General features: G+C 35.9%; 1 protein-coding gene, 2 long non-coding RNA genes, 1 other non-coding gene and 2 pseudogenes across 5 annotated transcripts; 3 read left to right on the top strand and 3 right to left on the bottom strand.

The window, feature by feature from the left end:
• The first annotated feature begins 12,923 nt into the window (after positions 1 to 12,923).
• LOC148781784 (uncharacterized) lies at positions 12,924 to 15,449 on the top strand. The gene is made up of 2 exons (XR_016058599.1): positions 12,924 to 13,475; positions 15,102 to 15,449. It is a non-coding gene; the product is annotated as an uncharacterized LOC148781784 (long non-coding RNA).
• Positions 15,450 to 27,976: 12,527 nt separating this feature from the next.
• Positions 27,977 to 30,861, bottom strand: LOC148781783 (uncharacterized). Its single transcript, XR_016058598.1, has 2 exons — positions 29,217 to 30,861; positions 27,977 to 29,117 (listed from the first exon to the last, which is right to left on the bottom strand). It is a non-coding gene; the product is annotated as an uncharacterized LOC148781783 (long non-coding RNA).
• A 1,844-nt stretch (positions 30,862 to 32,705) lies between these two features.
• LOC148781782 (small nucleolar RNA U3) lies at positions 32,706 to 32,918 on the top strand. Its single transcript, XR_016058677.1, has one exon. It is a non-coding gene; the product is annotated as a small nucleolar RNA U3 (small nucleolar RNA).
• A 26,480-nt stretch (positions 32,919 to 59,398) lies between these two features.
• Positions 59,399 to 88,503, top strand: LOC18429907 (sialyltransferase-like protein 2; annotated as a pseudogene). Its single transcript, XR_016058597.1, has 13 exons — positions 59,399 to 59,608; positions 61,876 to 61,984; positions 62,125 to 62,198; positions 62,939 to 63,025; positions 63,120 to 63,197; positions 63,687 to 63,787; positions 72,159 to 72,351; positions 72,463 to 72,553; positions 72,730 to 72,794; positions 86,795 to 86,949; positions 87,047 to 87,128; positions 87,230 to 87,336; positions 87,872 to 88,503. The product of XR_016058597.1 is annotated as a sialyltransferase-like protein 2 (transcript).
• On the bottom strand, positions 72,938 to 73,922 carry LOC105420317 (deSI-like protein At4g17486 pseudogene; annotated as a pseudogene).
• Positions 88,504 to 89,933: 1,430 nt separating the features above from the next.
• Positions 89,934 to 102,502, bottom strand: LOC105420316 (transcription initiation factor TFIID subunit 10-like). The gene is made up of 6 exons (XM_011623511.3): positions 102,262 to 102,502; positions 101,996 to 102,060; positions 94,372 to 94,434; positions 90,771 to 90,828; positions 90,644 to 90,694; positions 89,934 to 90,288 (listed from the first exon to the last, which is right to left on the bottom strand). The coding sequence occupies exons 1-6, from the start codon at positions 102,340 to 102,342 to the stop codon at positions 90,223 to 90,225; spliced, it is 384 nt and encodes a 127-aa protein (XP_011621813.1). The 5' UTR covers positions 102,343 to 102,502; the 3' UTR covers positions 89,934 to 90,222.
• Positions 102,503 to 106,688: the final 4,186 nt, after the last annotated feature.

The raw sequence follows: 106,688 nt of genomic DNA, 5'->3' as shown, positions 1-106,688 counted from the left end.
AAATGTAATGAAACATTCCACATTTGCAATTCATTATACCACACAATTCAATATACCACATTTCTAAGGAAAAATGATGAATTTAAGCAAAACTATCGTACATCAAAGGAAAGAAGAACAAGAATAATATTAGTAATTCTAAACACCAAATATAGCAAAGAGCTAAAGAGAGGATGGCATGAGAGGATTTTATACGGAACATGCCTTAAATTGTAGAGAGTATGAGAGGGCGGTGAGTATCAGAGTACCCGTTTATTGTCTCACGTAATTCCGGGTGGACAATTACATGTTTGTAAATGGAGGAGCTCATCATAAAAGAAACAATAAAACAATAAAATCCAACAACAATAGCTAGTGCAAAACAATAGCCAATGACCAAAGACCCAACTAGTACCTGTAGACCGAGGAGCGAAGCTCCTCAAGGCCATCTTGAACCACTTCAAAGTCAGAAGCAATCATCTGGATATTATCTTCAATTTTAGTAAGCCTCGCATTAACAACTTCAAGAGTGGAACAGACTAGGTCAAGACAAACCTTTAGGCACTCATAATCAGCCCAAACCCGCAATATATCTTTCATATGATGATCAAACCTCACACAGAAAACTTCCGTCTTAGACAAACTTCCTCGGCCTTGGAAACGAAGGGAATTAATCCTTGGGGCGAGGGGATAGTAGGGATGGAAGTTGAATTATCGTTTGAAGCCATTCTCTATGTTATATAAGATAAGTGTTAAAAGTCACGGCATATGTCGGAACTTGGAATATATATGGTGCTCTTTATTTTTTATTTTTGAACTGAAACATTTTTGTTCATTTCAAAGAAGGGCACGCTTTCTATGCTTCCTCTACAGGATAAAACTTATATACTTTCCCTTATCCAACTGTCCATTTTTATAGGTGGGCCGCAGTGAGAAGATGGCACGAACCAAATTTCATATTCAAAATTGGACGGCTGGATGGTAGGGAAAGGATAAAACTTCTATGTTGTAGAGGAAATATAGAAACCTTTCCCTATAAAGAATAGAGACTACAAATCAAAATACTTGATATTTCTCACAATAACCTATGTAACAAAAGTTACCAATTACCACATTGGTCCCCAAGAGATATGTTGTGCATAGTGAACCATATCGGGGCCACTAAACTTTGAAGACATCGTCTATGGTGATTACACCATGTGTAGGATAAATTTTTTTATGCGCAGACCTCACACAGAAAACCTCTGCTTTCAACAAAACTACCTCAACTTTGGTGACGACAGGCAAGTGCCCTAGGTGGTGGGGGACAATAGGGATATAGATTAAGCCAATAAAGTTTGAACTTTGAAGTCATCCTCTACGGAATACTAGATAGGAGTTAAAAGTGAACCTATATGTAGGAACTTGGACTTTACATGCAACTCTTTTTCTTTGGATTATGATTCATCACACAATATGGTAGTAAAATTAAGAGCACAACTATGAATTGCTATAGTACATGTGTGTTCGCGAGATAAAACCCTAATGATTAATCTGACATGGGACCAAAATTGGTTTAATTTTAACTTGCCTAATAGGTAACCCGATGATTCAAGCGTTCTAATCGGGTTGGTCCCGAGCAGTCAAAGTGTCTTAAAAAAATGTACTAAAAAAATGTAAAGCTTGTATTGAAAAAGATAAAGGTGACTAATAAAACAAATATACCTAAATATGAAAGCATATACATAACTATTTACTATTTAAACAAATGTTATCGCATTTAAAAATAATTAAATAAAACATTATCTGGGACCTTTGCCATGGTGAATAAGAATATAAGATCATATCTACTTTTTGAAGTTTGTAGAACACTGAGCTCCTCACTTGTACCAATTGTTTAATGACAAAAGGAAACAAAATATTCAAGAATAGGTGCATATAGAAGCAGGAATCTATTTACTTTCACAAAGAACATGCAAAGGAATAACCAATTAAAAAAGAAAAAGAAATAAAGGTCTACACTGTTATTACTGTTTGATAGCACACAATGAGGGATCATATTACTGAGGAAACATTTCCACCAAGATATATGCTTTTAGAGAGACACTGGACTTCATATCACATGGATATCATGAGTCCATAAAAAATGATTTCATATCTACTAGGGCCCACTGCTTCAAAGTCTGTACTTTAGATACTCTTGACTTTAGGCTTTAACAACAATACTTATCATAAACTAAGTCACTAACCTTGGATATCACATTATAGATAATCGATAAACAAAGAACATGCAAAGGAATAAACAAATTTGCACCTAGATATTACTAAGGACACATTTGCACCTAGATATATGCTTTTAGAGAGATACTGGACTTCACATCTCATGGATATCATGAGTCCATGAAAAATGATTTCATATCTACTAGGGTGGGCCAACTGATTTAGAGTCTAGAGACTCTCGACTTTAGGCTTTAATACACTAACCTTGGATATCACATTATAGATAATCAATAAACAGTTAGATAAGTAACAATAGACTTTTGACTTTCTAACATGCATAGCAAATAAAAAATCAATCATTATCAGTAGCATTTGAGGTGACTAGTGAAATTATCAATGATCAAATAGCAAGCAAAGTGACTAGTGAAAGGAAGGAAGAAGACAATTTCTATGCACATAAATGTAATAATGGAGCAAAATAAATTATGCCACCACATGGAATATATAACATGCGATTGTAGATTGTAATATTAAGGAGACATGTCTCTTATAGACTATGTTTATTCTTCTAGATGGGTCAATGGCCTGTTGGGATGAAAGATATGATTTTGGGTCTTTTGATGCTAAGCCCACTGCAATAACAAGTATATAAGTAGTACAATAAATCCTAGGTATACAAATTCAAGTCTTTGTAAAACATGGTTCTAACTTCCCAAAAATAATACCAGTTTGGAGGGTTCTGGATGAAGCTAGTAGAAAACAAATATCATGTTTGGCAGTGGCTCATCTAAATGCAAAAACAAGTTTTGGAAGAGAAAGAATACAACAGTATTAAGATCGAGCAGCAGGAAATATGAAAAGATCGAACAACAGTAATAAGATCGCAGAATAATGTATTAATCTACTGAGTTTACAACTTTACATTACAAAAAGGAGTTTAGAAAATATTTATGCAAAGCAAAGAATGAGCAACAAGAAATAGGAATATGACTTGTTTTGAAATCACAAGAACAAGATCGTGGAATAATGTCTACTGACTCTACTCCCGCAAGAAATTCTATAAAGTTTATAAAACCTTGTTTTGCAAAAGATTAAACAATTGTTTGAGACTTTGAGCTCACCAATAAAGAAACACTATAAAGTCCAAAGTATAAACCCTAAAGCTTAGGGCTTATACTCCACATATGAAAATCGAAAGCTTAAGTCGCCATTAGAGGAGAGGAAGAAGAAGAAGTGATTGTGAACTGGAGCAGTAATATCGTATACAAAAACAAAACAAAGACCATGGTAAATACCTTGCGGTTGTGGTGGTGAATGAGGCCCTGAGGGTGGTCCTACACCTAGACTCTTGATTCGATGAGTAAGAGAGACGCTGTGGTGTGTAATTGTGTACTCTGTAACCTATTGTCCCTGTCGGTTCACTGTTGAGAGAGAGAGGTGAAATGAGATTATGAGAGAGAGGTGAAATGAGAGCATGAGAGAGAGATGCGAGGGAATGATAAAGAATGGATATTCGGATGGGGTGGGGTCCTCCTTGTGTAAAAGATTTGAGTGATGAGGTGTTAGAGATTTCGAAATGGATGTTGTTAGAGATGAGATTATATAACTTTTTGGGGCAACCTTAGCCCTTCATTCAGATTGGACAGTTGGATAAGTAGAAGTATATACGTGGTATGGGAAGCATAGAATGCTTGCCCAAATATTTATTAAGGGAAATGTTATCATGTGACCCCAACAACTCGTAAGTTATATGCGACCTCACTTACTAGTCGTTCAATCTGAATCAAACGGCTATGATCTAATACAACGGTTGTGTCTAATGCAATGATCTAAAGAGCATTATACTCCTTCGAGGATCACAAATTTTTTTCATTCTTATTACTATTGAAGACATAAATATAATATTTTAATAATAGAGGAGCATTAATATGCATGAAATACTTATGAGTGAAAAATCTATTTGGTCTTAAAAAAAATCTATACTCTCATTCCAAAACTAAACACCACCTTTAAATGCTCTTGAGGATAAGAAAAATAGTAGAATTGCATGACTATATTACATAATAGTGTCTTCAATCTTACACTTATTATTAAATTCTTTTTCACTTCATATCTAGTTAAAGAAAAACTTATTTTTATATTTTACCATATAAAAAAGATATATAGGTTTTTCTTTGTACATGCTAAAGAGCATTGTACTCCTTCGGGATCACTAAATTATTTTGTTTCTTACCACTATGCATATACATGTATTTTAATAATAGAGGTGCATTAATATGCATGAAATACTCAAGAGTGAAAAATTTATTTGGTACTCTCCTTCCAAAAATCTATACTCTTTTTTTTGAACGGTAACGTACGCTTCCAAAAAATTATACTCTCCTTACTCATTATTGATTTCCTATCACATTGTCAACCCATCTCTCTCTATTGGCATCATTCTATATATATTATTTTCCACCTATAAGCATCGTAAGCCATTGTGCTGGAACGACAGTTTGAATTGGTAAATGTATTCCACGTGGTGCTTACAGGATGTAAGTACATATGTAATGTGACACTTAGTCCTAAAAAAACCTACACTCTCCAAATGAAAAAGTTTGGGGATTAAATGCAGGGTATTTCGACTAGACAATGCTACCGGGTATTTCATGCAATGGTTGCCTTAAAACAAGATAGGGCTCTAAAACAAGATATGCCCTAGAAAGTATTGTTTTTAGCCCAATTAACATAGGCCGTCCATTTTGATATTAATCTCAATAATCAATTCTAAAAGAAAAAGATTTCAATTGGAACCCTAGATATGGTAAAAAATTAATGAGATGAAGAGAGTGTGTATGCAAAATTTTGGGTCTATTAAATACAACAAACATGGTTTTTTAGAAGTGTAGTTGCATTATACTATGATATAACCATTGCATTAGATCAATGCCCGTGTTTAATTATCACATTTATGATTAACTGAGAAAATTAAACACATGTGGTCCCCACTTGTGCTGACCATAACTTTAAACCTTAAAACAAGATATGCCCTAAGGACCATATATTCTCAGGGAAATGATTTTATGCAACGGTTGCTCTAATTAGAAAGTATTGTTTTTAGCCCAATTAACATAGGCCGTTCATTTTGATATTAATCTCAATAATCAATTCTAAAAGAAAAAGATTTTAATTGGAACCCTAGATATGGTAAAAAATTAATGAGATGAAACGAGTGTGTATGCAAAATTTTGGGTCTCTTAAATACAACAAACATAGTGTTTTAGAAGTGTGGTTTCATTAGACTATGATACAACCGTTGCATTAGATCAATGCCTATGTTTAATTATCATAATTACGATTAACTGGGAAATTAAATACATGTGGTCACCACTTGTGCTGACCATGACTTGAAACCCTAAAACAAGATATGCCCTAAGGACCATATATTCTTAGGGAAATGATTTCATACAACGGTTGCTCTAAAACAAGATATGCCCTAAAACAAGATATGCCTTAAAACAAGATATGCCCTAAAAAGTATTGCTTTTAGCCCAATTAGCATAGGTCGTCCATTTTGATATTAATCTCAATAATCAATCTCAAAAGAAAAAGATTTCAATTGGAACCCTAGATATGGTAAAAAATTATTGAGATGAAGAGAGTGTGTATGCAAATTTTTGGGTCTCTTAAATACAACAAACATGGTTTTTTAGAAGTGTGGTTGCATTATACTATGATACAACCGTTGCATTAGATCAATGCCCATGTTTAATTTATCACAAATACGATTAACTGTGAAAATTAAACACGTGGTCACCACTTGTGCTGACCATAAGTTGAAACCCTAAACAAGATATGCCCTAAGGACCATATATTCTCAGGGAAATGATTTCATACAACGGTTGCTCTAAAACAAGACATGCCCTAAAACAAGATATGCCTTAAAACAAGATATGCCCTAAAAAGTATTGCTTTTAGCCCAATTAACATAGTCCATCCATTTTGATATTAATCTTAATAATCAATCCCAAAAGAAAAAGATTTCAATTGGAACCCTAGATATGGTAAAAAACAAATGAGATGAAGAGAATGTGTATGCAAAATTTTGGGTCTCTTAAATACAACAAACATGGTTTTTTAGAAGTGTGGTTGCATTATACTATGATGCAACTGTTGCATTAGATCAATGCCCGTGTTTAATTATCACAATTATGATTAACTGGGAAAATTAAACACATGTGGTCACCACTTGTGTTGACCATAACTTCAAACCCTAAAACAAGATATGCCCTAAGGACCATATATTCTCAGGGAAATGATTTCATACAACGGTTGCTCTAAAACAAGATATGCCCTAAAATAAGATATGCCTTAAAACAAGATATGCCCTAAAACAAGATATGCCTTAAAACAAGATATGCCCTAAAAAGTATTGCTTTTAGCCCAATTAACATAGGCCGTCCATTTTGATATTAATCTCAATAATCAATCCCCAAAGAAAAAGATTTCAATTGGAACCCTGGATATGATAAAAAATTATTGAGATGAAGAGAGTGTGTATGTAAATTTTTGGGTCTCTTAAATACATCAAACATGGTTTTTTAGAAGTGTGGTTGCATTATACTATGATACAACCGTTGTATTAGATCAATGCTCGTGTTTGATTAACTGGGAAAATTAAACACATGTGGTCACCACTTGTGCTGACCACAAGATATGACCTCAAGACCATATATTCTCAAGGCAATGATTTCATGTAATGGTTGCCCTTAAACAAGATATGCCCTAAAACATGATATGCGCTAGAAAGAATTGTTTTTAGCCCAATTAATATAGGTCGTCCATTTTAATAAGATGCTTAGATCTAAGCCTTACTAGGGTTCCAATTGAAATCTTTTTCTAGGGTTCTAAATGAATGATTTGGAGGGACTCATTTTGACCATATCTAGGGTTCCAATTGAAATCTTTTTATTTTTGGATTGATTATTGAGATTAAGATCAAAATGGATGGCCTATGTTAATTGGGCTAAAAAAATCATTTTTTTTATTTTTTAACATTGTTCATCTAATGATAATAAAGCATCCAAAGATACTGGAAATAAAAAATTCTTTCTAAGGCTTAGATCTAACCATTTCACTAAAATGAACGGCTTATGTTAATTGGGCTAAAAATATACTTTTTTAGTTGTATTTTAAAATTTATCTTTTTTGTGATTGGTAATTGGCCCTAACATAGTTTTTAAAGGTTGTTGCAACATATTAACATACAATAGTTGCATGAAATCATTGCCCAAACATGAAACATGGATTCAAGCTGGTTAGGCTCAAGATGAAAGTAGACTACCCACATATGGATCAAATTAATGGTCCTAACATGGTTTTTGAATACTATTGCAATATATTACTGTAGGTATAGGGTATTTATATAAGAGTATGATCTAATGCAATGATTGTATCATAGATATGGTCAAAATGAGTCCCCTCCAAAAACAAATGTAGACCATTCATTTGGTGAATTTCAATATCACCACATTTATAAACTCAAAATCATTATTTTATTTTTTAACATTGTTCATCTAATGATAATAAATCATCAAAGGATATTAAAAATGAAAAATTCATGTTAAGACCTAGATCTAAGCGTCTCACTAAAATGAACAGCCTATGTTAATTAGGCTAAAAGAATACTTTATAGGTTGATTTTTCAAATTATCCTTTTCGTGGTTGTTCATTATGAATGAAAAGAGTGTATATTTCAAAATTTGGATCAAACAAATGGCAATCAATGCGGTCAAAATGAGACTCCTCCAACAACGAATCTTGACCATTCCTATGGTGAATTTCAAGATCTTAGCCTTTACGAATTGAAAATCATTTATTTCATTTTTAACATTATTCATCTAATTATAATTAAGCCAATATAAAAAAATTAGAATCGATAAAATCTTTCGATGTCCTCGATGAAAGCATCTTATCAAAATGGATGGCCTATGTTAATTGGGCTAAATAAAAGTTACAAGATGACATATTCCACTACTTGCAATCTAAGTAGTGTCTATGCGAATTGATTTCGAGATGATCAATTTGAGGATAATTCTCAAAAAAAATAAAAAACCTTAATCTAGAGTCTCAATTCTCAATGCCCACCACACCCATCTCTATTTTACTATATTTAAAGGGGCTCACTCTCTCTCTCCCCACAACGCTACCATCCCGCTATTTTTACTATCTCCTATCTTTTACCTGTCCTCTCTATTTTTTTCTCTCCTATCTGTTTTCGCTCTCAGTACCCACTGACTCACTGAATTCCATGTTACCACGTGTCATTTCGTGGACGTACATAATGCAGTAATGCAAAATCATATATGCTTTCAACTAATTTTATATCTATTTTTTAAAAGTAATGTATGTACGTTCATTTAAATCCAATGACTGACAAATATGTACTTGCATTCTGTCAGCGCCACCTGGAATACATTAAAAGACATTCAAACTGTTGTTCCATCTTATAATGCCTTGATTGGTAAAATATATATATAATCTGTAGGGCCATTTTTTGTATGTCACAAAATTGTTTACAACCCTTGAAATATAATCAATCAAGTGTCATCATTTCGATGAATATTTAATTCACCCGACATTTAATGTACAATTTTTTGATAAGAAGAGTATAGATTTTTTGAAGACCAAATCTCACATTACATATGTACTTGTATAGTGTCAGTGCCACATGGATTACACATAGAAATTCAAACGGTTGTTCCAGCACAATATCCTACAATGCCTTGGGGGGGGGGGGCAAATACAAAACGATCCCAAATTACATCATCAGATCATTTCTATTACATATATCCTGGGGCCATTTAAGGCATTTTACAAGAATTTTGTATAAGCGATGAGTTGCAATCAAAGTTTATTATTTGACAAATACCCGACATTTAATGCACAATTTTTGGACAAGAACACTACATGTTTATTTTAAGACAAAATGTCACATTACATATGTACCTTTTTTCAGTCAAAACACGTGGAATATATTTAAAAATTCAAATTATTGTTCCAACACAGTGGCATACAAATCCTTTGGGTGGGAAAACATAAAACTAATTTAGATAACCTGGAGGGCCATTTTAGGCATGTAACAAAAACTTTTTATAACCAAATGAATTATAATCAAGTGATATCATTTGGATGAATATTTCATTCACTTGGCATTTCATGCACAATTTATTGGTAAGAGGAGTATGAATTTTTTAAAGACTGAAGGTCACATTACAATCACGGCACCATTGTGGCCCATCTCTCACATACAAATATTGCCATTTTTTAAATATTATGTCATGCGCTACCTAGTATGCATTACGACTGAGAATAAATTTGTTTTTTAACTTGTATACTGTCATGGTGGCGCCACCATGCAAAGCCATAAGTTACAAATAAGAGATAATTTGTTTCCCTTAAAAATTTGAAAATAGTGTAAATTTTATCACAAAGATATGTAATCATTATTTTTTATAAAAAAAAAGAGATATGCAATCATTATCACGAAAAAACATTTATATAATATTGTCATGCTGTCAATTTCAAACATCTAAGATAACTATAGAGCAAGTAATCGCATATATCATCTATCACACATGTAATGTACATGTGAATAAAGGTCAGCGCATTAAATGCACAATAGTTAATAGCTGTTGCAAAATTTGATTTCTATAATATTGTCATGCTGCCTTTTATTATTAAACTATTATATTCCTCTCTGATATATATAATATTGGGAGGAGTCATGATCATGCTGTCTCTTTGTATTTTTGGGTAACGCGATATATTTTTCAGAAAAAATCTTAATGGAAATTAGGACATGCATGATTTTGAAATCCGGATAGAAAAACAAGTTTATGTGCCTGAAGGAGAACAATGCGTTATTAAAATTACGAGGCAAAACGATGTTTCTTTGTCGATATAAAAAGAATAGTAATATAAAATATATATTTTTTTTAATTATTTATGAAGAAAAAGTATAGTAATATAAAATACATTTTTTTTTTAATTATTTATGAAAAAAAAATTAATCGTAAGAATTAGATTGAAGACATTGTTATATAATAAGGTATTCCGGTTACACGCTTTTTATTATCTTTAAGAGTATTTAAAGGTGGCGTGTATTTGCATTTAAAGTATCTCGGGAAATTTAAACGCACGATCATTGAAATCTAAAGGCGCCGATGTGTGTATTAAAATTTTGATATATTTTTTTCGAAACTCTGATCATGCTGTCGTTTCCTACTTTTTTTGGGTGGAGCAGGAAAATACCACTTAGTTATGACTCCTTACAAAATTATTTAATTGGGTAAAAAATACCGCAATTAATATTAGAGGGTTTATTTTTAATTTTATTTTTAATAAAACACCTTTTCAAAAAATATGTAAAAAAAAACCAAATTGTCGTTATTCAAAACTGGAAGCCCTTAATAATCACTGTGATTTTGAAAATTTGACCCATCTAATAGGCCTCAATAATTTGATGTGAGTACCATTGTTTGATCGGAGTGGGTCAAATTATCGATATGCCTTTAGTTGTTCAGGGTCCCCAAGTTCCCAACCCTAAACGATGACAATTTAGGATTTTGATAACATCTTATGAAGAGGTGCCTAAGTAACTAGATGATCTTGTGGAGACCACTAGATTCCCACTTCAACCAGGTCTGTCCCACCGATTTATGAACCGGATCAATGGGTTTTGAATCATTAGTAATAGCATCTCCAAAATCGCTTTTTGTTATGGATTAATCTCCAAAGAATATTCAAAACAATTCCACTACATGAGAAATTCATTAGAGCTCGTTATATGCTCCACATCCGAAACCTATTGAAGTAGGAGATTTAAATAAAAAATTTTGGGGTCCATATGTATGTTATTTTTGAAAAATATCATTTAGGGAGTTAACCTTTACAAATTTATCAAGGGAGGCAAAAGATCTCAATTAACATTAGAAAACTTACTTTTGGATTTTTATTTCACTTAGCAAATAAGCCGAATCTATTGGGGAACCGGAAGATTTGAATCACCTGGTTCTCATGAATTATAATTTGGACCTGGTTTTTATGCTGCCAAGCCCGCATATGTAGAAATGCAGGCTTCTTAATAAATCTATTTTTTAGATGGATTTTAGGACTTAATTTTTAAGGACATGTAATCTAAAATGGAGATCATGAATATGAAAAAATAAATAAATTTAAAAAATTTAAAATAAAAATTCTAGTAAGAAAACATTTGGACTGTTAGTTTCCATTATTTTTAGATAGAAAACAAAACCTACTTGCATCCATCTTAAAGATGGATCCTTTACAACTTTCTGTACTGCATATGTAGAAATGTTGTCTTGCCCGCATGAAATAATTTTTTTTATAACTTATATTATGATTTCTCCCTTTTCTACTTTTTTTTTTTTTTATTAACCAATTCTCACTTGGGAGAATTGATCCCACTGCCGATCGGGGCCAACTTCTCGGACACCAGGTTTACCCAGCCGATCCAGATTTTAAAAGCACTGGTTGATGCGGTCTAGATTATAACTACCACAACATAAAAGCAACACCCATCTCTCTCATACGCAAATAAATTACGTAAAATGCATTATAATGGGCTATACATTGAGGAAGACGTATGAGAAAATCACCGGTCAAGAAAAGGAAGAGCAAGAAAACTTATATATAAGGCATGAAAATCTCACCCTGCTAGGCTTACCACATATGCACCTAGTAATATGGCAGATTCTCACTTCCTTCTGGGTTCTTCATTTCATTTGCCATTTTGATTTGCAATGTGAAATTGCATTAGCTGAGTCTCCCTCTTTCTTTAGCTGCCTACTACTACCGTGAAGAATGCTCACCCCCCTTGTTTGAGAACTAGGATTTCAGTTTCATTCACAAGGTCTTGGATTTCAGTTTCATCCACTAGGCTTTGTAAAGGAGATGATGGGACTCCCTATATTGTCGTTTATATATATATATATATATATAATATTGGTGCTTGATCAGGGTTCCTCGCACACCATCAAAGTTAAGTTTAATTTAACTAAGGAGAAATTATTATGTTACCGTTCAAAAAAAAGAAAAAAAAAACAATTAAGGGTGTTCCCATGCTCTTGATTTAGTTGGTTTTGTAATGTTAAGGCAACGTTAATAAAACTTAAAATAAGCGCTTACGATGTGGGTATTTAAAGGGACCTAAAAAAACATTATACCAGCTTAAAAAAAAGAAAAGTTATGAAAATGAAGGTTTTAGAGGGAATTTGGGTTAGGACCGTTGTCATCCCTGAACCAGTTTGATCTTGGCCGATTCTCCATCCAAATCGATGAAGTGCATAAAGTATTATTAGGTTTTAAAACATTGGACAAAATATATTCGAGCTTTTCTTCACAATAGAAAAAAAGATTGTATTCAATGAGATCATTTATCATCGTTATAAGGAGGTTATAATTACTTTTAATCATTTTGTATCAAAGTAAATGGCTTGGAAGTTCGAGATATTTTTTAAACTTTGATTCTAATCAAGGACACTCTAGCGGCTACTTGAATTAAAATGTTACGGACAAGTGATGGTTACTTCCTCCTATCAACAGTAAAAAATTTATTTATATATTTTTTTCAAAAAAAGATAAAAAAAAAATAGAAACATATTCCGAGTTTCCGACCCCTATTAGTACAACAACATAAAGTCATCACGGTTAATAAATGTGCTGAACGGAGATGAACATGCTGCGCAGCCTGTATATTTTCCAATTACTGGGAAAAACCTTGCATCCCATTTGAAAAACTAGGCAGTTAAATGGTCCGGTAGACGATTTCTGGACCTTTTTTCCTTTGCAGCAATGGCTGCCAATGTCTATAGATTCCTCAGAAAGCCCTCTCTTCTAAGAAGCATCAATCGCCATTTCCTCAACCGTCCAAACCCTAACCCTAGTTTTCAGACCCAAACCGTACTTTCTGATTCATTTAATAGAGGAAGAATCCCTGTGTTTCATCCGCCTACAAGCTCTGAGCTTCCTCTTCCCCCTTCTTCTACAATTTTTTACCCTAGTTTTCCTTTTGGTTGTCTTTTGAAGCCTATACAAGTCAATGTGGAACTTGAGGAAATAGAAGAGGTTGCAGGGATCGATTCACGCGAAGCTGGTGAGGTTTGGGCCGATAGTGTGAAGAAGAAGAGGAAGAAAAAGATGAACAAGCACAAGTACAAGAAGCTTCGAAAGCGCTTGCGACGCAAGACCTAGAGGGAAGAGAGAACTGGTGATGATGTCCCATGCTTTCAAGGGTTTCCTCTGATCCCTCTTTGTATTTTTTAAGCAACAACATCAATGAATTAGATGCAAATTTTTATCTTTCTTCTTATTTTGGATTTTCAATGGCATCGAGCAGCTTGTTGACATTTTTGGTTGTTTTGTGGAGGAATAATGTGATAATGATGGGGAGTTATTTTGACTCGTGCCCTAATGTGTTCCATCAGTTGAGTTATCAGAGGAAGTTTGGTGTCCAGCTTAACCTTTTGTTTCGAGAATTAGACAGAATTTTTTTTTGAGGAATCGCTGGTTTAGTTTCACTATAAACTTGGTATTACAACGTGCTTGTGAGCTTACTTGTTTAGCTTTGAACTGAAGTCGAGTAACTTCCACAATTTTTTTTCATTGTTTTCTCCTTTCTATGATTTTCTCTCTCATATTTTTTCCATGTATAACATCTGAGTTTTTTTCATGTATAACATCTGAGTTGTCTGCCCCCTTTGAAAGTTGAGGTATACTCTACTCCGTTACTCATTGCTAATACTCATTACTAATTGGGGAAAAAAATCCCAAAAGTTTCTGCTTAGACTGTATTCTGGGCCTACACTGGCATTCCTTATTGTATCTCCAGTTTAATTGCATGTGTAATGGTGGCTTTCAAAATTGTTTGGGATCCTTTGTATATGCTATCATATCTACATTTCATTTGGAATGCATACTTGATTTGTCGACCTCCAACTTGATACATTGAGTGGCATTCTTCAATTTTCCACACTGATCAGTGTCTGTTAACAATAACGAGCAATAAGTTTGGATTACACTGAAATAAATTTTGTTCTAGGCTTTTGGCAATGAAAAGTAGGGAGGGCCAGTTTACGCTGAACACCAGCCCTATGCCATTTATGCACTTTCTCATGGAGAGTGTCTATTATCAAGTAAAATAATGCCTCTGCTAATTAAATAAACATCATTCATAGGTTGGCGAAAGGAAAATGTACGCTTTGGTTTTTTATTTTATTTTTAATAGAAGTTCTGTGATCCATCAAAAAAAGATAATTAAACTGTAAATTGCATCAAGTTATCCACCAAAGTTTGCTGTACACATTGAGCCTTGATGGATCATGGATGCCTTTTCTGTTACTCAAATAACGTTGATCGATAAAAAAGACATTCGTTGCTGAGGTTCACAATCTTTGTGAGCTTGGTCTCGCCATTTCTCATGTACTTCGGGAGCCTATTGAGGTAACTTAGTTCCTGCTAAGTCAGGTGGTGCCCCTAATGTTGAGAAAGGAGGCATCTTTTGGCAACGAGATGGCTCCTCATTGCCCTTAAGATAATGTTGACAGTGTGCTCTGTTGTTCTTTTCATTTTTTTGTTGTGCAATGTATTTTAGTTGATGAAGGTAGTTACCATTAAAGACAAAGACATGGGTCTATAGATTGCTTTGGCACCAAAAGTAGATACAATTCACTTTCTCTTTTGCTTTCATTATATAGATGAAGTGCCAAGGAAGATTGTTTACCTTGTCATGTATTGTTTATCATCTGGTGCCAATGTTATTCTAGTTTCTGCGAAAGCTATAAGGGATGAATTTAGGAAACATCTACCAGGTGTCCATTGCATGATTATAATAATATCCCTGCCTCTTGTTCGTTTTGCAGATAGTGTGGCATACTTGAGATGATTGCTTCAAGTTGGTGTGTCATTAGACTTAAAACAGAGAATTAAATTTGCTGCTTCAATTCATGATGATAAAAGGGAAAGTGTGGTTTCTGAGTTTCAGTAGGTTTATGTGCAGAGCAGGAAAAACCAAAAGTGATATAGGCAGAATTTAAGTTGAAACAAATTGGGTTATTTGGTACTCCATGTTGAGTGCAACTTGATGTACAGCCTCTTTCTTCTTAATGGTTAACTGTAAAAAGAGAAATGAGAAAAATAATTGTGTTTTGTTTGATGGATAAAACAATAATCATGGTATCTGAAAGGAAATTTCAGAACATAAAAATCATGAAGAGAATAAAGGTGCTTCTCATATGTCTGATAAGATGATCCCAAAACAGTGGTATGCTAGTTCATTTTTGTTTTCTTATGTCCAAAATCCAAACTAGGTCAATGTAAGCTTTTTGTTTACTAGTTGGATACTTGTTTTCTAGGTTTTTATGTGTGTTTGTTCAAGCTTAAGAGTAACAGAAGAGCCCATACTTATTTATTCAGTGCATGTTTGAGAATGATTTATATATTCATGGTTGATATCGGATCTATATTAAGATGATATATATATATATATATATATATATATATATATATATATATATATATATATATATATATATATATATATATGGTGAAGCAAGTATTGGTCAAGTAAGGACATGCTTCATCTAATCATGGTGATTTGGAAATAATGGATAATATGTTACTTTTTTCTTTTTCGGTGTATTTGCAAATGAATAGCAGTTCTTTATTTTTGTCATTAGTTTTGTTACAATGGATGTTGCCTTGTGCTGGAAAATAGAGGTAAAGGAGATCTCTTGTGATGGAAGGAAATTTAGTAAATAGGGATATTAAGAGTCTTTTGTTTCAAGTGAATATTTTAACGAAAAGCACAAATTGATTATCTTTTTTTTTAAATTCACAAGAAGAAGCATTGTCACCGACCTTTTTATGTTTGTTTTTGTTCATTGTCACTGACCCTTTTCCTGTGGATTTTTCTATATCCTGTGAATTCTAAACAATGGTGCATGCTACTCCTGCCACCTCTTTATTCTGGCAAATTGTTGGTGTTATTCTCTTTATGCATGATCATTATGATATATGGAAAAAATTCAGCCTCTTATTGCTGCTTTTGCCATGACCATTAATGAGATGTACGAACGTTGGATCCTACTTTATGAAGTTAAAGAGTTTTCCCATGCCCTTTGGACATTGAATAGGATTAATGCGGCTCCTCGTAGGGATGGTTTTGGGTCTTAAGTATTGTTGGAAGAGAAGAATCGAATATGTAATCAAGGAATCTGTGTGGAGAAAAAAAAAAATATTAATCTAACGAACCACATGCTTGAGATGCTTTGTCCTCTGGCAATTCATTGGATTGCTTGGATAAAAGTGAGCTAAGGAGATGTTTGATGAGGGATGTGTGAGTTTATAGGCCCTAGTCACAAGGGAGTTTTGTAGGATTACATTGAACAACCTAATCTGTGGTTGGAATATGATAAAAATGGCAAATTTTGAAATTTATGCGTAGAGCCTGCCTGATGGGGCAAACTGCTTTGTGGTTCTTGAAGCTTAAGTTAGATGGCAGGTTAAGTGGGACCTTGGGTTTGTCTGGTTACTTATGGACAAGCTGGGGTAGTGTGTTCTCAAAACATTAGTTTGGTGTGTGAGCGCCTGTGATTGCCTGGATGTCAGCCAAGTAGAATGGAACATAGTCATGTTGTTGAGTAGATTCTTACCTATTATATAAATTTCGTTGCATCGTTTTTATCAAATGTTCTTTTTGAGAGAATGTTAACATGTGCTGGATGTTCTTTTAGCTGCTATTTATCTCACAAGTTCTGTTCTGAACAAAGACTTACCGATTGAGACTTCATAGGTGTCAATCCTGATTCCTCTTCACGTCTGTGTGTGAGAACAATTTATTTGCTATGGAGCTTAGAGACTATCTATGGAGTCCACATTTATAGATTTTTTTCTGATAGATGAAACACACTAAGGTTATATGTATCTCACTTGTCTTGAAATGTTTTGATCTCATTGTGCTAATAATTGATTCACTTGCTTACGATTTCTTGACTGCACTGCTGATAGCAATGTTAAGAAAGGAAACAAAGAACAGAAAATGTTGTTAATGTAACCCAATATGGATCAAGCTGATATTAACCCAATCAACATGCCTTCTGGATTTAGTAAAATCTTTAGTAGAATTCATATCTTGGAAGTTGTAATGCAGGAAGAGTCCTTGCAAGAATTGCCACAACAGTGTTTCTAAAACCAAACTTGGCATGTGATGCCTAGGGTGAGATTGAATTGACAAAAAGCTGAATTCAGATGGAAGTTTGCAATGGTATATTGATCTACTTGTGGCGCTCGAGTAGAAATTGGAGTGAACTATAATATTACTTATGTCCAATTGGCATAGACATCATCAATTTTTCCGCTTAATAATATATCAGCCTCTATCTGGTGTCCATTATATTAGGATGTGAAAAATCCTGCTCTATCAAGATTTATATGAGGACATACAAAATGGTGAACTTGCCAGATAAGCATCCACTAATATCCTTGATATGCCGCTAATGATAGGCATGTTTGTACTCAGACTAGCTCCGGGGCTTGTCCCCAAGAAGATTAGACCAATATTTTCACAACAAGGTGTGTTTGGTGCAGATACGATAATTCCAAATTTGTTTTGTTATCTACATCTAGCACCAGTATGCTAGAGCTATATCCATATATATAGTTGATATGCTGGTAATAGGAAATGATTAAGCTAAGACACTTAATTTTAGAAGGGAACGTACTTTACAGTTCAAATGAAGGATCTTCAGACGTTTATTTCTTGGCATAGAAGCATTCGATCCCTTCCATGGGTGTCTATGATCCAAGTGTAGGATAAAAAAAATGAGTTACCTAAAAAACCCTTGTCAGCTTAGCTATAACCTGAGCAAGTTGTTAAAGTGTAGTTTGGTCAATAGAGTGAAGATTTACTATGGATGCAAGGGTAACAGATGTGGAGGCAGAATGAGACTGAATTGAATTGACATCTTCCGTGCTGGTGGGACTAGGAACATAGGTGACTGCTGCCCATTGAGTCTGATTAGGTACAAGAGGCTTCCCACGTGCCTAAGGGTATTTTTTTATAATCATTAATTACATGCCCTGGCTTCCTGTAGTAATTGTAAAAAAATCGCTTCTTGCACCAATCAGTTGTATGTCCTTTTTGTTTGCATATGTTACATTGCACTTGGACATGGCATTGTTGTTAGCGCAATTGGAATGACTAAGGCCACATCAGTGACATCTGGTGAGGTAGATTTGCAAATCCCAAGAGAGCCTAAGCGAGTTTCTTTAGCGAAGAGATCTGAGAGGTAGTCATCCAATGATGGAGTGAGAGCACAATAAAGGACTGATGCTCTCATGATTTCAAACTCTGGTCACAACACAATTAGGAAGTAAAATAATTAAGATTGATTTCGTAACAACTTCAATGGGTGGCTCTGTCTCCATTGAGTCCATCTCATTCCATATGCTTGAGAGAGCATTAAAATAATACTAAATTGACGAGTCGTCTTGTATTTTCATGCTCTCTTATTCAAGGATATACAAATGAGCAGTGTTTGCTTGAGAATAGATCTTTTTGTAAATAATCTCACATTGCTTTGACACTAGGTTGATAGGTGAGGTTGAACTCAATTTTGGGCTCAATTGGATTCATAATCCATGTCACAATAGAGCTATCTACTGCATGTCAATCACTATACCTGTTTTCATCCTTCGTGTGGGGACCATTGTCAATCACTATACCTGTTTTCATCCTTCGTGTGGGGACCATAACCATTGATATAGCCCCTTAACTTTCTTCCCATTAGAAAAAATCGCATTTGGAAAGACCACGAGATGTAGTTCTTTCCATAAAGGCAAATTGAGATAATTACACTCATTGTAACACTTTTGGACTCCATAGAGGGATAAATTTTTGAGAAAGTTTTTCTCTCAAAAATGTTGTTTGTAATTGATAGTATATGCACATATGGGAATTCTCTAATGGCCCGTTTGGATCCCTAAATTTTTAAATCATATGGAAGAGTATATCCTAGAATCGCTATTTACTGGAATTGGCATTTCCTAAAATATGGTTTATGCTGTTTGGATTGCATGCGGTAGAAACCAGGAAAATGCAAGGTCACTGTTTGGATTGCCTGAAATATCTTTTTTTTGGACATACAAATTTTAGATATTTTCTCTTTCTAAAAATTTAAGATGCTTTCTCTTTCTAAAATTTGATATAGTTTATCCCTCTAAAATTTTGAGATACTTTCTTTCTAAAACTTAAAATTTAAGATAGTTTTCTCTTTATAAAAATTTTGAGATAGTTTCTCTTTAAAAAATTTCTGGTAGTCTCTCTCTAAAATATGATATAGTTTCTCTTTCTAAAATTTTACGATACTTTTTCTATCTAAAACTTAAAATTTGATATAGTTCCTTTCTAAATATTTTGATATGGTTTCTCTCTCTAAGAAATTTTAGTGACTTTCTCTCTTTAAAACTTAAATTTTATGATAGTTTATCTCTAAAATTTCTAGGTAGTTCTTTTCTCTAAAACTTTAATATACTTTCTCTCTCTAAAACTTAAAATTTGATATAGTTTCCTTATCTTAAAATTTGAAATAGTTTCTCTTTAAAAATTTCAGGTACTTTCTCGATCTAAAATTTGATATAATTTCTCTCTCTAAAGTTTTAAGATATTTTCTCTTTCTAAAATTTAAATTTTGCGATAATTTCTCTCTAAAAATTTCCAGGTAGTTTCTCTTTATAAAATTTGATGTAGCTTCTATCTCTAAAATTTTTAATAAATTCTCTCTCTCTCTCTAAAATTTAAAATTTGAGATGGTGTCTCTTTCTAAAAGTTTTGAGATATTTCTCTCTAAAATGTTTTTAGTTCCTTTCTCTATATTTTGATGTAGTTTCTCTCTCTAAAATTTTATGATACTTTCTCTCTTTGAAACTTAATATTTGAGGTAGTTTCTCTCTCTAAAATGTTAAGATGTTCTTTCTAAACACTAAGACTTGAGATAGTTTCTCTCTTTAAAATTTTAAGATGCTCTTTCTAAAATTTTAAATTTGTGATAATTTCTCTATTTAAAAATATGATATGGTTTCTCTCTAAAAAAATTCATACATTTTCTTTCAAAAAAATTTCATGTACTTTCTCTCTCTAAAATTTGACATAGTTTCCCTCTTTAAAATTTTAATATAGGTGAAAGGTCAATTCCACCTATTTTGGTCGAATTGAGATATCCAAAATTTAGGCTCAAAATGAACATTCAAGAATACCACGGAATTCTTAATTCTAATAAAAATGTCAATTCTAAGCAAATCTAACTCTTAATTCTAATATAAATGTCAATTCTAAATGAATCAAACATGATTGGTCTGACTTTTTTAGGAAAAGTGACTCTTAGAAATTTGAATTTAAACAACCAAACGGGCCCTAAAGGTAAACAAAGTGTAATTAATGAGATAGAGGTTTGTAATTAATGAGATAGAGATTTGCATTCCATGGAGGTAAAATTCCATAACGAAAATAAAAAAAGTGGAAATGTGCCTGAGATGGAAGGTGTCTAATGAGATAGAGGGAGAAGTGACGTTGAGATGAAGAGAATCAAACCCAAAGATAGCAAAGGGGATAAGATGTAAAGTGTGTTGAGATGAGGGAAAAGTGTCTTCTTGAGATGAAAAGGATCAAACCCAAAATGGCAAGGAAGGCAAGATGAAAGAGGATAAAGAAAAAACAGTTGAAAAAAAGAAAAAACAAAAACATAGTGGGTAGAGAGAGAAAATACTTAAGAAAAGAAAAGAAAAACAAATTGGGAAAAGAAAAACAAAATTGGGAAGAGAGAGTACAAAGAAAATGATGGTGTACGGTTAGATGTAAACAATAAAAAAATAAAAAAAAAGGAAACCTAATACTAGTACCTAATGAGAGATGATGAGGAGCTAGCCGTAGATGATGAGGAGCTAGCCGTCACAAATTGGTCATATAGCCATCAGTAAAGGGAAGATGGAGATTAAGGTGTTAACAAAGAATTAAATTTATCTAATTATTGACTTTCACAAAATGGAGAGTAGTAATAGAGAATGGATGATCGGATCTTTATAGTTTAGATTTAGAGAAGGTGAGGAGCCCTCTGGTTTCTTCACCTTGTTAAAGGGGGTACTTTCTTATGTGAGCTCTGATATTGTAATTTTTTTTTAATTTAATATAATAGTTGATCTTTGTCAAAAAAAAAAAAAGAAAAGGTGAGGAGCCCTCTATTAGTCTAGAGAGAGAAACAAACTTTGCTAATTCTCACGATAAAGGAATGAAACCTTAAAAAAGCTTGTCTAATACATACGTTAATTATTCCTACATAAATATATAAAGAAAAAAATTATAGATATCTCAAAATCAACTTTCTAGACATCCTACTCCCAATATTTTTTCTCATACCTCAATACTGTTTTTTCTTATATTTACCCCAGTAAAAAAGTCAAGACAAAAATACCATTTTCCTCTCTTTTTCCTTAAAGTTTTTTTAGTCACGTGGTGGCAACACTCGCTCTCTCTGTACTTGCCCTCTCTCCCACCTTCTCTCTCTACCGCTCTGTACCTGTCTTTTCTTTATTTCTCTCTTTACTCACCCTCTCTCATTGTCTCTACCCGTCTTTTATCTCTCTTTCTCTTTCTCTTTCTCGTCCTCTCGCACTTTCTCTCTGCCTCTCTCTCTCTACCGACCTTCTTTCTATCTCTCTACCTGCCATTTATCTTTGTCACCATCCACCATCTCTCTCTACCTGCAAAAACAATTTAAGAGAAAAATCAAATCAACACAGTTTTCCCCAACCTTAAATTTCTCCGTTGACGACCAGTTTTCCCTGTTGGAAACCACTGTTTCTTCAGAGAGAGAGGAGGGAGAGAGGGTGTGTAGAAAGAGAGAGATGGCGGGTAGGAAATGAGAGAGGGCGAGTGGAAAGAGGTAGAGAGAAAGTGAGAAAGAGGGAAAGTAGAAAGAGAAAGAGAGAGCCTACCATGTGACTAAAAAATTAAAGCAAAAGGAGAGAAAAATGGCATTTTTGTTAAAATTTATGTTGATTTTTTTGATTGGGGGATTAAATACAAGAAAAAACAATGTCGGGGTATATGGTGTGAGGGAAAAAATATTGAGTCGTTAGATGTCAAAAAGTTGATTGGGGGTATTTATTATTTTCCCAATATGCAATGACAATAATGGATAAATGAAATAAAATACACATTTTATTAATTATTCACATATTATTAAAATTTTCAAACTGGGTCATTACCTTCACTTGCCAGGCCCAACGCCCGTAATCGGCTTGAAATGAGGCCCCTAATGGCCTGAAATCTCGGTTTGAACCAAACGCTCAGGGCCCAGCACGGACCGTTGGCAGCCCTACTTGCAACATAAAGATTGCAACATGGACGTCCTTTGAGAAATCAACTTATAAAATTCCCAATAGTTGAACGCCCTCGTTAGTTCTGAAGGTACAATTTTATTCACGAAAGATTGAAAGAGAGAGTGAGATCACATGAAGAACATGAAACACATTTTCAAGTGAGATCATATCAAGTACATGAAACATTTTCAACTGTGTTGTGTCTTTGCATGTTCTCACAATTAGTGATGATTCTTGTAATTAAGGTTCAAAAGAAGCTCTTGCTCTAGCATGATGGACGAGCAAGGTGCTGGAGAGGGTTGTAGCGAGGATGGAGATGCTGAGGGGGATGGTGGCTCGTCTATGGTCAACATTGGTTATGATCTTTCTGGAGGTCTTCTATGAGGTGCGCAGCTCCCAATCGTAGGTTCTTTCTCGCCCCCTCAATCGACATTTTTGGCCTTTTGGATTGGGCTAGAAGGAGTTGGAACTTATCTTATGCTCCTAGAGTTAAAATCATTGGGGAGAACAAGATTATATTCTTCCTTCGTTCTAAGGAGGATTCAATCATGGTTCTGAAGAACCGTTTCATTTGCATTAGGGGGAAACTTTTGTCCCTTGATCCATGGAGACCTGATTCTCATCGTTCTTATCTTCGGAAAGGTAGCTTGTGGATTAGATTTTTGGGTATTCCCATACATGCTTGGTCCTTGCCCACTTTTCGTAAACTCGCAAAAAAGTGTGGTGAGTTTTGCGACGTTGATAAGTCGGCGTTCTCTGGGGTGGATTTATGTTTTGTTAGGGTTCGTATCTGCAATTGGTGGGTCCCTTCGTTCCTAAGTTTTTGACATTGCAGGTGGGCCACGGATTTTTCTCCATCTCAGTGGTGCAATGATTTCATGCGACCGTTGTATAGTAATATGATGCAACAACCTTAAAGTACCATTTTATGGCCATTTGTTTGATCCAAGTTTTGAAATATACACTCTTTTCATTCTAATGAACAATCACAAAAAAAGAAAAAATTGAAAACACAACCTAAAAAGTATTTTTTTAGCCCAATTAACATAGGCCTTTTATTTTGGTGAGATGTTTAGATCTACGCCTTAGAATGATTTTTTCATTTTCAATTTTTTTGGATGGCTTTATTATTATTAGATGAACAATGTTAAAAAAGAAACAAATGATTTTGAGTTTATAAAGGCTAAGATCTTGAATTCACAAAATGAATGGTCTAGATTCTTTTTTAGAGGGGACTCATTTTGACCATATCTAGGGTTCAAATTGAATTTTTTTTTGGGAGATTGATTATTGAGATGAAGAGAGTGTGTGTGCAAAATTTGGGGTCATACAAAGGCACAAACATGGTTTTCTAAAACTGTCGTTGTATTGGATCATTGCTATATATATATATATATATATATATATATATATATATATATATATATATATATATATATAAAAGAAAGTCTTCCCAACGCCTATAGGCGAAAATAAGCAGTGATTTCGCCCACCCTCATCACCGTCAAAAGTTCATCGCACAGTCACGATTGTCTGTTAGTATTTCACTTTTTATTTTTCATTTTTTTTTCTACAAATCGAAATGATCTAAAATTTGGAGCATGTGTACATCTTAGTGAGGTGCACTTAATAAAAATATATAAAAAAATAATTCATAAAATAATTAACCAAAGTACCCCAGAAAATTTTTAAGGGTATTTTGGTCAATTTATTTCATTCAAAATATTTTTTTGATTTTTTTGTAGATTCGCCTATTTTTTATGAACATACGCTCCAAATTTCAGATCATTCCAATTTATAGAAAAAAAAATGAAAAATGAAAAACTATCAGACAATCGTGACCATACGATGAACTTGGACGGTAGGCAAAATCACTATTCATTTTCACCTATAGGCGTTTTGTAGTATATATATATATATATATATATATATATATAAAAGATGCAAGATGAAAGAATAGGGGTACCTATCTGGGTCGCCATATGGGAAATGTGGCTTCCTCTAGAGAGAGAGACAGGGCATCCTTCTGTGCAGGAGAGGCAAGGCCTCCCCGTAGAGAGAGAGTCTTTCAAGGGTTTCTTCCGCTCCTTGGAGAGAGAGAATCTCTCAAAGGTCTCTTCTTGGGTAGCGTCTGGACAACAATTTAGATATGGAATAGAGATAGGTCTCTTCTTGCTCTCTGCGGTGGCGTCCGCTGGGAGAGCATAAATGAGTCTATTCCTGAACATCGGTTTAGCTGCGAAATAGAGATGGGTCTCTTCCTAGACAACGGTTTAGCTGTGGAATAGAGATTGGTCAATTCCTGACAGTAGTTTAGCTGTGGAATAGGGATGAGTATATTCCTAAACAATAGTTTAGCTATGGAATAGAGATGAGAGATCGACGGTGGTGTCGGATATGATATATTCATGAATAGTGGTTTAGCTGTAGAGTAGAAATAAAAGATCAACGGTGGTGTCAGACGAGAAAGCGGTCCACAAAGATGGTCTCTTCCTAAGCAGTGGTTTAGTGGTGGTATTGGTCGGGAGAGCAAGTTTAAAAGGATTTGCTTGATTGGGTTTTGTCGAGAGTTAAAAAGGTAATTCTATGTTCCAAAATCTATTATGTAAATTTCATTGGTATAATGGATTTCTGTTTGCCATGCCTGTAGATTGGTATAAAGCTACATAAATTTTTGTATTCTTGTGGTGTATATGTTTCATGTGTTATTTATCGTATTATGATTTGTTGTTACAATCCCATCCCTGACCCTTGCCGTACCAGCCAGAGGGCGACAGAGTGCAAGATCGCGACTAAAAGCCGCGAACGTCACTCAGATGGGAGTGGCTCAACGCGTTTAGCAATGTGGAATCAAAGCAAACCATGAAAGAAAATGAAAACTCTCAACACAATTAAACAAAAAACTGGGCAAAATAAAACTGAAACTTATATTTATACATATTCAAACTTAGAGTATTACAATCTTCTAAGGGCACCAAAGGCCTAGATACAAAAAAACATAGCTCCAACATAAACAAGAACATGGCCCACGACCACCAAACACATACAATCAAAGGTCTTCTTGGTAGGTGCAGGACCTCAAAACCACCAAAACGCTCACCCAACCAACTGTCCTTGACCTACAACTACTACTCTACAAGGATGGGAAGTAAATGAATGAGCTATAAAGCCCAGTAAGTAGAATCATATGACATGCTTTACTACTATATCTAGCAAGGAGTCATGAGCAATTCTTTTCGAAGATAAGCAATAATAATAACACATACATCATTTAAAACACCAATCTATCAGGTCTTATCAGCACAAGTATCATAACGGATCACAAAACTATAAATTTGAACCAATACCATTGTGTAACAACATCAACATGTATATTAACCAACTCACTCTCTAAATCACCTGCTCTCAAAGTAGAGGCCCAATTCATCAGGCCAAGCCAATCCCATTGCTTACGACCTCTACCTCACTCAAGAGGGAAGACAATGACAAGTAGGTGTCCCACTTCGTAATGCATTCACACACGCACACATACCATCCTTAGCCCGCTTTGAGGTTTTCGATAAGCAGTGGCATTGTAAGACACGATCTACTTATTACACAGAAATTTGGGGGGTGCGACCCTCTCATCAAACACTCTTCCTAACTCCTTTCCTATCATTGGGGAGCTAGGGAAGCTGTCGGCACCAGTTGGCAATGCAATACACTCAAAGCGTGCCATTGGATCATAAATCACTTAACACTTCATGGCCCTGCAATAAGCTTAAAGCATGCCAATCGGTTACAATTTACAGTATGGTCATGCAATATGCTCAAAACATGCTAATCAGTCACATATCACGGTATCACATATCTCAGTATGATCAAAATATATGCTTAAAGCATGCCAATCAGTCACATATCACAATAACACATATCACGGTATCACATATCTCAGCATGGTCATGTAATACGCTCAAAGCATGCCAATTAGTCACAACAGGACACACATCATAACAAAGCATGTCTCAACATCATGCGCATACATTTTCACATAGCACTTGTCACTTGCACTTATCATATGCACTCATCACGTCATCACATACTATAATTGGATGATCTATCATATTTGTAGTCTGCTACATCTGAGTCAAGCATATTCAATAAGCATTCACTCATTCATTAGCATACATGTCTTTCATAAAGATGCCTCATGAGCATTCATTATCTTACAAGCAGTATCATTCCCTATTTCATAAGCATAACTGATTTCAACTATGTATAGTCAATTATTACGTGAGTACATTCCATGTGGCATCATAGGTATGCCTTACTTCAATCATATTTAGTCAAGTATTCACTGATCTTATATTTAGAACAGATTTGGGGCTAAATCAGGGGCGTTTTGGTCCACTAATTAACCATTACAATAAAATGGAAAGATTTCTAGAATTTTCTACATTCATAACAGTGACATTGCTCTAAAAAAATAAACACCGTTTCCAAATCATAGAAAATCTTGACATGCTTCCGAAACAAAGTTTATACTAAACACGCATATCTTTCAAATGGGAGTGGTTTAAAAGAATTTTGACATCATTTGGTCGGTCAAAAGCTTGTACTACCAAAGGTAAATTTTTTAATTTTGCTAATAGTAATATATCCCTCTTCAGAAGGCATAACTTTCAATCTAAAAGGAATTTTGAAATAATTTCAACATGCAACTTTTAATACACACACAGATTTTTCAAATGGCAATGGTTTGGGAGCATTAGAGCTTTGTTTTGTTAGTCAAAACTCATAGCAACAAAGGTAACATATATGAATTTCAGTAAAAACTGACGATAGTGACATGCTTGCATAATTTGAAGCATAGCTGCATATTTATAAAAAATTTGAACAAGTTTTAAACACGAACATCATAGAAGACACATGTATCTTTCAAACGACAGTAATTTGGAATTGGTTGGATCACATTTAACTACTCCATTGTTCATTACAAAAGCATGAAAACTTCCTGGAAATTCATAGTGTTAATTATGGCATACCCCAAAGAACAATCAATAACCCCTAATTTATGATAGGCAACCATACTAACCCTATTTAATCTTATATTGGACACACATATTTCTTGATTCACAATTTTTCATGACCAACAAAAGAATTTCATTACCCCAAATTGTCATGCAATGAAGGCCCAGTTTTTCTGGAAAACAAGGCCCTCTTCTAGCATAGTTTTGCAACATACAGCTACATGCATATTGAGATTTCATCCATAAACAAACTTAAGCTTCATGCAATGCACATTCATGCTCATACTTACATTCACACACGTATGATTTCATATTTAGATGAATCAACCAAAAACATGTATCATGAGAGCATGGAAGTGAATCTACTTGAAGTTCCTCTACACAGTATTTCTCCAAGGTCAAGCTTTCAATGGAGGGTCTTAATTGTTCCCCTACACAATATTTCTCCAAGATCGAGCTTTCAATGGAGGGTCTTATTCTTGAGGCTCTAAGGGCTCAAGGGGGAAAAACATGGCTGAGAGAAAGCAAACGCTTGAGATGAGTATGAAGGGGTGAAGTAAATAGGAAAAGGAAAGGGGTAGCCTGCAACAACAAGAGACGTCAAGGGACATGCCATACACTTTACAAGTGGCATACGCAAGGCACACAAATTTACAAGCAGGGGACAAGTGGCTCATAAATATGTGAGAAAAGAAGAGGAAGTCCCCAGGACCACCCTGTAAAGCTGCACTCGACGGTCCATATCTCACATGGCAGCACACACCCACATCGTGCACGGCGGCACTCTCGTTCTTCCTCCTACTGCTGCACGTGCTTTCACCTTCTACTTCTGATTCTCATACTGGCGCGCACGACACGCACATTGCTGCACACGGCAGCACACACCTTCTATCTCTTACTGCCGTGCACTCTCACTGCAGCGTGCTTTCACTGCCGCGCGCTCTCTCACTGCCGTGCGCGTTCTCTCACTGCCGCGCGCTCTCTTATTGCCGCGTGCTCTCACTGCCCCGTACTGTCTCTTTTTCTCTCTTCTACCATACACACTATTAGGCCAAAAAAATCTGGGTCGTCACACTTGTACTCTCTCCTGTTTTGTTTCTAGCGGGATAAGTTCACGATGTTGGTAAAATCCAACTTTTGATATTCCTTTTAGCGCGTCCAAGAGGCTTATTAAATCCTAACAAAGATAACCACGCCATTCTTATGGACCTACTCAAGACTACGAAATGGCATTACTCCAAACTTATTGATGCTAATTTAATTAACCCTCATATAGATCATTTAATACTACAACCAATTGCAAACAAGACCAAATACCCTTTTCAAGGTGGTCCCTCACGAGTAACCTCGAGACATAGAACTCTCTTACAATCCACAAACACACGAAAATATAGAGATAGTAGTGTCTTCTTCCTCCTCTTCCTCTTGTTAAATTATTGAGGGGCAATGGTGGTCCTCTCTTTATTTTGTAGTATTGTCCCAAATTAATTGATCCTGCAAGAACCACAAAAACATATGATAAAATTAGGTAAATAATAGAAGGAAGATGCTAAAAGGAGAAATTAACATAGTTCATTGTTATCATAATCAGACCGGTTACTGGATTGGTCTAGTCCGGGAGCGATTAGAACTTGAACCGGACTAATTGGGCGGCTAACTGAATTAATTGGTTCGATATATTTTTTTTAAAAAAAGGGTCAAAACCCAAAAAAAAAAATAAAAAATAGAAGAAGAAAAACATAGATTACGTGTATATTATCTTATTACCTACATTTATCTTATAAAAATAAATTTGAAACAATGTTTTATATAAATTAATATATGAATACTATGGACATATATAAGACAATTTGGAATTTGACATTAAAATTCAATTGATGGAGTTACAAAGTCCAATTTAGAATTTGTATGAAGTAAATGACCAATAAAACTAATGTTGAGATTGCCCTCATGATAATAAGTTAACATCAATTAAAACCCTATATAGGAATAAAAATAAATTTTGGGAAATAGATTGTCCTAATCCTATATTTAGAAATACAGCAATCAATAGTTAAAATGAAAATAGAAACACATCATGAATATAGGGAGACAAGAGGAAAAAAAACAGCAAAATACATAAATTTGACACGTGTGATGGTACACGAAAAAAAAAGACTCCTAATCAATCTAACAACAATCAGTAGTTCGGTACAATGATTTAGTAGATTAGCTTAACTATATACAAAGTTTCTATTAGAAACATTTTTTTTTATATATAATTTTTATTAGAAACACATAAACAAGTATTTACCCAAAAAAAAAACACATTAAGAAGTAAATTGAAGATAATTATTTCAAATATAAAAAATTTACATAGTTATATTTTTAGCAAAATAAAGTGGTAAACAATTAAACAAACAACTAAAAATTCATATTTTCAAAAAAAATACTAAATGAAAAGTCACATGAAATTCAAACATGTGATCTCAATTGTAAAAATCAAGTCAAAAATTTTGAATTTTAGAACAATTTAGGACTTCAATCTTCCAAGTACCTATGACATCTATAAAATCCCCAAAATTTGAATAAAAAAGGATAGAAATTGAATCCAAAATCTCAATTTTTTTTTCAATTCAGTTCAGAAAAACTAAGACGATGCCCTAATCTGTAGAAATCGAACCTAAAATTTGGATCTTTTGATGAAACTAGGACTTGCAAAATTTGAGTAACTCTCACATCTATAAAATCCTCAAAATTTGACTGAGAAAGGATAAAAAACGGGCCTAAAAAATAGGGTTTGGCGGGTTTTTTTAACTTGGTTCAGAAAAACTAAGGCGATACCTTAATCTGTAGAAATCGAGCCTGAAATTTCTATCTTTTGATGAAAGTAGGACTTGAAAAATATAGGTAACTGTGACACCTACAAAACCCCCAAAATTTGACTGAGAAAAGGATAAAAAATGGACCCAAAATCTCGAGTTCAACAGATTTTTATCAACTCAGTTCAGAAAATTGAGACGATGCCCTAATCCGTAGAATTTGATACTGAAATTTCGGTTCTTTGATGAAATTAGGACTTGAATAACCTGATTAACACTAACATGTAAAAGAACCATAAAATTTTACTAATTAAAAACTAAAATCAAGGCCAAAATCTCAATTTCGGCGGATTTTTGAGACAGTGAAGAACACCTAAAAACAGCTACAAATTTCAAATTCCGATGTGTTTTCGGTTGGAAATCCCTCTTTTTATAATGTGAAATCAATTATTCCAGTCAATAAATGACTGAAAAAACCTGAAAAATGCTTAAAAAGGTGAAAAAATCGAATCAAAATGAATCAAACAAAAAATGACGGGTTTCTGCTAAAAAAAAAGGTCCACTGCTTAAATTAACGAGATTTATTATATAACAGATGTTATATTATGTTATATAACACATTTTTAAGGAAAACTGGTCCGGTTAGGCTAAAAACCGGTCGGTTAGGATGAAAATCGAGTAGTTTGAGCGGGTTCCGGCCGGATTTGGCCCTGATTTTTTTGGGGAGGTTTGTCTTATAGCTAGTACTCTAAAACTAGTGCTAACCGGAATCGGAAGGGTCCCATCTAACCTGTCAGTTTCGGTTTGAACCGACTGATTTTTCTAACATTGGTCTAGTCAAAACCGGTCTAATATGATCAAACCAGTCACTACACTAGTCTAGTCGAAACCAATCTAATCATTAATTGAACAAGTTTGATTCAAATTTAAGATATGAAAAAAGTATAGATAAAAGACCAATTGTTTCATTCGGGCTGGACTGCATTTCTACAATATGCGGTCCAGAAGTATAAAAATCCATGTTAAAGATGGATTTAAATAGGTGGTCCATCTAAACGCAATTGTAACTAACTGTCTGAATGTTTTTTTAATATAACTATTATTTTTAAATTTTTTTTTTTTTTTTCATATTCATGATCTCCATGTTAAAGATTATATATTCTCTAAAAAATATGTCAAATTATATTTAAAAATACATTTATTGCGAAGCCCACATTGCTACATATGCAGGCTTGACAGCATACTAACCGCATCCTAAATAAAACATATAGTATATTAAAAAAAAAAAAAGTTTATATAGAGCCTAGGCTCTAAACAATCCAATTAGAGCCCACCTCAAAAATTTCACTAGAAGAGGTTGTTTTGATGCCCAAATATCCTCAAATCGATCTGCACTATTTTTAAGGCGTTAAATTTTATTATTAAAGATGAAAATATATTTTAAGTTTTCCAATATTGAAACCACATTTTTTGCCCCCATTTAAAGGTATACTTTACTTTGATTATTTAGAGCCTCGGATCTATACAAACCGCACCCATTAAAAAAAGTATTCAAAAACTTTATTTGGCTAGATGAACTAGAAGATACCGGTTAGTCGAATTGACCAAAACCGTTAGTTTTGATCGATTTTCGACTGCAACAAATTTTAACTTTTGACTAGACCAACCTACATTTCAAGATCTGACAAGTCATACCACTGGTTTGGTCCAATCTTGATGACTATGGTCAACATCATATCCAAAGGGTGATGATTTTCAATGATTATGATTAGTTAGGAGTTCTAATTCAAAACTCAAGGTTAAGGATTTGTTGTATGTAGACTTATGGCTCACTTATGCATTTAGAGAGAGAGAGAGAGAGAGAGAGGATTTGTTGTATGTAGACTTATGGCTCACTTATGCATTTAGAGAGAGAGAGATAGAGAGAAATGTTAAGGATTTGTTGTATGTAGACTATGGCTCACTTATGAATTTAGGGAGAGAGAGAAAAATGTTAAGGATTTGTTGTATGTAGACTTATGGCTAACTTATGCATTTAGAGAGAGAGAGATAAATGTTAAGGATTTGTTGTATGTAGACTTATGGCTCATTTATGCATTTAGAGAGAGAGTGTGTATGCAATGACCTCGGGAACATGAGAGAGATAGCATGAAACTTAAGTATTTTGGGAAGAGAGAAAGTCGAGGAACGAGGGAGTAGAGTTTTCTTAAAATTTGTCCCACATCAATGAAAAGGCAAGCAAAGAGTTTCTTTAAATAACTTTGTCTCCTTAATTTACATCACGACCTTACTTGAACAGGATCTGTTCTATAGGTTGTACATCCGTTTCCATTGACACGATGGAGACACGCACATAAATCTGGAAGATGATAGAATGCTACTTGGTCAGGGTGTGAATACTGGCTTTGGACTCCATGGAGATCCATGAACCTTAGAGGATCGCTCTCATCTAGTCATTGGCTGATGAGATGGCCATGGGGCAGTCTGACAGACCAAACATTTTTTGCATTTTTTATTTATTTACAAATAAAATCTTTTTTTTTTTTTTTTAATGTCTACCAAGAAAATCTTAGTTTTTTATTTGTTGACTTCTATTATTTGTGTACTAAAAAATCTATTGCATTTTTAATTTGTGTACCAAGAAAGTCTTTCTTTTTTAATGTCCACCAAGAAAATATTAGTTTATTTGGTTTTTTTATTTGTTAACTTCTATAATTTGTGTATTGAAAAATCTATTTTCTTTGGCTTTCTAATTCCTTGCGGAATAATGTATTTTGTTTTTTATTGGTTACAAAAATCAAAATTGAATAAAAATCAAAATCTTTTTTTCTTTGGTTTTTTATTTGTTAACTTCTATTATTTGTGTATTGAAAAATTTATTTTTTTGGTTTTTCATTTGTTAATTTCTATTATTTGTGTATTGGAAAATCTATTCTTTTTTGGCTTTCTCATTCTTATCGAATAATATCTTTTGATTTTTATTAGTTACGAAAATTAATATTGAATAAGATTATTTTTTTGTTCAAATATGAAAATTGAAGTGACTGTGCTTTTATGTTTATTAAAAATTTAATTATTTTTTTAAAAAAATACTGTAGTACTTTTTGTAATTTATTTTGCTAAATTGAATGCATTTTCTCTTAGTGGAAATATAAGCAAATCAAATTTCCATTTTCAGAGTGAATCTAAATATTATAGGGACAATTTTTATCTTTTCTTTGGGAGTCTAGTGCAAAAATTGTCTTAGTTGTGATTTTCATACTAATTAACACATTTGATGGCCATTATTTCGAAATTGCAATTGTCCAATTGAAAAATGAGTTAGTAACCCATAGACTCCGAAATACAAGAGGCAGAGGGATGAAGGATTGTATAGAGGATATCTAATACAAAAATGAAATAGTTCACTAAAATAAAATTTTAAAGGTATTAACGCTTAAAAATCCTTATCAACTGGGTGAAGCAGTAGGTTATTGGACTCATCCAGAGAACTTATTTTTACTATTTTCAGATTTTTGAAATAAATTTAAAATTACAATACTAATTACATGGGAACCTGGCGATTCAATCAATCCGGAACACCTAGTTCCCTAATAAATGTCCTTTTCTTTGATAAAACTGGAAGAGTCCCTCTAAATCAAAGTAATTCCTGGTTCCAACAAAGAACCAGGTCAATCACCTTCTTATCGGTCCAAACTCAATTTTCTAACATAAATATAAGAGGATAGGCACTTAGATGAGGCTTTTTTCTTTTTCCGTTAAACACATAGATGAGTTAATTCCTAGTTGCACATATATTTTGGTCATGGGCTAAAAAGGGTGAGGACTTTAAACATTCCCTTAACTGTCCCATGAGCAAGTAAAAGGGCTGGTTTGTGTTCATTAGGCTGCCATCGTAAAACTTTGCCAAAATTAATCGTACGAGATATAATTTGCTCGATTAAAAGAAGAAATAGAAAGTTACTTGGTGTTTTAACTTCATAACTGATTTAAAGTCTTATTGGAGGGTGTCGGTTATTTTCTTGAAACAAGCACAAAAATAATTATAAGTTTTGGTTTTGCATAAGAAAAATGAGAAGGCGATGCTAAGTCCAAGCCACTATTCTAAAGCTCAATATGAGTGGGTGAACTTATAACGAATTTAAAAGGGAATGTTAAGGTAGATTATTTGCCTAATGGTTTCTTTGTACAAGAAAAGCTACAGAAGTGATAGATAATAAAGCCTCCAAATAAGAACATGTATTTAAATGGTATATATTAAAGTAGGGTGAGGTTTGTATAGAGCCTAGGCTCTAAACAATCAAATTAGAGCCTACCTTCAAATAGTATTGAGAAATGTGGTTTCAATATTGGAAATCTTTGTAATAGCCTTAAAATATATTTTCATCCTTATTTATAAAGTTTAAAGCTTAAAAAATAATGTAGATCGACCGATCTATGAAAACTTAAAAATCTTGAAAATTGGTGGTCTAAAAATGCATTATAAAATACACTATTTCCAAAACTTGAAATCCATTTTTTTCTCATGTCCATACATCTTGACGTCGAGATGGTCAATTTGAGGATATTTGGGCATCAAAACAACATCTTCTAGTGAAATTTTTGTGGTAAGCTCCAATTTGATCGTTTAGAGCCTCGGCTCTATATAAACTTTTCCCTTAAAGTATCTAAATAAAAATTACCAAAATACCCTCACTTCTCAGTGTGAGATGTTATCACTTTATTTGCAATGGACCTTCGTTTTTTTGAAAAAATTAACCACAACAGTATTACCAGGGATCATTCCCCTTGTATAAGATTTTGTTTTTTGTCAAAATATATTTCAAAAGATGCCCCATCTGAGAGAACAGCAAGAGCAACTGGGGTGATAGTGATAGCGATGGTGATGAACAAGATAAGATAATATTTTATTGAATCATCATCATCATCAGAGCATTTTTGTAACCATTTGGAGTCGGCTATATGAATCTTTTTCTGCCATTCTGCTCTATCAAAACATGTCTCTTCTAAAAAAAAATAAGAGCAACTTGTTTAGTTGTTTTAATAATGGTGATGATCTGAGAGATTAAGATAATGACGACGTGAAAAATATTTATGATGATGATGATAATGGTAATAATAAAGTATGGCATTTACTTGCTACAATTGGTGTTGGAAGAGATTGGCACTGAGATAGTCACACAACAACATGCACCCGGGAGTTTGGTTGCAGCCTCTTCGTTAATGTTGTGGAATACTGCCGCCTCATTCTTGATGCAGTCGCACGCGGCCCTCTTATCAGCTGCAGTGGCCACGATCTGGGTCAGATGCTTCATTCCAGCACAACAGGCGGCAGCAGGCTGATCCGCCGCGCCTATCAGATATGTGACACACTGTACAAGTGACTCAATGACTGTCGTGCACTCGATGGCTCGGGCCTGGAGCCCCAATTGGTGAGCCACAAGGACGACCAAGAGACATGTGGCCAACCCCTTCATCATTTTTCCTCTATATGTAACTTTGGGACCCAAATGTAGGGTAATAGAGAAACTGTGATATGCCAGTAAGATAAACTTGGTGGCTTGATTGGAGAGAGTGAGGGGGGAGCTAAATATAGCATTTGGTTACCTGAAAAAGGAATTTGTGATGATATCAAATTGTCCCTTGATGGATGGCATTTCCTTAAAATTGGTATGCTTTCAGCTTTGTCAATTAATAGTGACCATCTTTCTCTTTCACTCTATGTGTATGTGTGTGTAACATTTGCAATCGTATGTGCTAAATTAATTAGCGTGAACTATTGGATTAGCATTTTAGAAAGGAAACAGTTTATATAAGGTTGACGGCCTGAACAATGAAATTAAGGCGCATATCAAAAATTCACTAGGAGAGATTGTTTCGATGCCCTAAGATTCTCATATCGATGACAAAAATGGATTTTTAGTTTTAGAAATAGTGCATCTTGTAATGCATTTTTCGGACTGCCAAATTTCAAGATTTTCAAGTATACATAGATCTTTTCAATCTACGCTATTTTTTTTAAGTTTTAAGTTTCATAATTATAGATGAAGATAGATTTTCAAGCTATCCCAAAGATTTTCAGTACCGAAACAATATCTTTCGGCACTATTTAAAGGTGTGTGGTACTTTGATTGTTTAGGGCCTCAGCCTTCTACAAACCACACCCTTTTAAAATGGTATTGGTTTGTACAAGGTGGCAACATTAGGCAATTAAAGTAGGCTCACCTTCAAACTATGTTGAAAAATGCAATGTTTGTATAAGGTGTCAACCTTAGTGAAAGACGCACCTCTAAATTATGCTCAAAGATGCAGTTCCAGTGCCAGACAGCCTTAGGATACATTTGGTTCGCGTGTAAATATTTCCTAAGAAATATTTACATAGATAAATAGTTTACCTGTGTAAGTATTTGCATAGGCATTCTTTGTACCATGTTTAGTAGCACATTTAAAAAGCATTGTGTAAACAAATTCATATGTTTGATAGTATTTGGTTGCTGTGAAAATATTTACACAAATTTGAATATATATATATATATATATATGAAAAAGTCTTCCCAACAGCTATGGGTGAAAATGAACAGTGATTTTGTCTACTCTCATCACCGTTCAAAGTTCATCGCAAGGTTACGATTGTCTAGTAGTATTTCATTTTTCATTGTTTTTCTACAAATCAAAATTATCCGAAATTTGGAATGTGTGTATATCTTAGTGAGGTGCACCTAATAAAAATATATAAAAAAAAATTTGTGAAAAAAATTATCCAAAATACCCCTAAAACATTTCGAGGGTTTTTTGGACTATTTATTTCATGTACAATATTTTTCTGATATTTTTCATAGATTCACCTAGTTTTTATAAATACACGCTCCAAATTTCAGATCATTCTGATTTGCAGAAAAAGAAATTAAAATTAAAACACTATCGAACAATCATGACTGTGCGATAAACTTCGGACGGTGATGAGGGTATGCGAAATCATTGTTCATTTTCGCCTATAGGTGTTTTGTAGTATTTTCAATTTATTTCATGTAAAATATTTTTTTGATATTTTTTATAGATTCACCTATTTTTTATGAACACACACTCCAAATTTCAGATCATTCCGATTTGTAAAAAAAAAAATGAAAAATGAAATACTACCTGACAAACATGACCGTGTGATGAAATTTGGACGGTGATGAGGGTAGGTGAACTCACTGTTCATTTTCTTCTATAAGCATTTTTTAGTATTTTTTCATTTTGAAATTTAGAGCGTGTGTTCATAAAAAAAATAGACGAATCTACAAAAAATATTAAAAAAATATTTTACATAAAAACATTGACCAAAATACCCTAAAAGGTTTCAAGGGTATTTTGGTCAATTTATTTTTATATATTTTTATTAGATGCGCCTCACTAAGGTATATAGATGCTCCAAATTTTAGGTCATTCCGATTTGTAAAACAAAAATGAAAAATGAAATACTACCGTACAATCGTGACCGTGCGATGAACTTTGGACGGTGATGAGGATATGCGAAATCACTATCCATTTTCACCTATAGGCATTGGAAAGACTGGATATATATATATATATATATATATATATATATATATATATATATATATATATATATATATAAGATCTACCCTATGAATTTTGCTAGAATTACTGTACGTATTACAGAAGATATTGAAAAATTACCGAGTTAGCAGTTACTAATTTTTGTAAGATTGTGACATAATATAAAAACACGAAGATAATAATGAAAATCGGAAGTACAGAAATATCAAATATAATCCACGAAGTATGAGTATACTCTTGGATTTTGAATGTAAATACAAATTTGAATTGCATTACTATTTATTACAGAACTGAATACAAAATGACTTACTGGTTACAGATACAAAGACTTGCAAACTTTCGCCATTCGTAAGGATAATAAGAAGGTAAATCAGAAAGATGACAATCACACATATATAATAAACAAAGTCAGAGGGACGTTACCGACTTTGAGTGATGTACAAAGGGTTGAAGATAGTAAAGCTTAATTGAGAAAGAAAGCTATCTGAGAGAAAAGAAGAAGAGAGAACTGAGAAGAGAAGAGAACTATTGAGAACTATTTGAGAAGAACTTTGGTTGCTGCTGCTGCTGGTCTTTCCTTGAAAGCGCTCTGCCTTCTTTGCTGGAATGAAGAGGTATTTATAGAGGGCTGTGTCTCAGACGAGTGGCTGAAATCAGTAGCTTGCTGATGAAGGAAAGTATGGGATTGGTGGAAGGAAGTTGTGGTCGAAAATGGATAGCTTGCTGGAGAAGGATTCTTCGGATAAGATCATGGTACGATGAGGGGACATGCCAGGTCGATGAAGGAGACGTGGCGAGCTCTAGTATGCTGGTGGCTGACGACGTAATGGAGGAATCTTGCACAGTGGAGATTCGTGCGATCGTCGGTAGGTAAGTCTCGTTTGTGCGGGAGAAGAAGGAAAGAGGGTCGTTGATATGCGCTGATGTGACTCCAAATTAGTCACATCGGTGAGGAGCATCTTTGCTAAGGGGCAATGTCACTTCATTATTTGTCCTTTATGCAACGTGGATTTGTATTCTATGGAAAAGGGAATCTTTCCTGTGCTATGTCGTGTCACTATTTTGTCTTATTAGAAAAGGGAATATTTTATCTTGCTTTATGCTGTAGCAGTCATATCAGTGCTGAAGAAGGGAATCGAACCGCTGGGTCAGGTCATTCAGTCTGTAGGCCTCTGGCTGAAATCATCCAATAGGGGATTTCCTGATTGGACAGTTTCTTCTGAAGTTGTAGGCATAGTTGTATCGGGAGCAAAAACATGGAGTAGTGTTTGCTCTATTTCGTCAAAAGTAGCATTAGGATGTGATTGTTTCAGCTTTTTGAGGTAGGCTGAAAATGTAGGAAGACTGACTATATTATTTGACACTGGATTGAAGGTTTCAGGTTGTGGAGGCATTCGTTTCAAAGGTAGTGTGGCAGGATTGGTACTAAAAATGTCTCACCATTTGACTTTCAAGGTTTTGCCTAATTGGGGAATATACTCATAATTGTTAGTATTATTTTCAGAAATGGAGTATTCCCATTTAAGAATCCAAGGGATTTGATATATCGCCATGAAGTAGAGATGGTAATCATCTAGGTTGGTGCAAGTATTATGTTGAGCAAATTTTGTTTGTAGACTCTGAAAAGCATCAGGCAATATTTGGGTTTGAGATCCCCATAACAAAAACCAATGGCGAAACCAACTGGGGAATCTTTCCAAGACAGGAAGTTTGAATTGGATATACCAGGAATGAGTATTATTTGGATTTTGATAGGCAAATACTTTATGCCATGCTTCAATGTATTCAGAATATTTATAAGATTTATATGAAAATTCTGGATTTAGTAACCTTTTTCCCTAGAGGGGATTACATCCCCAATCCTCGTAAGAAAGCAATTTTTTGATTTGGAATTTCGAATATGCGTATAATTTAGTAGTACCTTGGTAGAAGTGGACAATAGATACTGAACCAGTTTCCATGAGAATGGCTTCATACCATTCACGGGTTTTAATGCCATAAGATGGATTCATGTGATTTGCAAGGTAGAGGGGAGCTATTTTATATGGGTCGAGTTGGGCATGAGCATCAGAAATGGTTATTTCTGGTAAAAAGGCAGTGTCTATGTAAACGGATTTGGAAGAGGTTGAGGTTTGTTTATGTGGGTATGATGCCGGGGAAAACGCCGGACTTGGAGTAGATATTGGACTTTGTGGAGGAGTCTGTATGAGATATTCTGGTACGTTCGAGGATCGAAGGGGTGACATAGGTGTTAGGTTAAGAGAGGAATGGGTGTGCATAAGAGGCCCATACCTATTACTTGGGACTAAATCCATTGGATGTTTTCCTTTGGGATCTGAAGATTGAGGATTCATATTGATATTTGTATTTACATTCAAAATCCAAGAGTATACTCATACTTCGTGGATTATATTTGATATTTCTGTACTTCCGATTTTCATTATTATCTTCGTGTTTTTATATTATGTCACAATCTTGCTTTCAGCAAAGAAGGCAGAGCGCTTTCAAGGAAAGACCAGCAGCAGCAGCAACCAAAGTTCTTCTCAAATAGTTCTCAATAGTTCTCTTCTCTTCTCAGTTCTCTCTTCTTCTTTTCTCTCAGATAGCTTTCTTTCTCAATTAAGCTTTACTATCTTCAACCCTTTGTACATCACTCAAAGTCGGTAACGTCCCTCTGACTTTGTTTATTATATATGTGTGATTGTCATCTTTCTGATTTACTTTCTTATTATCCTTACGAATGGCAAAAGTTTGCAAGTCTTTGTATCTGTAACCAGTAAGTCATTTTGTATTCAATTCTGTAATAAATAGTAATGCAATTCAAATTTGTATTTACATTCAAAATCCAAGAGTATACTCATACTTCGTGGATTATATTTGATATTTCTGTACTTCCGATTTTCATTATTATCTTCGTGTTTTTATATTATGTCACAATCTTACAAAAATTAGTAACTGCTAACTCTGTAATTTTTCAATATCTTCTGTAATACGTACAGTAATTCTAGCAAAATTTATAGGGTAGATCTTAGGCGTAAAATGGTATCAGAGCCAACCCTGTTTTAGAGATCTCATAGTGTTACCAGTTCTGCTATCTTAAGAAACTTAATAAATTAATCCATTAGAGAAAGTTGGTCCGAGAGTTAAGTCACGAGACGAAAAAGTCTTATGCAAAGTACCGCCAAGGCCGAGGAAGAGCCGCTTAGGGAAAACGTTGGACTTTTGGTCGTCCTGAGTTGTCATTATCCGCAACCTAATAATGGAGAAATTTATTAAGAATCTGACAGATACCACAACTAGTAAAACTAATAGAACTCTAAGGATTAAGAATAAAGAAGAAATCATTATTAATGATATTGAACACCAAATACAGAATTGGAACGTACCAAAGGTTCCAATATCAGATATTTACAAAAAAGGTACATTCGACCTCAAAGTCGGATATGCCATAAAAACAGTAGAAGAAACTCTCTCTGTTACTAGTAACCAAGAAGATTTTCAGTTATTATCCAAAAAAATATTACAAGTTCATAAAAATAGAAATTATAAATATTTATATATAGGATTAATACAAATAGCAGTCAAACCTTTAACTCGCTTAGGATTAAATAATTCTATCTTAGTCTGTCTACGAGATACTAGGCATAATAGATTTTCAGATTCGTTATTAGGAATGCTCGAATCTAGTTTATGTAGTGGACCAATAAATTTCAACTGTTTTCCAAATTATTCTGTATCACTAACAGATCCAAATATACTAAATGTTTTATCCTTAAACCTTAAAACACAAGGATTTGATATGGTAACAGGTTCGCAAAATATTGCTATTGTATATCGGATATATTATAAAGTAATGACTACTCTATGTCCGAACGTACTCCAAATGGATACTAGGGGACAAACAATATTTTTTCAAACTAATATGGAAAAATCAAATACAATTATACCAAAAACAATATCATGGTCAGATATTGTTCTACCCCAAACATGGGCTATCCATAATAAAAACCAACCATCACAAAACCCTATTCAAAATATTCCAGACAAGATTATTGAATATACAGACGGAAATATTGAAATACAATTTACTACAAATAATAGAATTATGGATAATGCATCCATCTCAGAAACTTCAAGTAACCATTCTTTTTCAGATCCAGAACCCCCAAGAAAATCCATTACTACTTATACTAGAATTCCTCCAATAATAAGTATTCCATCAACACCAAAACCACAGATTGATGGACTTCTGCGAACATCTGATAATATCATTATACCTCAATATAGACAAGCTGAAAAAGAACCTGCTGAGGAAGAATTCATTCAAGTATTACAGCTTGAAGAAACATTCACCCGAGATGATATTATCAAAGATTTTTTATCTCCAGAAAATAAAAATATTAGAGAATGGTATGTTAAAGAATTTAAACCCAAGCTAGTCGAATTATTTCATTCTCAATTTAACAAATGGAGACAAAAGGGAAATAAAGGAAAATGCTTTTTTGACTGGTTAAGGGACACCTTAAGCCAGCACAATATTCCTATTCTTGACTTCGAAATAAATACAGTAGAAACCCAATATACCGTATTCAATACAACAGAAGGGAATACTATCAAATCTATACATCCTCCTGAACAAAGCTTAAAAATTCAAGGAGTTGCTACTACAGTACCAACTACAAAAACTTCAGAACAAACTGTAGAATCTTCATCAACCCAAATAGTTGTAGCCACACCATATAAACTCAATAATGCAAATATAGCCCGAGTGGAATTACTTCCACACATAATCGAACAGAATAATTATACAAACCTTTGTCTTCATACATTAGGACAACAAACAAATAGATTAGAAAATCTATTACAACCTCCCATTCCCACTCACAAAGAGAAGAAACAATTATTCTTTGAACCACCTCCTGACTTGAATAAGGATAAATTTCATATTGGAGAAGATAATATAACACTTATGGGACAACTAATTTTTAAATTATCTAAATTAGAAATAAAAGATCCCAAACCAACAATAGTTCTCTCAGATAATGATAAAGGAAAAGCAAAAATCCCTGAACACGATAATATGACTCTACAAGAAGAGATACATTTCCAAACCAATGAAGTTGTAGGACCACCTATTGCCAATACAATACAAAATATGCAAGAAGCATTTCTGAAATACAACTTACTCCTGATAGTATAAATCGTATCAATTATAGTAAAAACTGGCAACCCATAAATGCTCGACCATATTATAAAAGACCAACCCCAGTTGATATCCAATTAGAAGAAGACCTAACAAGTCATACTTCTACATACACAGGTCGAACAATTATAGATTGGAATATAGATGGAATTTTTTATCATAGAATATTGGATACAATGAAACACATGACTATGTATGCATCGGCATGTAAAGTGGCTGGTAGTCATGACCAAGAAATAGCAAAAGCCATAGTTTCGGGATTCACCGGATGGCTTAGAGGATGGTGGGATTCCTATCTTAATGAACAAACAAAACAACAAATATTAACTAATACTTGACAATGGACAGCAAAAAATGAACATAACCAGGATATGGTATATTCTGAAAGTGATGCTGTCAATTCTTTAATATATACAATTGTTCTTCATTTTATAGGAAATACTTCAATACTTGCAGCCAGAACTGCTGATCTTTTATCTAATCTACGATGTCCCACATTATCACACTATAAATGGTATAAAGACGTCTTTTTCTCCCGACTACTTATACGGGAAGATAGTCATCTTGACCACTGGAAAGAAAAGTTCGTAGCCGGACTACCTTACCTATTTGCTGAAAAGGTCAAAGAACGTCTAAAAAATAAGAATAGTGGTGTAATAAATTATTCCCAATATACACTTGGAGAATTATCCTCAGAAATCTGTGCTGAAGGCCTAGCCCTATGTACAGACCTGAAACTCAAAAAACAACTTGATAAACAGAATCTAAGTGGCAAAAAAGAATTAGGAGATTTTTGCCAACAGTTTGGCTATCATATGGACCAAGGTCATATAGATAAAAAAAAACCTCATAAAATCCATAAAGTATATAAAAAGAAAAAACATCGAAATAAACCAGACAAAACATATAAGTCTTTTGCAACCAAGCAGAAAAAATATAAGAAATTTACAAAACGTTTTGCTTCTAAATCATCTCAAAATAAAAAGAAATTACCTGTTTGTTATAAATGTGGCAAAGTAAGCCATTATAAAAGTCAATGCAAAGTTAAACAAAAATTAGACACTGTTACATTAGACGAATCCATCAGAAATAAAATCTATGATATTATTCAATTATATGATTCATCCGATAGTTCAGAATCAGGCACTACTTCTTCCAGTAGTGATACTTCTTTTATAGGAACAATACTTAATGACGAATTCTATTGGCCTGATAGTTCGGATACAGAAAACGAAATATGTCAATGTCCCATTACATCTTCTGATATTCATACATTAACAAAAGAAGACAATCTTATCTTAGATTTAATAGAGAAAATACCTGATCCGAATGAAAAAAGAGAAATAATTACTCAGTTTATCAATTTAACTAAAACAAAAACAAAATATACACCATTAGTTAAACCTCCTGATAATTATAATTTCTCTGATATTATGAAACGAATCAGTCAACATGAAGCCACCCAAAAGGAACCTACTATTGCTGACCTCAAAGCTGAAGTCAATACAGTAAAAATAGAATTATCCCAATTAAAAACAAGGATTCAAATCCTCGAACTTCATGATAATACCTCCGAACTACATACTGAAGAAGACATAGTAGAATTTAATCATTTACTCAAATCATATCATCCCAATGATTATTTAGATCAAATGGATCATGGCGAATCATCAAATAGACATTCAGTAAATGTTTTAAATAGAGTAATAACACAAAAATGGTTTGTATTAATAACCATAGTAATAAATGATGAATATGAATTCCAATCCTGAGCATTGATCGATTCAGGTGCTGATCTGAATTGCCTTAATGAGGGATTAGTCCCTACAAAATATTTTGATAAGACCACTCAAATCCTCAATACGGCTGATGGTAGTAGACTCTTTATTAAATACAAATTATCCAATGCTAAAATTTGTACGGAAGGACATTGTTTTCCAACTCCATTCATAATGGTCAAAGGACTCAGTCAAGCTGTGATCCTTGGCGTACCTTTTCTTACTTTGTTATATCCAGTCACAGTTTCTCATACAGGTATTGAAACAAATACTCATGGTACTCCTATTAGATTTGAATTTCTTGATAAACCAAAAATTAAAGAAATTAATACTGTTAAACAGTATATGAAATACAAAGAAAATTTCTTAAGATCTTTACAACTTGAAATCAAACATAAACTTATCAGCGAAAAGCTCCAAACTCATGAGATAATACAAAAAATACAACAACTCAAACATTTTATTGAAAAAGAGATATGCAATGGATTACCCAATGCGTTTTGGCATAGAAAACAACATATTACCATATGAACCAAGTTTTAGTGAAACAAAGATACCAACAAAAGCTAGACCAATCAGATGAATACAGAATTATTACAAACATGTCAACTAGAAATAAACGATTTACTCCAAAAGAAATTAATACGTCCTAGTTCATCTCCTTGGAGTTGTTCTGCTTTTTATGTAAATAAAAATGCTGAGCAGGAACGAGGAGTTCCCCGATTAGTAATTAATTATAAACCTCTTAATAAAGTCCTAAAATGGATTCGATATCCCATTCCAAATAAAAAGGACTTACTTGATAGATTATTACATGCTGTAATCTTCTCCAAATTCGATTTAAAATCTGGTTTTTGGCAAATCCAAATAAAAGAAGAAGATAAATATAAAACAGCTTTCAATGTTCCCTTCGGACAATATGAATGGAACGTTATGCCTTTCGGTCTTAAAAATGCTCCATCTGAATTTTAAAAAATAATGAATGAGATCTTTAATCCTTTTTACAAATTTATGATTGTTTATATCGATGATGTTTTAGTCTTTTCTGAATCAATAGAACAACATTTTAAACATCTTCATATATATATATATATATATATATATATATATATGGAAAATCTTCCTCTTAGCCCGAGGGCTAACAAGAAGATATGAGCCCAACGGCTCAAATTCAATCTAGGCTTATCTGACAGTCACGGCATTATTTTGTGTTTGAATTTTAATTTTTTTTGTACAGATCTAAATCATTTGAAATTTTAGGTGTGTTTTATTCTCATCAAGCTTCACCTCATAAAAATGTAAAAAAAATAATCCACAAAAATAAAATTGATCGAAATACCCCTAAAACTTTAGGGGGGTAGTTTGACCAAATTTTTCATGTAAAATATGTTTTTGATATTTTTTGAAGATTCAGCTTTTTTTTTTTTATCAAACACTTAAAATTTTAAGTGATTTAGATTTGTAGAAAAAACATTAAAATTCAAACACTATTGGGCATCCGTGATCATCAGATCGACCTAGATTCAATTTGCGTCGTTGGACTCATATATTCCTGTTATTTTGGTTAATTTATATTTTATGAATTATTTTTTTTCATATTTTTATTAGGTGAGCTTTACTAAGATGTACATATGCTCCAAATTTCAGATCATTCCGATTAGTAAAAAAAAAATGAAAAATGAAACACTACCGGACAACTGTGAACGTGCAATGAAGTTTGGATGGTGATGAGGATAAGCAAAATCACTGTTCATTTTCACTTATAGGCATTTTATAGTATCTTCATATATATATATATATATATATATATATATATATATATATACCATAAAAGTTGCATAGTAACAGTTTAAACTATTTGATGGCTGTAGAACTTTCGACAATAATGTAAATATTATAAGTATTACATAAAGTAATAGTATGTATTTAATAATTGTATTAATTACATATTTCTCTTCTTAAAAGTTTAGGTGAGAGATTTTATATTTTTTCTTTTTTTCCAATCTTTGATGAAATTTATTTTGATCTTCATGTGATTTAGAAATAGATCACATAGGACCCCACAATCCACACTCTCTCCTTCCCTTTTCCTTATTAAGCCATTTATTCTTTTTAATCTCTAAAGCATATGCATGCCAACTGCATAACAGTGTAGTTCCCTCATCATCAGGACCACATTAGAAAAGCTAGAAAACTGTTGGGACTTCATGATATATTGTACATGACACCATATTTCAGACAAGTATACCTAATAAATATAGAGATTGGTAATATCTTACATCGCTAATCAGCTTTTAAGTTTGTTTATTGGCCTTACATCATGTTGACATGAAATCTATATTTTTTTTTCACCTATTTCTTAGGAGACCCAAAGATTCAGATTATTTCTGGCTGCATAAAGTCTCAATATTTTCTATCTTTCAACCTCCTAGATCCATTTGACCATGTATTATTGCCCTAAACAATTTAGATAATGACTCCCTTTCATTTGAAAACTAACGCCCCGTTAACCCCGTTACTTATGTTGTTTCTCTCTAAAAACTCTCTCTCTCTCTCTTCGCAAAGCCCACCCTCCCCATCGTCTCTCTCTAATACCCCAATCGCAGAGCCCACCCTCCCCATCATCGCTCTCTAATACCCCAATCTCAGAGCCCACCCTCCCCATCGTCTATCTCTATCAGAACTTCTCTCTCTCTCTCTCTCTCTCTCTCTCTCTCTCTCTCTCTCCCACACACACACAAACACACAAATACCCTAATCGTAGAGCCTACCCTCCCCATTGTCTCTCTTTCTTCTCTCTCTATTAGAACTCCAACCATTGGCTCTTCTTTTAATTGCTAAAAATACCATTAGAAAAAGGTTTGCAGATTCCAAGGGAACAAGCAGAATCATGGCATCACATAATTACAAAAATCTATCCAACCTGAAGATTGAAACACATTTAAGCATAAAAACCATTCTTTTAGTTTTTTTAAAAAAAAATCATTGCATCAAAAGCATTCTCTTGTCTTACAAATCAAAATGCAGTTACAGTTCATTACAACATGTAAACAGCTGGAGTTTAAAAGAACGTTTTTATACGTGATTGATAACAAAAGGAATACACAAATCTAAAAACACCGCAATAGTAATAGAATTACTTACAAACCCATTCCAGCAGCCAACCTATTGTCTACAAGCATCAACACTCAGAATATAAACACCGTTGTGTGGTCAACCACAATTCATATGTGGTTGTGGTCAACAAAATGGAACCCACAAATATTACCAATAACAAAAAAATAAACAAAATAAACAAAATGAATACCAATGCCAACAACACCAACTTAAATGCAAATGGAAAAAGACAGAAATAGGGAATAATGCATATACCCTCCTCCTTGATTATGCGATTTGGGTATTTGAGATTATGGAATCAAATGTGACCCGCAATTTGGTTATTTGTGATTTGGTAATCAAATGTGCTATGTGATTTGCGTATTTGAGATTTGGGAATCAAATGTGCTCTGTAATTTGAGTATTAGAGAGAGAGATGAAAAGAAGGAAAGAGAGAAAGCAAGAGAGATAAAGTTTTGATAGACAGCGAGGAGAGAGAGACGATAGGGAGGTTGGGCTATGTGATTTGGGTATTTGAGAGAGAGAGAGAGGCAAGAAAGAGAGAGATGGAGTTTTGATAGAGAGAGAGACAATGGGGAGGGTGGGCTCCGTAATTGGGGTATTTAGAGAGGAGAGAGAGAGAGAGAGAGAGAGAGAGCAAGAGAGAGACACGACATAGATTAAGGGGTTAACAGTGCGTTAGCTTTTGAATGAAAGGGAGTCATTATCTAAATTGTTTAGGATAGGAATGCATGGTCAAAGGCGTCCAGGGGAAGATAGGGGCAGATAGAAACCATAGAGACTTTATGCAGTTAGAAAGAATCTAGATCCTTGGGTCTCCTAAGAAATAAGTGGAAAAAATAGGGGATATGGAGATATTTACCCATTTTTAAATCAATTATATTACATGCAATACATATATATAATACTAGTCTACTATATATTAAGCAAGAGCAACAACCCTCTGATTATCGCACCACATGTCATTTTTTCATTCAATTCATATCCCTCTCTTCTTCCCACATTCTATACACTCTCTCTTTTATTTTTCTTAATTTACTTTTACTTTCTATCTCTCCAACATTTCTCAATTATCTCTACATCTCTCTCCCTCCTACATACATGCAAATACATAAAATAGATAACTCCTTTGACTGTGTGATCACATCATCTTCTCTCCATCTCTCCCTCGTTTCTATATTAGCTCTCTCTCTCTCCATCCTATATGCATGAAAATACATACAAATAGATAACGCTTTTTGTTTGTGTGATGACGCCTCATCTTCTCTCTCTCCCAATTAAAACAAATTTAATTTACTCATATTTTCCTCTCTCCCACTTTTCTATATTCCCATTCTCATTATCTATCTCTCTATCTGCATGCAAAGGCACAAAAACAGGTAACTCCTTTCTCTCTTTATACAAAAGCATAGAAATAGATAGCTCATTTTTTTAGTATGATGACACCTCATCTTCTACATTTTTTTAATATCGTAACGCCTTATCTTCCCTCTTTCTCTAATTTAAATAAATTCTTTTCTCTCACCAATTTGAGTAAATTCATCTCTCTCTCTTCATGATTTACTAACACTTCTTCCCACATTTTTCTTCCCTTCCCATATTTATCTCTCCTATATTTCTCTTCACCTCCCACCTACCTCGATCTCACATATCTCTCTCCCATCTTTCTCCTTCCTACTTTTCTCCCCCCTCTCACAATTCTCCTACCCACATTACTCTCTCTCACACATGCGTCACAACTCCTCTATCTTCTCTCCCTTTCTCATGCATGCTACAACTCCGTCTCTCATGCATCCACAACTCTCTCTCTCTCTCTCTCAAATTTTAACTTGTGCTTCACATAGGACAAATGTGACTGTGCTATTTCTCTCCTAGGTAAACATATTTTTTTTTTTACTTAAGTATGTTCATTTCCATCTTCTTTTGATTTTGTATATTGTCTAGATTTTTTTTTCTTTTCTATGAACCCATAGATGAAGCCGAGGTTGCTCATTGGATAGTTTTTTGGTATTACTTTTCCTTAAAAGTGTGTAGTGTTTAATGTAAGAATTAAATAATTTTATTTGCTTATTGGTTGTACTTCTATATATCCAATGAAAATATGCAAGGCAATCATATTTTTTTCCTCTACATAGGTATGTTGGTTTCTATTTTTTTTCATATTTTATATTGTTTGGATTTTTGTTTTACTTCTTTTTTTCATTTTTTTTTGTTTTTCTTTTCCAGGAAACCGTAGATGAAGCCCAGCTACACGCCATGGAAGAAGCAAAACAGATACATCTAGCAGCCTTGGCTACTTTGAGAGAGAACCTAGATGAGCTTTCATTTGGCCACTCATTGGATAATAGAGTTGTTGGGCATTACTTTTGCTTAGAAGTGTGTGTGATATTTAATGTAACAACTAAGTAATTTTAATTATTTATCGATTGTACTTCTATATGCGCAATGAAGTTATGCAATGTGCTTATAGATATAAAATACACCCTAATAAAAATGTATTAGTTGTTATGCTTGGACCCATGCAAAATTTTATGAAGATGAGTGAATGTTACATTGAATTTTTATTTTTATGTGATACTCATTGTTTAATTGTAGCAATTTATTTTTTTGATATATCAATTATTCAATTATAGTATATTTTTAAGAATCTCCTGGTAATAAATATATTTAATATTACAATTGTAAGTATTTAGTTATAAATACTAATAGTAACAAACATAAATTAGTTTTATTATAATTTTCAATAATAGTTATTGAATTATTATGTGAAATATCCTAACCTTATATCACAAAATTCCCACATTTTTCTTTCTATTCTCTCTTCGGCAATATTCTCATGACCTACTCTGTAACAATCCTAAACTTTTGAAAAAAAAAAAAGTTCAAATAACTCTTTATAGTGTGGTGATCCATATGAACATTTTGGTCCTTAGGGACCATTCGTTTTGTCTTTTCCGATATATTTGGGAAGAGGCCTTTTGAAACACGAGCACAATTTATTTATTTTTTTAATATTTTTTAATATGGTATAATTCTATTTGTATAGGGTATGATCTACACTGCATTTGTAATATGTTTTACCTTACAAAGAGGGTAGCATCTCCAACACCCTTACATAGACCCATTTTGTCAGTATAGACTTTTGCTCCACCAACTTTTATAAAAGCGTTGTTTCAAGGAGATGCTTCCTCACCCTACGTGGAACGCAACAAACTTCATTATATGTAATTAAGACACCTTTATGAAAGGTGTTAAAATTTCATTATATGTAATTAAGACACCTTTATAAAAAGTGTTAAAATTTTATAAGAGTCTCTCTTTTGATCGTTCCATAAATCACTTTAAAATTTTATAAAGTGTCTTTTTTATAAATAAGGTTGGCCATCTTCTTCATTGCCTCATGGCAAATTGGTCCTCCACGAAGCAACTACAGCATGGACGCAAATATTAATCTAAGTGGAAAGTGGGTCCTCCGAGTAGTTTTATTAGAACTACTCTATTCAGGTTTAGGATGACAAGCTATTGGGTCGATCTCGATTTTCATGTTTCTTATCTCCGTATTCAAGGTTTTATAGCAGGAATTCAGGGTTCATGCGTAAGTAACGCAATTGTCTTGTCATGTAAGCGACCTCATCGTCTCGAAGAATAATCATTTTATTAAAATTGTGATATTTTATCTAATGTTAGGAGTTCTAAATGCTGTAAATTTTTAGAAATAAATTTATTTTTCCTACCTATTGTTGAGAATTTTAGATACTGTAATTTATTAGAAATAAATGTGTTATTTTCGCTTTTAGTAAAATTATGAGATTTCCTTCTACTGTTTTGAATATTTAGACATTGTAAAAATCATGTCTACATGACTGTCTCATTATTTGAAAACTGATATTTCTGCACTTGTAGTATTGCTTATGAAATGATTATTTACGAGTTGGTAATTCCATAAATTGTGATAATTTCGTATTTAATTTTGGATTCCCATAAATTGTTCATCTGTTGATATTAGACTGTTATCATGTTAGATTTCAAGAATGTCCTTCATAAATGCTACCTTTCATAAATTATTGTAAAAATGTTTGATTGATTACTTACAGATATTTTAATAAAAGTGATTGTTTAAATTGCTTCAAGTGAAGTCCTATTAATGATTTCAATGATATTTTGCATATATGATGTTGCTGCTTTGTAATGTTTAAAGAATTTGAGAGATAATTTGCGTATAAGTAGACATCGTTAGGACCTATCCGGTTATACCGGTAGGACTATTTGGACTTATCCGGGATGTTGGTGAGGTATGATCGGACTTGTAGGGATTATTAGGACCTATCCGGTTACACCGGTAGGGACTATTTGGACTCATCCGTGACGTCGGTGAGGTATGTTTGGACCTGCAGGGATTGTTTAGACTTATCCGGTGGGGACTATTTGGACTCATCCGGTATGACAGTGAGGTATGCTTGGACCTGTAGGGATTGTTTGGAGCCATCAGGACGCTGGTGGGGTCTATAGGTGATCTACTTGAGATGCCAGTAGGGTATTTTGTGAAATCCTTTGAGTTATGCGTTTCTGTTAAAATGTTTACATGCATTTCAATCATTTGGATTATGTTTAAATGTGTATTTGTGAAAGAGAAATTGGTATCCATAAATGCTTTTGCTCGCATCATTGTTTTAATAGATCAATAGATCTCACTTTTCAAAAGTATTGATATCTTTCAACCATGATTATTTTTTAGGACTATGATGATCACTTACTGAGAAGCCAAACTCACCAAACTATAGTAAATATTTTTCATTGTAATTGCAGTCTCATAGTTAAATGCATAGCAAGACCAGCTTGTGAAGAATATGCAGTCATGTCATAACTAAATTATCTTTTGTAACTTTTGTTTAACTTCAACTTTGTAAATTTGTGTTCCATCAACAGATGTATATCTAAACCTTCATGTTAATATTAGTTATGAGTAGACTTTGTAGACTCGTAGAAATGGAAAATTGTTTTAGCGCAATAAATGGTGAAGTTTAAGAATTTGTTTTGTTAAGAATCAACTGTCACATCTCAAAGATTCTAGTATTTTAAAACTTGTGGTATGACATACTCTCTTTCTCTCCTAATAAATCCCCCATTTTCTCTCTCTTCTCTCTCCTCACCAATATTCTCATGTACTTCCACTCTCTCTCTTTCCTAAAAAATCAACTTTCCTAAAAATTTTCTACCTCTCTTCCTCCATGTTTCAAAACTTATCTCTTTCATAACTTCTATGTACACATATTATACTTTATTTTCTTTCACATTTCAATAACAACTTTTTTCTATTTAGTGAGAAGTTGAATGTTTAATATAAAATGTAGCTTTCTATCTCATGTAAATTTATTTTATATATTTGAAATCTTTAATATTATCTGTTTCAAATTTAAAGAACTTTTTTATATTTTGTTTAAAAATTATTTAATTTATATTAATGAATCATATAATTGTAAATGCATAAAAAGGACAAAATAATTATTATTAACATAAATACAAATTATAGAGGTAGAAACATAATTGAAATTATTTTGTAGAAATAATTACCTCAAATTGCTAAATAAAAAATAAAAAATTATAGTATCACTATAATTAGTAATTGCAAAAATAAAAGAAAGCAAAAAAACTTGTCCAATTTGCTTTATTCATTTATGTTTTTCTTCTTCTATTTCTTTCATTTTCTATCTGTACTTTTTTTTACGATTTTAAAAATTCAAAATAAAATTAAAAATATATCTATTTTACTCATAAAAGAAGGATAAATAAATAAAACCAACACTATGATTAGTTTTGATTGCAATAGATAGCTGTTTAATATAATTTTGTTATATGTCATGTGGCATATTTTTGTATCTTCATATTCTCTAATTTTTTAATAATTTTTACTCACAAGTAAATAATATATGTATTTTTTAATTAAAAATAATATTAATATAGTAAAAATAATATAATGGAAAATATAAAAACAGAAAATAATTAATAACAATACAATTATATAAGTTAATAATATAGTAAATTAAATGAAAAAACAAAAAGATAATTTCTTTATTGTTTTATTTTTTTTGTATATTTAGTTTCATTAATTTATCAAAATAATTCTACCTATAAATAAATAATATATTGATATAAGTAAAAATAATTAAGTGAATGATATAATTAAAAAGAAAAAAACATAACAATGAAGTTTTTGGGCTTTAGTTTGACCTATAAATAAGCCCAATGCATTAAATTAAAATAAGAAAAAAATATTCATATTTTTGTACTCACTGTATTATTTTTCAATTATTTTTTATAAAATAATAGTGGTAAATTAGGTTTTTCTCTCTCTATAATTATGTGAAGATGGATCTACTAAAAGCACTCTAACCAAATTTTTTATAAAAATATTATTTTAAAATAAAAATTTATTTTTATAACTAATAATTATTTTCATCTGGAACACTAGTATGTATAAAGCACAACGTAGATTGTATGCATGCATGTCCTTCTGTAATTGATTCGCACTCGCTTAATGATTGGGAAAAGGGAAAAATGTATGGTAGTCCCACAGTTCATATTCTAAGTCTAGGATAATAGATTTAACAATTTTAAAATTAAAGTGCTATTTTATTTGAAAATACGCAATTATCCAAAGGGGATCTTTGAATTTAAATAAATACTTGTTTTTAAAATAGTACTTTACAAGGAGGAGTACACATACACCTCGGTCCTCCTGGATCATTACCTCAAGATTTTTCCTTCCTCATTTGGCCCTACGTGTTTGGGCCTGCATAGCCATTAAATGCTATGAGACTAAAGGCATCAATTGTATTTTGGCCACGAGACAAAAGGCATTAATTGTATTTTGTTTTAGTTTACCGTTATTTTTATGAGAAATAACACGGACCCTCTCAGACCTAAGTGGAACCCCAAATTATCATTTTTAAATTTTGACAGGGATACCTAAAAAAGTCATATAATTGAGTGTGGAACTTGAGTAAATAAGATTTTTGTCAAAATTTAATGGTAATTATTTGAGTCCTACTCAGATAGGTATGGGAGGGTCTCGTAGTATCATTACTCTATTTATATATGAAAAAAATAAAAAAAAAATTTATATAAAGTTAGAACTTAAAATGTAAAACTATAGATGCATCTCAAAAATCCATCGAAAAAGGTTGTTTTAACGTTGAAAAACCCTCAAGTTGATCATCTCGACATGGAGATGTATGAATATTACAAAAAAAAAAAAATTTGAGTCCCGAAAATAATCCATCTTACAATACATTATCTAGATCGTCCATTTTCAATATTTTCATATGTTTATAGATCTACTTGATTTTAACTATTTGGAGCTCAAAATTTTATAATTAGATATGAAAAAATAGATTTTCAGATAGTCATAATAATTTTTTACACAAAAATTATATGTTATGATAAAATTTGGAGGCGCACCTTAATTGTTTTTTTTTTAAGTTGCAACCTTATAGAAACCACACCCTTAGATAAAAAATTTCACTAATTTATTATTTTAAAAAATAAATTTTAAAAATAAAATAATTTTTTCATAATAAAATTAATCTGTCTATTATTTTTTATTTTTCATATTAATCTCAATAGATGTAAATTTCATGTCATAAGTAAAATTTTGACTAAAACATAACTAGAATAAGTTCATTTTATGAGCATAATTTCTAAATAACCAATTTCTCAAAATTTTCATTAATAAACTAAAAGGAGCTTATATTTATAATTATGAATTAAATAAATAATTAGCCAATATCATTAATTGATAGATGAAAATAAATTATAATTAATAATTATTTCTAAAAAAATATTTATACCTCTCTCTAAAATTGTTATCTCAAATAACCCCTTGGTACCATAAAAAGCCCATGGAGTTGCCCAAGTTAAACAAAAATGGACATTTAACCCATTCTTAGTTTTTCCATTGCAGAATTTATCTTTCTTCATTTTTCTAATAAACTCATTATAAAATCGTGTTTGTGGTACCTCTTTTTACTTACTTGGGAGAGAGAGAGAGTATTCAAGGACGGCTGTTAAGAGAGAGGAGGATAAAGTCTACCGGCGAGGACGAAAGAGAGAGAGGGAGAGCTTGTTTTATGATTTAGATAACATGGAGATCAAGAAAAACAATAAATTTTGTAATTTTAATAATGTAAAAGACAAGAAAGGGTTCAATATCATTTTTTGTGTAACTTGGGGATTTCATGAGATATTTATTGGTCCATCGGGGGTTGCTTGGGAATATAATTTTAGAGATGGGGATTTATGTTTTTTCGTATTATTTCTAATCATAAATGGGATGTATGTGGTCATTTATGTTTTCAATTGGGGATTGTATACAATGAGATCATTTACCTTTAATACAAAATGGGCACAGTTACTAACAACCATCCGACGTAAAATTTGATAGCTTGGATGTATCGCAAAGTTCGATAAAAATTCGAGTTTGGTCAATGAAATAATTATAGTTACCCAATTTCACATCCAATGGTCAAGATTAATGCGACCACTTTATACCAAAGATAAATGGTTTTATTCTATACTTTTCAATTATCTACTTGGTATTCACCCACAAAAAAAATTATCCACCAAGCACTTTAGGTCGTCAAAGGTTAATTCAAGATGTAAGAGGCCATAGGTATTCTTATTAATAAAATATTAAACTTTGAATCTTAGTTAACCGTTTGTAATTAAAATATCATTGCATAAAGGGTTGTGATTTTATGCAATGGTTGAATAGTAATATTACACAAACAATCTTAAAAAATCATCTTAAGGCCATTTGTCTGATCCAATTTTTAAAATTATACCCTTTTAATTCTAATTAATAATTACAAAAAAAAAATATGACAACACAAATTAAAAAGTATTTTTTTAGCCCAATTAATATAAGTTGTTTATTTTGGTGAGATGCTTAGATCTAGACATTAAAATGATTTTTTATCTTTCCAACTTTTTTAGATAACTTTATATCATTAGATTAACAATATTAAAAAAGACAAAAATGATTTTAAATTTATAAAAGCCTAGATATTGAAATTCATCAATGGATGGTCTAGATTCATTATTAGATGGGACTCATTTGACCATATATAACATGCAAAATAGTTTTTTTTATTAGATTGAGTTTTGAGATGACGAAAGTGTAGATGCAAAACTTTGGATCGTACAAATACCTCAAACATGATTTTCTAGAAGTGTGATTGCAACGTGTATAAATATTTAGAACTATAAAAAAATATGATCGGGGTCCTTAATTACTATAAGACAAAATAGTATAAAATTATTTTCTTTTAGTTTACCGTTACGTATGAAAAGACAAAAGATATTTTAAAATAAAATATCTAATCAATTCAAAAATTCTAAAAAATAGCTTTTCAAAGATAAATTTGATTATTTTTAATAAAATAGAGTTACGCCCATATCTCGTATAATTAATGCTATGTAAATTTGACCTTTATTTTTTGCATTCTCACGTCTGTAACCATTTTTTTGCAATTTTTTTGCAGTGAGCAAATTACATGTATTTCAGATTTTCAAGATTAAAAAATAGACATGGTCGAAATTTTGTTGTTTTCAATATTTTTATATTTTTAAAAAATAAAAAATTAAAAGTTAAGGCTTTGTATAATTTTGAACTAATATTGGATTTTGAATATACAAAATATCTATACTATATTATTAATCAAGATTTAAGGATAGACATGTATTGCGAAAATTGGAAGGGATCCTAATTCTATAAGGGATGTAAGCCATATTTTTAGCTTCTGTTTGATAATTGGAAGCAAGTTCATGAAATGTAAATCAGAAGTTCCTCTTTGTTGGGAAGATAGAAGTTATTGTCAAAAGTTTTTGATTTCTGTGTTTGATAACCTATTGGGAAGTTAAAAAAGTTCTTGATTTTTGTGTTTGATAACATACTGTAAGATTAGCAAGTGATAGTGAATGTTGCAAAATGTAAAGCACAGATTTCCCATAACAATCATTCAAGCTCTAAAATGACAATAGAGAGTAAACGAAAAAAACTCCCTAAAAAATTAAAAGCAAGTACTTTAATAAATCTCACGCCATGAACTATCCATTCCTTCAGATGTCAATAGCAGATCAAGTACACCAAATTTTGACAAAAAAACAACCTAGAGAAAAACAGATGATATAGATTGTGATGAACAGAATCACCTATACCCATCTAGCAAGAAAGAAAAAACACAGATCTTGGAAACATTCAAATTGCACCTTTGACCCATCTAGCAAGAAAGAAAGAAGACCCATCTAGCAAGAAAGAAAGAAGACAGATCTTGGACATCCACTCATCAACAATCTGAAAAGAAAAAAAAAAAAAAGGATTAAATTTTTGTCCAAATGACTACATTTTCATGTCGAGAAGGCCTTCACAACAAAAAAAAAAATCCAAATCAGATTGTAGCGATGTTTAATGTCCATCGATGCAGTAATTAGAAAGAATCCATTCACACAATTAAAAATTAAAGGTGTGTTTAGTGCATCTAGCAAGAGATTGAAAAGCAAGATTGCTTAGGCATCCATTCAAATATCCAAAGAAAGACTAACCATTTCATCTAAAAATCCACATTTTCATGAGAAAACAATCTCATAGACATCCATTCATAAAATATCTGGAAAAAAAAATGTCTGAAAAAAGCAAGACGTCTTAAGCATCTATTCATCATTAAGAAGGTGTTCTCAAAAACAGCAGTAAAAAAACCCACTTCAGTTGGGCGAGGAGGAGAATACAGTCTGCAGGGTTAGTAAATTTCCTTTGGAACCCTAAAATGTTAATGAAAAAGAAAAACCACATTTCATTCACAAATTCTCCTTGAAATTTAATATGTTGGTACTCAAAAGGGAAAAAAAAAACAGAAATATGTGAAGAAAATGCATTATTTTTTACTAAAAGTCCCCTGTCCTTGCAACTAAAGAATCTTTAAATGAGGAGTTCGGACATTGAGAGTCGAAACTGGCCACGGGCGAAGCCGCGTACTTAGAAAATAGGGGAAATTATTATTATCCGGTTGAAATTTTTTACAATATCATTAATTAGTGTTAGAAATTAATTTTAAAGCGATCAGGAAATTTCCTATGCTCAAAATGCTCGAGGTGAGGATTTACTTTGTTTGGCCTTTGAGAAGCTTATTATTGCGTACGAAATTTAGTGGGTGTCCACGGGTTTCTTTGGACCTGAGGGTCTAAGTGGATTAAGTTTTATGGCGCCGGGTGCGCGTCCATTTGGTTCTATTTGTGCGTGTTTTATAGACCTGAACGCGCAAGACGCAGTTCAAAAGAGCTGCTCCACGAACTGCTTCACCTCTGCAAGCAACGAACTCGGCTACTCCTTTTCCTCCACTCTCTGGAATCGGGTCCCGAGTCTATCTTTTTTCTACAGCAATAGCTTCAGTTTTTTCGATTTGGGGTTACTGGTTTTCCGCATCAGATATGAAGAGCCATTGTTTCATTTATGGACTGAAAAAAAAGCAGGTTTTTCTTCTGTCCGGGGAAATGCATGTCATTTTATACCATTCCTCTTCTGCTTATTCTTTATTTCTACAATTTTCCACACTTATTCTCTTAGGAATAACGCAATTTTGCGATTTTTTTGCTTGATTTATACCTTTTTGATATATTTTGGGCACTCTTTCTTATTGCTAGTTAATTTCATTGTATGATTGATTATCAAGTGTAATCGTTCAATGTCTTTTATTGTTTTATTCTGCAACCTATTGAAAATGCTGGCTATAACAATTAGTTTATTACATTGGATTATAGATTAAGTTTTTAACTCAATGCCTCTTACTTTTATACTCAGCATGGATCAGTTGAATCTGCTGAAAATGAGGGCCATAACTAATTGTGATGCTTAAGTATCTCTTTTCCTGAAATTTTAAGGAGATTTACCCATGTGAGGTTTGGTTAAAATAAACCCACAACGATGTATATGTTCTTTCATTCTCAAAAAAAAAAAGATGTATATGTTCTTGACGTATGTACCTTGTGTATAATACCTTCATCTCAAATGTGATTGATCATGCTAGGATCACAACACACAGTGTCTAAAGGGAGCAGGATGACCTTCATTTATATTTTTCAATTTTAATTTTCAGAAGGCCAATTCCTTTGTCTGTGTAGAGCAGCATTGTACGAATCTTTTGTTAGGCTATCGGTAATGATTCAGCTCAGTGATTTGAAAATCTCTGATGCTGATAATGTTGAATTAAGCTTGATAGAATTGACAAATTTATGAAAGAGCACTGGTTTTTTGAATGAAAAAGTTATGGAGAACACTTGTTAGTCAACATTTCTTTCCCATCACGGTGGTGCAATTATTGATGTAATGTATCTTTCCTGTGATTTAAAGAAAATTTCACCTAATTTTTAATAATTTGAGATGTAACTCTGAAATTTGAGGAGATGACCATATGTTCGATGGAGGATGGATGTGGTCCTTACAACCCGCAAAAGACTTGGGGAATTTATGCAATGTAATGAACTAGGCTACCAATTAGCAACCCAGATGTTTGGCTAGTATGTTGTGACCAGTGATCACGGACTCAGCGGAGTTACTCGGCCTCGGTCAATGGCGGAGGCTAGTATACATGTATGAGCTTAGTAGAAGTAAAATACCTTTCTTGTTAGCCTTTCCTGTCTCTCTAAAAGGGGCAGATCTGCCCCCCTTTTTTCCCTCTCTCTTGGAAATTCCCAAGGTCTTCACTCTTCATTTAAAAGGGGGCCAGATCTGCCCCGTCTTCATCTCTCTCTCTCTAAAAGGGTCCATTCCTTTCCTGTCTTTCCTCTCTCAAAAACCCTTTCTCTCTCTCTCTCTAAAATTTCCCACATCAGGGATTGATGCATCAAGGCATCCAAAACTGGGTCTGTCATTCTTTTCCTGTGCAACTCAGCTTGATTGTGTGTCTTCTTGTCTTCCTCTTGCATCTTTCCCATCTTCCTCTTGCATCCTCTTCTTTCTTTTTTCTCAAAGAAAAGCCCCAACCCTCACCATCAATATTAAGAGGTTAGAAAGATAAGAGAGAAAGCCGTTGGGGGCTGATATGAGAAGCCAAGAGAAGAGAGAATGATTTTGGAGGCATCAAGGGCAACTGGTGGCTACAATGAGCTATGTGGACGACATGCTCAATGCGGGGTTTTTTCTATTTTTTCCTATTTTTTGTATTTCCTTTTTTAACCATTTGTATAGGACTTGGCCAAGTCCACTGGGACTTGGCTGAATGACTCGGCTCAAGCCAGGGCCGAGTACTTGGCGAGGGCCGAGTTCGAAGACACTGATTGTGACCACTGACAAACAAGGGACATTATAGATAGTCCTGGTATAAACTTTCTAGGGCAAATTCATTTTGTGAGGGCAAAATTAATACCGATTATGATATCGATTTTTAGCATTATAGTCGTGCACGGAGAAACCCTAGAAGCCAATTGATTCAATTTGCAAGTTTATTTTCAACAGTCTGTCTTACTTGTGCTTCAAAAGAATATTGGTTGACAAACTCTACCTGCTATGAAACATATGTTAGCCAAGTTTAATCATATGCATTACCTCTGAACAATGCTTTAGCTTGGCTTTCTTTCTTTTATTGTTATGCATGGTCATGGTAATCTAAAGTAAGCTAGCTACTGGCGATTCATGCTTTCCATTTAATTTAATTGGTACCAGGTAATCTTTTCAAATGCAAATCTTACTTTATGTGCTTCTAACATCTTTCTTCTTTTCCTTTATTTTTTCTTTTTTTTAGTAATTGATCAGGGGTTAATAAATGAAGGTTCTACAGTTCGGACTGGCAGTGGCTGTAACAGCGGGGATAGCTGCAACTATCATTTATATTGTTGGGGTCTCGACAATTGGTACAGATTGATATGAATTTTTATATGACATTTAGCCTTCTTCCACTTGGCTTGTGTTGTTACCAGGCTCATGCCTGTTTTAGTTCATGCTTATGTATTGTTGTGAGCTAGCTGAAGTTTCGTCTTGATTGTCTTGCTAGGCCAGAAATCTGTACTCTCGGATGAAGATGTGAAATCTTTGGAATCTCTGCACACAAGTTTCAAGAAGTGCATGGTGAGGAATCTTTAGATTACTATTTGGTTCTAGGCATTATGGATATCATATCTAAAAGGCAAATTGTGGTTAAATTTGACTGCAGTGATTTCATATAATTCATGAAGGATAGGATTTGTCTACATGGTCTAAGAAGGGTGAGGAATAATCACTATAAGGAATAATTTCTATCTAATTCCAAAACCTTAATATCTTATATTGAGTTTGCCTTTTCTGTTATTCTTGTTTTATCATTTTCTTATTCTTTAATTTCATCCAGTGTTTTCTTTTGAAGTAAAAATAACTGCAGGACAGGAATGTCCATTACTAGGCTTACTCCAAGGACCATGTCCGGCCTATATTACAACCATATTCATGTCTCATTCCATCATCCAACAATTTTACTAGTAGTATCAGTGTCAGACAGGTGTTAGACATTGGAAGCTCCATCTGATTTCCTTTATGTTTAATATGTAAGTTGGCTTATGATATCCTTTTTCTTAGGGATGCCTGGTCTAATTTATTTGCCACCATTTGACAAAGAAGAGGGCTTACTCCCCATGATTCAAGGCATTTGAGACCTTGTTGATTTTGTTGCTGATTGCGCCATATTGTTCTGCTCTTGCATCGTTTTATTCTGCGTGACTTGAATGATCCCATGTGCATTTTAAAGATAATTAAAAACTTTTAGGATGTAATGTTAGAAGTGTTTTATGGTTGTAATGAATTAGTCCTCATGTTGTATACTGTATATGATGCAGTGTGCAAATGGCTTAGGTTTGCAAGCTTTCAGCAAAGATCACTGCCAAATTACACTTCGTTTTCCCAGTGATACTGTGCCCAAATGGGTGAGTTTTATGCTTCATCTTGCGTATTTTATCAGATAGACCAATGTTCCTTTTTCTTTCTCTGTCCTAACTTTTTTTGAATTACGAATTCCAGGAGGATCCTATAACTGGGGAGCTTGAAGGGTTATCATTTGATTTTAATCCATGTGAAGCATTAGCTACATGGGAACAGGTAAGCTTTTTGGTCTTGGACATTGTCATAAGTTGCTGTTACTCTTTATCATTGCCAGAACAGGCGCCCATAGGCGTAATTACTCTTGGTGTATCTAACATTTGCTGGGCCACATGCTGGCTGTGAATGATTTAGCCACTTGATATTGTGGCTGTTCGCCAAAACATCTTTCTGCATTCTATACTTTTTGTCATTTTCTCTGTAATTGTTTCTATTCATTTAAAATTTTGGCTTGTCTTGTAGTCAATGGCAAGAAGACAATAGCAAAAGTTGAAAACCGAAAGTTATTACTCAGTCTATCAAAAATTTTATTGTTTAGAACTATAGAAAAGCTCTATATTTTCTGTCACATTTTGGATGTATTCTGGTCAGAGATCTTCATTTTCTATTTCAAATGGGGAAAATTTGCAACCCGATTGGCTACATCAGGAGTTGAGTGCTCTTTCTTCTATTCTTCCATAGTAAGTTGAAGTGATTTGACATGGGCAGGTACGAAATAGTACTACAATTCTTACCACGGAGTTCATTGATGCTCTCCCGAATGGATGGCAGGAGTATGCTTGGCGTAGGATCAATAAAGGCATTCAACTGTTAGTATGATCACTAGTTATGTCACGCTCTTTCTTTGTCAAATGTGAACGTGCAAGTCCATAATTTGTCCCATTGTTAAATAGTAACATCAAAAAAATGCAGACATGTAAAAAGAAAATAAAAAATAAAAAAAAATAAAAGCTTAATATAATTTTTTTATTATGATAACTAGATGCACTTGAAGGCATCATACTCGTAATAAAAAAAAAAATTATGACTAGTTTGTTTTCAGGAATTTGGAGAACTGATCTATCACTTCCTGCAATCTTCCGAACCAAGGTTTTAAGAGGGCATAAAAAGCCGCCTAGGAGGGCGCCCTATTACCTGAGGTAGCATCAAAGAAAAAAGGTGGAGGGGGAGAGAGAGAGAGAGAGAGAGAGAGAGAGAGAGAGAGAGAGAGAGAGAGAGAACACATGCACAATACAACATACACACCTACACAACATAATGAGTTAGATATATAGAGAGAAGAGCAAGATTGGTGAAACAGAGAGAGAGTAATAACACACCCACAAACCTCCCCATTTTTCAAGAGAGAGAATGGTAGAAAAGCGAGTGAGAGAGGGAGGAACAAAATACATGCACACAACACAACAAACATACAGGCTCAGCGTAACTCTCTCTCAAACACACACCACAACACATTTACATAGCATAATCTAGATCGCTCCCCTCCACTCTATCTTTGTTACACATTCACTCCCTCACAAAGCACAACACGTACATAGTGCATGGATACACACACAAAACAGCCAAGATGGTGCTGTGGCAAGGCGCCATATGCATGCCTAGTAGACCCCCATCCAGGGTGGCCCACCTGGGCCTAGGCGGGGTGCAGTGGCTGTTCTGCACATCAAGGCATGACCTAGATGTTCAACACGGATGCCTTAATGCATTGTCCCGGACAATACCTTTATAATAGTTTTATGTAACTCCCCCATTAGGCTAATTGTTGTCAAACATTTCCAAAAGTCCCCACTCGTGGATGAGTGTAGTGAAGGTTGCATTAATTGTGGATGCCATTCTATCATGGTTGTAGAATTCCTCATATATCTCTAGTTATCAAAAACATAAACAAACCCCAATATACCTCCCTAGTAGTCAATCTCCACATTCCGGAAAAAAGGTGCAGCCTGTAGAAAATCTTCAGGACCCAAGGTGGTCTTAGCCAAGTTACTCACTTTATCTCTTCTTCCAGGGAAGGCGGCTCCATTCAAATTTCATTCCTCTTATGCAGGGCTAAATATATCTTCTAAACTTATGGTCCTAACATTCCAAGTGACAAATATATATCTAACTGGAGTTTTGTAATAATGCTAAATAATAAAAGAGATATTAGCATAGGTATGAAAAATAAGGAGTAATGTGGCTGTCCTCTAATTTACTTTCTTTTTGTTATTATTTTTCTGTGGTTTGGATCTGACTCATCAATATTCTATGGAAAAAGTTTATATAAGGTTGCAGCTTTAAAATGTAGAATTACAGATGCACCTCAGATTTCCATCAGAAAAAGTTGTTTTGATGTTGAAAACCATCTAATTGATCATCTTGAATCGAGATGTTTGAATATGAGAAAAAAAGAAAGATTTGAGTCTAAAAAATAGTGCATCTTGCAATATATTATCTTTTGTTTTTGATATTGTTAACAACTTTATTGAATGAACTGGTAAGGTACAAGAGCATGGTCCTACCGAAAGGGACCAAGACCAAAATGTAACGAAAGGGAGGCCTCTAAAGAGGCCTAAAGACAAAGAAATAATAAAAAAACACCTAACGAGCAACACCGATAACACCTCCCAATCTAGCTACAAGCCTTCCACAGATGGTGTAATCCCCACTTCTTCTTTGGCGAGGGAGTTCGCCAAGGCATTCTCTTGCCAAATGTGACTCCAAGATATCGAGATGTTCGACTAAAGATGGGCACTTTCTTCGAATGTAAGGGCCAGAGACCATGGGTAGGGGGACTGCTGCCGAGGCCCAACAAATGATGTTGAGGGAATCTTCTTCAACATTAAGCAGAGACGTCCAACCTGTAGCATACACACGCAGACCTTCAAGAAGGGCGAGGGCTTTGGCAGTTTAAGCATCTGAATGCCCTATGGATTTGGAAAAAGACGCTAGAATATGACCCTTGTGATCCTGTGAGAGCCCTCCAATGCCTAATTTTCCAGGGTTGCCTAAGGAGGAACAACCATCAAAGTTCAGCGTAATGGATCCCGAGGGAGGCGGCAGCCAAAGAGAAGATTTAGAGGCCCTGGTATGATCAAGATAGAGGAGAGGCCACCAGGAGAGAAGGAAAGTTGACCTATCCCCTTTGAAAACTTTGTGGTTACCAACCCCAGAAGGAGACCAAGGATTTAATTTGGTCGAATAGCACTTCAGGGGACCTGAAAATTCCTTGAAAAATCTGATTGTTCTGCTCATTCCAGACGGACCAAAGAAGGGCGAAAATGGAAGCCTTCCAGAGCAAACGACCTGAGGGCCCCAAGGGAGAAACTGGGTAGAGGAAAAGAGGCAAGGGATCGAAGAGGGGAGAGCCCCCTGCCACTGAAACAGTCGGAGAAGCAAACCCCACAAGGAATGGGCGTAAGGGCAATGAAGAAAGAGGTGCAAGTTGGTAGGGCAATGAAGAAAGAGGTGCAAGTTGGTCTCCTCTGCCACTAGACAAATTATGCATCGGTTGGGGACAAATTGTGTATCGGTTGGGGATGGGGATGCCTCATCTCTGAAGGAGGTCTACGGTCAAGGCTCTTTGGTGAAGGGTTAGCCAAGTGAAGAACTGAATTTTGGGTGGAACCACAGAGATCCAGGCTCGAGCAGCAAGGGAGGGAGGGGGGGGGGGGGGGGGGTTTAAGGGGGAAGTTAGGGAGTTGAGACAGTTTACGATAGAAAAAGGATACCGAAAAGGTGCCCGAAGGGGGGGGGGGGGGCACCAAATCAGCCTATCAAAACCCCTCAATGGAATAAAGTGTTGTTCTAGCAAAAGAGAGAGGTTAAGAAAGTCTTCTAGCTCTGTTTCGCGAAGCGACCTCCTGAAGATGGGACTTCAAACTCTTATGTGTCGAACGATTTGGCAAGCCTCGAAAACCAGCTCATCCTGGTTGACCGTGAGAAGGAAAAGGGAAGGGAAGAGATCCCGCAAGACAGAAGATCAAACCCAAAAGTCGAACCAGAAAAGAGTCTGACGACCATCCCTAGCAAGAATCCTGGAGTTATGTTTAAAAGACATGTGAGTACGCAAGAATCTGATGTAGGTTCTCAAGGAGGGTAGCCAAGAAGAAGGTTGAAGATTGTATTTCCCTTGTAACACAGACTTCCAAAGGTGATTGGATTGCATTGCAAATTGCCGCCACCACTTTCTTAAGAGAGTCGTATTATTGAGCTGCAAATCTCGAATACTTAGGTCTCCGAGATGCCATGTTGCTCTCACTTTATCCCAAGCCACAAGGTGGAACTTGCGCTTATCACTATCTCCTTCCCAAAGAAATTGTTTCATCAAAAAATTGAGGCGCTTGATGATTGATGCCGGCATCTTGAAGAGGGACCTCTGAAAGATCAGAATGGAACAAAATGTAGCTTTGATGAGGGTTGTTCTTCCGGCTAGTGAGACAAACCGACCTTTCCAACAAGCAAACCTACGATCAAACTTATCGATGATATGAGCCCATGCACTGAGTTTTGGTCTACCAATGCAAAGGGGGAGACCGAGGTAGGTGGAAGGAAGGGATTCTGCGGAGCAACCCCAAGTATAATCCAAAACATGGGTGATGCTAGGGTCGAGGGCAACCCCAATCATCTTGGATTTACCTAAATTTGTTTTGAGCTCCGTAGTCCACTTAAACAGTTTGAGAATGTGAAACAGAACATTTGTCTCTTGGGGGGAAGCCTTGCAGAAGACGAGAGTATCATCGGCGTATTGGAGGTGTGAGATCACAGGACACCTGGACCCACAATGGAATACATGAATGAGACCAGCATCAAAAAGCTGAGAGATTGAGCGACTAAACACTTCTGCCATTATGGCAAAAAGAAAAGGGGAGAGGGGATCACCATGGCTTAAGCCCCTCGAGGCCGGGAATAAACCCTTCGACCAGTCATTGTTAAGATTCGAGAAGTATGGGCTGGAAATGCAGCCCCAAATCCAAGACCTCCACCTATGACCAAAACCCATTCGGCGTTGGGTTTCATCTAGGACGGCCCAATCGATGTGATCGTAGGCTTTGGTCCAATCCAATTTAACAATCAAACCTAGACGCTTGGCAAGATGCCTCAAATGAATGCACTCATGGGCCACCAAAGCTCCGTCGAGAATTTACCTATCTTTCACAGAGGCTCCTTGCTAAGGGGAGATAACTAAACCGAGAACTTTTTTGAGGCAGGAAGACAACACTTTGGTCTGTATTTTGAAAGAACTATTAAGGAGGCTGATAAGACGGAAGTCCTTGAGTTCCTCAGGGCCTTCGATCTTAGGGATCAGGGAAATGAAAGTAGCGTTCAAGGTTTTGTGAACAATACCTCGCTCGATGAATTCCTCAAAGAAAGCCAGGATCTCTAGGCGGAGCACATGCTAGAAAGAAGAGAAGAACGCAATACGGAAACCATCAGGGCCAGGGGCTTTCTCTTGGCCTTGGTTGTGAATAGCTCTCAAAATTTCGGCTTCAGAAAAGGGGAGTTCCAACCAAGCTGCTTTCTGGGGAGGAATAGACAGGAATGATAGGTTGCCCAAGCGAGGTTTGGGGCCAGAAGGAGCTGTAAAAAGGTTTTGAAAATACTTGATGATGGCCAAGTGGATTTCTGTAGGTTGTTCCAGTTACCCACTTTTTTCCCGCTTCCTACAATTGATAGTCTTGTGGTAGAAAGCCGTGTTGAGATCATCGAATTTCAACCATTTGAGGCGTGACCTTTGATACCAATAAATTTCCTCTTTCTTGAGTATCAAAAATTAATCAGACTTTTAGGCAATCCACAATTCTCTTTTAGAGACAGAGAGAGGCCTGAATTCTTCCTGTTTATCCCACTGTTGAATCGCCACCAAAGAAGAAGCTTTCAAAGTTCTAAAGTTGTTGGGATAATTGATCCTCCAACCCTTAGTTGACTCTTTAAGAAGCTGGATCTTTTTTGCAATTGAAAGCTAGCGCGACCTGAAACCTGAGGCGAGAAAGAGTTCCACCAGATGGGGATCTGTCGATAGAATTTGGCCTCCTTGAGCCACCATAACTCGAGTTTGAAAGGCCTGGGCCCTCTCGAGGCAGGATTGGTATCAAGCAAAATTGGGCAATGTCCAATGTGGGTTTGGGAAGAGCCAAGGCGAAAGAGCTCGGGAAAGCGGTGTCCCACTCAGGGCTAAGGAGGAAACGGTCCAACTTGGGAAAGGTGGGATCATCTGAATGGTTAGACCACCTGAATTGAGCGCCTTGCAATGGGATATCGATCAGCTGGGTTGCAAGCAATGAAGTCCGAGAATTTCATGATGGTCGGAGTGAAACGTGCCCTCGAATATCTTTCGAAGGAGAATCTAGTGGCGTTAAAATCTCCCCCCAAACACCAAACTGGAGGGGAAAGGGCAGCCACGTGTTGGAGCTCCTCCCACAAGAGCTCGTGAAGGGAGAGTCCATTAGATCTTTTTCTTGCAGCGCGTGCAAGAAAACAGATGTGCGTAGCGCAAAATAGCCTTACTCATACAGTTGTTCTGTTGCTTGTCCCGTTTTCATGCTGGTGGAAAATCACTCATCCGAGTGAGGACCATAAATAATAAAAAATTTCCAGAGAAAGCCGTCGGTCTCTCTGGAGAGGACTACCGAAACAAAAAAAAGAGAAGTGAGGGAGTGGCTTAAAGAGAACAGAGAAGGGTCCCAAATGACCCATATGTCTCTCGATGCCCCTGAGGTAGGGAGGGCTAACCATTGACTAGGTCAGCGGCCCCAAAGCAGTCTGATTTGGGATAGAAAATGCGTCGGAAGTTTAGTTTCATAGAGGGCAATGAGTGCCAGGTGAAGTTGATTTGTAACGTCCCGGATAGCCAAAGTTTTGGCAGAGCTACCCAATCCGCGCACATTCCATGATAGAATTAACATGGATGAAGTCTTGACGGGGGTGGTGCTCTTCTAGCCGAGCGTCTAAGCTTAGACTTCGATGGAGGCGGAGAAGGAATCAAGACATTGCTAGGTCCTGAATCCACCACCAGGATGGCCAGATCACGAGAGTTGGTTCTCGGCACACTGACCTGGGGAAGGGGTTGGCCGAGATGAAATCTTGCAGAACATGCTGTGGGCCATCAAATTTCATGCCCATGGCTCGCATCACCAGAGGATGAGCCCCTTGGGCTAGGTCCAAGGCATCAATAGACCTAGAATCAGAATGGGAGGGTAAGGTCGAAGAAGGATGAGGAGAGGATAGAGGGAGGGATGGCGACCTCACCGGAGACAAGGGCTTCAATAGGGCAGGGGGTGAAGACAGGAAAGGTGGCAAAGAAGCAAGAGAGGCAAGCGAGAAGCAGAAAGGTAAGGGGTAGGCCACCAGAGGAAGAGGAGAGCAAGGGGTACACGGAGGGCGAGAGAAATCCGCAAAGTACAGTTTGAGAGGTGCCGACGAAGGGTGAATAGACAAGGGCTGCAAGTGAGCATGGGGTAGAGACACTTGCGCGGGCTCGAGAAGGGGGGGCCCGACAGGTAGAGAACCAGGGGTGGCCTGCTAGGGGGGCCCGACTATAGACATGGTGATTTGATCCCGAAGACGGCAAACGGGGGTCAGCTAACGATGACTTACCACGTCCTGAAACAGAAGACAGAGGGATGGCTGCGTGGCGGGGAGCCACGAAAGCACCGCAGCGAGAAGATGAGGGATCCAACAGTTGTGAGCGATCCACATGGTCACCAGCTTTGGCAGAATTGACAGAAGGGGGATTCAGAAGAGATTCCAACGGCTTGTGGACGATCACGTGGCATTGGGTTGCAGGAAACGGCAGGAAGAGATGAGGGCGAGGATCAACGATAGCGATAGGGGGTATGTGGCACATAGAGGAGGAATGGCAGTAGAAGAAGGTGGCTGGTCTGAAGCAAGACTGCCATCTGTCGACCCATGAAGAGACTGGTTAGGATCGAGGAGTACGGCCGAGCACGTAAGTGAACACGCGTCGACCTTGGGGGGGGGGGGGGGGGGGGGGGGGGTAGGCGACGCCAGTCTGGTCCCTAAGGATGGTGTGCGTCGTGCGATGGCCAGATGGATCGTTGAGAAGACCCGACTTCTTGCGTGAGCGAGAGACCTGGATCCAATGGCTGGAATCGACAGGGGCTATAGGAGGTGGCGCCGCCGAGCTGAGAAAAGTAGGGGAGGCGGCGACGCTTGCTGCCAGGTGCATAACATCCTGAAAAAATGTCCATCTACCTCTAACCAAAGAGAGGGGAATCGCACCAGGGTCCAAGACCTCCACGAGTACTTGGATAGCTCCCATGGGGAGACTCTCTATCGATTTACAGTAGATAGACACCAGCTTCCCACAAGCATTTTCGAGTGTCCTGAACATGTACGCTGCCAAGCATGGAGTGGGATACCAAAAACTCTTACCCAAACCTTTTGAGCTTTCAAAGCACCACTCTCTAGCGACCAAGGTGAGAGAGAGATGGCTGCACCTTTGAATCTGGTTGAGTTAAACTTCCCCGCGATGGAGGCGGTGCTCGCTACAGGCAAAAAGAACAGTGTCTTACCTCTCGCTAATCTTTTGCAAATTAAGTCGGGGATGCCCCAAAGACGCTTGGCCCATCTTCCGATCCCACGAATGTCATCTTGACGAGGGGAGAAAGATCTAATGAGAGCCGTACATTGTTTGGATGCAAGCACTAGGTCGCAAACACTTTGCAGGCAGCTGGGAGGAAGTTGCATGGAAGAGGGGGCTCCAGCTACGAGTTGAGAAGGGTGGCCGTGGTGTATAGGGTGGGTGAGGGGAGGTGGTTAGGGGTGGCAGAGGGACGAGCACTGGGGGACTCGGGTGGGTGGAGGTGGAAGAGGTTCGCAAAGGATTTTCTCATTGGAACTCCCAGAGAGATTGTGTATTATCTAGACCATCCATTTTCAAGATTTTCATATGTTTATAGATCTACTTAATTTTAATATTTTTGATGTTTAAAATTTTATAATTAGATAAGAGAATATATTTTCAGATAATCCTAGTCATTTTTTATGCCAAAATTGCATGTATGATAAAATTTGGAGTTGCGCTGTAATTGGATTGTTTAAGGTTGCAACCTTATAGAAACCACACCCATATTCAATATGTGATTCTCAAACCATATCAGTACCAAATTTGTGTCTTATGAATTTTTTACTGTTCATAGTTGAGAATTATAACCTACAGATTGTTCATTGTTTCTACAGCAACCAATGTCAGAATAAGACACTGTGCATGGAGAAACTTGCTTTGGTCTCACCCAGCACTTCCCCCTTTGTGCCACGGCAGTTTGGTCGTTGTGCTGTTATTGTTAACTCAGGTGATCTGCTGAAAACAAGATTTGGAAAGGAGATTGATGGCTGTGACGCTGTTGTTCGAGAAAATGGTGCCCCAATTCAGGTATGCTGAAGCAACTAGGTTTAATGCTTCTTGGCGTCACTTATCATGCATGTGTTACAAAGCAGGACTGTGGGCTACATTTATCTAGAAGGTTCTCTACTGCTGCTACAGAACTATACAGAGTATGTGGGCACCAAGAGTACATTCCGTCTTCTGAATAGAGGATCAGCCAAAGCACTTGATAAAGTTGCAGAATTGGATGGTGACTAGGAATCACATAACATCTTTTCTTTTCTTTTTTTCTTCTCAATGGATTGTCTAAATCCCAATGCGACAACCACCACGGCAATGAGTTCTTTAATAGGAATAACATGACTTCTTTGTTTTCTGAGACTGTCTTTCTACTCAAGGAACTGATTTAGGATTCTTATTATGCAGTAACAGGGAAGGAGGTCTTGATCATCAAAACTACAATTCATGATATTATGAGCAAAATGATTCAGGTATGCAGCCTTTTACTGGTGTAAATTGGTACATAAACTGGTGAATATTTCTTGTCACGTTTTATGCATGTTGGGAGTTACCACTGTATCATGTCTGCTAAAAGGTCCCTTCTGCTCAAGAAAATTTATTAGAAATTGGAAGTTCAGAATACAAGGTTGCCAATATGACTACTTAGTGGCTCTTGGTTGCTGAAACATAAGCCATCAAACTCATCTATGAAATGATATTTGCGTATTTATGTGAATAAACTAACAGTACAACAAGAAAAATGTGAAAGAAAATAGAGCAAATTACGTATGGATACTTTTGGAGGGGGGGTTGGGATGTCATTTGCCTGAAATTATGAGCAACACTCCCCCTCTCCTGCGGTGTTTATTTTCCTAAGTCGCCCCCAGGTCTGGCAATATAAACACTGGACAGGGGAGCAATTTTTAAGTGAAATGTTCTTTGTTCTCCAGTACTTCAAATGCTGGACAGCAAACCTCATCAAACTCTCTTTTTCTCTATCTCGCTGCCTCTCTCCCACCTAAACTCTCTCTCTCCATCTTCTGCCCCTCTCTCTCCCTTGCTGCCTCTCGCTCACCCCTCTCTCTCTCTCTCTCTCTCTCTCTCTCTCTCCCCCCCCCTGCTTCTCGCTCCCCCCTCTCTGCCCCTCGTAGGTAGAGCACAGTTGTTGCAAAGAAAGCCTATTCTGGCGAGGCAGTTGACCCATCAAGGAATTGGGTTTCCAGTGAGCTTGACTCAAGCATCATTGCAGAAGTGGTTGCAGTTCTTCATGATGAGATGATAAGAGTTGCATGTGTACTCAGTGGCTAGCCGCTCCATTAGGCTCCTAACTTCTTTGGGGTTCAGACAGACTAGTTCGCCCGATCAATATGCACTTGCAAAACACAAACCTTGGGCATTGCCTTGGCTCAGTCTCAAAGACAAAGATCCCTGTGCTGGAGTGCTCGTGAGCACCAAATGCGTGTTCTACACCATGTAATTGAACTCCAGAGTGATAGATTCTGAGCCTAACCAATAAGCATAGCCATTGATTATTGTCTGATCATAGGCGTTGAGGTAAATAGGAGCAGCACCAGCCTTCCATTTTGTAGTTGCCCTTCCTCTACAAAGCATCTTTGCTCAAGAAAAGAAAAGGAGAGAATTGCTTAATTAACCCTTCAGTTTCAAGCTTCTCCCCCATTTTCCTCTGCAAACACTTGGCTTGAAAGCAAAACATCACATTTTATTGTGAAAAAAGGCTCTGTTTTTAATGGAAAGTATGCCATTTATGCAATAAAAAGAAATGTATATGAACCAAAGAGGCAAATAGACCGAGAGAAAAACAAAGAGAAATGGAGTGAAAGTAACACGGATAGAGAGAGAAACAGAGGAAAGCCGAGAGAGACGATCGGAAGGGAGAGAGAGATACCGAAAGAGAGTTGTCCGGCAGAGAGAGATACAGAAAGAGAGCTGTTTGGCAATGAGAATGCTGGACAACATTGGAATGACATAGGAAAAAAACCCTGTCTAGTGTTTGCATTGCTTGGCAGGGGGCAACTTTGGAAAAGAAAGCCACCGTGGGAGAAGGGGGGGTGGTACTCGTAATTTCAGTCAAATGGCACCCCATTTGGTAATTGAACACCCCCCTGCCCTAAAAGTGTCCATAAGTAATTTGCTCAAGAAAATGATGAGATAAAAAAGATGTGATAGATCATGAAATAAATTCAGATGTGCATGTTTGTTTTACAAATTGAAATCCTGCATAGTTTTCCTATTTAACATAACTGACCAAAACACGATACTAGGGATTTTTTTGAATTTCATAGATACGGGAGTTATTCGTGTGCTTTCATTGATTTCATTTATTCGTGTCCTTTCATTGATTTCATTTATTACCACTAACTTAAAATTGTCATTGATTCTATAAACAAACTGGCTTGTTTGTTTCATTGAATTCCTTGTAGTTCTTGTGCTTCTTTTTTCTTTTTTTGTTTTAAATCCACTCTAAATCTTTCATGTTTTCTTTATTGTTTTATTTCACAGAGTTTTTCACTGATTCTTGTGCCATGTTTTATTCTTTCAGTTCCTTGTAGCATAGTTTCAATTCCCTATAATTTTCTCATGTTTTGTTTTTGTGATCTTGATTCCTTGTTTGTCATGCTTGTTATTTATTTGTTTATATTCCATGAAATCTCTCATACATTTTTTACCCTTTTGTAATTTTTCATGGTTTATGTTATTCACTTTGATATCCTGTGCTTTTCTCATGTTTTATTCTATTATGTGATTTTTCTTAATTGTAAATGTTTAGTGTCCATTTCCCGTTTAATCCTTTGCTACACCCATGTGCGTACTCCAGAACTTGGACAAGTGCTTGAACATGCAGTGCTTGGTACGGACTGTATCACTTGACTGTTCAGCACCGCAAAAGTATTTGTCAAAGTGTGTGTGCACACCACAACATGTGGCTATTTTAGAAGGGCAACTGACCATATTGCCTCTTCCATCTTTCTCTCTAATATTTTTTCCTCACCATCTCCCGTTTCTCTGATTCACTCACTCCCTGCCCCCCTCTCTCTCAAACACCATTCTAATACCCTTTCTCAAACGTTATTGCTGTGCGGTGCAGTGCATAGGGAGGGAGTGCTGGAAGTAAAGAGGGCAATGTAGAGAGGTGGTTGATGGAGTGCAAATAGAGTGTTGTGGTGGTGGAGATAGGGAGAGCAGGGATAGAGAGAGGTTGGTTGGAGAAAGAGGGTGGGGGGGTGCGGGAAGTGGGGGGGAGGGAGGGGGGTTAGAGAAGGAATGTAGAGAGTTGGGGTGGCATGGCGGACAGAGTTTTGTGGTAGTGGATTAGTGAGAGAGAGTGGGTTGTAGATAGAGGGTAAGTCAAACAGAGGGGTAAGTGAAAGAATATGGTCAATTGTCCTCTAAAATAGTAAAGTGAGCATGGGCATATCCTGTTTCCTATCTCAAACCGAGATATCCCATCTCTGAAGGAAAAAAAAAAGTATCAGCTAAGATTTTCTTAAAAAAAATAAAAATAAAATAAAAATAAATAAATATATATATATATTAATTTATAATTTTGTCAAACATCAATTTTATAATTTTGTCGAACGCTTCAAAATATTTTTTTGATTGTGCTAGCCTCAGTTTTGGAGAGATCAACTCCTTTTTATTACTATTATATACAAACATACAATGAATTTGAGGACCAAGTCCCTTAATGGTACAAAAAAGATGTATGCAGCTTAGATGACTGGCTGCCTTTGCGTACTCACTCTCTTACTTGGAACAATAGGCTATGGTAGTCTTGCAACCAGTCTTATACCCTCCTTGTGTCACTATCACCCTATTTGTAGTGGCATTTCCAATTCTCATAAATGGTTCGTTTATCATCATTATTTGAAAGGTCGTCTTTCCTTCCGAAACTCAATTCCTACTCTTCCATAAAATGTCACAGATCATCATATCAATGTTGAAATATGTTTTATAATGAGCACGGGCAATTACTTTCTTGCAAAGTTAACCCAACCTAGTATTATGAGGGAGGCTTTCTAAAGCTTGAGGATGGATTTGTTGTATTATTTCCTCTTCACCAATTTATCTTGTGATATAGGACAAAGGGGGATTGACTCCTACACTTGTCTGGCACATGAGGTGGGCTTAAGAAAATATGGGACATTGAAGTTTTGGGGTATCAAGGTTTCTTATTTTGATTAGGATTGGGGAGTTTAAGTTCTAAACATGCTAGGACTGAAGGTATGGTGATAGGGAATGGTTAGATATGATTAGGGAAACAATTGGTGTTTAGGTTAGAGGGGTATTAAGGGGGTTGAAGTCGCAGGAGAATTGCAGGCCTGGCAAGGATAATTGATGGATTTGACAGAAATGAAGTGAGACTATGGATAATCTACGCTTTGTGGGCTTAGGGTTTGGGGGATGGGTTTATGATGGAGGTAGGGATGTTATTAGGGCTTGAGGGGGGCTGATTTGATAGGGTAGAACTAGGTGATGAATTTGGCTGAGGGAACCTTGGATGAGGAGGTGCCACACAACAGGTCAAGAAGAAAGGGCTTAAGCTTATGTGAGGAGAACCTCCAAACCACAAGCTAGGGTTTTGGGGATTCTCTACCCTGAAAGAAGTAAGGGGCTCTAACCTTTAGCGAGAGACACTCCTAATCCTAGGCTAGAGTTGTAAATCTCTATAGAAGAGCTAAGGAACCTCTCCTCCAAAGGTAGCCTCTCACCACAATTATATCCCAAATTTTATCACACATTACTCAAATTGATATAGCTCTAGGCCTACATCGGTATTTCTAGAGGTTTGAATCTCTCTTTCTCTAACTCAACTAGGAACTCACATTATCTCTTCTTTACTAAAATTTCTAATCTTTTAGATTCTTTCAAATTCGGTAATTAGTTTGTTGTATTCTAAAAAACTAGACCCTTCAAAACATTAAAGGGATCTTTCTAGACTCTCAAACAGATTTCACTTGCAAATCAAATAAACATACAATTTACTAAAATTTTATGGAGACCACAATCTTTTTTAAGATTGCCTATGTTCCTTATCCTAGGGTTTTTAGGACTCAATAATATAAAAAAGTTAATCTAGCAAACCAAGGAAAAAAAAATGTGTCACTTAATTTTTAGCTTTTTCCAACCTTGATTTGAAGCCCAAAACATTTGAATGAGGAAAAAATCATAGAGATAAGGTCGGAGTTCTTCAAGAGATCTTTGATTAAGCTTTGGATCACCACATATGAACATTTGGGTGAGAAGTTACGTCCTCTGAAAGCTGACCGCAGCATTATAAGCCTTTATGGATTATTTTGGTTGATGGTATGGGTGTTGAATCTCCATGTATGTGCTTTCCAAATCTCTCGAGTAAAGGTACATCTTATTAGCAAATGCTTATGATCCTCCACATCTTCGTTGCATGGGAAACACCTATTGCAACATTGTAGACCCTGGAACCAATGTTTGCAAAACAGGGTGATCTTACCTCTAACCGCTCGGTTAGCCGGTTCCGGTGTTGGGCGGTTTTGGTGATCAACCGGTATTTAGAAGAAAAATTAAAAAAATTGTATATAAATTACAAAAAATAAGTAATTTGATTTGTAATGCATTTTTTAATATTCTTTACATTATGGTAAAGATTAAAAATTGTTTTGGTCATTAATACTCACTTTTGTATTTTCCCATCTTTTTCAAAAAAAAATTAAAATAATCCTATGCACAAATTGATTTGTTAGAATCCATTGTTTTCATTAATTTTCAACTTCATCTAAATGTGTTTCGTTTTGATCATTCTTTATATGCTTTTCGTATTTTAGTATATTTTTTTTTATATCTTTTTTATTTTTTTCAATATTTTTTGACCGCCAGGGACTTGCCCGGTTAGAGCGTTTGAATCGGTTGGTTAACCAGTTAGGCCTGTTAAACCGCTTCCGGGCCCATGTCCAGTTAACCGTTATGGTTCGATTTTGCGAACACTGCCTGGAACTTTCATTTGGAAGGCTTCCCAAGTGAATCATGATGCTCAGGATGTATTTGCTTCTCCCATACTACTTCAAGTGTTTGATCTTGTAAACTATTCTCCCTAATCACTTCATCTATGCTTTTGTGATGATTGCTACATGTTCATTTCCTAAGAGAGGTATCTTCTCTTCCACATCTGTAAGGGAATACCATTATGAGGCATGCTTGCATTTGCTTTCTACACATGGAAGTTGCCATAATTTCACCAAAGAAATTTTAAATTTTCATTGATATTAGAAATTGGGGTGCACACCTCTTGCACATGGGTCATGCCCATGTCCTGTCAGACCGTGCTAGCCATGGATCGACCATCCAAGCTACTTTAGGCTATAAAAGTAGCTTAATAGCCTATAGGTTGATAGGACATGGTAATCTTAATAAAAGAAGGTGAACCTATAAAAGAAGATTAATCTAATCTTAACGAAAACATCTTTTATTAGTATTAGCCCATAGTTATTGGAATCTCTCAGCCCAATGACAATTTTGCTTTAGAATCCCAATTCCTTGATCCTGTCAAGGAATCTACACTAAACCCGTTTTCTTGAAGTCAGGAATCGAGACTCCTCGATTCCTCTTTTTTTTAATCTTGATTCCAACGTTTATTAAATCTCGATTCCACATTTTTTGAATCTTGGAACGGTTTGTGTGGAATTCGGTTTCCACAAGAAATGCAATTTGACTCACTTGTAATATTAAAATCTCTATTACAATTGCTTTCCTAATGGTGCTAGAACTTGGTAGCTATTTTTTAAAGATAATTGAGAAAGAGATTTGAGATCAATTCTAGTTACATTTTTAATAGGGCTAGAACTGGCAACTACTTTTTAAAGATAATTGGGAAAGAAATTTCGGTTAGATTTGGATTACAACACAGAGCCACACAATAGCATAAACTAATCCTTAGTTTCAAGTATACATGAATATTTGTATGTTTTGTCAACGACATTACAAATTTTCTAGTGGACTATGGGTATCTGGTTGGTACTTAACCAAAATCTAGTAATACAGCCACTCGACATTAATTTTGATATCGTGATTACAGCTCAATACATCAATTTCAATAGCAGGGGAACCATTGTTCAAGTTCTTATGACTTTTGAGGATCTCGATTCCAATACTAGGGGAGCCATGCCTAAGCATACTCAATACATCGATTCCAATACCAAGGGATTCTTGCATAAGATTACTTTAGAAATTTGAACCTTTGCTCTTATGAAACAAATTTCTTGATGATTTATGAGGCGCTTCTAAGTTGTTGGGTACGCTATCTCATAGATGTAGGGATCTCAATCCCACAAACTCGACACCACGGAGGGAGGAATGTCGATTCCATGTAGGTTGAAACTCCCTGATATAAATCTTGATTTTAATTGGATTGTAACTCGATTCCAAAGAGGTAGTAATCTCAATTCCATTTGGGTTGAAACTCGATTCTATAAAGGTGGGAAAGCGGTTATGACATTAGGAATCTTCCAACCACCCTCAATTCTGAAATTTCGATTCCTAGATCGATTTGAAATCTCAAACGTTTCTAACAATTATGGGTTAGCTTATAGGTTGAAATTGTTACCCCAGAATTTAGGCTCCTAAAAATTCTACTAGATTAGGTTTACCTTACGGTATAAATCAATAATATGTGCTCCGACGAGAGGAACAAATTTGCTGGCCTTACCAAAATATGGCATTAGAGAAATTGTGGAACGTCCAACAAAATCAAATACTCATCAGAACAAGTAATAAAAGTGTAGTAAAATTCATATTATTAAGAGAAATTTACATACGGACTGGAAAAAAGATATGATATTACCGTAAGGTACGTGCTTTGGACAATATTGCATTGAGATCCCACTTTTTTTGAAACAAATTTATTTCAATTTTACTCCAAGTTTGATAATATAACATTCGAGACACCTAAAATAGGACATAAGTAATGTATTTGGGCAGTTTGAAAGTCCAACATTGGAACTGCCTAAAACATGTGTTTGGGTAGTTCAAAAGGCCAACTTTCCAACCACTAAAAATACAAAAAATAAAACTAATAATTTGGGGGGTTCAAAAATTGGATTTTCAAACTACCCAAAACTTAGTTTCTTTTGTGCATTTAAGTAGATCGAAAGTTGAACTTTTTTTAACTGCCCAATTACTTAGTTTTTTTCTGTTTAGATGTTTCGAGAGTTGAACTTTCAAGCCGCCCAAACAAATTTACGGGCGACTTTAGAACCGACCAAATACATTTTTTTGTGTTTTAGATGGTCTAAAAGTTAAACTCGCAAGTCAAGGGCAAAATGAGAATAAAAAAATCTCAAAAAATAGGAGTTCATCATAATATTTACCGAAACGTGGACCTTACAATAGTTTCACGTTTTTTTGCTACGTAAATTTATCTATTTTTAAAGAGACAGTATCAAGTTTGCTCAATTGTGAATGGTGATGGGGAGAGATTGGGACCCAAAAAATATCATAGAAGAGTTGGTGGAAGTCTCTCCCCTCCATCACCCTTCATCACTGACTATAGACAAACTTTCCATAGCATGGTGAATTGTAAATTTCTTTCCCATAACTGTTAATGTAAATGTGGAGTACTTTCCTTGGTATCACGACTTCCTCTAGTTCACATTACAAATTCCCGCCCCAAACGTGCTCTCTGTCTCTCGAATCAAATTCCGGTCCTAAGTCATCTATCTCCTATAAAACAAGCTCCGCTCTTTTACAGCGAAATAAAACTATCTCTCTCTCTTGCTCGTTGTAACTCTCTTGCTCGTTGTGACTCTATGAGTACTTCACCATGGCCTCTCGATCGTATTCATTCCATGGAGACTTCTCCATGGTCGTGCTACAACTACTTGAACTGTAGCTTTGCTTATTCTTCTGATCTCAAAGACCATCTCCAAAACCACCAACCCATTGAACCTCTCTCCCTAATTATCTCTTTTGCCACATGAACTGACCCCTAACCACCGTTGATACCCTTTCTTTATTCCTTTCTCTCTCTTCATACGAAGACAACCCCATCATCTCATCTCCACAATTCTCACTCTCCTTACCCCAATAAGACTCTCCCCCTCCATCTCTCTCTACATGTTCTGACAATCACGAGTAAGATTTCGGCAATTATATTCTAGATTTCGACCACTACATGCAAAATGCTAGCGAGCCCATTCAAAATTGTCGCTACCAAACAACTCAATATTCAAGCATTGGGTGTATCAAGATTCTCTAGATTCTAGCGACTATGCTCAAGATTTCAATAATGGTCACCTATTTATGCTTTGCAGTAAAAGTTTTGCTTCTAGCCAGGCCCTTGGTGGCCATATGACCGTCGATAAAGACATTCTCTCACAGATGAATTCAAAGAAAAAGAAGAGAGAGAGCAATGGAAGCAGATTTTATGAATGCAGGGTTTGTGGATTGCCTTTAAATCTTCCCTAGCATTGGGTGGTCATGTGGGAGCTCACTATCGTTGCTAAAGTCTGAAGCATCTACATCTAAGAAGAGCTCTCTTACCTCTTTGTAGATGTTGAAGAAGTTATTTCATGTTTCTTATTTCTTTGACGTTCATTATTTTGTTTTGTGTATTATATTGGTTGTTATTTATTTAATTTTGAGAAAATTACAAAAGGACACTTTTTCTACCTCTAAATTATCAAATGAGTACATTTTATGTTAAAAATTACGATAAGCACCCTTTCCTGGGCGAGACTTTTTGTTTTTAACAATTGCCCATCTGTTCGGCAATGACCACACTGGACAGTAGGAAATCGCACAAAGTATTTATGCTTCCCCCCTGTCCGGTGTAGGCATCACCAGACAATTGTGTCTTTTGGGTAGTAGATGCGTTGTCCGGCCATGGAAATGCCATATATAATGAACGGTTGTCTTCATGAGGGTGTACTGAAGGCTAGAAACCATTCCATGCTCGTTGCTTTTATCTTCTACGGTACCACAAAGCTAGTGAAAAAATGGCCCTTTGCTAGGCTAGTCTAGTATGAAGAAATAAAAATAGTAAAATATCTAAAGAGAGAACGCAAACAAAAATCAGGGTCCAAGATGGTTTCAAAGAGAGACCCAAAAATACAAAATCGAAGAAGAAAGGGGTTTTGCATTTTGTACGTGTTGTAGTGATCTAGAGAGAGAGAGAGAGCACGCTTGCCAAACATGTCGTCCTTGGCCTCCTCCTCTTTAACTGTGCAGCGGTTGTCGTCATTCAATGTTGAGTCATCATTAAATGCCTCATCAAAATCCCTCATTCTTCTTATTCTCCTTATTCATGATATTATGGCCAACCCTCATTCCTTTTTCTTCCGTCTTTTCGAGATAATAAATAGGTGGTCTTTCCCATTTCTTCACGTAGAACCGGCGACAACCCAAGGAAACCATGAGTTTAAAATTATACTAAGGAACACCAAATCATTGGTACTAAAATTGTGTTGGCATTGTGCATATGAGAGGGAGAGAGAGATAGAGAGAGAGAGAGAGAGAGAGAGAGATCTTTGTGCCCAAGAGCATCCGTTTCTGGAGGGTGGGAATGGGGAGGCTGAGAGCGAGATCGAGTTCCATCTGTTAACTGTTAACACCATGCAACAACAACAGCCAGAGAGAGAAAATCAACAAATGAAAGCCAGGTGGCAAGATCATTGGTTTCCTGAAATTTTCCAAGTTGCTAGCAATCGGGATGTTCAGCATTTCCATTGCGGGACAACGGATGTACCACCCAAAACACATGGCTATCCGGTGATGCCTATATTGGACATCAAAAAAGCATAAATATTTTACGAGGCTTCCCTACTGTCCGGTGTTGTCATTTCCAGATAGATAGGCACTTGCAGAAAAAAAAGCCCGCCCCTAGAGGGGGCGCTCAGGGTAATTTTTGTATAAAATATACTCATATGGTAACTTGGAGGTGGAAAACATGTCCATCATGTAATTTTCTCTATAAATTTTTTGATAGTTTAGGATGAGTCTTCTTGGTTTTGTGATGAAAGAAATTGTAAAGTATTAGTGTGATTTCTTCTTTGGGAACATGGTTACAAAACACTCATACCCACCTTTTTTTTTATTGGGTGGAAGCTTGGTTACAACCATACGTCAATCGCCATTCATCCATCTGATTGGGTGGTGATTACACTCATACCAACCTTTTTCTTGTAGTCATGTGTTACAAACTAATTAAATCAAAGAAAATTACCTATTACGCAAAGAGGAATACTTCAAGCATCAATGAAAAGCATAAGATTCATTACAATTTCAAATTGTAAATATTATCTGAGTCAGTAAAAAACACTCAAAAAATGAATAACTATGACAACACAAAAAGGAAAAGAAAATGTCGAAACAAATAACAAAAACAACAACCACATTAATCTCAACTTCTCTCTACGAAAACTATAAAAGTAAATTAATTTCAACATTTGTTACATGCTTCTAAGAAAATCACCGCTGATTTTTTATAATATCTTTCACTACAAAACCAAGAAGACTCATCCTAAAATATAAAAAAGATTAAATAAATAACAATAATAGAGTAAACAAAACAAAAATGAACATGAAAAAAACAAGAAACATGAAGTAGCTTCTTCATCATCTATAGAGTGGCAAGAGAGCTCTCAGATGAGAAATCTTCAACTTTAGCAACAATCAATAAGCTCCTATATAACCACCTAATGCTTGGAAGATTCAAGCCCAACTCACAGGTCCTATATTTGTAAAATTTGCTTCCATTGCTCTCTCTCTCTCTCTCTCTCTCTCTCTCTGTTTTCCTTGAATTCGTCTTTGAAAGACGTCTTTATAAGCAGTCATGTGGCCCCCTAGGACCTAGTTGGAAGCGAAATTCTTACTGCAAGGCATGCATTGGGGGCCATTACTGAAATCTTGAGCATGTTCGCTGGAATCTTGAGAATCTTGGGTATCACCATTGCAGAAATCCTAAAGTGTTTGGTTGCATTAATCTTGAATGGGCTCGTCAACATCTTGCATATGGTGGTCGAAATCTTAGGTACGGTCATCAGAATCTTGCTTATGGTTATCAGAACATGTAGAGAGAGGGAGGAGGAGAGTCTTATTGGGGTAAAAAGAGTGAGAATTCTGGAGATGAGATGAAAGATGGTAGGATTGTCTTGGTATGAAGAGAAAAAAGAATAAGGAAAGGAGATCAATGGTGGTGGGGATGGGTTCACATGGAGAAAGAGAGAGAATCAGGGAGGGAGGTCCAGTGGGTTTAAGGCTTTGGATATGTTCTTTGAGATCAAATTGAGCAAAGCTCTAGTTCAAATAGTAGTAGTATGGCCATGTGAAGTTTCCATAGAGTCATAGTGATTGGGAGGCCTTGGTGAAGTCCCCATGGAGTCATAGCGAGCGAGAGAGAGTTACAGCGAGCAAGAACGAGAGTTTTGTTTGGCTGTAAAAAATAGTAGTTTGTTTTATAGCCGAGATATTATTTAGGATGGAAACTAAGTTCAATAGAGAGAGAGCGGTGGTTTGGGATGGGAATTTGTAATGTAAATTCGATGAAATCCTTGCTACTAGGAAAGTACTTCAATTAACTGTTGTGGGGAAGAAAATTACATTTCACCTAGCTATGAAAACCTTACATATACTTGTCCAATAGTTTATTAACAGAGATTACGGGTGATAGAAGGGAGAGACCTTTACTAACTCCTTTATGATTTTTGTAGGTCCCACTCTTTCTCCATCATTGTTCACAATTAAGGAGACTTGATATGCTCTTAAAAAATAGAGAAATTTCTTTAGGAAAAAGACGTGTCACTATAAGTGGTGGTACGTAGTAAGGCCTAGTTTTTAGACTTTTTTATTTTGATTTTACCCTTGATTTACAAGTATAATTTTTGGACGACCCAAACATAGAAAAATGAAAAATGCAATTAGTTAGTTCAAAAGTGGCCCGTAAATTTATTTGGGCAGTTCGTGAGTTCAACTTTCGAAATGCCTTAAACGCAAAAAGACTAATGCATTTTGGCCATTCAAAAATCCAACTTCAATTTGCCTAAAATACATAAAAGAAACTAAGTGTTGGCGATTTGAAAGTTCAACTTCAAATACATCATTTTTCGTTTTTGTGTTTTGATGGTTGAAAAGTTGGACTTTCGAACTGCCCAAGCACATGATTCGGGCTGTTTGAATGTTGGACTTTCGTACGGCTCAAATACATACTTTTTGTTGTGTTTTGGGCATTGCAAAATTTATATTTCAAACTAAGGGTAAAATGCGAATAAATTTTCTTCAAAAAGGTAGGATCTCGGTGCACTATTGCCAAAATATAGACCTTGTGGTAATACTACATTGTTTGTCCAGTCTCTACCCAAAGTTCTCTTTAAAAATCTTACTATATTTTTATTTCTTGTTCGGATGGGTATTTGATTTTGTTTGTTCTGCCATTTCACTAATGCCACATTTTGGTAAGACGAGAAGATTTTGTTCTCCTACTGGGGCATACTTTCTGTTTATTCCCTTAGGTGAAACCCAATCTAGAAGAATATTAGGACCCTAAGTTTTGGGGATGTAACATTTTCAACCTATAAGCTAATTGTAATAAAAGAAGATTTTATTAAAATCAGCCTAATCTTCTTTTATAGGTTAATTTTCTTTTATTGAGATTATCATGTGTTGTCAATTTGGTGCTCTGCCAAGGCCCACTGTCTTAGCCATCCTTCAACACCATCTTGTCCAAGGTCTCATACTAATGTTTTTTGTGATGTCTTACATGTGTGTGCATGCACGAGCCTTACACTACACCAACCTTGCCTCCTACCAAATGTCGAACAGTGTAGGAGGTACTCCCTCATATAGGTTTGTCGTAAAAAATTGGACACCATGGAATATAGCTGAACAGCACCCCCGTCCCCCTCCCACCCCCTGGGGGAAGTAGTACAAGTCCTTGCAAGACTTGTGGGTCTTTTCTACTGTCTTGTCACCAAGGGAGGTTTTGAATGCCTTGCTTAACATGCATTCATGATGCCAATGTGTCAAAAGGTGCTCACCTTAGGTACCTAGGTGGAGCCTCAAGGCAATCCGGGGGCCTGGGTGCCTCATACAGGCCAAGACAAGCGTTCCCCCACACTGAGACTGAGGAAAAATCTTTGGAAAATCAAATCCAGAATTTTTGGATTTCATTCTTTGGGAAATATCACGAGAGGTTATTAAAGGATATCTTGGGTAATTTAAAAACTCAATATTCATTCAAAACATTGAGGATTGAAGATCGAGCAACAAAGGTGAATCATTTTTTGTTAAAGTTCTTAGCATCTGAGATCTTTCGTTAAATGTGAGATGTGACCTTTAAGTGATTCACATGTGTGAAATGTGATTCAACTTTTACCCAATCACTTTCAAACTTCTGATTTTAAGAGAAGAAAAGAAGAAGATGACCTTTAAGTGTTTCATGCGAGACCTCTAACTCTGGCTTGTGATAATTTACTTGCCTGCTTCACACTAATATTGTTGTCCTGTCTAGGAGGTTCCAATCCACAACCCAGTATATCTTATGCTGGGAACATTCTTTGGCTGAGCTGCAAAGGGCACTGGACTAAAGGCGCTTGAATTTGCTCTCTCAGTCTGTGACTCCGTTGATATGTATGGTTTTACTGTAGACCCTGGATACAAAGAATGGTAAGCAAGCACTCTTTAGCAGTTATATATATAATTTATGGTTTGGGCTTTGCTTGAAACAAGAGAAGCATTTCCCATCTGGTTGTTATTTATTCAGGACTAGATATTTTTCAGATTCCAGACAAGGGCACACTCCCCTACATGGAAGGGCATACTACCAGATGATGGAGTGTTCAGGGGTAAGCTCTCTCTTTAATGGTATACAACGAAGTTAAATTTGGTAAGTCTCCTTCCATTTTATACGTGGGAACGAGATCTTAAATTGTCCTCTCTGACGCAGCTTATCAAAATTCACTCCCCAATGAGAGCAGAGTTCAACCGCAATTTGGAGGGGCTCCCATGCAAAAGTACACTTTATGCTGCAAGAATTGCATCCGAGAAGGTTTTTTGGGGAAATATCTTCTCTGGAAATTTCCTTTTCTCTTTCTATCAATAAACAATAATTCTTTGACTTTTTGATCAAAATTATTCTTCATTTTCCATTTCTTTGATACACTGAATTGACTAGTCTGAACTTCATTTATTACATAGGAGGCAATAATTCCAATTAACATGGTGCTAGTTCCAGGCCACAAGCACAGTAACAAATATCACCATTTAAAGAACTTGCAAAAATATCTCAACTAGTGTTAATGAACAAATATTTTCCAAAATATTGCCAGATCTTCCTCCTATTTTAAATTCCCGAGTCTATCTCTAGAGAAAGTTGTGAGTGTTAAAAAAATGCTCGTTTTTGGAGTTTACATTTTTTCTACTGTCTTCCTGTCTTTTCCCAACGATTTATTAACAAACCCAAAATTTTAAACATTCCCAAGTAATTTTACCTTGCAAAGGAATTCCCTAGAATGATTTCTTTCACACTACAAAAATGGCCTTTTTTTTGGGTATTCACTACAAAAATGACTCAATTCTTAGTCTTGGGCAGGAGAGCTGGAGCTAGCATGGAAGACCCACTTGTAGCATGTTCAATCGTGAAGAGGCGTAGCGAAGATGAACCTTGAGGCTCTCAATCCTAAGAAAGGCAGCCTTGGATCACCACCAGTACTTTAAAGGTGCGATTATGCACCCATTGGAACATAGAGTTGGAAATGGAATGGTTTGCATCCTCCCCAAGGCTTAAAATGATTTCACATCAGCATGATCTGATGGTTGAGAAGCTTCAGCATCCCAGATGGCAGCAAGGATTAGGGTGGGGGTTTTCCCTGGTTTGAGTATGGTCCGGAACTGAAGTAGAACCTTGATGAGAAAAGATTTGATCAGTCAAGAGGTTCTTCCTATTTACTTTTCTTTCCGCTAATTTGGTGGCTATTTCATGAATTGGATTGGTGATGTCGACCCTTTTCTACCACCTAAAAGGCCCACGTCTTGATTTTTGTGTGAAATGATTAAATCATGGTGTTTTGCCCTTCATGGTAAGGGAAGGTCAGACTTTCAGGGTGGTCAGGGTTGGTATCAAATTTTGTGATTCATTCAGTTGTATGAAGATTTTGGTTCTGATGGTTGTTCTTATTAAATTAATTTTCCTTTTGAAATTCAATCATCAAGAATTATGAAGAATGCGGGTCTGGTGATGGTGGTCTTATTGGATTTTCGTTTTAATAGTTGAAGCGCCATTTTGAAGGGCCGCTCCATTGTAAATGGTATCATTGACTGCTATTGACCCCTTACAAAGGTGGCAGTTTAAATAAAATTAAAAAGGCATAACCAAACCCAGGCATACGTTTATCTTAGGTTTTGATTGGATTTATTTGTTTCAGTCGGCATTTGCCTTCTTCATGGTTTTGCCGTTGTGGTTTATACCGGACAATTTTGAGTCTAATGTTTTGAGACGGCACATGCAACAGTGGCAAAGCCAGAGGAGTATCATATATGTGGTGAAGCATGTATTAAATTGGTTTGTGTACTGAAATATCTCTCTCTCTCTACATGGACGTGGATGTATGTTTAAAATTAGGGAGATTTATTAAAATACCCATGAGAGGTGGACTATTTAACATTTTACAGATTTACAACGATTGTCTTTTGATAAACTATATCAGTAAAATGTTAAATAGTTCCCCTCATAAATATTTTGATAAATGTCCATTAAGATTGAAATAGCTAGTGGCACGAGGTTTTGTTGTAAGCTTAAATTGGAGTATTGTCAAATGTGCTCTGCATGGGGGCAGCGATGGCAAGATAAGTGGTGACAAGAGAACACCAAAAAGTAAGGACCCCGGTATACGGAAAGGTCATGAAGCTCCTCGCCGAAAGAATAAAAGGTGTGACTAGGGGGTTCACAAACAAGAATTACAGCAAAATAGATAAGATCAAAGTGCCAAAGAGGGCATTAAAGAAGATATCTTTCATGAACAGTTTACTTATTGTAACATGATTGAGGCAGGTTTGTAAAAGTATTAAAGAAAAATAGAAAGAGGCGGTAAAGCCAAACACAACAGAGAAACGCTAGGAAAGGGGTTAGGGTTGTGGAGGTAGCATCCCTACTACATTGTGGTCTCCAGTTCTACTACCGATATTACCCCACTAACACTTTATAAAATGTAACTCCTAATCTAATGAAAAACCAGCTAGGGCTGTCTTCCCCATTGAATTACCCAAAAAAAAAAAAAAACTCTATCGAGAATATTATAAGTTCCATAAACAGCAAAATAAAGCAAAAAACAGAACTAGGATAAACCTAGGAGAAATAAAGATGCAGAGCAGTACAGAGAATGGGCAAGAATGGAGAGAGAGAGAGAGAGATCTAGGCACATTTCTGGGAACCAAACATGTGGATAGTCGAATTTTGGGCTATTTTCCTAAATAGCAGCGACAACATATTTCCATTTCAGGATGCGTATTTTTAGTCATTTTTACAAAATCCCAGCCGCATAAGTCAATTTCTTGATACTCAAAAACTTCTAAAGGAATCACTTCATTAAATTTGAAGTATCACGCGAATCAACCATAAAATTTCGTTAGGAAGAAGTTGAGGAAAGTTACAGTAAGCATAATACATGGATCTCATTGCTCAATTTGAAAAGTTTCCAGATGTTTTACACACAAAATGTGCTCACTCTCTTTAGTATGATACATGTAATCGAAACAACAAACTAAAAAATGGACTAATAAACGTAAACCCCGAGTATTGTATGACGTAACAGCGATCCATTTCTAAACAGAACAAGTATACAGAGCTCGTTTCTACTATCCTTTGTATCTTTTCTATTTTCTTTTTTGGATTTACTTGGAATTGTCTCGTAAAACTGAATTTGTGCACTAATCATCCCTAGCTTAAGGTTCCATTCCAGTCGATGGGTTCTCAGCAAAATATTCTTGGCGCTTCATATTCACCCCATACTGTAAACACATAAAATAATCATCAGAGTTAACGATTTTGAGAAACAATTCTTCCATCATTAGTAGTAGAAATAAATAAGTTTTTCTCGTCATCCGCCAAAAAATTTAAGAAATGCAAGGGCATATATATGCTCAGCAATAAATCAAGAGAACAGGTTGCAGTTGACTGGCAAGGCCATTTAAAAAGGGTAAACCATAGAGACACCTGATATTTTTATGTATTCATGTTATGTCGTAGCATATGATACTAATCAGATCAGTATCAGACCAAGCCAAACCATTCTTATGGAAGCAATGCCTAGTATAAAATATTATTCAAACATTGCTAGAAGATCATTCCATGGAGGGTACTTACTTCATGTAATGCCTTAGAGAGATCATCGTTTGTCAAAATGAGGCGCTTATCCTGATCATTATTACCAGCATTAGTAGAACTACAACACACAATAGATAACTTGCACATAATTTACAATTCACAGTACCTTTTGCAGTTTATCTCTCTTATCCTTAACAACTGCTGATTGCCTAGCCTTGCACAGCCTGTTACAGAACATAAATATTAGACAAAAAAAATTTCTAAAACTGATAAGAGCAACATGGTGTGAAACCCATTCAAAGAACCCACACCAAATTCTTTACGAGCACCTATGTTATATGTGGCGTGTGAGCAATATATAAAGTATCGGCAAATAACCTGCCTATCATCTCTCGCAATTCATCCTAGGGCTTTCAATCAGTTTTTCAGTCAATAGTTGATTTTCAAAGGAGCTTATGAGGTCAGCTCCATTTCCTATTTTCAGCATGTGGACGTCACAAGCTTTTTCAAAATCCTCTCAACACAAGCGAAGTCCCTCTGAATCTTGTGCAGTGGGACTTGGGCAACGAATGGACAAGAGAGTGCTAGTTGAACACTTGCAATTAAGGCCTATTGCATAAGAAGAGCATCATCACAATGATACAATAGAACCTCCATAAATTAATTTACTTGGGAGGAAACTCTGTCGATTAACTTGGGTTATTAATTTTAATAAATTGTAAAGAACAAGTTAGAACCAACTAGTAAGCATTTTCTAAGTAAGGAAGAAAACTACATAAGACCTGACACACTGCCAACTGAAAAATTTTCATTGTTGAAGTGGTATGACACATAACTCCAGAATATTTTCGTCTTTTGGAAGTCGCAAAACTACATCAAATAGGAATAGTTTCCCAAAATATGGGGTCATATGGAGGAAGGTGAGTTCTTTGGGTAAAGAGGTTTCCTAGGTTTCATTTGGTTGAAAGGTGAGTTCTGTCACATTAGGTCATGCCCCAATATACTCGCGGACGATCTCAAGTGAACCCCATAAAAGTGGGAGTTTCGACCTGTATTCCACTTCTTTCTCATTTCCTGTATTATACAACATGTTTCACTTTATTGGTCCTTGACACAAGCATGTGGTAACGAAAGCCGTCATTTTAGTAACTTTCACATATGTCCTCTCCTATGAAAGTAGTACATTGGTCCAACAAATATGGAATACCAAAGGCAACCTATAAACTATCTATAGGTGATATATAGCAAAAAGCTTCATCTTTAAATTTTACATTTATTGCAATTTTGAAAGTGTGTGGAAATTTTACTTAAGTTTGAGATCCTTGTGCAACCATTCCACTGGATACAGTTGAGGGTAACCATTGTCAGAACCCTTCATCTTGAGTTGCACCTTTGGGCAGCAATATTTTCCATGCACCAATAGTATCAAAGAGGATCCTCTGCAAGAGATGGTGTGGATTCATGATGGTGACATGACCCACACAAGGACTGTTTGATCAATGGGTTGAGGACAAGTGGTTTTTAGCAAAAGATTGAAGCCTTAAAAGATCTTGGTCCTGGTGTAAGTAGCTGTTTTTTCAGAATTTTCACACAATCTAGAGGTCATAGGATGTGAATCACAACCAATTTTTGATAAATATCTGGATGGAGATTCGGCCGACCCCAATTAATTGGGAAAAGGCTAGATGATGATGATCATCTGGATGGAGATTCAGATGTTGCAGAAAATCCTATTTTATATCATAAGGGAATTTTGAAATTTGGGAACTCAAAACATTGGCAAGAGAAAAACATTCAAAGGGCATGTGTAAGGGAGTTCGTCATTGAGACATTGAGAACACAAGAAAAAGAGACATGGGGCTCTTGGGTGCCTTCAATTTGTGTGCTTTCAAAACAGACATGTATCATGCAGCTGGTTGGGGTTGGATGTGAGTAATGGGGGCAATGTCTTCCTCGTTTGCTGCGCAAGGCCAGACCTGCTTAAAGAATTTGTAATAAACAACTATTAAAGGCGGTATGGACTACCACGGTCGCATGTGTGATAAAGGACAGCAGTAATGTCCTAGCTACTGCAGCAGAGTACAGGGTGTATACACAGCAGCAGCGCTGTATAAAGCACTGCAGTAGGTGTAGTGTGAATCACGCCCTGAAGTAGACCTATTATTTCCATCTGCAAGTAAGTGACACCTGCAAGTAATGCATGGCCTCTCTCTCTCTCTCTCTCTCTCTCTCTCCCCATTTGACCGGTCTTCTTTTCACACATCTCAAGACTATAACCATGAGTTTTTGGAGATAAACCAGACCTGAAACCAGAGACAAAACAAAAAACTCATAGACAATCCAAAACTCATCTTTCTTCTTCCACTCTCTTTCCTAAGAACACTTGGTCATCAATTATCAAAGTGCCCCCTTCTCTCTTTTCAAAGTGTGTGTTACTCCCATGTCAAACAAAGGGCTTGTGCTCCCAATTAGCAATGTATTTTCCTTTCTCAAAGCAATGTTCTTTAAGTGTGTTTCCTCCATTGAGAGAAGTGACAAACTGGCATGTTATTGTAGTATCTTGGATTCTCTGTAGAATTGAGAGCTAGAGAGAACAATAGTGCTTTATTGGGCGATTGTATCGGAGGGCTGATTTGCCAAACACCCCGTTGTATATTGCGCTACCAAGTGGTGGGTGTCAATAACACTAAAATAATGTCTCCATTATTGTTCATCCTAGTCCAAAGAAGAAGCACTTCTTGAAGTTTGTTGAAGCCTTATTTTCTTCAAAATCAAGTTTAAAGGACACCAAAACCAACACCGACATCCATATTTTCTAAGCCATATATAAGGGACTATAATTGAAACTTCGTAGCATCCATGCCCACAACAACCCCAGTTTTGTATTCTACACTTCTTGACTGGCTACAAGATGGAGATTATCAACTACCCCCCAGAAAATCCAACACATAAATATGCAATACACTAATGACCAATTTGTCTGAATCCACTATCACTGAGTCATGACACATAGCCAATAGAAGTAGCCCATCCTTTCACTTCTAATCAACATGATGGGAAAACTTTCCACTCCAGAGAAATTATTAAATTGGATTTTGGAGAGGGAATAAAGCACCAGGTGTTGTAGCATCTGCCTTCTACAAATAGGCTCAATAAACTAGCATGTAACATGGTCGGTTTTACCAAGTATATATGGGTGTGCTGTGTTCAAACAAGCCCCAAGCTCACCCATCAAGGGGAATCATCAGAGAAGTTTCTAATTTTTCAAAATGTACCAAACAAATAAGTGCCCAAATACATGAATGACAAGCAAGCCATACAATTGGCGTAAATGATAGGTGAATTTTGTTGCATGCCACACAATAAACTTATCCTAAATAATGCAAAAAAAAGATCACCAGTTTGAAATGCCCAAAGTAAATGGAAGCACCACTAGTAACTTCCACTACTTTAAAGTACAATACAACACAGCTTGTTACTATCCAGCAGCATAGATATAAAGAAATGATAATGTTGGCTAAAAACTGTGTGAGGTCAAGAAGGCACCAAATACTAGCCTACAGAACATTAAAACAACTTAGCAATATGTTACTTCGAAAAAAATCAACTAACATAGTGGGTAGAATAATCATATTTTTTTTCTCATAACTCACAATTCCACATTTCCTTTATGTATACTCGAAATGATAAGAATCGGCCAAGATGCATGAAGAAAAAAAAAAATTGGCTGTTAAAAGAACACTCAAGTATGGGAAGATGAAGCATACTGAAGAGCATCATTCGCAATTTCTGCAATGAATTTTTGGGTTGCGAGTGCCACCAATCTAGTTCTGCAATCAAAGCTAGCAAGAGCAATGTAAGTTCCTGTAGGATATGAATTGGAAAGCCAGTAAGGTATTACAGATCAATTTCAACAGAACCTTTATACAAAAAAAGACAGAACAAATTCTCGTTATCTCAAACTCATATGTGCATATTTTAAATAAAAATAGAAAATTATAACATGACAGACGATATGGTAATTCTATTTTATTTTTCTGGTTTGTTTATCTTCTTCAACCCGTCTTCCCTACATCAGCTTGTCCTTAGAAATGGTTTTTATGTGAAAGAGAAGAGAAGCCAAACACATGAAAGATAATATAAGATTTTCATCACAAAGGAAAAGAAAGCACTTCCAAACACTATCTTCAATTAATCATACTTCAAAAGTTATCTAAAACAATAACCACCCACACATAAGGGCAATCTGGTATGACTCAGTAACTACCAACCAATACTTGAAGTCTTACTGATGCATTAAAGAAAATAGAAATCTACTTATTTATTTAGTTATACATGATAAGTGTGTTGACTACCATTTGACCAATAATTGATAGGCTCTAGTGTTTTTTTATTAAAATAATATCCAAATCCAGCTTTTTGTCCTCGTCATAAAAACACTTGCACTCTTGTTTTACATAGCCATGGGAGGATGACTGGCACCACAGCACATGACATTTTTTTTTAAAGGAAATTTTATTAAAATATGCAGAACAAAATTCGTGTAGCCAACTCCAAATAGTTGGGATAAGGCTCAGATGATGATGATGATGAGGGACATTTGTGAAAATACAGCTCACATTTTAATTATTTAACATGTTATGCTTTACTACTATTCCAAGTCAAAATCATGTGCATTTTGATGGGTATTTTGAAATTAATTTAGAGTATATGGGTTCAAATGTTAAATTGTTAATCTATTCTTGAAGATGTTGGCTTTTATATTAAGTAGTAAAGCGAGATGCACAAAAAATGAGGCAACCCAAAACATGGGTGCCATGTTTAAAAACTCACTTTAGGGGCCCAAAAAATGCTCTACAGCAAGAACAGAAAAAAGTAGATACAAAAAAGGGGGACTAAGTGCTAAACAAATCGCCAAAAATCTCCATGGTGGAGCTGACGATGCTCCCTCCCTAGCTAAATCGTCGGCTACTGCATTGGCTTCCCTTAAAATATGCCCCCATGAGACGCACGTAGTCCTGCAAATCAGTGAAATCTCATAAAAAATATGGTCAAATCTCCAAGGGCAGAATGCAGAGCCAGAAGCCCAGGCGATGAGATTTCTAGATTCCCTTTGACTACCAAATCGGAACTCCAGCTAGGATTGAATTTTTTTAGCCCTCCAAGAGAGGGAGAGCCTACACTAAAGTGGAATCAGCAGAGACAATGGGGAGGGAAAGGATAGAAAAAGGCTGCCGTCGTTGGTTCTGAAGATGCCCAGGTTGCTGAGCGAGCAACCATCGAAATTCAGCTTAGTTTGGCCGGGTTCCGATGGTCTCCACAGGGATGCCCGTGTGATCCTGATGGGTCTCAGTCTCAAAAGATGCTGCCAATTGAGGTGGAGGTCAGAAAACGAGAAATCTCTAAATAACTTTTGGTTTTTGGGCCAGAAGGGAGACCAAAGTTATGACTATGCCAAACAATATAACCACTGTGGCTCTCTCCCCCCCTAAAGATTACGTTGTTCCTTTCTAACCAAATTACCTGTAGAGTGGCAGCCATTGAGGCCCTCTGGAGCAGATTGCCTGAACTGGGTCAAGAGGACCTAAGGCAGGCAGCAAAGAGGTGAGGGACCGATTGAGGGGTCACCCACGACAAATGAACAGTTGAAGGTTGCTCCATAGGGCTCTTGCGATGTGGCAGTGGATGAAGAGATGTGCACTGGTATCTTCAGCCTCCAAATGCATCAGGCATCTATCGGGTAATGGGAGACCCCTTCTTTGGATATGATCAATGGTCAAGTTTGTTTCATAAAGAGCAATCCAGCAAAAGACCTGACTCTTGGGTGGAATGAAAGAGAACAAGGCTTTAGCCACGATCGAGGGGAGGCTGATGGTTGGGTTAGTGGCAAGTTGATAAAGCGAAAAAAGGAGGGCATGGAAAATATTCGAGACGCAGCTGGTACCCATACGATCTTGTCAGCCCCATCAAGAAGGAGGAACACTGAGTGGAGGAGTGCTGCTATTGCCACAAACTCCTCCACTTCATGATCTGCAATGGGCCTTCTGAAGTTAGGACTCCAAGATCTAACTGAACCCAACCTTGGAAAGTTATCAGCCATACAAGAATGGTTATCACGAGCGAGGAGGAAAAGGTTGGGGAACTTTTCCCTTAGCAGGTAATGATGAGGCAGATGCCTTAGCAAGGGAGGGAGCTAGTCTCAACTCTCCCCAGGGGAATTCCGACCCCCCTAGCACTCATCCCTTCTTTTTTGGTTCTGTTGTAGAGTCCCATGTACCTTCAAAGGTCTTTGTACAGGGCAACCTGTTAAGGGGAGTGCCTAAATTTTGTAATACACTCTCTTGTATCTTTTGTTTTTCAGAATAATAATCTCTATTGTATCTTTATATTCTATTAATACAAAGTCAACTTTATCAAAAAAAAAAAAAAACTGGTCCCTTAGCAGGGTATGACCTATCCAAAGGTTGGACCAGAACATCACCCTATTGCCCCCTCTCGGACAATAACAAATATGTTGTAAAAAGAGGTTGAATCTAATGTTGCCACTGTTCCTGCACATTGGGAGCCAGGCTTCAAATCAATGGCAATATTTGTGGCAAATGACCTTCCTCCACAGTTGATTGGGGTTGTGTGGCATAGTGCCACCACCACTTGCCCAAGAGTGCAATGTTATTTGATCTGAGGCTACGAATGCCCAGTCCACCTTGGGCTTTAGGCATGCACACCTTAGTCCAAGAGATGAGATGGTACCTGTGGCCTCCTTCTCCCGACCAAAGGAAATCCCACATCAGCTTCTCTAATTGAGCAGCTACTGAGGCTGGCATATGGAACATGGACGTCTGAAAGATAGGAGTGTAAGAAAGGGTGGCCTTGATGAGGGTGAGTCTGCCAGCCGAGGAAAGGAACCTTCCTTTCCAGCCTACGAGCGTCCGATTGAACTTGTCGATGATATGACTCCATTGATTGAGTCTAGGCATGGCGAGGCACAATGGGAGTCCCAAGTAAGTGGAAGGTAGGTCGTCGACCGAACAAGCCCACCTTTCAACCAAACTATGAACCAAGTGGTCATCAGCACACAACCCCATCATCTTAAACTTAGCCAAGTTCACCCTAAAGCCAGCAGCCATTTCAAAGCTTTTGAGGAAAAGGAGGAGGTAGTCGACCTGTTGCGAGGAGGCATCGTAGAAAAGAAGAATGTCATCTACGTATTGGAGGTGGGATATGACAAGTCCTTGGCGACTAGTTTGGAAGCCTCTGAGAAGGCCAGCTTGGTAAAACCTAGAAATGAAAGTACTGAAGACCTCGGCCACGATGGCGAAGATGAAAGGCGACGAAGGATCACCCTGACGAAGGCCCCTGGATGCCGAGAAGAATCCTTTGGGAGATCCACTAATGAACACCAAAAAGATGGGATTAGAGATACATCCATGGATCAACTTCCTCCATTGGAATCCGAAATCCATTTCTCATGAGGGTCTCATCAAGGATGTTCCAGTCTACATGATCGCATGCTTTCTCCCAGTAATGCTTAATGACTAGATGGCGGGCTTTTGAGAGATGATGGGAGCGAATAAACTCGGGGTCAATGAGGGCCCCATCAAGGATCTGGCAATCCTTAACGAAAGCCCCCTGTGTAAGTGAGATAACCCAGCCTAGAACACATGAGATAACGTGTATTTTGATAAATTTCCCTTTTTAATGAAAGTAACAATGTTATATTATGTAATCTTAAATTAAAGATTACAAGTTGATGTGACACCTTGAAAGATGACTATGACTTTCAATAAAACATTTGAGCTGAACATGTAAATGTATTAATATATGACACATCTAAGGAAACCAATGGTAGTATGCCATGTGTAAGACCGGCAGCTCCCCCAACTAAAAGTTTAAGCCCCTGCTCCTTCGGCTAAACCATGGCATGGAGGGTATTCGAGTCTTAACATGTACATGCCAATCTAGGCTTCTACCACCTGTATGGACACAATAGCTAGGATTAAGGTTCTAAAAGCCCAAAAGGCCCCTTTGAGTCTCCTAAGGCAGGTCAAGGGGTAGGATACTCCAAGAAATGAAAATGGATGGCTGCCAAGCAATAGATTGCAGTTACTCCGATATCTGGAAGGGATGATTTAGTTGATGGCAGTATGATTTCAGTTGTTAGGGAAGAATACAAAATTATGTTGAACAGCATAGGCAAAGGTTGTCTATCAGAAGCAAGACTGAAAATGGAGCAATCTAGGAGTGGAGAGTTTGACATTGAGTGCTCTGGGTTTCCCCATGAGTTGTGTTGTTTCTCTTTATGAAGGTTGGGTTTCTCATAATAGTCATAGACATTTTGTATAATGCCCATTAATATAAGAAATGGATACAGCCATCTATGTTTCAGATACCATTTCCCCTTGAGCTTCAGCTTAGTGGTACACATCCTGGTCTGGGTGAGAGGGATTAAGAATTCGAAATTCAAACCCTTGAAGTTTCTCCCAACAAACCAAACAAACTGGAGTACATTTTTCTTTGAACACAAGCCCCAGCTTCCAATGCCCGCCTCTGACCTACCCCCCAGAAAAAAAATGTTTTGAGCTAGGAATTTGTATTGGCATCTAGTGGATAACACTGATAAAAGTGCAAGTTTACCTAGCAAAGAAAAAAGTGACAATACGGTTCAATCTCTCCCTCATCCCAAACTTAAATCACGTTTATCAGTCTACAATAAAATCGATGCTTTCATGATGGGATTGCAGGTATGATAACAAAGGGACATGTATAACACTAATTGGTCTCTTTTAGACAGTAGGCAACTATGATTCTCTGCATTACCGGTGCAGCTTCATGTATACAGTTTCCCCATCATGGTTATCTTTCAAAAATACAAAACAACAAAGTGATTTTACCTCACATCAAGTCTAATTCCCAATGAAATCATTGTGATTAATTTTCCATAGTGTAAATACACAACTCCACTAATCAAGTAAAAAAGGGACTAGTTCACTGTCGTCTGCTCTACACTTAATTGAAGAGGAAACACTTTGTACATGGATAACCTGGTGTGTCAAGAGCTCCTAGCTTAAATATAGTATACATTACTTGTATAAAAATGTGTAAAGAAGAAGTTGATCCATGACATAATTTACTCAGGCAAGCATGTAATATCCATTAAACACTACCAATTGTGATGCTGCATTCAATATAATTTTGATGTATTTTGGATACTTCAGAATGTTTTGGTGTTGACCAATTATTGAATGCATTATGCATGACTGATTTCCTAACAATATCCACCATCAAATGGGAAAGAAAAATAATGAACAAACATTTTATTTTCAGCCAACAAGCAAAGTAACATAACCAAATGAACCAACATTTTATTTTCAGCCAACAAGCAAAGTAACATAACCATATGAACCAACATTTAATTTTCTGTCAACAAGCAAAGTAACATAACCACTTTCTAATCCTTTTCTAAACCAACAATCTAAAGATGAGAAGGGCCACTATGATTAGGTTCAAACAAGCAGGAGAGGTAAAAGGATCACAATAAGAGAGAGAGAGAGAGAGACATATGTTAAGAGAGATGGAAAAGAGCTCGAAAAGGAGAGATAAGGAAGCAAATCTAGAGAGTGATACGCTAAAAAAATAAAGAGTTTTAACATGTTCCTGCTCCTACCCCATGAATCTAGCTTTATGGGGAGAAACTAGGAGGAGGGAGAAGAATGTAAAGGCTAGAGTGAAAAGAAAGAGAAATGAGCCTTTTAGGAAGTCTTAATGGAAAGAGAAACAACACAAATTGAATTTCATGGTATAGCTAAACCCCTCCACTCCATTTCAGACTCTCTTATCTCCCTCATTTCCTTATGGGCTTCTACCATTCCATTCTTCTGTCACATCCCTATTTCTAATCCTAGAGGAAGTTGGCACAGTCCGCCGGTATCTCAATCCCCTACACCCACTATCAGAACCATCTGGCGTCTATCCCCACAGGTAATCCTCAAACTTAACACAGATGGTGCATCCTTTGGCAACCTCGGCTCCTCTAGACATGAAAGTACCCTGGCCTATTCCAACGGCTTATTCCTCTCTTTCTCAAGGACCCTTGGTACAGCCGATACCACCAATGCCGAGGTCATGACCCTGTTGGAAGGACTTAAAAAGACCACCCATTTCAACACACATTACTCAGCTATACAGGTCAAATGTGACTCCAGCAATGTTACCAGGTGGGCATCCAACCTCGCTCCACCACCCTGACTGCTGACATCTATCTTTCAATCTATTTCCTTTATTTGCAGTGACCAGCCACCTATAACTTTTAAGCACATTCTCAGGGGGACCAATTCACCTGCAAACTGCCTTGCCAAGGAAGGAGCCTGCAACACAACACCTTTCCCACCCTCTTATTTTTACAAGAGGTGCATCATCCCTCCCCCCTCCCCTCCCCCTCTCTCTCTCTGCTCTTCCCCCTAGTGTGTAAAAGAAAAGAGGGATTAAAAAAAAGGAAGAAAAAAAAAAAAAAGCCTCAAGCATTTCATCATCTCCCCTCACTTTGCTCTACCTCTCCCTCACCCTCACCCTCCCTTCTTCTGGGGTTTCTTGTTTATATTTTTCTCCCCTGTCGCTTATTTTGTTCACTATCCCTTCTCTCTCTCTATTCTCCCAGCCCATGCTTCACCGTTGCATCTTTTCTTTTTGCACCTTTCCTTACTTTGCCCTATCACACACCTCTTTACTCAACCCCCTTGTAACCCCTACTCTACCCCTTCCCCTCCTCTACCTCTCCTCAAATTTCCCTTCTCTTCTTGCCACCACTCCTGGATACATCGACCATTCTTCGCTCTCTTTCCCTCATCCTTTACTCCTCTTGCAGCTAGCAGGCTAGTCTCCAAGGGATATCTCCTACTCGGAAGGTCATAACAGGATTTCAGTGCTCAATCAAACCCTGGCAGTTCACGATCGCTACCTCGACAGTGGATCTCGAATAGCAAAATAGGACCACATCGCCCACTTTTTGCCTCAGGCCAGGACTCTCCCCACCTCTTTTGTACGCTCTACATATCTATGTTTATGTTTCTAGATCCCATTTTGACTCTCTTTTAATATGTTAACTCAATTTTTTTTGTTCTTTCTTTTTAAGTTTATTCTTTCCCCCTGTACTCTGACCACCCATTTTGTGGGCTGCCATTTTTACCACACTTTGTGGTTTTGTACATTTTTTCTCTATTCAAACCAGTTTTGAAAAAAAAAAAAATCATCTCAGTCAGTGATCCATAATCTCCATTTTTTCGCAATCCAAATTCTGTGATTAATCTCGAAATTGGGTGACAGAAACACATGAAAAGTATTACCTCATGGTTTCAAATTATTTTAAACACTGAAAAGCAAAGTGGGGGAACTTACACTCGAATGTCTGGGCACTGGAAACCACTCTTTCCAAGATAATGCTCCGCCAATTCGTCCGGTATCTGCAATACACCCAAAAAAAAACACGATTTCAGAGGGATGAATGCAATTTAATCTAGGTTTCAGAGAGAGAGCCAGAGAGAGAGAAGAAGAGAGATTACAGAAATGAAATAATACAGAGATTAAAGAAACGAAATAATACAGAGACGTTTTTAAGTGAGATAGAAAATGAAATTGAAGTTAGAATAGAGAGAGAGAGATACAGTGGGGGTGTAATCCATGAGAGAGGAGAGGAATTCAATGAGAGCTGCCTCATCGTCGTGGTTTGGATCCGAAGAATTCATAACTCCGATAACTAATAACAAAACAGAGCCTGCGTTTTTATATGGGCCCTACCCAAGCTCCAACTATTTATATGTTTACTTACTGATGATGATGTATGCCATATCCTTCGCCTTCCAACACTCGTCCCCCATGAGTGTTCGCAAAAAGGAACCCGAACCGTTAACTTGACAGCCTAGAAGCGGTTTAACCTGTAAACCGATAGATTCAATCGTTCTAATCGAGCAAATCTCGAGCAGTCAAAAACATATTGAAAAAAATACAAAACAACAAAAGATAAACACATTGCTGTTGAAAATTAATTAAAAAAAAATTTTGATTACTAACCCATTTTATATTTTTTAATTACTATTTTAAATTTTAAAAAAAAATATGAAAAGTGAGTGTTAATGACCAAAACAATTTTAATTTTTACCATAATTTAAATAATATTTAAAAATACATTACACATCAAATTCCTTATTTTTGAAAAATTTATATACATTTTCTTGAATTTTTTTTTTAAAAATACCAGTCGATCACCCTAACCACCCAAAACAGGAACCGACTACTAGCCAATTCTGATCTAACCGGGCGGATAGCGGTTAGATCGGGCGATTTTGTAAACAATGCTCTCTACCAAGGTTCTTGGTTGCCAGAGAAACCTACCTATCTTATATATGGGAAAAGTTTAATAGAGACGAGACTCTAAACAATAAAATTAGAGTCTACCAAAAAAATTTCACTAGAAGAGGTTGTTTTGTTGCCGAAATATCCTCAAATTGATCATCTCGTCATCAAAATGTATGGACATGAGAAAAAAATGAATTTCGAGTTTTGGAAATAGTATATTTTTTAATGCATTTTTGGATCGTCAATTTTCGAGATTTTCAAGTTTTCATAGAAGCTTTAAAACTCTATAAATGAAGGGTGTGGTTTGTATAGAGCCTAGGCTTTAAACAATCAAATTAGAACCTACCTTCAAATAGTGTCGAGAAATGTGGTTTCAATATTGAAAATCTTTGTGATAGCCTTAAATTTTTTTTTCATCTTTATTTATAAAGTTTAAAACTTCAAAAATAGTGTAGATCGATGGATCTATCAAAACTTGAAAATCTTGAAAATTGACAATAAAAAAAGGCGTTAAAAAATACACTATTTCCAAAATTCAAAATACATTTTTTTCTCATGTCCATGGATCTTGATGTCCAGATGATCAATTTGAGGATATTTGAGCATCTAAACAACATCTTCTAGTAAAAATTTTTGAGGTACACTCTAATTTGATTGTTTAGAGCCTCAGCTCTATATAAACTTTTCTCATAAATTAACATGACAATATATTATAAGGCTATCATAAAGATTTTCAGCATTGAAACCACATTTCAGGCTCTAATTTGATTGTTGAGCGTGTACGTTCTATACAAATTGCACCCTTATTTATGGGTGTAATTTGTATAGAGTTGAAAATCTTAACAATCAAAGTAAAGCGCAGCTTGAAATTGTGTCGAGAGATGTAGTTTCAATATTGGAAATCTTTGTTATAGCTTTAAAATATATTTTTATCTCTAATAATAAATTTTAAAGCTTAAAAAATAGTGTAGATCAAGCTGATTTTTTAAAGTGTGAAAATTGACAGTCAAAAAATGTGTTTCAAGATGCACTAGTTTCAAAACTTTAAATCCATTTTTCTCATGTCCATGCATCTTAATTTATAATCCAAATGACAAAAATAAAATATCGTAAGATTCACAAAAATTCAAATAAATATTCTAAAAACCATATATCGTAAAATTAGTTAAAACTAATTAATTTTGATGGGAATCGGATCCATTAGATCTAGTAATTTTATCAATATACAGGAGCACTCCACCTTCAACTGCTGATCACGATCCACCTAGCTTTCTCAAACTGACCCAGCAGTTTTCATGACCCATAGTCCAATGCAGGGGCTCATGATTGGACCATCAAAGTCAGCCAATAGACTGAGGGATGCAATTCCAGTTCATGGATTTCACATTATCCCCTTGTGATGACTCTAAAATTTTCGAAACAGAAAAATAATATTAATAGTGTTGATAGAAATAACTGCAAAATAAATAAATAAAATAAAATAAAATGCTGATAATAAAGAAATAATTAAAGTGATAGTCCATTATGTTGATATGCACCATAGGGATCATTATTATTTTTTACTTATACGATTTAAACAACACTTTTCCTAAAACGATACTGATCCATTTTGTTAGTATGGAGTTGTGATCAACCACTCTTTGCTTGTAATATTTTCATGAGGCGATTAATGTATTTTGCACATCTTACATGGCAAAATTTATGGGAAGATATTTTTATTATGAGAGTAATGATCCTATGAGACCCTCCCACACCCATGTGTGTAGAACCTCAAAGGATCACCATTAAATTTAGCATAGATCTTTAGAAAAATTTATCACATGAGTATGGGATTTGACTTTTCTAGAGATTTATGTCAAATTTAATGATAATGTTTTGGGGTCCTACACACATGAGTGTGAGAGGGTCTCTATTCTTTATTTTTATTTTTATTATGAGGTGTACACTTTAAATTGTCCCTCTCCCATGCTATACTCTCTCTTGTGTGACAAGTCAACACCCCTTTTGAGTTTCTATTGACACCTCTCTCTTTCGTACATGGGAAGTCACCATATAACTCTCTACCCTTTTGTTCTCTATGTTTTAACATTCCCTCTTCTCTCAGTATAATTCCCACCTTTACGTCTTCAAAGCATCATTCGTTATCTCTCTCTCGAGCTTTGCCACCATGTCATAGAAGTAATCTCATTCAGTAGTTCTCCTCCACATCAGAAAACAATCTTCTTTTCTAGTCATGTCATGGAAGTAACCTGAAGCTCTGCAACCCCACCTCTCTCTCATCGAGCCATACCTCACTACTCATAAATGACGAATAAATGCAACCTTCTTTTCTATTCATGACTAGTCCATGCCTTAACCCCTCCAACACAACCTGCAGCAACAGTAAACTCACTTCAATTGACCTGCAGCTCGGCACCTTTCTCACTCCTCCCTCTCTCATTCTCTCTCTAACCTCTTCTTTCTCTCCCTTCGTCCCAGTCGCCCTATATATATTTGAAAGTAGAACATAATAGTTACTGTCATAAGGCTCCAATTCTATCAGTTCCCTTGCTGTAAGCTTTGCAATTGTGATTTCTCCATAGTTTATGCAACTCTCAAGTAGAGCTCTCCATACATGTTCATTTGGCTTCAAGGTCAAGGGCATGGCTACACCAATTCTATGGCTTTCTTTATTCGACCAGCTCTACTGAGAAGATCCACCACGCACCCATAATGTTGAATTTTGGGTTCAATTTAATACTTCTCCCTCATCATCTCAAAACATATACAGCCATCATTCACTAACTCCGAATGGCTACCAGCACTCAAAACACCAATTAAGTTCAAATTGTCACGTTTCATCCCTCTCTCTCCATCTTTAGAAACAATTCAAGTACTGGTTGCCCATGTCTATGTGATGTCAAGCCTCCAATGATCCAATTGTAGTGGTCCAAGCTCTTTCTAGAGAGAGAGAGTGGGGTTGATGCTGAAACTCTTGCCCCTACTGCTGATGCCAAGAAAATTATCATCCGCCATTTCGGAGTATGTACAGCCGCCTGCTCGTGAGATGCTCCCCTTTCCATGGCAGCACAGGCAGTCGTCTTCTTATCCCCAATAAGTTCACATCTCACTAACAAGGAATGAACACACAACGGTTACCTAGGTCACAGATGATGATTACTCCACTTCAAGTGTTGACTATAGGACATCTCCAGGTAGATACACACAATCAGCCCAAGGTGGAAGACACCCTTTGAGGAGAGTTGTTCAAGTTCGAATCTGTAGTATTTTTGTGGTTGCAGGGGTGCATATCCTGGTGCTAGAGTCATACACAGATTATGATAAGTATTCAGATCAATATAACTGGTTCAAGGCCAATCTCGTAAAGGTAGATTGAATAAGGACACCCTGGATTATTGCCTGGTTCCATGTGCCTTGGTATAATAGTAACCGGAGACATCAAGGTGAGGGTAATGACATAATTGTTGGAAACTGGTGGTATTCTACTACTGCAGAAACAAAGAAACAAAGATGGGCAAGAGAAACAACAAATCATTATTTATTAGCTGAAAAACAAATACAATTTTAAGACACCAACAATGACACATCTATGCTATTTAAAGAAGAAAAAAACACTATGTGGGTCTATAGATGTGGAGGTGGTTTCCACTTTTTATGCCTGCTCCTAAGAAATATGAACCCATAACAACTCAACCACTAAACCACTTCTACCACAAACAATACTTGACCCATTCAA

Source organism: Amborella trichopoda, chromosome 6, assembly GCF_054954075.1.
Source record: "Amborella trichopoda isolate Santa Cruz 75 chromosome 6, AtrichopodaSantaCruz75HAP2 v2.0, whole genome shotgun sequence".
NCBI classification, from domain to species: domain Eukaryota; kingdom Viridiplantae; phylum Streptophyta; class Magnoliopsida; order Amborellales; family Amborellaceae; genus Amborella; species Amborella trichopoda.
This window is presented reverse-complemented; position numbering and strand designations above follow the sequence as displayed.

Excerpts from the sequence above, each read along its gene's own strand:
- LOC105420316 (XM_011623511.3), bottom strand. The coding sequence starts at position 102,342 with ATGAATTCTTCGGATCCAAACCACGACGATGAGGCAGCTCTCATTGAA. Across the intron at positions 102,061-102,261 it reads TCATGGATTACACCCCCACT|ATACCGGACGAATTGGCGGA; the intron begins GTATCTCTCTCT and ends GGTGTATTGCAG. Across the intron at positions 94,435-101,995 it reads CAGTGCCCAGACATTCGAGT|AACTAGATTGGTGGCACTCG; the intron begins GTAAGTTCCCCC and ends CTTTGATTGCAG.